Raw genomic sequence first — 127,296 nt, forward strand, 5'->3', positions numbered from 1 at the left:
CCAACCATCTCATCCTCTGTCACCCCCTTCCGCCTTCAATCTTTCCAGCATCAGGGTCTTTTCCAATGAAAATTTTCCATTTTGAAAATGTTAGACCTTTCAAAATGCAATTATCACCATCTCATCTGGATGTTTTTAGAAATGAAGACTGTCAGGCCCACTTTGGGACTATTAAATGAGATTTTGCATTTTTAACAATGTTCCCAGGTCTTGTTAAAATTTAAAAAGGACCAGAGTGATTAGCTATGCCTGTTTACTAAATTCTACTTATTCTTACTTCAAAATAACTAGTGATTTTATTTCTATTTCCTTGACACTATCCACATTTCATAACAAGGATCCATACCTCTTGATGTGGACCTTCAAACTATTCCAACCCACACAGGACAGGTCTCTGTTTGATTTTCCTAAAGCACCATTTTATTATTGATTTGAGCGTTTGAAATAGTTTCCATTATGTAACAGTTTCCAGTGCTCGTCTTTTTCAGCATTACTTAATCTTTTTAAGATAATACCCTTTTAAAAAAGAGTTCTCTAAACAGTCCCTACCAAAAGAGGTAATATTATGTCATGGTCAATCATTTCAATCATGTCCAACTCTTTGCGACCCCATGGACTGTAGTTGCCCAGGCTCCCCAGTCCATGAGATTCTCCAAGCAAGAATACTGGAGTGGGTCGCCATTGCCTTCTCCAAATATTATGTCAATTCCAATCAAAATATCCATAACTAATGTAATCCAAAGAATTAATGAACTTTGGAAATATGATTTAAAAGTTTACTTGGAAGAATAAAAGACTTAAAAGGATATTTTTTGTAAATAACAAAAGTTTGTCATGTCAGATTATAATATCTATTTTGACATTATCAAATAATAAACAAGTTTTAAAGTAAAAGACCTAATTAAAAATAATGGTTTAATCCAAAATGCATAAAAATTAAAACAATGTAGATGCAGTACCTAGGGGAAAAAGGCTACAAAAACTTAGGCTCATAACTAGAAAGAGGATGGGAAATTACAGTAGCGGAGATGTCAACTCTCAAAAGCTAAGTTTGAAACCTGTATACTCCCAACAGCATTCTCAGTGAGATTTTTGTTTTCAGATATCTCGAAACTATCTCAAAAGCTCATATGAAAGAATAAGGAAAGATACTTTGGAAAGCAGACATAATAACGGTTTGTCCTAATAAACTTCAAAACTCAAGATATTGCCAATACAATCCTAATGGTGTTGTTAGGACTAAACTGAAATAGAATAGCAAATCGAACTCACACTCAGGCTCTGATGGAAGTGGCATGTCCTATGTCTGAAGAATATAGATTATTCAAAAAAAAAAATAACTGAAACAACTGCTTACCTTTTGAAGAAATAATTTGAGTACCTACTTCATGAAAGTGTTAGTTGTTCAGTCCTGTCTATTTGCGACTCCATGGACTGTTATGTAGCCTGCCAGTCTCCTCTGTCCATGAGATTCTCCAGGCAAGAATACTGGAGTGGGTTGCTGTTCCCTTCAACAGGGGATCTTCCCAACCTAGGAATCAAACCCAGGTCTCTTGCATTGTAGGCCGATTCATCACCTACTTCATGCAGCACTCTAAAATGAATTGATGATGACTGAATGTGAAACAGAGAAGGCAATGGCACCCCACTCCAGTACTCTTGCCTGGAAAATCCCATGGACAGAGGGGCCTGGTGGGCTGCAGTCCATGGGGTCGCTAGGAGTTGGACACAACTGAGCGACTTCACTTTCACTTTTCACTTTGATGCATTGGAGAAGTAAATGGCAACCCACTCCAGTGTTCTTGCCTGGAGAATCCCAGGGATGGGGGAGCCTGTTGGGCTGCCGTCTATGGGGTCCCACAGAGTCGGACACGACTGAAGCGACTTAGCAGCAGCAGCAGCAGAATGTTAAACATAAAGCCATAGGGACTTCCCTGGGGGCCCAGTGGCTATGATTCCAAGCTCCCAATGCAGGGGGCCCAGGTTTGATCCCTGGTCAGGGAACTAGATTCACATGCTGCAGCTGAGACGTGATGGAGCTAAATAAATAATTTTTTTTTAAATGAAGCCATAGGATATGGCATAGGAACACATACATTATAAAAGTACAAAGAGATATATGGGAATGATAAATTCTTTATGCTGGGGTTAATACTGCCAAGGACTAGGATTGTAATCAGCAAAAGTACACAAGAGGCTTTCACCCACACTTATGTAATAGAATGGTAAAGTTTTGCTTGTTGGCAAAGTTCTCTTAAAGGAGTTGGTAAGACTATGACTTCATTTTTTACTTCTTTTTACCTTTTTCTATAAGGTAAACATTCATAGGAAAATAAATAGCGTGGATGTTACATATCTAATTCACAATAAGATTTTTTAAAACGAACAAAAAATTATGAGGTTCTATAGACACATTTTCAAATTATCCTGGAGTAGGGAAGTATTCTTCCCAGTCAATGCACCAAAGACAGAAGACCATAAAGAAGATGAATGATAACATTTAAGTAACATTAATTGGAAAGTTTTTTTCTATGTCAGAAAAAAACAAAGAGACAAACTTGGGGAATATCTGTAACATTAACTAGTTGTTAATAGGCTTACAATTAAAAAAATTCTTACAGGGATCTCCCTGGTGGTCCAGGCTTAAGACTTGTCCTCCCAACACAGAGGCTATGGGTTCAATCCCTGGTTGGGGAGCTAAGATACTTCTAGGCCAAAAAACCAAAGCATAAAACAGAAGCAATATTGTAGCGAATTCAATAAAGACTTGAAAAAAATGGTCCACGTGTAAAAAAAAAAAAATCTGAAAGAGAAAGAAATAACAGGTTAAAATAGTTCTATTTTTAAAATTCTTACAAAAAATATTTTAAGGCTGCCCATTTAAATAAAAATTAAGTAAGGCATAAACAGGCAATTGACAGCAAAAGAAATATAACTGACCAGTACACATATAAAAAGTTATTAACTCACACTAAAAGTCAAATGAGGTGAAGTGCTAAGTTCACTTCCTTCGTGTCTGACTCTGCGACCCTATGGGCTAGAGTCTGCCAGGCTCCTCTGTCCATGGGATTCTCCAGGCAAGAACATATGTACATTACCTGGGGACATATGTATACCTATTACTGAATCATGTTGATGTTTGACAGAAAACAACAAAATTCTGTAAGGCAATTATCCTTAAATTTAAAAGTAATTTTTTTAAAAACTAAAAAAAAAAAAAAAAATACTGGAGTGAGTTACCATGCCCTTCTCCAGGTGATCTTCCTGACCCAGATCAAAAGTCAAATCAGTTCAGTTCAGTTCAGTCGCTCAGTCGTGTCTGACTCTGCGACCCCATGAATTGCAGCACGCCAGGCCTCCCTGTCTATCACCAACTCCCGGAGTTTATTCAGACACGTCCATCGTGTCAGTAATGCCATCCAGCCATCTCATCCTCTGTCGTCCCCTTCTCCTCCTGACCCCAATCCCTGCCAGCATTAGAGTCTTTTCCAATGAGTCAACTCCTCGCATGAGGTGGCCAAAGTACTGGAGTTTCAGCTTTTGCATCATTCCTTCCAAAGAATTCCCAGGGCTGATCTCCTTCAGAATGGACTGGTTGGATCTCCTTGCAGTCCAAGGGACTCGCAAGAGTCCTCTCCAACACCACAGTTCAAAAGCATCAATTCTTCAGTGCTCAGCCTTCTTCACAGTCCAACTCTCACATCCATACATGACCACTGGAAAAACCATAGCCTTGACTAGACGGACCTTTGTTGGCAAAGTAATGTCTCTGCTTTTGAATATGCTATCTAGGTTGGTCATTTTCTTCCAAGGAGTAAGCGTCTTTTAATTTCATGGCTGCAGTCACCATCTGCAGTGATTTTGGAGCCCAAAAAAATAAAGTCTGACACTGTTTCCACTGTTTCCCCATCTATTTCCCACGAAGTGATGGGACAGATGCCATGATCTTCATTTTCTGAATGTTGAGCTTTAAGCCAACTTTTTCACTCTCCACTTTCACTTTCATCAAGAGGCTTTTGAGTTCCTCTTCACTTTCTGCCATAAGGGTGGTGTCATCTGCATATCTGAGGTGATTGATATTTCTCCTGGCAATCTTGATTCCAGCTTGTGCTTCTTCCAGCCCAGAGTTTCTCATGATGTATTCTGCATTTAAGTTAAATAAGGAGGGTGACAATATACAGCCTTGACGTACTCCTTTTCCTATTTGGAACCAGTCTGTTGTTCCATGTCCAGTTCTAACTGTTGCTTCCTGACCTGCATATAGGTTTCTCAAGAGGCCGGTCAGGTGGTCTGGTATTCCCATCTCTTTCAGAATTTTCCACAGTTTATTGTGATCCACACAGTCAAAGGCTTTGGCATAGTCAATAAAGCAGAAATAGATGTTTTTCTGGAACTCTCCTGCTTTTTTGATGATCCAGCGGATGTTGGCAATTTGATCTGTGGTTCCTCTGCCTTTTCTAAAACCAGCTTGAACATCTGGAAGTTCATAGTTCACATATTGCTGAAGCCTGGCTTGGAGAATTGTGAGCACTACTTTACTAGCGTGTGAGATGAGTGCAATTGTGTGGTAGTTTGGGCATTCTTTGGCATTGCATTTCTTTGGGATTGGAATGAAAACTGACCTTTTCCAGTCCTGTGGCCACTGCTGAGTTTTCCAAATTTGCTGGCATATTGAGTGCAGCACTTTCACAGCATCATCTTTCAGGATTTGAAATAGCTCAACTGGAATTCCATCACCTCCACTAGCTTTGTTCGTAGTGATGCTTTCTAAGGCCCACTTGACTTCACATTCCAGGATGTCTGGCTTTAGGTGAAATGATAACATAAAACAATATAGATTTTTTTTCCATCTATTAAGTTGGCAAAATGATAATAACCAGTGTTGGTAAAAATCAAGGGCAAAGGAAATTTTATGTCTTTGCAATTTTCATTTCTCAACCTTTCACAAGTACAATTAGCAAGACAAATCCAGAATTTCAGAGTGAAATTCCACTTCTTGAAATCTAACTTGAAAAGAATAATGGATGCTCAGAGCAGCTTTGTTTTTGAAACGACACCAAACCAGTGAACTGCTGAAATCAATTACAGTACACTCAGACAACTGAATACAAGACAGTCTTGAAAATATTTAATTTCATGGAAATGTTTACAACCTATTGTTTTATCAAAGAAGGCAGATAACAAAGCAACACGGACACTATGACTTGTGTAAAAAAACAAAGACCACATACAGAAAAATAATATCCTAAAAAAACAAAACAAAAATTTTTCTTCCTGGGCACAAGGTTCGGAGAAGGCGATGGCACCCTACTCCAGTACTCTTGCCTGGAAAATCCCATGGATGGAGGAGCCTGGTGGGCTGCAGTCCATGGGGACTCGAAGAGTCGGGCACGACTGAGCGACTTCACTTTCACTTTTCACTTTCATGAATTGGAGAAGGAAACGGCAACCCACTCCAGTGTTCTTGCCTGGAGAATCCCAGGGATGGGGAAGCCTGGTGGGCTGCCGTCTCTGGGGTCGCACAGAGTCGGACACGACTGAAGCAACTGAGCAGCAGCAGCAGGGCACGAGGTTTGGGTGAGTTTTATATCCAGTTATTTGTACATTTTATACAATGATCACATTTCCAGTAAAAAGGTACTGCACAGATTTATTGCATATATTTTGGGGGTGTGGGGAGAAAAGAAAACAAGTTTACAAAACTCAAAATGCCAAACACCCCAGAGGAAAAAAATTAAGTCTCCATATTGCATGAGCAAAACTTGTATATTTAATCATCCAAAGCAAATGATTCTTCAGGGACTATTTGAAAATAGATAGTCTGAAAATATTTTAAGAACAAAAGTGATGGTCTATCAAAATTTACTTTTTCTAAGAAAGTATATATTTGTATAATTGTATCACTTTATTGTAATAGAGAAGTTAACACATTGTAAATCAATTATATTTTGATAAATTTTTAAAAAAGAACTCCTATAAAACGGAGTTTAGGTCAATAAACAAGAATTTTTTTTCTAAATAAATTACTTTTTTCTATCATATTTTAGTTTGGGTTAAATGTCGTGTTATTTAAAGAATCATTAATTCGAACTTCAAAATATAGCAAGACGACAATATTGTTGAGCACTCGGGTCATTTAAATTTCTCTGAAACGACTTTGATTTATTTCAAACAATAGAGTATTAGTTTAAAACGAAATAAAAATATTTTTAATATTAAAAAAATAATTAAGCCTCCATTTCAGTAATTCCTTGATTAAGATCCAGGGACACCCTGGTCCTCGAAGACACCATTCAGGTCCCTGGAGCATCATGCCTCCAATTATTCCAGCTGTTAGCAACACCTGGGCAATCCCAAGAGAATGTGGATCGATGCCTTTTTTTTTCCCCCCGAAAGATAAATATTAAAAAGAAAAAAAAGCGCATCACAACACCAGAGAAGCCGCTGGCAGGGTTGGAGGATGCCCGCCTGAAGGATGAGCCCACAGGCAGGACAGGATCCAGGGTCAGCACCCTGCCGACAGATCAGAAACCAGCGCCCCCTGCCAGACAGCCTCAATACGCCTTTGCCCCTAAGAGGGAGCGTGCTTCTGGGGCGCATGCATGAAGTCACCGTAGGGGCCTCCCAGCTGCACATGCCGAGGTCCGGTGACTGAACGCTGCGAGCGTGTGAGCGAAGCGCGTGAACTCGTCCAGGTTCACTTGGGAGCATCTCGGGACCCTGGTGTCCATAGGTAGCCAGTCACCTGCTTTACGCCGCTGAGCCGGAGTCTTCCCTCCCCGGGTTCTGCTCCTCCAAAGAGCAGATGTCTGCCTTTGACATTTCGTAGAGATGGCAGAGGCAGAGGACTTGAAGGCGTACATCCCTTCTACGACGCGGTGGGGTCAGATTGTCGGATGGTGGTAAAGGGGAAGGCGCCTGGTGCTCCTTTGCAAAATTTTTGTGGGCTTGGATCTTCCCTGGTGGCTCAGGCGGTAAAACGTTTGCCTATAAAGCGGGTAGAGCCGGGTTCAATCCCTGGGTCGGGAAGATCCCCTGGAGAAGGAACTGGCAACCCACTCCAGTATTCTTGCCTGGAAAATCCCATGGACGGAGGAGCCTGAAAGGCTACAGTCCATGGGGTTGCAACAAGTTGGACACGACTAAGCGACTTCACTTTCTTTAAGTAGTTGTAATTATTGTTTGGGGGAACAGAGGACTGGCAAGTAATGTACCTGTCCTTCAGTTCAGTTCAGTCGCTCAGTTGTGTCCGACTCATGTCCATTGAGTCGTTGATGCCAGCCAACCATCTCATTCTCTGTTGTTCCCTTCTCCCACCTTCAATCTTTCCCAGCAACACGGTCTTTTCAAATGAGTCAGCTCTTCCCATCAGGTGGCCAAAGTATTGGAATTTCAGCTTCAGCATCAGTCCTTCGACTGAATATTTGGGACTGATCTTCTTTAGGATGGACTGGTTGGATTTCCTTGCAGTCCAAAGGACTCTTAAGAGTCTTCTCCAACACCACAGTTCAAAAGCATCAATTCTTTGGCACTCAACTTTCTTTATAGTCCAACTCTCACATCCATACATGACCACTGGAAAAACCATAGCCTTGACTAGATGGACCTTTGTTGGCAAAGTAATGTCTCTGCTTTTTAATATGCTGCCTAGGTTGGTCATAACTTTCCTTCCAAGGAGTAAGGGTCTTTTAATTTCATGGCTGGAGTCACCATCTGCAGTGATTTTGGAGCCCAGAAAAATAAAGTCTGACACTGTTTCCACTGTTTCCCCATCTATTTGCCATGAAGTGACAGGACTGGATGCCATGATCTTAGGTTTCTGCATGTTGAATTTTAAGCCAACTTTCTCACTCTCCTCTTTCACTTTCATCAAGAGGCTTTTGAGTTCCTCTTCACTTTCTGCCATAAGGGTGGTGTCATCTGCATATCTGAGGTTACTGATGTTTCTCCCAGCAATCTTGATTCCAGCTTGTGCTTCTTCCAGCCCAGCGTTTCTCATGATGTACTCTGCACAGAAGTCAAATAAGCAGGGTGACAATATACAGCCTTGACATACTCCTTTTCCTAATTGGAACCATTCTGTTGTTCCATGTCCAGTTCTAACTGTTGCTTCCTGATCTGCATACAGATTTCTCAAGAGGCAGGTCAGGTGTTCTGATATTCCCATCTCTTTCAGAATTTTCCACAGTTTTGATTCACACAAAGGCTTTGGCATAGTCAATAAAGCAGAAATAGATGTTTTTCTGGAATTCTTGCTTTTTTATGATCCAGCGGATGTTGGCAATTTGATCTCTGGTTCCTCTGCCTTTTCTAAAATCAGCTTGAACATCTGCAAGTTCACAGTTCACATATTGCTGAGTCCTGGCTTGGGGAATTTTGAGCATTACTTTACTGGTGTGTGAGACGAGTGCAATTGTGCGGTAGTTTGAGCATTCTTTGGCATTGCATCAGTTCTTCTTATGTTCTATTAACTCTTGGCTGCCTGGTAGCTTTAGTGGAATTTCACAAATGATACATTGTTGGGCTTCCCTGATATACACTTTCTTTAAAAAAGAAATCTGTGCTTGTTAGTTTTATATAGGTGCCAAAAGTAATCATCAGTTCTGCGGGACAGCAGATAAGTTTTTTGTTTTTTTAATGCACTCTGTCAAATTTCCCTGATATACAACTTTCTTTAAAAAAAAAAAAATCTGTGCTTGTTACTTTTATATAGGTGCCAAAAGTAATCATCAGTTCTGTTGGACAGAAGATAACAGTTTTTTTTTTTTTTTTTAATGCACTCTGTCAAATTAATATGCAGGGGGTAGGGCTGGCTTTGACTTTGTTAATCCAAACTTAATTTGGTTTTATGAGGTTAAATTTAGAATTTTTGATTCTGTTTTGACTTAAGAAAACTATTGTTTGTACCAGAATTACTTTTACAAATAAAAATGGCTATGTAGCCAATGTTTCCTGCCAACACTGTTGCTTTCTATAGAGTCTATCCATTATGTTAAACAGAACTTGAGACTAAGACTTTGTTTTAAAGATTTATCATTTCTTTATAGATGATTTCAGTTCAAGATATTTTTCAGATTAATACATTGACAAACTCTCATTATGGAATAAACATCATGCAATCATACTGAATAATTTTACGTTTGCTGCTGCTACTGCTAAGTCGCTTCAGTCGTGTCCAACTCTGTGTGACCCCAGAGACGGCAGCCCACCAGGCTCCCCCGTCCCTGGGATTCTCCAGGCAAGAACACTGGAGTGGGTTGCCATTTACTTCTCCAATGCATCAAAGTGAAAAGTGAAAGTGAAGTCGCTCAGTTGTGTCCAACTCCTAGCGACCCCATGGACTGCAGCCCACCAGGCCCCTCTGTCCATGGGATTTTCCAGGCAAGAGTACTGGAGTGGGGTGCCATTGCGTTTAAGGATGTTTATACATAGTACATTGGTTTGGTTGATTAGTCACTAAGTCATGTCTGACTCTTGTGACCCCGTGGACTGTATCCTGCCAGGCTCCTCTGTCCATGAGACTTCCCAGGCAAGAACACTGGAGTGGGTTGCCATCTCCTTCTCCAGGGAATCCTTCCAACCCAGGGATCACACCTCTCGGCATTGGCAGGCAGGTTCTTTACCACTGAGCCACCAGGGAAGCCTGTAATCATTGGTAAAAGTCTAAAAAAGCTATATTGCCTATTACATTTAACTCTAGTTTCTTAAGTTTTTACTGTGTCTTTTACATAATATAATGTAGGCAGACTATCTAACTTGCTGTTTTCTTTATTGATGACTAATACTTCAATTCATTTTCAGAGAAAATTTCTTACTTATGAGGTTGAAAACTCTGTACTTCTCTTGGCCACTGTGTTAATAGTTCAGTGTCTAAATTTGACAGTTGTCTGTGAAGAAAGCTGATAAAGCTACATTATTGTAGTCTATGTTTTTATATTACACTTGAGATCTATATATTTATATATAGATTTATATACATATATGTATATATATTATATATATATATAGATTTATATACATATATGTATATATATTATATATATATATAGATTTATATACAATGTGTTTTTCATTAAAATAATATACAAAGATTAAAGAAGTTTTAGCAGTTTGGCCCTGCTGAAAGTAACATGGGCGTAACCGGGCCCCCTTGGTGGTCTGTTGCCATGTCGGTATCATGCTTGGTGGGGTACTGCATCCAAATCTGGAGGTGGCTGGGGAAGTCAGAAACTAAGGTACAGCTGGCCCATCCGGCTATGTGGTGGCAGCGGAGGAGGGCCTGGCATTTCCAGGGCTGCTGACAGGGCAGCAGGGAGGTGGGCAGCAGGGAGGGAACCTGAGACGGCACCTAAGACTTACATCCATGCACACATTTGGATTCTTCCCTGTGTGTATATCCAAGATCTATCCACGTTTCCTCATAGTTGTACTTTATCCCTTTTGTTTTCTACCTAGCATTGGGTAATATGTAGCATAATGTACTTATTGATTGGCTTAGTGATGGCCACATAAGTTGCCTCCGACTGTTTTACTAAGATAAACAATGTATTGTGCCCCCCACCCCGACCCGTTCCTCTATCCGAGTCTGACTCCTCAAGGATCAACCTGAGTGCTAGCAACTAGTAAATATTTAATCATCACTTTTGAAACTGGTTTATGCAGGGTCTCGAAAACCAGGTTGTGTGTTTATTGGAGTGGGTCAATTTGCTGAAAGCAGATTTACAGAAAGCCACTTGCAGAATGAAAAAAATGTCAAAATCCAATTTGCCAAAAACAAATGCTCTAAATTACCAATTCCATGCACACTTGAGACCTATTAAAAAGTCTTAAAAGCCTTCTGTGAGGTAAGCCAAGGAGCAGGGGCAGAGCGTGAGCATACAGAAATAGAGATGAACTGCAAACTCTGTTTAAGAAAAATCCCCCCTGTCTTTGTACCAAATGGCTGGGGTACATGCAAAACTAATGCTCTGAAAAAAATCTAACTAGCAAACTCACTTTCAGCTGCTAGTAACAGGCACAGAAATACAAATAAAACTGGTTTTATTTCCTAATAAACTGTCTAGAGATAGGCAGGTGCTAGTGTTGGATCAGTGGTTCAACTGCTTGAGGATTGGCGTCTCTGTGGCTCTCTTCACCCCTCCTTCCTTCATGGCTGAAAGGACTATTGCAGCTCCAGTGATCATTTTGGTGCTTGTGACAGAAGAGAGGGAAGAGGTGCCCTAGTTGTATCTATCACTTTAATCAGGGAAGCAAAAGTTTTCCCAGAGGTTCCATGGTCAAAGCTGTGTCCCCCAGCCACCCTCACTGCAAGAGAGTCTGAGACAGTGAGCATTTATAGCTTTTCCAGGGTCTTTAGTGGAAACAGATACAGGGGAAAGGGGTTGGGAATGGTGGCAAGTGGGACCACCAATGTTATAATTAAATATAATTAACTTCTCTTTCAAAATAGGTAGCTTTTAAGTCAAGAAATGTCTATCAACAAGTTTAAGATTATAACTTAAAACTCAGTTCTAATCATGACATATTTTTTTAACAGATGCGTTTCTGCTACATTGCTTTTCCTTTTTTTCCTCCCTAACATTCTAGAGTGGGACTAAAGTCAAATTAATCTTTCAAGCAAAAGAGAGGGAAAATCAAAAGACAACAGTGGCAAAACGCTTTCAGCCACTCTCCTGCTTACTGTCCTTCCACACCAAACAACATCTGGAAAACATTCCCACATTCGCTGGCATTCAAAAACTGATACAGCTGACCAAAGTCCATGTGGTTTCCTCTGGCTCCATTGACACTGAATACTTTTTCTTCAAAAACTGAAAATTTTCTTTGTCTCTCCATGTCCTCACTTGTACCATCAAAAGGAATGTCTTCTCGATGGCGAATTAAAATTCTCTTCCAGTTTAATTTTCTGAGCCTGAAAAGAAATTTTCAGAGTAGAAATTTTGAAGATGTGTAAAGCCCTGAAAGTAGAAGTTATAAAATACATTTATCAATGCCTTTTCCTAGAAGTAAAGAAATGTCCTTTCATCTCACATGGATTTTATTTTAATCTAATGTGATTCCAGTAATGTGTGATCAGTCATGTCTGTTTTGCAATGCTATGGACTGTAAGCCCGCCAGGCTCCTCTGTCCAAGGGCTTTTCCAGGCAAGAATACTGGAGTGGGTTGCCATTTCCTCCATATCCCATCCCCAAACTCATTTACTGCTATTATCACTGCCTAGTATCAGCATTTTACAAATGTATGAATTCCTGAATCTCAACCTCTTGAAGGGGCTTGTCATTTAGGGTATCAGTAGAGAAATAAGGTTCCCTGGTGGCTCAGACAGTAAAGATTTTGCTGCAATGCAGGAGACCCGGATTCAGTTCCTGGGTCAGGAAGATGCCCTGGAGAAGGGAATGGCAACCCACTCCAGTATTCTTGCCTGGAGAATTCCATGGACGCAGAAGCCTGGCAGGCTACAGCCCATGGGGTTGCTAAGAGTCGGACATGACTGAGTGACCAATACTTTTCATTTCTCACTTTCAGAGAAATAAGATTAGAAATCTTGTTCCACAGGGTACACACAAGTTACAGCATCGCTAAGATGAGAGAAGAATCAGATCCATAGAAATGGAGGGGACAGTAGACAGTGTTGTGGGCAGGGGCGGGATTTAATGTCTATCTACAGAACATCTTCTCTGTGCCATGTGTCAGGTGAGGGGAGTACGCTGACCAAATGTGAGTGCTGTTTTAGACTAAACCTGTTATGACTTCAGGGACACACAGATTTCCACATCTCTAGTATCATGTGATACATGACACAGTGACAGATTTTTTTCCTGGGCTCCAAAATCACTGCAGATGGTGACTGCAGCCATGAAATTAAGAAACACTTACTCTTTGGAAGGAAAGCTATGACCAACCTAGATAGCATATTAAAAAGCAGAGATGTTACTTTGCCAACAAAGGTCTATCTAGTCAAAGCTATGGTTTTTCTAGTAGTCATGTATGGATGTGAGAGTTGGACTATAAAGAAAGCTGAGTGCTGAAAAACTGATGCTTTTGAACTGCAGTGTTGGAGAAGACTCTTGAGAGTTCCTTGGACTGCAAGGAGATCCAACCAGTCCATTCTAAAGGAGATCAGTCCTGGGTGTTCATTGGAAGGATGGATGCTGAAGCTGAAGCTCCAATACTTTGGCCAACAGATGCAAAGAACTGACTCACTGAAAAAGACCCTGATGCTGGGAAAGATTGAAGGAAGGAGGAGAAGGGGACGACAGAGGATGAGAGGGCTGGATGGCATCACCAACTCTATAAACGTGAGTTTGAGTAGACTCCAGGAGTTGGTGATGGACAGAGAAGCCTGGCGTGCTGCAGTCCATGGGTCACAAAGAGTCAGACATGACTGAGCGACTGAACTAAACTGAACTGAGTATCATGTTGCATACTGTAATAACTGACAAGGCGTACAGAAGTTGTGAAAACCTTGGACTTCTCTGGTGATACAGTGGAGAAGAATCCACCTGCCAGTGCAGGAGACATGGGTTTGATTGCTGGTCCAGTGAGATTCCACGTACTGTGAAGCCACTAAGCCCATGAGGCACAACTCCAGAAGCCTGCATGCTTTAGGGCCTGCAAACCACAACTCCTGAAGCCCCTGCCTGGCGCCCTAGAGCCAGCAAGTCACAACTCCTGAGCCTGTGTGTCTAAAGCCTGGGCTCTGCTACAAGACAGCAGACTGCAACTCAAGAGGAGTGCCCACTCGCTGTAAGAGGAGAGAAAGCCCACACATAGCAACGAAGACCCAGCGCAACAACAACAAAAAAGGCTGTGATAGCCAACCTTGACCAGAATTCTTCACAGGCACTCTGTGGGCCTTCCACACAAACAACACCAGGTTTCCCAGGCATGCTAAACCCAGACAGGGAAAGCTCCTTTGCCCACTCGAGAATACTCTTTCTTTTGTATTTGTTGTAGATGTGATGGCTGTAGATCCAGAGCCTTGTGAGAACGTGGTCGCCTGGCTGGACTATACTTCCTGGAGCAGGGGATGGGGTGACGTCTTTGCTGATGTAGCCAGAAGCATGTTCTCGAACCCACTCTGTGGCATTCAGGATACAGACATCTCCGAGACAGTTCTTTTGTAGGTATGCGGTCAGATCCGTATTCAGCCGAGCCTGCTCGGATCTACTTAATAATTCTGACCTGATGGAAAAGATATGGGATTAAACATTTAATCAATTTTCTCAGAACAAACTTGAGAAGTGCTTTTGTTCTCAGATTAGTTTTTCCTCTAAAGTTGGCCAGGGTCTGTAACGTACCTGACAGTAATTTCAGGCAGAACTGCAGGGTATTTAAAAGGAAGAATACAGGCCAGAGAAAACATCACCTGATTAAAAAAACAGAGAGAGAGAAAAAGTGCCCTAAGTGCTGTTTTAAGTTGAGACATATTTCAGTGCTTCCAAAAGTAACACTGAATTACCATTGCTTCCTCAGATACGTCCAGGTTCATACTGATTGTAAAGTAAACTTTTGAAGATCGTCCTTCCATGGTCCTCTTTTCAATGCATTCTTTCAGTTCTGCTAAAGCCAGCTGGTCATTCACGATGAGCTCGTTCTCACCAGGGAACATACTGGCCAGCAGGTCTAACTCAGAGAGTTGGGCCTCTGCCTGTTCAATCTCAGTCATTTCGGGGTACCTGTAAGTTTCTAAAAACGTAAGGATAAAAGAGACATTTATAAATACAGTCTTGGGAGAACTCAACATCGGTACATACTGAATATGGGTACTTACTGAAAATCTGATTTCTTAATAAAATATGACATTTAATCAGAATACCTTCTGTGTTACTTTCAGATGTAATATACTAAGGATCAAAAGGGGTTTCCCTGGTAGCTCAGTGGGTGAAGAATCTGCCTGCAATGTGGGAGACCCAGGTTTGATCCTTGGGTCAGGAAGATCCCCTGGAGAAAGGAATAGCAATCTACTCCAGTATTCTTGCCTGGGAAATCCCATGGATAGAGGAGCCTGGTGGGCTACAGTCCATGAGGTGGCAAAAAGTTGGATGTGACTGAGTGACTGAACCACCTCCAAGGATCCAAACTATAGGACAACCCAATGACAGTGATAAAACTCCAAAGAAACCCAGGCACCAAATTTCTCTGTATGTAGATAGTTGATGTGGCATCTTGAGATACCACAACGAGCAATTACATGGAAGTAAACATGGAACAACAGACTGGTTCCAAATAGGAAAAGGAGTATATCAAGGCTGTATATTGTCACCCTGCTTATTTAACTTCTATGCAGAGTACATCATGAGAAACACTGGGCTGGAAGAAGCACAAGCTGGAATCAAGATTGCCGGGAGAAATATCAATAACCTCAGATATGCAGATGATACCACCCTTATGGCAGAAAGCGAAGAGGAACTAAAAAGCCTCTTGATGAAAGTGAAAGTGGAGAGTGAAAAAGTTGGCTTAAAGCTCAACATTCAGAAAACGAAGATCATGGTATCCGGTCCCATCACTTCATGGCAAATAGACAGGGAAACAGTGGAAACCAGTGTCAGACTTTATTTTTGGGGGCTCCAAAATCACTACAGATGGTGACTGCAGCCATGAAATTAAAAGACGCTTACTCCTTGGAAGGAAAGTTATGACCAACCTAGATAGCATATTGAAAAGCAGAGACATTACTTTGGTCTACTCTGTCTAGTCAAGGCTATGGTTTTTCCAGTGGTCATGTATGGATGTGAGAGTTGGACTGTGAAGAAGGCTGAGCGCTGAAGAATTGATGCTTTTGAACTGTGGTGTTGGAGAGGACTCTTGCGAGTCCCTTGGACTGCAAGGAGATCCAACCAGTCCATTCTGAAGGAGATCAGCCCTGGGATTTCTTTGGAAGGAATGATGCTAAAGCTGAAACTCCAGTACTTTGGCCACCTCATGCGAGGAGTTGACTCATTGGAAAAGACTCTGATGCTGGGAGGGATTGGGGGCAAGAGGAGAAGGGGACGACAGAGGATGAGATGGCTGGATGGCATCATTGACTCGATGGACGTGAATCTGAGTGAACTCCGGGAGTTGGTGATGGACAGGGAGGCCTGGCGTGCTGCGATTCATGGGGTCACAAAGACTCAGACACGACTGAGTGACTGAACTGAACTGAACTGAACTGAAACTAATTGTGTAGTCAAAAGTCATATCCATGATATAACCAGGAGAGAGGCTCTGATTGGTTACCTTGGAAACTCAGAATTAAAAGAATAAGGAAGAAAGTTAGATGTGTGGTCATTTTTTTCTCTTAATATTCATTAGTTTTTAAAAATAGAAGAATGTGAAAAACAGAAAATAAAGGCTAATTATCCCACAGCTCAAGTAACACATGTCAACAACAGCAAAAAAATTACAAGATTATAAAATTCAAATGATGGAGAAAGGTTAAAAAGTGAAGACACAGTTTGCTGCTGGTGACTGCTTCCCCTAGCTAAGTCCCCTATCCAAGGCAGAGATTTTGGCGTTTCAGAACACTTTAGGCATTACACATATACATATATGGAACACACATGGTGGTATAATGTGTAAATAAAGGTAGACAATGAAATATATAATTAAAATGTATCTACAAGGGGTGATATTTACTAATCTTTTGTCCTTACTTCCTAACTCTCTCCCCACCAAACATATTTTGGAGATCTATTCACTGTCAGCACATAGATTGATCTATCTCATTCTTTCTGGTGGTTGACTATCATAGTGAATCAGATAGATATGTCATAATTTATTGCATTCCTTATCTACTGATGGCCACTGGGTTTTTTCCCACAGTTTTGCTATTACGAACACTTCTGTAATGGAATTTTATGTATACACACACCCACACAAACACACACAGTTTGGTGAGCTGTGAATAATATATACACAAGAATAAGTTTGCAGAGGTGGCTGATTGGTACAGCATTTTAAAAGTTTTAGGCATTTAAAAGTTTTAGACAATATTTAGAATATTGTCAAGTTGCCTTCCAGAAAGTTGCTACATGGAAGTTTAAAATTTTCACACAGTCCCCTGCTTTAAAAAAAATTCTTGGCATAAAGTCTTTATATGGTGTTCTATATCTGTGTGAGCCATTCATTAGTTTTTATTTTTAAGGAGGCAGACTCACCAGCCTTTCCTGTTATAGCTTCTGGACTTTGAATCTTTGTTGGAAAAGATTCTTCCCCCCTCCAAGGTTATAAAGATTACAAGATGCTAACCAAAATAGGATTTTAAAACATTTTTTAGAATTTAATAACTTGATTTTCATTTGCAAGAAAGTGCTGCTGCTGCACTTAAGTCACTTCAGTCGTGTCCGACTCTATGTGACCCCATAGACGGCAGCCCACCAGGCTCCCCCGTCCCTGGGATTCTCCAGGCAAGAACACTGGAGTGGCTTGCCATTTTCTTCTCCGCAAGAAAGTGCAGGGCCATCTAATAAAACATGGAGGCTAAGCACATGTATTTGTTTCTCTTTCTCTCTTTTCCCTCCATTAAAATTAGAGTAAAGGAATAGATTCTTAAATATAAAGGGACAGGAAATGACAGATAAAAGCTGTCAACAAAATACAGGAAGATGGAAAAGGGGTGAATGAATCACAGCTAACTTAGATTTCAGCTTTCTTCCCTTTATTAACTGCTTGGTTGGGTGGGGAAGGGAACTGCAGAACTTCAGAAGGGCTCAGAACTGTCAACACCAGCTACTTTGGAAAGTTGCTCTGTGTATGCCATAGAAAACATGAATTTGTTGAAACTCTAGAGTCTAGACTTTAGACCCTCTTTCAGGGTTTATTAATATTGGCACTACATATCTGATGGCTGAATCACAGATTATAAGACTGTTGTTCTAAATGTATGTAGAAGAAAAATTTAAGATTATTATATCATTGAATTAAAAGTGACAAGATTTCTGTATTTTACTGACACTGGTAAAATATGACACCAGCAGACTATAGTGGGTTGCTGCTTCTTCCGTGTCAAGTCTGGGATATTTGAGGCAAAAAAAAAATATCCAAAGGAGTGATCATCATGTCCTTTCTTGGGTCCTGAGGTCCTTCGCTGATCTGCCACCCTCTCTCCACCTTTCAAAATATTTTTGTGTTTTATATTTATATATATAACGATTCTTTTGGGGAAGACTAGGAAAAATATCCTTAAAAGTGGAAGTCCCTCTAACACAATATTTTTAATTTATCAAGTTGGCATTAAAAAAAAAAAGAAAAAGGAGGAAATGTTGTTATAAGGAATGCTGATCTAAAAATGCCAGTCTTATGAAGCTGACCTAAAGAAAAACCAACACATAAAAATGTGTTTCTAAGGATGGTCACTGTTAATAATAAGAAAAAATTTCAGAAGTGGCTTAATTATTCAGCAACAGTACAGTAGTTAAGTAAATACATAGGCATACCTTGGAGATACTGCAGGTTTAATTCTAGAACACGATAATAAAGTGAGTATCACAATAAAGTAAATGACACAAATATTTTGATTTCTCAGTGCATATAAAAGTCATGTTTATACTACACTGTATTCTGTTACGTATGCAATAGAATTATGTCTAAAAAAAAAACAATGTACGTACCTTAATGATAATCTTTTTGTAATAATGACATCAAAGATCACTGGTCACAGATCACTATAACCAATATAGTAATAATGAAGTTTTAAATATTGTGAGAATTACCAAAATGTGAGAGCGAGACATAAAGGGAGCAGATGCTGTGGGAAAAATACCACCAGGAGACGTGCTCAAGAGTTGCAACAAACCTTCAATTTGTAAAGAACAAAAAAACACACTATCTGTAAAGTGCAATAAAATGAGATATGCCTGTACACCCTGTACATCCAAACAGTAGAATATTATGAAATAACTTAAAAAAATGGATATTGACATTGATGTTCATGATGTATGGTTACTTAAAATAGTATATTGTAAAAATAAAAAAATAAATGAAAATAGATTGTAGAACAATATAAATAATCTTAATCAATAAATAATATTACTGTTCCTTCTTATACCATCACACATACATGAAAAAAAAATCACAAAGAGAATTCACAAAACAATTAACAGTTGGCTAATGTGGGTTGACAGAAGAAGAGAAGGATTTTCACCTTTTAATTTGTATGCTTCTATACTGCTTGAAGTTCATGATTAGCATGTAGTACCTCTAAATTCACTAGAAAGGAATAAGAGTTATGCTTCTGAATGGCAACCTGAAACCCACTGATGCAGAGGAAACACGGCTTACCTTCTCAACAAGAATTTACTCTGGGGAATCAAACACCATTATTTCAGTTGGTGGTATCTTCATGGACTTCCTTTTCATCTTTGGTAAAGGTTGATTGGGCAGCTATTATCTGTAGAGCTTCATCCTTCCTTCCTTCCTGGAACTATTTAGTTTGAAGATCAGGACTTATATCTAATAAAATATAGAACAGTGAAGGTAAAAAGGCCAAGTGTTCAGTGACCAGTATTATCACAAGGATTAAAATGAGGACATGATCAATAAAATGGGTCATCAAAAAAAGATTTGAGGAAAGTGGCACGATTTGAGTTGAGTCTTAAAGGAAGGGTAAGACTTAGACATGGAGAAGGCAATGGCACCCCACTCCAGTACTCTTGCCTGGAAAATCCCATGGGTGGAGGAGCCTGGTAGGCTGCAGTCCATGAGGTTGCTAAGAGTCAGACATGAGTGAGCGACTTCACTTTCACTTTTCACTTTCATGCATTGGAGAAAGAAATGGCAACCCACTCCAGTGTTCTTGCCTGGAGAATCCCAGGGACGGGGGAGCCTAGTGGGCTGCCGTCCATGGGGTCGCACAGAGTTGGACATGACTGAAGTGACTTAGCAGTAGCAGCAGCAAGACTTAGACAAGGGAGGAGGAGGCATAATGTGGTAAGGGAAGAAAGGTGTGCAGGGCAAGAAAGCACAAGAAAAACAGCAAGAACCTGAACCTGTCCCTTCTTCCCAAGTCCAACTGCACAGGTATAATTCAGGGAGTCATCATTTGGAATATTTTCCCTTATGCTACTTACTGTTTGTCCTCTAAACCCATCCTTGGTCCTTCTTTACCCTTCCCTGGACTCTGGACAGCTAATCTCCACAGCCTATAGCACCCAAGTCTTCTGCATTTCTTGTGGTTGGCCAATGCTCTGGGTGGAAGTGGGAGGATGAGAGGAGAAAGAGGCCAGGGTATTTCTTCATTATTCTTTCCCTGCTTTGGTGGGATTCTGACAATGACCTATGACCAAACTCCTGCAAGCAGCCCTTCACTTCTTTAGCTTCAGTAGAGCTTTCAGCCTAGAGAAAGTCAGAGTTCCTTTAAATCTGGCCATACCTTGGGACCTCCCCTGGTGGTCTAGTGGTTAAGACTCTGTGTTTCCACTGCAGGGGGTGTACGTTTGATCCCTGGTCAGGGAACTAAGATCCCCTAGTACCGTGCTGCTGCTGCTGCTAAGTCGATTCTGTTGTGTCCAACTCTGTGCAACCCCATGGACGGCAGCCCACCCAGCTCTGCTGTCCCTGGGATTCTCCAGGCAAGAACACTGTAGTGGGTTGCCATTTCCTTCTCGAATGCATGAAAGTGAAAAGTGAAAGTGAAGTCGTTCAGTCGTGTCTGACTCTTCGTGACCCCATGGACTGCAGCCCACCAGGCTCCTCTGTCCATGGGATTTTCCAGGCAAGAGTACTGGAGTGGGGTGCCATTGCTTTCTCTGCTCGTACCATGCGGTAAGGCCAAAAGATATATATGTAGGGGTGTGTGTGTGTGTGTGTGTGTGTCTGTGTGCACTTAGTCGCTCAGTCATGTCTGACTCTTTGTGACCCCATGGACTGTGGCCCACCAGGCTCCTTTGTCCATGGAATTTTCCATGCAAGAATAGTGGAGTGGGTTGCCATTCCCTTCTCCAGGGAATACACACACACATATATCTTCAGAATATATATATATATCTTCAGAAATATTTAAAATCCCTGGATTATTAGAATTCCTTATCTTTTCTAGTCCTGTTGGAGTTGGGGAACTAGGAAACAACTCGTTAGATGGTTATTAGAGGAGGTAAATTTACTTTTGATTTATCACAGTGGTTAAGTATACTCTGTTGCCAGACTGCCAAGATGCAACTCCTGGCTCTGCCACTTACCAACTGTGTGACCTGAGGCAGGTGGCTTAATTTTCTGTGCCTTACTCTTCCCATCTCCAGAATGGGAATGACAGGGCTGCTGTAAGTTATTAAGTGAGGATGTGTGGGAAGTACTTAAAATGATGCCTGGCAACAGAGTAAGTGCCATAAAGAGCTTGCTATTGTTATATTCAATCAACAAATATTTCTTGAGCACCTATTGTATGTCAAGCACTAAGACTTCGATGATGGACTAAAGTAACAACAACAAAAAAATCTCTGCTGTCAGAGATTTAACCTAGTGGGAGCAGACTATGATAACAGAACACACACACACATTGCCATGCTCTCTTCCTGGGGATCTTCCTGACCCAGGGATGGAAAACATGTCTCCTGCAGCTCCTGCACTGCAGGTTGATCCTTTACCACTGAGGCACTGGGGAATCACCACATACATCACTCCCCCACACCCCACATATATGTCCAGTGAATAACTGTTATGAAGAAGATAAATAAGAGAAGGTGCAAGTTGCTGGGAGTGGTTCAATTATACACAGGCTGGCCAGGGACAGCCTTTTTGCTAAGGTGACTGTGGGGGAACGAGACCTGAAGGCACTGAAGGAGAAAGCCATGTGTTGAAATGAGCAAAAAGTCTTCCAGGCAAAAGGAACAGCATGTCCATAGTCCAGGAAGCAGGATGATGCTACGTGAGGTGGCTGGAGCAGCGAGCCAGGGGCAGGGTTTTAGGACAAAACGTTAGAGAGGAAATCAGGGGCAGTCATGTTGGAACTCAGGGAATGGCTAGGGTTTAGGATTTTTTAAAAATATATATCTATTATTTATTCGGCTGTGCCAGGTCTTAATTGCAGCACTGGGGATCTTGCAGCATTTGATCACCAAGGAAGTCCCAGGATTTGGGGTTTTATCCTGACTGATATGGAAGGCCATTGAAGGGGTCTGACTTATTAAAGGCCCACACTCACTGCTGGGAAGAAGGATGGAAGCAGAGTTAGCAGGTAGGCACTACAATGATAGGAGAGATGATGGTGGCTTGGATTAGGGTATGGTGGAAGTGGTGAGCAACTGTTCGTGTTGTAGACATGTATTAAGAGTAGACCCAACAGGATCATTGATGAATTATATGTGATATGTAAGAATAACTCCGAGGCTTAGAGAAAACTGGAAGAATGGACCTACCATTTACTTGGATGGGGAAGATGGTGTAAATCTGAGGCTTGGTCTTAGACAGACTAGGTAATGAAATGTCTATCAAGTCACCTAGTAAGTACAGACGTCCAGCAGGCAGCTAGATGAACAACTACGGTGTTTATAAGAGATCTGGCTGAAGATGTAATTTAGGGACTACTGAGCATTTCTCTAAAAGCACGTTTGTTTAGTCAGTGAGGGAGTGAGTTAATTCGGGAACAGGCCTCATTGAGTTTAGAGGTCTGGGTCTCAGCGACGCATGGGTGGACAGCTACCGGAGTGATGTCACAAATAAGTGATTCGTCCAGTTATTTTCGTAGACGAGGTTTCAGTCCCAGAAACACCTTGAACAGGATTTTCTGACTCAAGGTTTTAGTGAATATCACTGTAAGAACGTAGAATGACACGAGCTTCCTTTTTCCCTTGCAGTTTTTTTTTTTCTTTTTATTTTGACTATTAACTTACTTAGAAAGTTTCCCCTGGCCCCCACCCTAACGACAGACCATGTTCAGGATGTGTGTGGTGTGTTTGTGTTTGGCGTGGGGGGGGGGGGGAGGAGCGGGGAGGGGGGCGGGGTGGGAATGGGGGTTACTCGGGGTTGGGGGCGGTGGGGCTCGGTGGAGAGGAGACGAGGGTGGGCGGGGCCAGGAAACGCGGAGCTAGTTCTAACCAATGAGCGGTGAGAAGTTGATTGGAAGTCGGGGCCACCAAGTCGCCGAGTTACCCAGCGACGGACTGGGCCGCCGCAGCCTAGGAACTCCCGGTCCGCAGGTGCCACCGGTGGACAGAAGACTCACCTCGAGCCATGGACCTGTAACCAGTGCTGTAACCCCGAGTTTCCTGGCTGCACAAACGTCTCGATTCTTATTCGGAGACACCGTCAAGGATCCCAGGGCTAGCGAACCGGAATCCGACAAACAGCCTTGGTCCGGCCGCCTGAGGAGAGTGAGACACCTCCCTCCCGGACGGCCGCATGCGCGTTCTCAAGCCCGCGCGTCCCGGAAGTCGGAGCTGAGAAAACCGGGATCCCTGGGCCTGGCTTCGTTTCTGTCAGCCGGATAGTTTTTGTTCTTTATTCGCGTTTCCCAGCTGCTGCCACTGTCAGTGAGAAGCATGGCCGGCAAGTTTCCTGGGTCAGGATATGGTCCATTGAAGTAACGCTCCTCAAATTCGAACTTGCGGCGGAGTCCTTCGGGGATCTTGGTATAACGCAGATGGGATTCGCAAGGTAGCCTTGGAGTCCCACGTTTTGCATTCCTAAGATCTTCCCAGGTAGTAGCGGTCCTGCTGGCCCCTGAACGACGCTGAGTAGCTAGGCAGTAGGGACAGGTGAGCGTGGATGGTGGCCGTAGCGACTCTAGAAAGGACCCTGTGCCAACACAAAAATTTATCTCCGCGAATCAAGGACAGTAAGCTGACTCCCCAACACGAGAGTAATTAAAAGATGTTTTTCTTAACCAACTAAATATACGCAATGTACCTTTTCCTCTATGTTACACATTCATTGTAGAAATCTCATAAATAAGATTTATCGCCTGATATTGGGTCTTCCCTGGTGGCTCAAACGGCAAAGAATTTGCCTGCAATACTGGAGACCTGAGTTTGATCCCTGGGATGGGAAGATCCCCTGGAGGAGGGCTTGGCAACTAGCTCCAGTATTCTTGCCTGGAGAGACCACACAGACAGAGATGGTTGGCGGGCTACAGTCCATAAGGTCGCAGAGTCGGACACGACAGCGACTAAGCCCAGTACAGCACAAGCTGGTATTGATATTAGGTACTATCATTGCTAAATTTTTTTTTTTTTTCTTGTTACAAAAATGTGTTTAAAGGTCTTCATAGCTGCATCTTCTACATGGTGTTTTGTGAGCATTTTTCAGTGTCAATAAATAATCTTTCTCCAACTTTTATGGAACATTTCAAGCATTACAGCAAAGTTAAGAGAATTTCACAGTGAAGCAATTCACAAAGAAAGGAGAAGGAGGAAGTTGATTTTGCTCCCCAAAGGATTTTTGGAATGTCTGAAGACGTTTTGAGTTGTAACAACTGGAAGCGTGTGTGCTTTGGCCACCTAATGGGTAGAATCCAGGGATACTGCTCAACTTACCAGGGTGCACCAGGGTATACCCCCTACAAAAAATTTGCTGGTCTAAAATGCTGGTAGTGCTAAGGTTAAGAAACTGACCTCAACAATGCCTAACTAGCTTTGTCATAGATCTAATTCATCCATCCCATCTCTTTTAATGCATTTCAAAGTAAACTGCAGACATTAGTCTACTTCTAAGTACTTAAGCATGCATAACATTAGGATTTCAACTATGTAGGTTTTTTTAAGTAAAAAGGAAATGTATATCTTAAATGTATATTTGCTGAGTTTTGAAAAATTCACACACCTTGGTAACTCAAATCCTATTAAGATGTAGAACATTACAGCACCCCAGAAAATTCTTTCAGGTTCCTTCCCAGTCAGTCCGCAAGGAACCCAACAGGCAACTGTTAGTCTCCCCCGCCCCCCCACACCATAATTAGTTTTGCCTGTTCTAGAACTTAATACGGAGAAGACAATGGCACCCCACTTCAGTACTCTTGCCTGGAAAAAGCCTCGTGCGCTGCAGTCCAACGGGGTCGCTTGGAGTTGGACACGACTAAAGTGACTTAGCAGCAGCCGCAGAACTTAATAGAGATGGAATTATCCAGTAGGTACTTTTGTGTAAGGCTTCGTTGTATGTATCCATGTTCTTGTGTGAATCAGTAATTTCTCTTTATTCCTTGGTTGTATCCACTCAGTGGCTATACCTCAGTTCTTCCATTCCTCTTTTGATGGAGACATGGGCCGTTTGCAGTTTTTTGGCTATTATGAGTAAGGCTGCTGTGAATAGTCAAATACCAGCATTTCTCATGACTGAATTTCTTCAGTAAGTATTAAGCATTATGTTCCAAACACTTCTAGGTTCTAAAGATATAGCCACGAGATATAGAACAAGACAAAGGTGCCCCCATTTCAAAGAGCTTAGGTCTGCTTGTTTCTGGGTATTTATGGGGGCAGAGGAGAAGGAAATGGCACCCTACTCCAGTATTCTTGCCTGGAAATTCCACAGACAGAGGAGGCTGGCGGGCTACAGTCCATGGGGTCGCAAAGAGTCAGTCAAGACTGAGTAACACACACACATAAGGTCAGGGAGGTGGGGTAGGGGGTAAATACATAGGTAACTATGAAATAAAAATACCAGATGGTGATAAATGCTGGGTAGAGAAGTAAAATAAGGTGATGTGAGTGATAGGGTAGCCATGTTACCTATGTTTTTCAGCCAATTTCTTTATGTTAAAGTGACTTTTAAAGTGTGAACAGAATTAAAAGATCAAAAGTGAATGGCATTCTAGGTGTGGTACAATGGCCCTAAGGCCATTTTAGAAAAGGGGGAAAAAAAACAAGGCCTTTGTGCTAAATGATGAAAACTTAAAAAATTATGTAAGCAGTATAGAGCAGGAGAGCCATTTACCCCCCAAATTTAACCATCATTACTCTGGCCAATTCGACAGGTTAGGGTGCCACTTTCTTAACCTACTTTTATCAGATTATTAATAACGATGACTATTTATTTGTATCATGTTTTTATTGTGAATTACTTGTTTATATCCTTTGCCTGCTTTTCTATTGGGACCTGCATCTTTTCCCCTAGCGATTATTGTGTCTTCTGCATAGGACTAAACTCCAAGGCGACGAAAGCCTATGTTTATTTCACTTTACAGAGGGCTTGGCACTTAACCTATTTCTAACGCATAAACAGTAAATATTTGTAAATTTTACCTTGTCAGCAAGGTTAGTTCAAGACTATATACTTAACTTTAGAAGTCGGCTGGTCAGAATTCGAGAAAATGAGTAAGATTTAAACGTCCCCCTTCAAATGTGACGTGTTTAAGTAAGGTAATCATCCAGGAGACTACAAATGTCTGACCAAGCCCAGGTACCCATACTTTGCTGCTACTGCTGCTAAGTCGCTTCAGTCGTGTCCGACTCTGTGCGACCCCACAGACGGCAGCCCATCAGGCGCCCCCGTCCCTGGGATTCTCCAGGCAAGAACACTGGAGTGGGTTGCCATTTTCTTCTCCAATGCATCAAAGTGAAAAGTGAAAGTGAAGTCGCTCAGTCGTGTCCGACTCCTAGCGACCCCATGGACTGCAGCCTACCAGGCTCCTCGGTCCATGGGATTTTCCAGACAAAAGTACTGGAGTGGGGTGCCATTGCCTTCTCCGACTCATACTTTAGAACTATTTAAATAACTCAATAACCACAGTGGGGCCAGTGGTAAAGAACCCGCCTGCCAATGCCGGAGACACAAGAGACACGGGTTTGATCCCTTGATTGGGAAGATCCCTTGAGTAGGAAATGGCAACCACTTCGGTATTCTTGCCTGGAAAATTCCATGGACGAAAGGAACCTGGTGAACTGCAGTCCACGGAGTCGCAAAGAGTCCACAAGACTGAGCGCACATGCACCTAATTACCGGAAGCGGGGGAAAAAAAACAAAAATCATTGACAGCCAAGTCAGTCACAAGCCACCGCATTCAGACTTCCGGCGCGAGTCCCGCGCAGGCGCCGATTAACTAGCGTCAGTACCGCCGGGCCCCAGGGGCACAGCCGCTTCCCATAATGCCGCGTACCGGAAGTTGTTGCTTTCCAGGGGTCACGCTGGCTTCTGCTCCGTCGCTCTCAATTCGTCACCGGGGAGGAAGACGGAGCAGGCTGCCCGGCCCGAGGGCCCATTAGGGGATGCAGCAATGGGCGCTGTCGCCGTGGGTGAGTTCCGCTCCCACTGCCTTCGCAGTCACCACTCGCATGACTTCCTGCGCCCCCGGGAGCCCTAATTTTCCTGCCCCGACCTCGTTCTCTCCTCGAAGGCCCCTCTGCCTTTAAGCACGTTACCTGGCCTCGGCCCAGTACCGCGTTCTCATTGGCCTCATGTCCTGTCAGTTCCAGGAGCTGACCAATGAGTTGTCGGTGCTGGCGCCCTCCTCGACCCAGTGGACCCCGAGGTTCCCCCCGTGGGTGCGGAGCAGTTGGAAGGGAAGGGGAGGTCTGGCGGACTTCGCGCGGCCGGGGACTCTTCTTACGAGTTGGCGCTGAGTTTGCCACCGCGTCCGCTTGTTGGTTATTAGGACAGGCAGGAGCTGTCGTCTAGACGATTCAGTGCTCCCAGGGTAGGACAACTCTTCGCGAAACTTGAAAGCCCTGTTTTAGCCCCGCTGACAGAAGTTTTCCAAACTCATGCATGTTTAATGGATCCCAGGCAGGCGTGGGAAATACTTGAAGGGCGGAGAGGGAAGGGAACTGGGTTAGTAGGAGAGCCGGCAAGACCAGCTATGATTTATGTTTTGCGTGGAGCCCTGCAAAGAGTAATTTGGCCCAGAAGGTAGCGCTCATCTGAAGACTCGCCTGAAAAATTGAGGAGATTTATGGATGTTTTATAGATGATGATGCAGTACTGTTTTCACAACTCATTAGATGCCCTTTATAGTTGTCAGAAATTTATTGGGAGCTCTTTTTTTTTCCCCACATCATTGAAGCAGTCCCTCTACTGTCCTCTGCCTGCAGCAATTACAGTTCGTCTTTCAAGTTTTCCTTTGGCGTCTGAGCGACTAGCAGGTCCAAAACCAGATTTGCTAGTGCTGTCTTCACTGCTGCAGATTTCTTCATTCTTTACCTTTTTCTTTCTCACCGGAATTTGTGTGCTTCATTCTTGTATACCTACCTTTGCACCTTATAATCATCCTTAATGCCACAGGTACTATTCTCTTTTTCTGTTTAAATGCAAGAAGTATTTCTGGATCTGCTATATGTTAACACTATTCTAAATGCTGTAGGTGATTCAGAAGTAAGGCCTAAAACACTTTCTTGCTCTTAGAACTTCAGATTCCAGGTAGAGAAATGACATAGGTCCAGGGAAAAGATTTAAGAAGCATCTCACTTAGGTATCTGATCAGGGTACAAGATGAATAGCACACACTGAACGCTGGGAAAGCAGAGTTGAGTGGTTTATTTAAAGTCAACTGGTTGCCTAAGGCTCCACTGAAATGAACATCTTGGAGGAATTGGGAAGATTTGGATAGATGGAGCGAACTCCCAGCTAGAGAGTAAAGGCTTAGAGGTGGAAGGCAAGGTGTTTTGGAGTGGAGGGTACAGAAGAGTCCGTAGGATTCTGCTTTGGAACCAAAAGATCTATGATTTAAGTTCCATTTCTGCCACCCTGTGATCTTTCATCGTTTTGAGTTTACTTCTTTAGCACAATGCTCCATTTAAAGGCTTTTGTGAAAATCAAATGAGATAATATTTATGTAAAGGCTTTGAAAATCCGAAGCACTGTATGACTAAAGATTAGTGGCTCTTTTCTGAGACATAATGAGAGTCAGGGTTACCAGGGTGTTGAGGAAAATTTATAAGGGACCACGAGTGCACGGCACAGGAGAGTGGGTTGAAAAACTGTCAAGTACTTTGAATCAGGAGAGTGATTTGATGAAAATGGCATCATTGGAAGATAATGTCTGTACTAGAATGCAGCACAGATTAGAGGGAGTTGGATTGGAGTGAGGCAAGAACTTGGGTGCTGTTCCTCCCCCCTTCCAAATCAGAATATACCCTCATTTTGTATATAACCATATAGTTTTGTTCTGTTAATACATACATTGGTTTTGTAAACATGAAACTTTGTTAATGTTTTATCTTTGAAAAGGGTAACAGTTAATGATTTGGCACTCATTTTTCTTACAAACCTTGTGGGATTACCTTGAATTACCCTCACATTAAGAACTAAAGGAGGAATATTTTTAAGACTATAAGCCAGAGCAAGATGACAGCTACCTTTCAGAAATAATTGGGAAGTGTTTTAAAAATATATGTCCCACGTCCTACTTTCCACTTATGCAATCAGAATTTTCACAAGCATCCCAGGTAAAATAATTATTATAGTCATTTAAGTCATTTTGACACTAAGTTATTCTAATGTATGTAAACTATAACTTTTCAACATCATTATTAGGTAGACTTGTATGTACTTTCAGTATTTTTCATGTTTTCTGATTTTTAATTGTTGACTGAAGAGGTGATTTGATAATGAGCTAGATTTGTCATTCTTGCCTGGAAAAATCCCATGGATGGAGGAGCCTGGCAGGCTACAGTCCATGGGGTTGCAAAGAGTTGGACTCGACTGAGTGACTTCACTTCACTTCAGATTTGTCATATTTCAAACTGATTTTGTCAAGAATATGATAATGTAAATGGTCAAGAATACAGATGTAGTCAGTTTTCAGTTAACATCCATAGGAAGTTCTGGTGTGGGAAGATGCAGAACAGTGTATCATACTATGTTATTTGGCTTTGAAACTATTTTGCACATTTTCTGACTCCCTCTAGGAGATTGTTTTCAGAATTATTTTAATTTTCTTTGAGAAATTACAAATCTAATTGCATTGCCTGCAAGAACTTTCTTAGATAGCTTTGAAGAAAGGGAAATTAGAGTTTCAAAGTGCTACCGCCATTCCACATTTATGGTGTGAGAAGTTAAGTTCCTAATAGTGTAAAGTGTTAAGACATCAGGATCTGTGTAAGAAGATACAAATTCTTTCCAGACCTTTACATTTATTGAAAACCTCTTAACATTACTAAGAATCAGTTTCCTAACCTATGAAAAACAGAGGTAATACTCTACTTCTGGGGGTTCTTGTTGAAAACAATGATACATGTGAATGGTCTTTGTAGCTTATAAAGTATGATAGATACACAAAATGATGCGGTTTAGTTACGTTACTGTATCCTAGAGAACTGTAAAACTTTTTTTTTTTGGTCAAGCTAACTTTATCTTGTTTTCTAGATTGTTGTTTTGTGTCAGTAAGTAACCCCTAAAGTGCCAACATGGGAAAGAAACGGACAAAGGGAAAAACTGTTCCAATTGATGATTCTTCTGAATCTTTAGGTATATTTCACCAATTAAATTTTTAAAGTAATGTTTGTATCCCTAAATGGACATCTATTTTAATATGTAAAAATGGGATCAATGTGTTTTGATTATGTTATTTTGTAATTTGCATTCTAACTTAATGTTTGTATAGACATGTAATTTAATAGTCTGCACAACATTTTTAATGGCGTGATATTTATTCCATTGATATAAAAGACTATGGGTGCGTATTTCATGATTTATTTGGGTAATCCTCCACTGTTATAAATGTAGGTAATCTTCAACTTTTCAGTGTTATGAATGGTGTGATACTAAATATTTTTGTAGCTCAAACTGTGCACATCTGGTTATCTTCTTGGTACAGATCCTATAATTAGAATTGCTGAATTAAGCGGTATAAATATTTTCTAGATTCTTTTGGATCTATTGCCATTCAGAGATGTATTACTAACATAGAGGCCCCCTAGCAGCGTAACAGAGTACACATTTCTCTGAACCTTTATTGACACAGGTTGGTATCATTTGTAAAAATCTTTGCTGATTTGCTAGTTGAAAAAGAATATTTTCTTTTTTCAGTTTGTGTTGTTTTTGACAACTTACTGGGCTTTAGTAGTTTTTCACATGATCTCATTTGCATTTGTATTCTCTTGGTGCATATTCATTGGACATAAAGCTAATTGTACCACTTGATGAGTTTCTAAACCTCCAGGAGCCGTGAAAAAACTGAAGCCCTTTAGAGTGGCTTGCATAGCCTGTTACCGATCTGGCCCCACTGGGGTTTTCAGTCTCAGGTCCTGCTGCTCATTATTTCACTTGTGACTGCCATTCTGAGAAGAGAGCATGCACTTCTACATTTTATACGTCCATCCCTTTGTTAATGGGATGTGGCCTTTTCTGGGTCAGGAAGATCCCCTGGAAGAGGAAATGGTAACGCGCACCAGTATTCTTGCCTGGAGAATCCCATGGACAGAGCAGCCTAATGGGCTACCGTCACTAGGGTTGCAAAGAGTTAGACACGACTGAGCAACTAAGCACAAGGCCTTTTCAGATTGTTTACTCCATTAAATCATAGTTTAAACTATGAGCTTGAAATTAAAAAGACTTAAATCCAAATTCTAGTACAGCCACTCAGTAGTTCTGTGACCTTGGGCACTAACTTTGAGGTTTCTCATCTATCATTGAGGGTAGTACAGTCTGCTTTTCGTGGTGGTTGTGTAGAGTAAATGAGATAATGTGTGTGAACACTTAGCACAGTGTCATGCTCATAGTACCTGCTTAATCAGTATGAGAAATTTTTATAACTATACATATCTCCCAAGATTGTACAGTCATTACCTCTTCCGTTGACTTTAGCCTTCTCTTCTTGTGCTGCTGTAGTATGTCTGTAGCACTGCTCCCTAGGTGGTGCAGTGGTAAAGAATTCACCTGCAAATGCAGGAGACATAGGAGATGGGTGTTCAATCCCTGGGTCGGGAAGATCCCCTGGAGAAGGAAATGGCAACCTACTCCAGTATTCTTGCCTGGAGAATCCCATGGACAGAGGAGCCTGGCGGACTACAGTTCATGGGGTCGCAAAGAGTTGGACGTGATTGAGCAACTAAGCACCCAAGCATATGTATAGAGCATATCTAGAGATTCTTGTGCATTCATTTATTTGCTTCTGCAAGAATGTGAGCTGCTCAAAGAAAGAGCTGTGAGTTGGTCATGTTTTCGGTTGTATTGTCTATTACAGTGCCAGACATGCAGCAGTTGTATTGTTGACTGAATGAGGGACCTTCTCTGCAACCTTATAAAATAAAGAGGATAATAGATACAATTAATAAATTGAAGTGAATTTAGGGTGGTGGTGGTTATACCTAGAACTTCAAAGCTTGTATAAGATCTTTCGTACATAATCATCTCATGATCAAATATCAGACAAAAATTTAAGTTTTTAGGTTATCTAACAATTAGTTTATAGAGTAAATTCATTTTTGAAGTTCAAATCAGGTGTAAGTTTTGAGATTAACTGAAGAAAGTCATATTCTACCTCATATTTGTTATTTGTTTTAATAGAACCTGTGTGCAGACACATTAGAAAAGGATTGGAACAAGGTAATTTGAAAAAAGCTTTAGTGAATGTGGAATGGAATATTTGCCAAGATTGTAAGACGGACAATAAAGTAAAAGATAAATCTGAAGAAGAAACAGAAGAAAATCCTTCAGTTTGGCTGTGTCTTAAATGTGGCCATCAGGTATGCTTAGATTCTGATCGATTCGGGATTGTATTAAACTCTCTGAACTTATTTTAGAAGATAGTACCTAAAAGCACGGTATGGGTGACCAGAATGTGTGTTGGCGTAGTTTGTGTTCCCTGGGGAATAGGTTCTGAGACTCGTGTGTGGGGGGTTTATTGGGGAGTATTCTCGGGTACTGTACTAGGAAAACAGGGAGAGAAGCAAGCTTAGGCGGAGGCAGTGCTTCAGGGCTTCAGCTGAACGCACAGTGGAGTCTGGTCTTCAGAGAGGTCCTGAACTGCGGCACAGGGCCAAGCCTCTGTCCTTGTGCCTAGACCAGTCATTGGATGTTGGTTGCTTCTGGGGAATGGAACTGATGGTGAGGAAGGCAGCTTCGTTCCACTGAGGATAATTCTTGGGGATGGACAGACAGAGCAGTGATCTGTCCCCAGGCCACATTTCTGGCCTCTGGGGAATGAATACCTTGGGTCTGGTGGTATCTGGGTGGCAGAACCGCTCACAGGTATCATCATGATACTAAAGGTCAGGAGGGCCTCTTAATCAACCTTGGTGGTGGTAAGTTTACCTGTTAGGAAACTGGACTGAGCGGTGGTAACGTTTTTTAAAACTACAGTGTAGTATCACAACCAGGATATTAACACAGATACAATCCAACAGTCTTAATCAGGTCTCCCCAGTGTTATTGCTCTTAGTTTGTGTGGGGGTGTACGTGTGTTGTGTATGTATTAAGTGCTGTTTGGTTCGGCACCTGTGGAGATTCGTATCCACCACCACAGTCAAGGCATTGAAAAGTTCCGACATCACATGGAGTGTTATGTTGCCTTTTAAAAATCATGCCCACTCATGCCCACCTCTGGACTGCTACCCTTCCTCCCAGCCCCTCACAACTTCTAGTCTGTTCCCTATTCCTAAAATTTTGTCGTTTCAAAAATGTTGCATAAGTGGGATCATGTGATACACAACGTGTTGGGACTGACTTTTTTTACTTACACTTGTGAAGGTTTTCCCAAGTCCTGTGTCTCAATGGTTGCTTCTTTTTTATTGCTAAGTGGTATTCCATGGTAGGGTGTACCACGGTTTGTTCACCCGTTGAAGGACATCTGGGCTGATCTCAGTTTTTGGTGATCATGAGTAAAGCTGCTATGAACATTTGTGTACACATTTTTGTGTGAATTTAAGATTTCATTTCTCTGGGGAAAATGTCTAAGAGTGCAATTGCTGGGTAATATGATAATTAAATGTTTAGTTTTTAAGATACTTCCAGGCTTTTCCAGAATGGCTGTCCTATTTTATATTCCTCCCAGTAGTGTTTGAGTGATCCACTCTCTCCATCCTTGCCAGCATTTAGTATTGTCACAGTTTTTTATTTTACCATTCTGATAGGTAAGATCTCACTGTGGCCAGACAGTTACAAAATTTTATGTTAGCATTTTTATTTATTTGTATTTGAAAAGTTGTCATTTAACCTGTTAGATACTTATGATGAGCATGAATATATTTTACTACTACAAATTTTCCATAATGCATTTCCTATTATAAATTTTATTTATTTTGCTAGTTTTTTAATTCCTTGGGGTAAGACAGTATCAGTATTAACTGTTAACTTTCATCCTAATAGTTATGCTTTACAGTGTTAGCACAGGATTCTCAGTTATTAGATATCTCACGTTTGTTTCAGATAGCCTCAGTTGGTATTAGAATTTTCAAAATCAATACCAAATTGCAGTTCATTTATTTTAGAACTAAATGTTGAATGGGATAAATTAATCAGTAGGTTTGGTATCATAGTTAAAGCGTAGAAGCCATTGATGGATATTTCACCCCCAAAGTAATATTTTTTAGTAGCTGCAGTAGAGACAGGACCACTTATGGTAGTGTTGTCAGAGAGTTGAAGGCCTGGTTCACATAGATACACAGTGAAGCTGTGCTTCTTAGCTGTGGCTCATCAGCTGCAGGTGAACAATCTGGTCATGTTCTCCTGTGAATACGCCTATGCAGATGTAGGTGGAAGTCTCCCGCTTAACTTGTTCAGTTAATGCTTATTGACCTCCCTCATTTTGCTAGTCTTTGGTAATAGATTCGTTCAGTTTTTCATGCCTTCAGGATTTACACTCCTGCAGAAGGGGTGTGAAAGGGAAGAAAGGATAGCAACATTAACAGCTTCACTGTAAGGTAGAAAATAAGGCATGCCCTCAGGAACGTACACCATGTTTTGTGGGAGTTTGTCTATAGGAGGAACAGTGTTTTCTCATCTGGGAAGCTGGGCATAGGCTTCTAAGAGGAAGTGGCCTCTGAGCAAGATCCTGAAGACCAAGTGGGATTTGATCCGCGGCAGTAATGGTAAAGAATTTCAAGACAGATGGAATAATGTGAACAAAACTGTATTGTGGAAGCGAGGTGGTTTTAGCTAGTAAATGGTACTCAAATAGGAGAATATGGGCGCTAACCTTGGAAAGGTGGATTGGGGTCCAAAGGTATCAGGTTTGTTGAGTAGGTTTGCTGAGAGCAGTTCATCACTTTTGAATTGAGTATATTAACAGAGCTTTATTTTAGGACTATTAAACTGAAAAAATAAGTATGTGAAGGAAGGTTGAAGTTAGGAAAATATTTATGAAGATGTTAAGGAGTCTAAACTAGAACTAGTGAATGATTGCATTAGCATGGTTTAGCTAGGACTGGAAAGGACAAGCTGGAGCAAAAGAGTACTTCTAGTGTGTGGTTTTCTAAGTACCTTCTTCCTGAAATGTCCTCAGGTGCCTCTTCGTATTTAAGTTCTAACGAAGTCTGGACTCTGCCAGAGTCTAAAGTTTTAATTTTAAAATTGTAAGAATGGCAGGATTTCTTGATCCACTTCCTTATTCATTGTAGACTGTGAATTCTCTCCTGGTGAGTTTTTGTGGCTTTGAGTTTTATGATTATGATTCTCTAGGGCTGTGGCAGAAATTCTCAGGAGCAACATGCTTTGAAGCACTACATGAAACCAAGATCAGAACCTCATTGCCTGGTTCTTAGTTTGGACAACTGGAGTGTATGGTGAGTTTCAACTCCTGTGCCCATTTGCTGGAAATTATTTGAAATGTTGGGGAATGGAGGTGTTGGAACTGTTTTAAAGAGCAAGAAAGTTTAAATTTTTTAGTATTTGTCTACATACCATCACTTTCAGGCTTCCCCATTGGCTCAGTGGTAAAGAATCTGCCTGCAAGCCAGGAGATGCAGGAGACTTGGGTTTGATCCTTGGGTTGGGAAAATCCCCTGGAGAAGGAGTTGGCAACCCATTCCAGCATGCTGGCCTGGAAAATCCCACGGACAGAGGAGCCTGGCAGGCTGCAGTCCACGGGGCCACAAAGAGCAACACAACTGAGCTACTGAGCTCATACGCACGCATCACTTTCAGAAGGCTAGAGAGTGATGTTGTGAGAAGCTTTTGCTTAGTATTGTACGAACACAATAATTATAGTATGTAGAAGACATAGGAATTTTTACCCTTTGTTTTTCTCTCGTGATATTACAAAGCATATGGTAGAGTTGGGACACTAAGAACAAATTCCAGATAAACTGAGATAATAAATTTTGGCAATGAATTTGCATGAAAATGTTAGGCTGGTATTTTTTGTCTTTTAACATCATTAAAATTTTGCATCTTTAAAAACCATTTACATAGCACTGTTCACTGAACGTGCACATGTGCTGTCGCTTCAGTCGTGTCTGACTCTTTGTGCCCCTGTGGACTGTAGCCCACCAGGCTCTTCTGTCCATGGGATTCTCCAGGCAGGAGTACTGGACTGGGTTGCCTTGCCCTCCTCCAGGAGATCATCCCCAGGTCTCTCATGTCTCCTGCGTTGGCAGGCAGGTTCTTTACCACTAGCGCCACCTGGGAAGTCCATTCACTGAACATCATTTGGCAGTTGTAAAATTTGTTAATTTTGATAATGTAGATCTGTAATTTAACATTAGATTAGAATGTTTAGATTAACATTAATTGATGTTAACATTAATTAATGTTAATTTAACATTAGATTAGAATGATTAGAAAAAACTTTCATGTTATAAACAATCATTTCTATAACATGTTTGGAGTATTTTCACAGTACTTATATGTAGCTGTAATTCAGGCTAACTCTAACAGTACAGCAGAGTTAATATGTATAGTCTTCTTCAAGAAAACATAGCGTTTTTATTTTCAGTTTCTGTACTGGAGTAGTGAGGGTCACACATTTTGGGTCTCCTTTATTAAAATTAGCCTCCTTTGGTGGTTGTCAGTTTGTCACTTTTCTTCTCTGGGATCTGTTGGGACACAGGTGTTACCTATGTGATGATGAAGTCCAGTATTGTAATTCAAACCGATTGGGTCAGGTGGTTGATTATGTTAGAAAGCAGGCTGGCAGTACAACTCCAGAATCAGGTAAAATCATTTTTCTTAATATAGACTGTAATGTTGGTATATATTATCTGTGGGTATTTAGTTTCACATACTGTATCATTGCATATAGCTGAATACCATTATTAATGATTGATTTCAAACTATGAAACTATCTTTGGTTAACAATGTAGAACAGTAAGAACATAGATAATTATAAGGAGTTAGAATTAGAAGGGAATCTGAGAAATAATATAGTCATATGTGATGAAGAGTCTGGGTTAGTGATGAGCAGTAACGCCACACTCCCATACCCTGGCACAGGGCTTAAGGCAGACCTGCTTTATAATGGATTTTTCTTTCTACATCATTTGGATGATGTGAAAGTTGGTGATGGACAGGGAAGCCTGGCATGCTGTAGTTCATGGGGTGGTGAAGAGTAGGACTGGACTGATTGAACTGAACTGAACTGCTACATTGTTCGGATGATGTGAAAGTAAAGTGCCTATGATTCCTTCAAAAGGCCAGATACTTCTCGTTTTTTTCATTCATTATTAAGTTAATAGGGTTGATTTTCATCATCTGCTTTAAAAGCTCCTTTAGATTTTTACATTCCCAGAGGTATCTTTTGTGGAGCCAGAATTGTTTGTTCCTAACTTCAAGATTAGTTTTTTTTAGTTAATGTAATTGGCTGCACCAGGTCTTAGTTGCGGCATATGGCATCTTTGATCTTGGTTGCACGATGCTGGAACTTGTAGTTCTGGCATATGGGATCTCCTTTCCTGACCAGGGATTGAACCCAAGCCCCTGCATTGGGAGTGCAGACTCTTAACCAACGAACCACCAGGGAAGTCTCCAGGGTTAGTTTTCCACTCTCAGACTTCATTTAAAAATTTACTTTATGTCCATGTTCTTTGCTTGATTGCTTGATACTCTGATTTCACAGGGTAAGATTGCTCATTTGTAAAAAACATTTGTTCAGTTAAAAGGGGATTTATACTGAATACTGTTTGGTTTGCTTATGTCAGTTCTGAATATTTTTGGTTTATTGGTTTTTCTCTTTTGATGGTAATTTATTTGTAATAAAACATTTAAAATCAAACAGGTGGCAAATCATGTTATTAAGTAAAATTCACAAATTCTGGTCCCAAGTATATCTTTGCATTTGGTTTGGGTGTCTTGCACATTTTGCTAAATCATTTCTTTTTCTTCCTTTTTTTTTAAGCAGCAGAAGATAATGGTAATATTGAACTTGAAAACAAAAAGCTAGAAAAGGAGAGTAAAAATGAGCAAGAGAGAGAAAAAAAGGAAAACATGGCGAGAGAAAATCCTTCCATGAATTCTACTTCCCAAATAACTGTGAAAGGACTCAGTAATTTGGGAAATACATGTTTCTTCAATGCAGTTATGCAGGTGCCAATGTTAATATTTCTCCCCTTTAAAAAGATCTTAGTATTTTCCTCATAACGCTAGGATGTTTTTGCATATTTGCTACTGATGATATTGAGCTCTTCCCTCAGACGTAGTTTCTTCCTGTGTTTTCAAAGAAAATTCAAGGGAATGTTTACTTTGCATGACAGTAAAACCCTGTGCTAAGCACTGGCATGCGAAGGGGTTCAAAACAAACTATGGCGCATGTCCTCATAGAACTGTCACTTGGGTGTTAGAAACACAGGAGAACCAAGTACAGAAATAAATTCCTGGTTGCATGTGGGGGTGGGGGTGGTGGTGGTAGGGTTAGGGTAGCTATCATAGTAGGTGGTTGTGAGAAGGACCTGACGTGATGACTAAACTCAGGACTGAAGTACTAATGAACCAGTTAGAGTCGGGGGAAGAGCATGATGTTACTTTGTGTGTAACAGACACAATAAAAGTTGCAGTGTTGATGGTGTTTTTCTGTTTTGGAAGAATAGACACTTAAAAGTATTTGACTGAATTGGTTTGCCTGTAAATAATTTTTCCTTTCTTTTCCATCCTGCATTCCAGAATTTGTCACAAACACCAGTGCTTAGAGAACTATTAAAAGAAGTAAAAATGTCCGGAACAATTGTAAAAATTGAACCACCTGATTTGGCACTAACAGTATGTACTTTAAAATTTTGTTTTTTTCTTTTCCTCTCTGAGTAGCAGCATTTTAAATTATTTTTAAGAACTGGTGCTCGTTTTCACCTTTTTTGTTTGTTTTAAGTTACCAAGTTAAATTTTCAGGCTAATGGATATTTATGAGGGGCCTTTACATGTGTTTGCTCCTGAAAGCCCTTCTGCTGTGCTGAGTGTTTGGCTTCCTTCTGGGGAATGCTGCGTATGAAGCTCTGAGCACGCATTATCATTTTGAACTTCTTTTACGGTGACTGATATGCTGTGTAGCGAAATGAGTTTTACCATCTCCATTTTTATTATTTACATTTTGATTTAGCTCTTTCAGTTCCTAGGCAGTAAGTTCCTGATAAGATAAAACAGTAAAACTGAATTCTTTATCAAAATAGTTTAGGACTAAAAAGTTTCTCCATCTTTTGATGTACATTTTGAACTTTTAATTGGAACAGCTCTATTAGGAACATAGGAATATAGGTTGACGAGTTACATTTTGATAAACAATTCTAAAATTTGACTGAAGAAAGTAATTTTTATTCCCGTATTCAGGAACCCTTAGAAATAAATCTTGAGCCACCAGGCCCTCTTACGTTAGCCATGAGCCAGTTTCTTAACGAGATGCAAGAGACCAAAAAGGGAATCGTGACACCTAGAGAACTCTTTTCTCAGGTCTGTAAAAAGTGAGTATCCATATTGATTGTGCTTTCAGTGCATCAGTAAGAAGCTGGGAAATAATATGAAAAATTAATAGGATTAGAGTGAATTCAGTAGATAATATTAAAGCATGGTTTAAAAAACATATACTTTGTGTGAAAATTAAATCTGCCAAGAGTGTTGTTGGACTAAACAAAAATTTTGAGAAACTGGAACATGCCAAAATTTGGGATATGATCCTAAGATTTTATAAAAAATAGTTTCATTTTAGTGGACTCACCATAGTTTTTCTTTCTTCCCTGTAGAGCAGTGCGATTTAAAGGCTACCAGCAACAGGACAGTCAGGAGCTGCTTCGCTATTTATTGGATGGAATGAGAGCAGAAGAACATCAGGTTAGCACATTTTGATGAGTGTATTTTGTAATCTCATCTTCATTAACTTGTCTGTCATTTGATGTTTTAAGGGTTATTAGAGCAATGAAAACTAGTTGTTGAGGCCATTATATTAAAATTTTTTTTCTTCACCAGCCTTTCAACCAGTGTATTTTCTTTGCTTATTTATTTATTTTTCTTCTTTTCTTTTTTTGGCTAGTATATTTTAATTATTAAATGAATGAAGGGAATTAAAAATGATTCTTTTCATGACGCTTTATTTTGCTCGCTGTTTGCATCATTATTGTTCTCTAAGGGTTGACATTGTAGCCTGTCAGGAGAGATACAGGTATGGAAAATATTCCTCCCCAGACGATTCCCAGTTGCAGTGCAGCCTTACTCTTACTCTGAGTGTGATTTAACACTCTTTTTATTCTGGGAAGTATTTTTATTTTGTAAGAGTCAGGGAGCATTTGTTGCGTTGTAAAATTTTTGTTAATTGCCAGTATGTAAAGTAATTTTGGGGAGGGTGCGTGTAGATATAATTAGTAATAGTAATAACAGCGATAACGATACTTATTTTGCTTTTATGTTTTGTTAAGCACTGTTCTCAGTATTTTATGAATTACCCTACTCAGTCCTTACAGCCATTCTGTGAGGTACATGCTACTGTCATTTTTCTCACTCCATTGATTATGAAGCTAGGATATCTAGAAGTTCATTGCCTGGTTCAGGGTCACCCAGTAGTGATGGAGCTGGGCTTTGAGCACTGGAGTCTGTCCCTATAGTTCTTTGCTTCTGGGATTTCAGGTGGCTCAGGAATCCGCCTGCCAGTGTTCTCTGCTTCTGGGATTTCAGGTGGCTCAGGAATCCGCCTGCCAATGCAGGAGAGGCAAGAGATGCAGGTTTGATCCCTGGGTCTGGAAGATGACAAAATTTTGCATGGGAATTTTGCACAAGTATTCTAGCATGGGAAACCCCATGGACAGAGGAGTCTGGCAGTCTGTAATCCATGGATTCACAAAGAGTCAGACACAGCTTAGCAACTGAGCACACGTGCACTCTGCTTCTAGAACATGATATTTCAGTGGTCTTTTTCAAAGGAGGTGGGCATGTTCTGAGAAACTTTGGTTAGAGTAGGTTAAAATCTTGAAATGATAATACAGTGCCTTTGCTCAAGGGTTAGTTATTGTTTTTTAAAGTATATTTCTTTTTAGCTCCTGGAATTAATTTTGAAAATGTGATTTTAAAAATACCAATTTTTATTTGGTAATTTTGGGGTGCTAATGTTTGATCATTTTCTTTACTTGATTACATATTTCTAAGGAAAATAACTGTATTTAATAGTATATATATTTATTTTATTACTTTTAGAGAGTGAGTAAAGGAATTCTTAAAGCATTTGATAATTCTACTGAAAAAGTGGATGAAGAACTGAAAAATAAAGTTAAAGGTAATGTCTGACTTCTTGAACTAAAACAGTATAGTTGAAATCCTGTGTACATTAAAACAGGATTGCTGACACATGTATTTCAAATCCACAGTTATTAGTGTATAATTGTTCTTTATCTCTGTTGATTTAAAAAAATTATTGTTCTTTATCTCTGTTGATTTAAAAAAATTATTCAATACTCCAAAGGTAAATAGGAGAAGTTAACCTAGGTGTATTCTTTTTATGTAGTATTATGGTAAAATTTATAAACATAGAGCTAAGATGATAAGATGACATCCCAATTTTATTTTTTAAAAGCTTAGACTTTATTTATTTGGCCCCGCCACGTGGCTCAAGGGATCTTAGTTCTCCAACCAGGAACTGAACCCAGGTCTCAGCAGTGAAAGCCAGGGGTCTAAGTCCTAACCACTGGACTGCCAGAGAATTGCCTCAAAAGCTTAGACTTTAATTTTTAGTGATTTATACTTGTCTTTGCTAGTTGTCAGCTGGTTTATTAATCACGGAGCTGACTTTATTCTTATTGTGTAACATTTAATGATTTAGGAAAGGTTTGTTGAGTAGAACTGTCTGATGATGGATTACTTCAGTATTTCTGCTGTCTGATACAGTAGCCATATGTGACAGTTGAGCCCTTGAAATGTGACCGGTGCAAAAGGAGCTGAATTTTTATTTTCATTTGATTTTAACCAGTTTAAATGGCTCCAATGACTAGCAACTACTGAATTGTGAAGCACAGCTTGGAATCTACACAGAGCAACTATTTGCCTCCTCAGGGCCCTTGTTGCTGGCCTGGCCATTAATGGAGAGAATCTAGCCTGCTCAACTGTCTGTCATAAAATGTGTTTCTGTATAAATGACACATGTCGTTTGAACAAGGCTTATACATTTCATGTAGTTAGAAAATTGGATGACTAGGTAGTAAAATTCCATCATCTTATGCTAAGCTTACCAAGGTTGTTTCTGGGGACATAGAGAAAGAAAAGGAGGATTTTGTCTGAAATACTTTCCTAAGGGCTTTTTGTTTTTGTTTTGATTTTGAATGAAGTTCACAAAGCAAGTTACTCTCAAATTTGCTGGCAGTGTTAGAATACTAGAGCTAGAAGTGAGCTAAATTATTATCCTGTGTAGCCCAGTCTGCTCATTTTACTTTTGATAGTTAAAATATTGATGCACAGAAAGTCTCACTGACTTGCACAATTCATTTTGCACTGACTAGACCCTAGATAAGAATTTTTGTGTGTGTGTGCAAGATGTGTTAAATTGTATCCTGCTTAGAATGCTGGAGTACATTCTGCTGACTATAGTATAAAATAAAATTATGGTAATTATGAGTAGAAAAAAACAAGTCAATAGGAAATTAAAAATAAAATTTCAGGGTTAGATAGGTAAGTAAGTAGTTTCATCTTACTTCATTAATTGTGTACAGGTAATTGATAGCCTTTTTTCCCCTTATAGAGTACGAAAAGAAAAAATCAGTACCAAGTTTTGTGGACCGAATATTTGGTGGTGAGCTGACGAGTACAATCATGTGTGATGAATGCAGAACTGTAAGTAGATGCAGTGCAGACTGGATTTATGCATATTAATGGAGTTCATGAGTTGTTTCTTTTGGAAACAGAAACATCTGGTTAGTTTTGTAAGATACTCTTTTTGAACTAAGTATGCATAGTTTTTTGCTAGAACTATGAACATTCCTTAAATCAGGAAGAAGTTAGTGTAATATTTTAATTTCTTATACCTAACCCAAATTCCTCAACACTGTGTAGTTTTTCATATTCTTAAGCCTTTATTTTAAAATTTAGCTCCCCTCCCCAAGATTTTACTATGTGATGTTTAAAGTGAATCTTTTCCTCCTTTTTTCATCTTCTTTTTTGGTTGGTTAAGGTCTCCTTGGTTCATGAATCTTTCCTTGATTTGTCTCTACCGGTTTTAGATGATCAGGTAAGATTATTGAGTTTATTTTATGTAAGTAGATCGTTTTCTTTCCTGAGCTAAATTTTGTGAGGGAGGGCTTGTTACCGTTTCCAAGTTGGTACTTTACTAGGCCTTGCATGGAAAAAGTTTTCTTAATATATGTGAGATAGAAGAGTTTTAAAGATTTGAAAAGATAATGAATAAATATATGTATTTGTGTATATATATATATTTTTATGTGTGTGTATATATGTGCATTTTAAAGACTATGTTTTGAATTGTTTATGGATGACTAACTTGGTTAGTTTATATATAGGGAAGTATTTACTTCATATAAGTCATTATTATTTTCATTATTTAAGACTAACCACAAATCCCTTAAAGTTTAAGTTCATAAATATTAACAGAGTAAGCCATATAAATTTAGTTCTTATCAAGTAATAGTAGGGGAAAAAACATTATGAGTATTGGATAAATCATTATTCGACTTAATATGAATTGGGGGGTCCCTTTAAATCACTGTTACTAAGTGATTACCAAATTTACTATGTCTTACCAAACATACTCTATTTTTTCTTTTCTTTAAAACTGTCGCTTGCATGAGAAGAAAAGAATAGAAAGGAATACCTGTAGTTGAACTTGTAAATCACTTACCAACAGAAAGTGCATTTAGAAATAGACGTAATTACAGCATGGTACAGCATGTATCTATTACAACTCACTGTATTCCTTTCTATTACACTCACATGTTAAATTGCCTTTTTTTACCATTTTGTTTGTTTGCTTATTTTCTCAGTATGTGAAGATTGTTTTCTAGTGTCTCAGATAAATGAATTTTGTCCTGGATATGTTTCCAAACAGTATGAAAAATAAATCTGGTGTAAATTAGGAATAGAAAACTGTTTAGGTAACGTGAAATCTCTTTACAAGCAGTAATAAAGTTTGATTTTTGGTCCATATTCTCTCCATATTTTAAGAGTGGTAAGAAAAGTATAAATGATAAAAATCTGAAAAAGACAATGGAAGATGAAGATAAAGATAGCGAGGAAGAAAAAGATAATGATAGTTACTTAAAGGAGAGAAATGATATTCCTTCAGGAACAAGTAAGCACTTGCAGAAAAAAGCAAAGAAGCAAGCCAAGAAGCAAGCCAAGGTGGGTAATTAGGAGGAAAACCATCCTTGTCTAATTTTAACTTTTAGACTATTGAGTTTGAAGTCTGAATGACAGTGGTAGACATGTCTGTTATTTTATGTACAGCACTTTAATTTGACAGGCTTCCCTGTTGTCTCAGAATCTGCCTGCAATTTGGGAGACCTGGGTTGGGAAGATCCTTGGAGGAGGGCATGGCAACCCACTCCAGTATTCTGGCCTGGAGAATCCCATGGACAGAGGAGCCTGGCAGGCTGTAGTCCATGGGATCACAGTCAGACATGACGTGACTTTCACTTTTACTCGATTTGGCAGTTACAGAATTAGCTCATGTGATATTCTCTGCAGTGAAATTTCTTTGAGAATATGTGAAGAAAATGTTGTGCTTTAAAAAAAAACTGCAGTTTAAAAATAAAATTAAAAATTATATACATAAAAAAACTGCATTACTTGTTATGATTTAAAAAAAATTTATTCAAGAATTTTTTAAGTTTCTAATACGTTAACATTTAAAAATATATAAAGGTGTACAATAAAGGTCTTCCTCCTTGTATGATATAATATTACTCTCATTAGTGTCTTATTTGTGCTGGAGATGTTTTGGGAAAATACAATCAAGTACAAATATGTGGTCTTGTGTTTTCCTGGTTTTAAAAATTATGCACACTGTTCTGGTCCTTTTTTTTTCTACTTAATTAGATTCTTGGAGATCTTTACATTTCTTCATGTTTCAGGATGCATTTTTTTTTAACAATCATATAAAGAAACTCTACTTGATGCTCTGTGGTGACCTAAATAGGAAGGAAATCCAGAAAAGAGAGATGTATGTATAGCTGATTCACTTTGCTGTAGGATTAAAACTAACCCAACATTATAAAGCTACTATATGCCAATAAATTTCTTTTTAAAAAGTTATGTAGAATTCTGTTTGAGTAGTAAATGTTGTTCAGTCACTCAATCATGTCCAACTCTTTGCAACCCCACGGACTGCAGCACGCTAGGCTTCCCTGTCCTTCACTATCTCCTGGAGTTTACTCAAACTCATGTCCATTGAATCAGTGATGCCATCCAACCATCTCATCCTCTGTCATCTCCTTCTCCCGCCTTCAGTCTTTCCCAGCATCAGGGTCTTTTCCAATGAATTGGCTGTTTGCATCAGGTAGCCAAAGTATTGAAGCTTTATCATCAGCATCAGTCCTTCCAGTTAAAATTCAGGGTTGATTTCCTTTAGGATTGACTGGTTTGATCTTGCAGTCCAAGGGACTCTCAAGAGTCTTCTCCAACACCACAGTTCAAAAGCATCAATTCTTCAGCACTCAGCCTTCTACAAAATATAGTTTAAAAGATGTACTCTTAAAAGATGTGCTATAGTTCATCTAACCATTTCTTTATTGATTTAGATGTACAAACACCTATACTCTTTTGCTATAATGGCCAGTGCTTCTGTGAATAACCCTATACATATGTCATCTGTAGGGTATATTTTGAGAAGAGGGATTGTATTTGTAGTTTTGCTAAAATAATTGCCCTCCACAAAAGCTGTACCAATTTATGTTCCCACCAGCAACATATGAAAGTGAAGTTAAGCATATTTTTATGTTTAAGGGCCATTTGTGTTTCTGTTCCTTTGAAGTATTCGCTCATCTCCTTTCTTCATTTTTCTTTCATGTGTAACTATTTTTAACTGAAGTGTCTCAGAAAATGTTTGTGTCCAGGGCCCTGGATGTGGCCCTTTAACTTTCTGGTATTACAAATTAGCCTCATGGAACTGTCCTTTTATGACAGCTCACGTGCTAACCCTTTGAGTCTTCAGCCATTCCAGTAACAGGAATCTCAGTGAAACCCTACCCGCACCAACCCCACACCCCCATGCTGGGACAGAGGCAGCAAACAGCAAAGAAGGTGGTTAAGTGGGTAGTGATTTAAGTGTCCTCTGTACGTGTCGTTTCCTTTCTTCTCCTCTGATTTGGGGCTGTTTGTTTCCTGGAATTTTATCCTCCATCCCTCTGCTTGTCCTTGAGTTTTCAGTTTTTTTTTTTTCTCTCTCTTAAGTGAAGCCTTGATTGTGTAATTATAACTCACATGGATACATCCCTTCATGATGTATGTGTCGTCACTCGCCCCCCGCCTTCACACATGGCTGCTTGGGTTCAGCAGCCTCGCTGCTCTGTCTAGATCTAGACTGCTCTGTCTAAATCGTGCCCATTTTTATTTGCCCCTGTGTGACAGTTTTTTGAATATTGGTGATGGTTTACCCCTCCTTTCAAAGAACTTTTCTTCATAATTATTTAATCTCTGACAGTAAAGGAACTTTTCTGGGAGTGAACTCTTCCTTATTATTTATTTTTGATTGATAAATAAGAAATCTAATGTGGTACATGTATGCTTTTTATCTCCCTCTCTTTTTTAATGTTTTGTACTTTTTACACAGAACCAACGAAGACAACAGAAAATTCAAGGGAAAGTTCTTCATTTAAATGATGTTTATGCCATTGACCATCCTGAAGATAATGAATGTGAAGTTGAAATGTCACTTCAGAGAGAAGCAGATATTAAATCCAACCATATCTCACAAGAGGAAGTTGCACCTAAAGAATATTGTGTTAATCAGAAAGATTTGAATGGCCATGAAAAAATGATAGAAAGTATAACTGACAATCAAAAATCCACAGAGGAAGCAGCTATGAAAAATGTCAGTGTGGATAATGATCTGGAGGTTTTGGCATCGTCTGCCACTGAATGTCCTAGGAATTTAAACGGTGCCTACCTGAAGGAAGGGAGCAATGGAGAAGTGGACATTTCCAGTGGTTTTGAGAACCTTAACTTGAATGCTGCTCTGCAACCTGACGAAATAAATATAGAGATTCTGGACGACAATCCTACTCCCGGGACGAAGGTATATGAGGTTGTAAACGAAGATCCAGAGACTGCTTTCTGTACGCTTGCAAATAGGGAGGCTTTCAACACCGATGAGTGTTCAGTCCAACATTGTTTGTATCAGTTCACTCGAAACGAGAAACTTCGGGATGCTAATAAACTGCTTTGTGAAGTGTGCACGCGGAGACAATACAGTGGACCAAAGGCAAATATGAAAGGTATTTAGATGCTTTCACAGAAAGTAAAGTTAATGTTCAGGGGAACAGTTTGCACTGCATCAGTAGACTGTTCCTGTTTTAATTGTGTCAGGATTTGGATGGAGTCACTAAGCCCTTTCCTGTGTAAACATTTTCACAGAAGGGTGGGTAAGCGGAGTTCACTGGCGTCCCAGCAGTTGGGTGGGGCAGTCCGCACTCTGCCAGCAGGCGCTCCCTGTGAGGAAGGCGTCCCGCTAAGGCATCTCACAGACCCCTCACCTGGGGCTGTTTCTGTGTGTCCTCGGCTTCCCCTCATTGTGATGGCTCTCAGGCCCCTGCGCCCAGGAAAACACACCTGAACTCTTGAGTGTGGTGAAATCCCAGTGCATGGTCCTGGGGCACAGTGCTTCCTTACAGGCTGCTTCAGAGACAGACAGAAAGATACTAGTAATTCCTCTCCTATCCCAGCCCCCACCTTTTTATTTTGTTTTTATAAATTGGGTAGGTAGGATAGGGAGGGACCATAGATGCCTAAGGATTCTCAACTGAATTGTTGAAACACTTGACAAGTCTTTCTATGTTATTTTTATTTATTTACAAACAGTGAATCGTGTTGATTTTATAGCATTTCTGTTTGCTTTAGTGCTGGTGTCAGTGGACTATGGTTTGTATTCTAAACTTGGCTCACCTCTTGTTTTTTTTGTGATCTCTGAGCTAAAAATATTTTTTATAGAACATTGGAAAATGATTTTATGATAGAAAACATTAACTTAGAACTCCAATTAATTACCTCTCCAAAAATAAGTCTATTCTTTTCAGTAGACTGCAATTGTACTCAATTACTTTATAATAGTAAAAAGTTGTGGAAATTTTCTCTCATGTATTAATACATGTAAAATATCCTTGATTTTTGCTTCTTAGTCCAAAAACCTAAAATATTTACTATTTGGTTCTTTCCAGAAAGCTCACTAATCTTTGATTTAAATGTTTTGAAATGATTTTATAGCAGGTGAAGAATGCTAAAGAAGTCTAAAATGATACTCACACTGCTAACATTTGGTTCTTTGTATAGGCGAAAGAAAGCATATTTACACCAATGCTAAGAAGCAGATGCTAATTTCTCTTGCTCCTCCAGTTCTCACTCTTCATTTCAAGAGATTTCAGCAGGTACCCCTTGTTTTCTTACAAAAACTTTGTTTCAGATATGTAATACCTGCTTTATTTGTTATGGTCTCTACACATTAAGTGTGTGTGTGTGGTTTTTGTTTTCTGTTATTCTTAGTTCTGACTTCAAAGAGGTAGGAAAGTAAAACAGTACGTGTGCATGCTCAATTGCTCAGTCTTATCTGACTTTTTTGTGACCCCATCAGGGGTCTGTAGACTGTAGCCCATCAGGGTCCTCTGTCCATAGACTTATTCTGGCAAGAATACTGGAGTGGGTTGCCATTTCCTCCTCCAGGGCATCTTCCCACCCCAGGGATTGAAACTGAGTCTCCTGACTCCTACATTAGCAGGTGGATTGTTTACCACTGAGCCACCTGGGAAGCCAAAACAGTATACATATGGGTAACACAAAAGGGTTTGATGAAGATAATGTCAAGTTGGAAGAGAAATTTAGGCACAGTCCCTCCTCAGTCTTACTACATGTTGCTCTTTTTAGATATCAGTTCAGTTCAGTCGCTCAGTTGTGTCCGACTCTTTGCGACCCCATGGACTGCAGCACACCAGGCCTCCCTGTCCATCACCAACTCCCGGACTTTGCCCAAACTCATGTCCATTGAGTCGGTGATGCCATCCGACCATCTCATCCTCTGTCATCCCCTTCTCCTCCTGCCTTCAATCTTTCCCAGCATCAGGGTCTTTTCCATTGAGTCAGTTCTTTGTATCAAGTGGCCAAAGTATTGGAATTTCCTCTTCAGCATCACTCCTTCCAATGAACACTCAGGTCTGATCTCTTTATGATGGACTGGTTGGATCTCCTTGCAGCCCAAGGGCCTTTCAAGAGTCTTCTCCAACACCACAGTTCAAAAGCATCAATTCTTCGGCGCTCAGCTTTCTTTATGGTCCAACTCTCACATCCATACATGACCACTGGAAAAGCCATAGCTTTGACTATGTGGACCTTTGTTGGCAAAGTAATGTTTCTGCTTTTTAATATGCTGTTTAGGTTGGTCATAGCTTTTCTTCCAAGGAGCAACTGTCTTTTAATTTCATGAGTCCAGTCATCATCTGCAGTGATTTTTGGAGCCCCCAAAATAAAGTCAGCCACTGTTGCCACTATTTGCCCATCTATTTGCCATGAAGTGATGGGACCGGATGCTATGATCTTACTTTTCTGAATGTTGAGTTTTAAGCCAGCTTATTCAGTCTCCTTTCACTTTCATCAAGAGGCTCTTTAGTTCTTTTTCACTTTCTGCCATAAGGGTCGTGTCATCTGCCTCTGAGGTTATTGATATTTCTCCCAGCAATCTTGATTCCAGCTTCTGCTTCATCCAGCCCGGCATTTCACATGACATACTCTGTATATATAAGTTAAGTAAGCAGGGTGACAGTATACAGTCTTGATGAACTCCTTTCCCAGTTTTGAACCAGTCCATTGTTCCATGTCCAGTTGCTTCTTGACCTGCATACAGATTTCTCAGGAGAGAGGTAAGGTGGTCTGGTATTCCCATCTCCTGAAGAATTTTCCAGTTTGTTGTCATCCACGCAAAGGCTTTGTTGTAGTCAATAAAGCAGATGTTTTTCTGGAACTACCTTGCTTTTTCTGTGATCCAACAGATGTTGGCAGTTTGATTTTGGGTTCTTTTCGGGTTCTTCTCAGGTTTTTTCTAAATCCTGCTTGAACATCTGGAAGTTCTCAGTTCATGTACTGTTGAAGCCTTGCTTGGATAATTTTGAGCATTACTTTGCTAGTGTGTGAAAGTAAAGTGAAGTTGCTCAGTCGTGTGCCACTTTTTGTGACCCCACAGACTGTAGCCTATCAGGCTCCTCCATCCATGGGATTTTCCAGGCAAGAATACTGGAGTGGGTTGCCACTTCCTTCTCCAGAGGATCTTCCTGACCCAGGGATTGAAATCAGGTCTCATGCATTGTAGGCAGACACTTTACCGTCTGAGCCACCAGGGAAGTCCACTAGCGTGTGAGATGAGTGCAGTTGTGTGGTAGTTTGAGCATTCTTTGGCATTGCCTCTCTTTGGGATTGGAATGAAAACTGACCTTTTCCAGTCCTATGGCCACTGCTGACTTTTGCAAATTTGCTGGCATGTTGAGTGCAGCACTTTCACAGCATCATCCTTTAGGATTTGAAATAGTTCAATTGGAATTCTATCACCTCCACTAGCTTTGTTCCTAGTGATGCTTCCTAAGACCCACTTGACTTTGTATTCTAGGATGTTTGGCTCTCTGGGTGATCACACCATCGTGGTTATCTGGGTCATTAAGCATCTTTTTTATATCATTCTTTTGTGGTTTTGCCACCTCTTCCTAGTATCTTCTGCTTCTGTTAGGTCCATACCGTCTGTGTTCTTTATTATATTAGCATCTTACTCTAACCTTAATTTCAGGTTTAACAAAAAAAGACACTTTACTAGTTATATCTCACACTTGGGAAATTTAGCAATATGTGTGTAGTATCTTATTTTTACTGATCCTTAATAAGGCATTAGTACCTTGGATTTCCATCTTTTTGATGACTCCATCTTTTCTGAAAGAACCATGAGCAGTACCAGTTGTGAATTCAGTTCTAGATTCCCTAAGTATTTTCAGAGCATTTTCTCTCCTGTGCTTGGTGTGAGTTTGACTTACCTGGGTGCATCTTTACAAATAGTTTGCCAGGCTTGGTTAGAGTGAGGCTGAGAGAGTGTGCTTCACAGAATTCTGCTATTGCTGAGTTTTAAGCACTCAGTCTCTTGTCTAATTTGGCTTTTCTGGATGGTTAAAGCAGAAACATTGAGAATGTTCTTACAGGAACAGTTTACTCAATCTGGACTGTGTGTGGGTCTGGACTGTGTGTAGGTACACTTAGCAAAAACCAGTCAACTGGAAGTTAGCAGTGAGGGAACTAGAGTTTTCTGAGACAGCTGAACTGGGACTGGGTTATTGTTCTGGGCATTGTGGTGGGTCGACAGTTCTCTTATGTAGTTTTTCCGGGAAAAGAACTTAAATCTACTCTCCTTCTTTTTCAGGCTGGTTTTAACCTTCGCAAAGTTAACAAACACATAAAATTTCCAGAAATCTTAGATTTGGCTCCTTTTTGTACCCTTAAGTGTAAGGTAGGTGAAACTTGCCTTTTTGGGGAAATCTTTGAGGGAATCAGCTTATTACCAAATATTCCAACAGCAACTCACATAAGTATGAAGTTGATTAAGAGCTGCTGAGTACACTGAGTCTTTGTACCTTTGTAATTTGAAGGTCTGTGATCAATCATCTTCAACATAGGTTGTTACTTCAATATATTTTTAAACCCCCATTTGGCCAGGAAATTGATTATAGCAGGTGGCCTCTGGTTTATGGTTCTTCCAGTAGGGCAAGGGCAGTGGCAGCTTTCTAATAAAATCTTAAATGTGATACCACAGAGTAGGCTGAGAAAAGGGAGAAAATTCCAGTTCAGACTCAATGATTTCTGCATTCTCAAAGGTTAGAGACCTTTGGCATAGTTTACAGTTATCTTGCCCAGAAATAACTTTTCTGAATTCTGTTCACATTTTAAAGAATGTTGCTGAAGAACATACACGGGTACTGTATTCCTTATATGGAGTCGTCGAACACAGTGGTACCATGAGGTCAGGGCATTATACTGCCTACGCCAAGACAAGAACTGCAAACACTCATCTCTCTAACCTTGTTCTCCATGGTGATATTCCACAAGGTAAAAGGTTTTACAGAATTCTAGTATTCAGCAGATATTATGGCAAAACCAAAAAAGGCTGAACTTGAATTTTTCCATTTCTATTTAATTTTACATTTCCTTTTTGACAGATTTTGAAATGGAATCAACCAAAGGGCAGTGGTTTCACATCAGCGACACTCACGTGCAAGCTGTGCCTACAACTAAAGTACTAAATTCACAGGCTTACCTCCTATTTTATGAGAGAATACTGTAACAATTTCAAAGTGCTTTCTCTGGAAACGTTTATGGCTTTTATAATTGCTGTAATAAAAAAAAGTAAAGACTAACTGTAAATCATGTTCACTTAAAATTAAATACATGCCAGAAGAAATCACACTTACTAAAATACTGAAGGGAAAATACCTAAAAATTTAGTGGTTTTGTATTGTCACAGTGGTTTTTATCCCTGCTTCCAATTTCTGGAAAGGATTCTGAATTACTTAAGTGCTCAATAATATGTCTGCGTGGTGGTTTGCAACACATCAATAAAATTAATTACCCCCAAAATTTGCTTTATCAGTAAGTTGTACTGACACACACTACTAGAAAACATTAAAAAAAGTTCCAGACTGGCTAACAAAACTTGAAGTGTGTTAGTTAAAATGAAAGTATTAATTTTATAACCATAGGGTATTTGATTTGGCAGTAACATACATGTCGTTCTTCTGATGCCAAGCAGTATGCATACGCTGGGGTGTTGGTTGAACTCAAGCCAGTTTCCAAGGCACGCACAACCCAAAAAGCCTTAAGAATACCAAAACTGTCTAAACTTCCTGTAAGGTTCTCTATTAGAATTTCTTTTGATGAGTTTCTGTAAGGCCCAGCCAGCCATACTGCATCTAAATTCCTTTGAAATGCCAGAAACAGTGTAAAAGTGTTATTCAGTGACCTCATATAACCAACACATAGTAGCACATGTTCTGTAAAGTAAGTTTACTTTTTACAGTGTTCTTTGCTTTTTTCAAACCTCTATGGTATAAAAATTGACTTGCTTAGTTTATATGTCAAGAAGCATATTTTCAGTTGCATTTTAAGTATCTTTTTTTTGTTCTCTGCTGCTAAAATATATGTATTTTAAGTCATCCATTCAACACATCATTCAGCGCTAGTGAAACAAGTTAACCTGTCTTAGGGATTTTCTGAGCTGTGAAAAAATACTAAAAATCTAGTCCAGGGATTGACAGACTTCCTATAGAGCACTTCCTATAATTAGTAAATGTCTCAGAGGCCTTGCAAGCCACTTCATCTCTGTCTTAAGTCTCCAACTCTGCCCTTTCCCTTGTAGAAAGCAGTCACAGACAGGATGTAAATACCTGATCACATCTGTGTTCCAATAAAACTTACGTAAAAAGACAAAGAGCAGGCCAGATTTATACTGCAAACAGACCCCCTGATAACTTGGGTGACTTCCCTTAAGTGCCACAGTTTTTCATTAACAAGGTTGAGACAAAACAGGTCATCAAGATCCAAGAACAGTGGTCCTCAGACAAAGAGGCTTCGATAGTAATATGTTTATTGCATCATCCATTTAAGGGTGCAAGATACAAACACAAAACACTTCTTAATTTAAGGAGAATATGAAAACATCAGGCAATTCCTATAGTACTACTACAAATACAACCTTCACCTACAGTAAAATGAAACCATTTAGTCATTTTGGTCTTCATCCCAGTCTTTCTTCCCACTTGGAGGCTTGGGCCCACCCGCTGGTTTTGCCATGATGATCTGCAAAACAAAATTCACACGAGTACACTTACAAACTCAAGCTTTAGAATGAAGAGAAAGAATATTTTTCTGAGCCTGCTTTGTTATTAAGCTATCATCACCAATGAGCAATCTGTTATTACATCGCATATGGAACACTAGCGTAATGTTGGTTATCATCCAGCAGGTGAGCTTTCTGTTTTGTGGACATTAACAGCAACAAAATTCACATTCATTAGCGGGAGGCCTTCTAAGACATGCATTTCAACAACCCAATGTGCGGAATGTGAGAAACATTTGCATGCATCACTGTCATCAATCAGTTTGGCACCTGATTTGCTATTTATATGAGAGATTCATCTTGCCAACCATCTTTATCCCAATTTCCTTGTGGTTTAGGAGCTTTAGGTCCACCTGCCAGTTTTGCCATTATAATCTAAAGTGGTTGATAGGTAAAATATATATATATATATTAAAGTTCAACAATGATATTTCCTAGTACCCTTTAAGTACAAGAATTGTGTTCATAAACAAAAGTCCTAGCACCTAGCTGCCTAGAAACTTACACGCCAGAAGGCTCATTTATCTAGAATGCACTAACCCACCATTTCATAAGTATGACCATCTAGCGTTTTTAAAGGATTTATGTTTGGGCAGAAAAAAGGTGGTGGTTGCAGCTTTGGGCTCAAATGTATTTGGGAGAAGTTAAAGTTAGTTGGCTTTCCAGAGTAGAACTTCTAAAACCCTGAGAGAGAGATATATATATATAAATGAATTTAGCTTGAGTCTCATGCAACACAAGTCATATCTTCACTACCACCTTCAATAGAGTCCCCCACCCCTTTTCAGAAGCTGCTTTCATGAAGAATTTGAAATTCCTGCAATAACATTTTACCAGTGAGTTAAGTGTTAGTCGCTCAGTCGTGTCCAACTCTTTGCAACCCCATGGACTGCAGCCCATCAGGCTCCTCTATCCATGAGATTTTCCAGGCAAGGACACTGGAGTGGGTTGCCATTTCTTCTCCAGGGGATCTTCCCCCAGGGATTGAACCTGGGTCTTCTGCACTACAGGCAGATTCTTTACCTACTGAGCTACAAGGGAAGCCCATGTAACTACTGGGGATAAATTCAGATTGTATTAAAAGCAGTAAGTAGTATAATTTTAGAACCTAAGTATACTTCAATTAAGAAAACAGACTGATGGGCCTCTTTTCAGAGTTTCTGATTCAGTGGATCTGGGAATGTGTATTTTTAACAAGTTGTTAGGTGATGAGGATACTATGGATTAGGGAACAATTTGAGAACTAGTGAATTAAACACCTGAACAAACACTAATCTAGCCCTACTACACTGTCCAATGCTGAAAACTTTTCAAGTTCTTTTCTAAAATCCATACTATGCAAAATTAGGTACAACTATACTGAAGAGTACAAGCTCATTACAGTTGGATGGGTTCCTCAAGATAGGTATGTAGAGTGCTAACGGCAAAAACAGTGAACATCCTCCCTTAGGGTAAAACTTAACACAGCCTTCCTAGGTTAAACCCCCACATCATAAGTACCTGTGTGAGAAAGGCACTTGTTATTAACACTACTGTCTTGCTTGGCTAACTGGCATGCAAAATATTCCTTAAGAAACTTTTACTGTGAGACTTTCTGCTTATCTCATGCTTCAGTCTATTTAGCTTCTCCTGTCCCCTTCTACTTTTTCTTGGGGCCCCCATTATCTCTGCTTACAAACTCCAAAACCATTTTTTTGTAAAAACTGTATGATGCACTGATGTAAAAATACACAATTACTAAATCCAGTCCATGGATATCCAGTTCCATTCCTGGTCATCTCACATAGCAAAGAGTTCTTTACCGAAGTGAAATCTGTTTTGCTATAATTACAACCAACTGGTCCTTGCTTAGAATAAGTCCCATCTCCTTTCCATCTCTATGTAAAACTCTCTTTCCTTTCCATTTCTACCTAAAATTTGCTTCTCCCAAGATTAATTTGGCATGATTTTCATTTAATGGATTTACACTATGGCTCTAGCAATTAAAATTTTCTACTCAGTATTTAAAAATTATTCATTAGTTAATCACTCCTAGAATTCTAGAAAAAAAATAGATTTCATTAAGTTTACTAGAAAACACTTTTGAAAAATTGTGTTTTCTGATTTAACTCAATTCGAAATAGTCTTCACTACTTTTCTTCTTTGCCTAATTCCTCAAAAATATTAGCAGAAATACTATGATAATTTTAACACCTGAGGACCTTAAAACCCCCAAGACAACATCTGTCACAGAACGCTTTTAACCACCAGGCCGGCCCTGTCATCTTCACATTTCCTTGATGGTAGTACAGATAGTGGTCCAGACCTTCCAAGAACCTGAGTGGACGCCTGAAACAGCGCAGTAAGAACCCTATATATATAACAACACTCTGCTTTTTCTCACCTGTACAAGTCTATCAATCAGGTACAATAAGAGTGTATTCAAGTTGGCAGCATCACTACTCCTCTACTTTGGGACTGTGTGCTAAATCACTTCAGTCATGTCTGACTCTCTGCGACCCCATGGACTGTAGTCCACCAGGCTCTTCTGCCCATGGGATTCTCCAGGCAAGAATACTGGAGGGGGTTGCCATTTCCTTCTCCAACTTTGGGACCAGGAAATAAAATATGTTGATCTTATCATTGAAATGGCTAAGAGACAGTGTACACAGCATGGATATGCTGGATGAAGGGACAGTTCATGTCCTGGAGCAGGAGAGCATGAGATTTCATCATGCTACTGATAATGCCATGCAATCTGAAATATATGAATTACATTTTTCTAGAATTTTCCATATAGTAGTCTGGCATAACAGATGACTTGTGGGTAAAATGAAACCACAGAAAGCAAATCTGCAAACAAAGGAGAGAATACTGTAGTCTGTAATGTCTGCTTCAGGGTTTTATGACCCTTCCATATTCCATATGGAACTTCCTCTCTTAAAGAGGGTTTTAAGATAAAGTCTTGAAAACTATGAATCTAAATGAGATTTATTTTACCCATTTCAGTTCCCAAGTGGCAAAGGAGTCTTTCATTGGAAAAATAATTTTAAATTAGCTCAATCAGTAGTTTCAATACAATGTATAACTATAACAGAAAAACAGAACTTTTTTGGGGGGAAGGAGGACTACTTTACTTTGAATAGAGAATATATTTTCATGTTTTAGTCCCATGAAAATATACTTTGAACTACATAAAAATTATTATTTTTAAAGAACAATATTTCATTTCTGACTCACCTGATCCACTCTGAGAACAGTGACGGCAGCATTAGTAGCCAGTTTAATAGCCCAGTATTTTCCCAGGTAAGTATCTAGAACACCAGCTTCCAACATGTCCTTTACAGCAGGAACTTCAGCCTGTCAACACAGAACTGTTTTTATGCTTTCATTCTAAAGGTTTACGTGAAAATACTTATACTCAATAACAGAAACATGGCTACTTAAATAAAACTAGAATAAGTAGCTAGGCAAAGTACTACCCTATGTACACAATAAAGCAGAAGGATAACTAAATTCTCTGTCAGACAAACTGAAAAAGCTGTTGTTAAAATCCTGTGCTCACAAATCAGAACATTTTCTGATTTCCCTTTTAACGTCTATTTTTACATTGTACATTCACAAAATAAAGTTCACTTTTTTTTCTCCCAAATACCTCAATATCTAATCCAACGTTTTTATTTCCTTCTTGATGTACTGCATAGAGTTTAGAGATTACTTCATTGGCCTTAACTCCAGAGTTTTCTGCCAGTGCCCGGGGAATAGCTTCAAATGCCTCTGCAAACTTCTTAATGGCATACTGTTCAAGTCCAGGGCACGTCTAAAACAACAATGTGCTCATTACTCAATTTTATTCAAACAAAAACAAGACAGTCAGTTTATACACAGAAAGCCATGTACCTCTCCATACGATGTGATCTGTTTGGCTAATTCAATTTCTGTTGCTCCACCTCCAGGTACAAGACGTTTATCCTATAACATACGGTTAAAAAAAGTCACCAAGAAGCAATGTCCAGTTTCCTAAATCTTTTCAGATTCCAGCACTCCACCAGACTTAGAGGGTTAAATCTGATTCAGTTACAAATTTTATAAAACTTGAATTCCAATTAAAAAATGGAGTGATCTGGACAAGCTATCTTACCTCACCATTAAGGTCTGGTATATGAAAAAGAAGAATCAAAGTGAAGAATGGGAACAACACTGCAGTTACCTACATTTTCACAGGTCCAGCACCAATAATTTACTGAATAAGAAGCTGAAGTGCAGTGGAAGAAAAACCACCATAAACTCTTTTAGACAGTTAAAAAAGGAAGCCTTGATTAGCTGCTCCTTTTCATATTTCATTTTAGAAAATTCATCAGCAACAAAACACTTAAATGGAGTCTTACGGAAAAAGGTGCTGTGCTTTACACAAGCCACTCATGTTTTTCATTTTGAAGTTCTCAGGATGTTTAGGAGTCTGCCAACTGTGTTTTTGAGGACTTAAAATTACTAAGTTATGATAAATGCTAATACTGACCCTTGTGAGAACTTTGAAAGTATTAACACCATCATCTACTGCCCTCTCTATATCATCCATCAGGTTGTCTGTAGAGCCTCGAAGCACTATGGTAGAAATGGCACCATCTTCCTTTTCTGTCAATAAATTAAATATATATTAGGAGATTAGTAAAAGAAAATGAACTCCCTACACATCAAATATGTACATTTTACCATGACTACTCACCATGCTTAAACACAACCACTTGTGTATCTCCCACCTCTGACAGGTAAACACTGTCACAATGCCCCATTTCTTCAAGGACAGGAGGATTCTGTGAGAAAATGATTCTTGTAATAATCTAAATAGGTTCAACTATCTTTTAATAGTGCCCCAAATACATACCAATCTAGGAAGAGCTGTAGCACCAACTGTTTTGCATAATCTTCTGAGATCCCATTTTGAGTTCAGCCTTTAAAAAACAAAACAAACACCTTAATAGAAGGACATACCATAGTAAAACACAAGAGATTAAACAGGAAACTGTTCATAGGGCCTCAAGTCACCTTCTTTCTTCCCTGAAGGTTCAAGCTCAGAACAGGTTTGGATTGCACTGTGCAATCCAGCCACTTACGTTTATGGAATTATTCTAGAATTGAGAAAGTTTTCAAGTCTCCTTAGGATGTCAAGGGTTTGTAGTTGTAAAACACAAAGGAAGCCCTGGCACATAGAAAACTTTTGCTTTACTTTGGGCAACTGAATGTTCTGTGAGAAAGAGAACAGTGATTTCCTCTGCTCATTATATTAAGAAAGGGGAATGGTTAAGTTGTCCAGTGTAATCCATAAACAAAGTTTGTTCCTAACCCCACACTCTAGCTAACAGTGTGTACCAGATTTGTGTCTGGTCTCTTAAGCTCTTCCTCTTGCCTGGAACACTCTTCCCTTGCTCTCTTCTATTAACATCTGTTAACTGGTCCTTCAGCTCTCAGTCTAAAGGTAGGTTTTCTCAGAGATATTTTCTATTCTCCTAGACCAAGTGAAGTCCACTTGCTACGTTATCTAATACCTCATACTCTCCCCTTTTAACATGCTTAACAGTCTTTATGGTGTGCTGAATTTATTTGTTCATTGTTTCACCACCCAAAGTCATTTACAATCTGGAATAACAGATGCAGTCCTCTCTTACCTCACCAACATGATATTGTATTTGTTTGCATAGTGAAGAGCCATGTCTGCCACTCTGCCACCTGTTACTACGACATTTGCACCAGTATCAGCAATAGCTTTGACTTGCGCATCCATGAGATTTTCTTCTCCCTTACTAAAATTCATCAGTTCTTCAGCACTCTTTATCAACACCGTTCCCTAGCAAAATAAGCAAAGATTTTCTCTAAAACCATTTCATCACTTTGGTGTTCAAAGTCACAGAATAACATTAAAGAAACAATTTAAACATGCACATATTATGAAACAGAATATAAAATCTGTACGAAACTAACAGAAATGCAGCTTGCTCCTAGACCAACAACTTCTCCCTCTGCCACACTCAGCACTAATATATTTGCTCTTTGACAGGCACTTTTCATGGAAAAATTAGAGAAACTATACTATGAGAGGTCAAGCAGGTGTCCTGACATCTGTCTTCTGATGTCAACTAACGTACTGAAACAACACTGTGATTCTCAAACTTCCTCTAAAATGTGGACAGAATGACCAGGCCCATTCCACCCCAAACCTGTATAATTTTAAAAGCCACCAACTGCTCAAGATCTCAAGAATTGCAGGGATGAAATCAACAGTGACTTATAAACTTCAGACTTACTATGTATTTTCAAATACAAACTTCCAATTATAACTGTTACTAACTTCAAATTATGTTAGCCTATTTTTGTTTCAGGATGCTCCAGAATTTCAACGTTATTTAAAAAATTGCAATGAACAGCCCACAAATATCATTTTTTCATTGAACATTTAATCTGGTGAATGCCATATTCACTGGATTAAGAGCAAACTCCACCTCAATGTTACTGAAAAGGAAGCCCAAATTTTTACCTTCAAGATTCTGAAATCTACATACCTTAGTTTCTGTTATCATGCCATCAAAAGGACAAGAGTACACTGCTATTTTTGCATCTTTGACAGATGTTACATCACCTTCAGTCTCCTTCTTAAAAACCATGCCATGCAGTACTGAAGAGGAATGCACACCAGAGCCCTGAGGAGTTAGATACCAAAATCATCAATGATTTCATGAAAATAACATCAGGGCTAATTGTCTGCTTCTGCATGTACCAAATATATTCATTACTAAATAATGTACTACAGCAAGGCAGGGACTCTTGGGGATGATACAGTGGTGGACAGTAAAGCACAGCAGTCTGTTCATTGTAGGGATCACCGTGGCAATGAGCCACAGTTACGGACCGGGATCCTGCAGGATACTTGGGGAAAAATCAAAGAACAACTGCTCTAAGCCATTCATTCACTCAGCACCAATATACCAGGCTGGACTGTCAGTGACACGGACAGAACAGGGATCAACGCCAAGTTTTTGATTTCACATGCACACCAGGTAACAGAGAAGGGGAGGCAGCGCATGGATGGTTAGAACACAGCATGTATATCACACACACAGCTAGCACACGTACTTATGTAAGTTAAATTTGACTATGATAACAATCACATGTCAATGTGTAAAACCAACAGTTACAGGTTTTACTGTATCACAATTTTTATCAAGTATATACCTTTTAGATATTAAAAGTATGAATTTTATTACAGAGCAACAGAAAAACTTGAACCACATTCAAAATTCCCTTCTAAGCTCATTTTTATAAATCAGCATATATGAAGAATACAAATATTAGTATTTTGTTTATGCACTAAACCTTCCAACAGTTATGGAAAAGTGATGACAAGAATATGTTGATATCCTTTTAAATTCAAAGTATCACAATCTAGCAATATCAAAATCTTAAATGAAGGCAGGAAGTCTTAAGTGTCTAAAACTTACAAGGTAAAATTTAGATTAACAGTTTTGGGGGAGGGGCAGGGGGAGGAAAAAAGACCTATCTAGATAACACTGATGCATTTCTAAACTTACCAGAATCTTACAAACTCTGATGTTATCAACATTGAAATGGCCAGAGTCAGGAAAAATGGATACTGTTAAGAAAAGAAAGACATATCAAAAGATATATTGGGAAAACAGAGAAAATATCTTAGCCATATGAAGACATTTTAATTTTGGATTTTTTCATTTACTGATATATACTCACCACATGCCTGAGCTATAAGCTTGGCCAGAAACACTTCATTACCATATTGTTTACTCATTACAGAGGTATGAAGTAGAGACGACACTTCATCAACATCCCGTAGATTTTTTGCAGAGCAACATACCAAGTCAGGAAGAATCTCATGAGCTTTTTTGCAGGCTATTTCATAACCTTCTATGACCTTAAATGTAAAGAGTAAAAATACTTCCTCAAAGGACATAATTTTGACGTGTCTTAAAGTATCTCATTTTGGTAACCCTATGGATACAGTATTTTCAATAGAAAAACACAAAGCACACTCCCAGGGTAACATTCATGGCAAAGCCTACTATTTAAGAGTGCAGGCTTTGGTGGCAGCCCACATTTGAACCCCAACTGCCATTATTAGCTACTCGAGCAAGGTTTTTCTAACTTAAGGCTCACTTTCCTTATCTGAAACAAATTGGGATTACTTTTAATAGGCCCCACTCAGAGGGTTCTTGTAAGGACAGAATGAGACATTGCATGGGAAGCACACGTACTACAAACCCTGACACAGAGAAAAGTGCACAGTACTAGCTATTCCCATAGTACTGACTTAAGTTTCAAACAGTAGGTATACATACACAAGCAAATTTGAAACAGGGGTAGGTTATAAAATGGACAGTCACCTCTGAAACTGACAGGCCAAGTCTGAGAAGCTCTTCAGCTAATTCCAGAAGAGCTCCAGCAAAAACCAGAACAAAGTTTGTGCCATCTCCAACCTCTTGCTCTTGCATATGAGAGGCCATTACAATCATTTTTGCAGCAGGATGCTGTACCTGGTAGAAGGGGTTTGAATTTAAACAGTAAGTTAAACATTTGACCCTTAAAGCAACATGAAATTTTTCCGTTCCATTTCTTCTTAAACTAACAGACTCCAATCTCCTATGGGTGAAGTAACTCTTCTGATCTCACCTATAGTGTGGTCACAAGAAGACAGTCCAGGTCCCCTTACACCCGTCAGCACGAGTGCACCACCGCAAATGACGGTAACCTCACAGGGCACTTTCTTTCAACGGTCAGTCGCTCAGTATGTACACTGTATACATGAGGTTCCTAACACTATTATAGGTTCACTAAATTAAAAAAGTAATTCCAACCTAAGGCACTTTTAAAAAAAGGCTTCAGGGGTGCTAAAGTAGATGTCATTTAGCTTGGTGGTAAGTCTCAATATTTATGTATATCCTCATTGAAAGGGGTTATCAATTATGGTCTAAAAAAAGAAAAATATAAAATATTTCTTAAAGTGTATCAAAATTTTAAGTGGTCCTTCCATAGAATTTACGAAGTTTTTTAAAGAAATAAGCAAGGAGTGACAACCGACAGCACTGAGAAAACTAAACAGCTGACACTGGTTTATTATGAAGACACTATCCCCATCATACTTATATGACTCCTGAGAACATCACAGAGTACAATGTTAACCTTCATAATGACAAGTCCCTCTACAAATATCTCGTCGATCTGTTTGTTCAATATTATAACTTTAACACTGTATTATTATTTGCGCTTCCCTTGTGGCTCAGATGGTAAAGAAATCTGCCTGCCATGTGGGAGACCCAGGTTCGATCCCTGGGTTGGGAAGATCCCTTGGAGAAGGCTATGGCAACCCACTCCAGTATTCCCGCCTGAAGAATCCCATGGACAGAGGAGCCTGGTGGGCTACAGTCCATGGGGTCGCAAAGAGTCGGATACAACTGAGCAAGTGACACTCTCATGTCATTATTTAAGAAGCTGGAGAAACGTTAACTTATCTATGGAGTTCTGACTAAAGAATTAACCCTGGTGCTTTAAGAAAAATTCCCTAAGACTGAACATATCCTTCAATTAGCAGCTGGCTGAGGAGTAGTACTCCATGTGTGATCAAGCGCCAGACTGTCCTCATAAACCCGCTGACAGTTATCTATTCTACAGACTCTGTACCATCAAAACTGTAGGTGAACAAAATTCCACCAACTGATTTAATTTCACAAACACAATTAAAACAAACCCATCTTAAAATATCAGCAGTTTCTACATTATAGAATAATTCACTTTAGTGTCACGCTCTAAAGACAACATTCAATTTGATATTATCGGCAAATATATATGTATATTTTATCACAACCAACCTCTTCATAAATAACAGGAGATTTTAACAGGAGCAAAGATGTTAAACATAAAGAGGATTCTCTATAATTAGGAATATCTATACAATGAATTTTCAAGTTGGGAATTAAAAAAAAACCCTTATTATCCAATGTGAATGAAATAAAGGTTATTCGATGTTAGAATACACTGAATTTTTGACATCACCAAAACATTTCTTGGGTTTTTAAAAGAAATAACTTACTTCTAGCTCTCTTAAAATAGTCGCTGCATCGTTTGTCACAAACAATTTCTCCAGGTGGTTGATAACCATTTTGTTCATTCCTCAAAAATAGTTAGAAAAAGAAATCCATCATCACTCAAACCCTTCTCCAGACACCAAAGAAAATCCAGTGAAGAAACACAAATTTGCTATCCATTCCCTGAAATAACTTTGTAAGAACTCAAAACATATTACCTATTCTTAAAGCCACAACCCAATGGCTTCCCCTGCCTGCACAGCTGTATTATTTCTTTCCTGCCAATTTCATATTTTTGTTCAATTTAAATTATATTGAAATGTACAAAGACTAAAATTATTTACTTGAAAGTATATTTGTTTTGCTTATTCCATAAATTTGTATCAATTAATTCAGTTGATGGTGGGAAGCAAGAGAGAATTTTTCTCCCTTAAATTGTCATTTTACGTAAGAGACTGTTCCACAGCTGTAACAATGAACACCAGGTACCACCTCAAAGGTGAAAGCACGATAACTTTTCTATCCTCTCAATAGGACAAAAAGTAACATTTTGATTCCAACTTTCCTAAAAAGATCTGAACTGCTGATTAAAGATTAGGAAAACTGTACAGGAGTTACTGAACTGTGAAATAGTTTTCAACACCATACTGTATTATGGCTAAAACTCTCAATTTACATATAATATCCTCAAATAAGTTTCAAAGAACTACTATATGAAATTCTATTATAGTACTGTATTTTTTAAAACATGAATTTAGAAATTACCATTTGGTCCATATGCTGTACGAGTTGTTTGGGCCAGCTCCTTGCAAGCCTGTATGTTCCTGTACACAGCCTCTTCTAATCCTGAAAAATGCTGTAGAAGAAAACTTCTGAGTAGGCAGGACAGTGAATCTCAATAATTTCTTCATTTTTAAAATGGGAGTAATATAACAGTACCTGTCTCAAAAGACTGTTGATATTATCAAGCAAAATTTATGTATGTAAAGCATGGTGTTTGGTGTTCCTATGATACCACAGATACCATCATAATCTATGATCCATAGATTTGTCCACAAATTGAATGAATAAAGCATGACATTTTTAGGGACAATGGGTACCTACTTACACATCAAAACATAAAGCCTAATTTTTTTAAAGTGTAGTGAAAAGTGCAGAGAAGAGTGCTAAGACTGATTAGAAAAAGCATATGAACCATTGCAGATAAAAATACCTTTCCAGAGTCTACCAATTCTTTCTAAAAGCTGAAATGTGGTATGAATATGATAAAACCTGAGCACTGTAGAGTCAACAGGTCTATGTTCAAAGGGAATTAACATATTTGCCTTATACATTTTTAGAACTAAAGCATACAGATTTTGAATTCTTATTTGAACTGAAACAAACTGCTCGTTTGTACACATTAATTCCAACATGTATATACTGAAAACTGAACTGCTCACAGTATTCAAATTTTCAAGTTTTACAATGAACTTCTTTTAGACATGGGATTTACTTGTGAGTCTCAGATAAATTTCAAGAGCCTCTGTTCATGCGAACATTTTTTTAGAGCTGCTTTGCCTGACAAGAGTAGGCATTTACCACAAGTGGTTATTTAAAATTTAAGTAATTAAAATCTCAGTCCCACAACTGCACTAGACACAGTTCAAATGCCCAGTAGCTACATGTGACTAGTGGATACCACACTGGATAATGCTGATACAAAACACTTCCATCATAGCAGACAGACAAAACTGCCTTATACTCTCCTTTTTTCCCTCACTCCCATTCTCTGAGGAACAGCCACTCTGATCATAAATCAGATCCTACCCAACAGTTCAATGACTTTCCCTCACTCTGAGGATAAAATGTAAATCCCCTGTAAAGGCTACAAGGTCCTACACCCTCTAATCCTTGCCAACAACTCTTCTAATTTCATCTCTTACCATTCTTGCCCTCCCTTGCTAAGCTTCAGTCTCATCTTTTTCCTTACTGTTTCAACAAGTCAAACTCACTTCATCCGGAGTTTGGTCCCTTATTGGTCCTTTAGCCTGAAACATTTCTGCCTTTAATCTTGGCCACTAAGCACAGAGCTGAGAGTTCTTTCCTTAACATCTTTTTTATTGTTCTACCCCAAACTTTCCCTTTTAAATTTTTTTTTAGAGGCGCACTTTCAATTTCCTTTATCATTATTTGAAATTATCCTTTTGCTTATTTGGTCAGTTATTTCTGCCTCAGAAGAATAAAAAAATATGGACACTTTCCAGCCTTTAAAAAAAAGTGAGTTCATGTCATTTTCAGCAAAGCTCTTTCACCAATACTTACAGTAAACCTCCTTACCTACTACAGTCACGTTATCCCCAAAGTGCATCCTTGCCAACAAGAAACCTAGCTCCCTCAAACTGTTATCACAAATGGAACCACACTATCTACACTCCTTTAAGCACAGAAAGTCTGGGGGACAATAAGGGAACACAACTATTTGAACATAAGAGACACTTACAGTAGTGTGTCTAAGACATTTTTTTAAAAAAACATGCTGTTGAAATTACTTTCAAGCTCTCGCCATAAAACAAAAGCTTTACTTAAGTCAGGGTGTCACTTACTTTGTTGGTTACAACTATTTCCGTCCAATCTCCCCAACTGAAAGATGAGGAAAGTAAGACCCAGAGAATTAAGTTTTACCTCAAGCTGGCTAAGTTCAGACCAGAACCCACTGGGATTGTAACTAAGGTTTATCCTATTACAATGCACTATTTCTGTGAACTAAAAGGGGAGCCCGCCGTTTCTCCTTTGCAAGAGTTGCCTCGTCCCTCTCCTTCCCGGACCACCCGCTCCTGGAGCCGTTTCGCAGTACCCAAAGCAACTTCACCTACGTTATTTCACCTACTTCGCGCCTCACAAAGGAGAACCTCCTCACTCCCGTTTTACTGACGGAGGAAAAATGCAAAGAGCGGCCTTCATACCCTGTGCGGCTACAAAGCACAGAACGCGCTGCCTGCGGCCTCGTCGCCCACTCGCCGTTTCTGGCCGCTTGTCCCCTCTGCTGGGTTCGTAAAAAAAAAAAACCGAAATGCCCGCGGCCCTCGGCGGCCGAGCTCTCCCGAGAACACCTCCCTTTCTGGAATCTTCTTTCCCTGCGATCGCTATGTCGGGTGGGCACGCCGGGCACGTTCGTAGGTTTCTCTTCTTGGCTGCGGCCGCCGCGGCTCTCCCACCTCACTCCCCCTTCCTCCTTTTCTTACCTTCGCTCCCTCCTTGAGCATTTGGGCAAAGCCCGGGGCCTTGGGGACGTGGAGCGCCATGACCAGTCTGCAGGGAGCCGTTCACGCGCCCTCTCAGAAGATCCTGGAGGAAGCGACAGGTGCGCACAGCTTTCTGGGAACGTAGCGTGCGGCCGGCTCACGCTCCTCCTCTCTCTTCAGCCGGACCCGCCTCTTCCCCCGACGGCCTAGTCTATGAAGTCTCGCGAGAAGGAGCAGTTCGCGCCGCCAGAACTGAATTGACGATTCTCGATCTGGTCGATCGATGGGGCGGCTCGGTCGGGCTGGGCCTTCTGTCTTCCGGCCGACGCACGTGTAGGCTGCCTGGCGGATGTGGCTCGCTGCCGGAGGTTTGTTCCCTTCGCTTAGACTCACAGGCTCTGTGCTGGGGACTTTTGAGTTTTGTCAGTTTTGTCCTTGAGTTTTGCCACTCCTTCCAAGAGTAGCTTCCGTGTAAATCTTCCAGAGCTTCCCACGATATCAGCCAGGTGGGCACCCCTTTTTTTCCGAGGCCGAGCACCTGCCTTCATCCTCCAAATCTGTGGTTGAACTTGCGCTCAGACTTGGGCCCTGTAGCAGCTCTAGGGACTTGAAGGTGATAAATGAAAATCTGAAAGGAAAACTACGTACTGAGTGCTCGTATGTGCCAGGCCCCGTTATTTCCTTTATGTTTGGTATCTTAGCTAGTGGTCAATCTTTTATTAAGTACTTCCTTTTGCAATTTACAAAAGGTAGTTTGTACAAGATCACAGCGCTAGTAGTGTTAAAACTAGGATTTCTACCCAGATTAGATTGCAAAATGCACTTCGTTAGACAACTGTATTCCCCTTTCCTCCTTTTTTTTTCTTCTGTTTTTTGGCCGCCCCACAGGCATGTGAGATCTTGGTTCCCCTAACAGGAGTGGAACCCCGCCCCCCCTGCAGTGGAAGCATGATGTCTTAACCACTGGAACACCAGGAAAATCCCTTTCCTGCTTTTTCTTGGAACTATAAACCCCTTTTACTTTCCCACAGTCCTTTAAAACCTGACCTCAGTGTCATCCCACATCAGCACATGACTGATTTCAAAAGACTGAATGAAGACAGAATACTTCAAAGAATAATTTCACACAGTGAAAGTAATCCACTCTCCTAGTAGAAAATATAGACAACTGAGTAGAACGTTTGGCTTGTCTTTTGTTCCTTGGTCAGACACTTGCAAATGATTTATTTTCCTTAAATCGGGACAGATTTAGTGTGTCTTAAGGAATAATCAAATGTGTTGCATGTACTATAACTTTTTCTAATTAGCACTTAAATGCGTAATTATTAAAAAATATTTTTGCCAGCCATCTCAAACAAACTGTATGTGAACCACCTTTTGGGAAACATTCAGCGATCCTCAAAGGGTGGTCCAAGGACAACAGGAGATTTCCTTACGGTTTAGACAATAAATAAATGAAAACTAATTCATCTCACTCAAAAAGACCATTGCTTATAAACATAACCAGCAACAACAACAAAACTGAAAGAGATTAAAGATGACAATAAAATTTTAATAATAATTAAGGTATCAAGTCTTGGTAGAGACCATGGTAGATAATTCGAGGATAAAACTATTGATGAATCAAATTTCCATGGTAAGTTTTAATAAAACATTGATCTGGGGACTTCCCTGTCAGTCCAGTGATTAAGACTCCACTTTGACTGCAGGGGGCGTGGGTTTGATTCCTGTTAGGGAACTAAGAACCTGCATTCCTTAGCAACACTGCCAAAAATAGTAATAAAAATAACAATAACAATAACAAAGTTTGAAAATTGATATTAATTTTAGTAAATTAAAAAGGAAATGGGAAGGATTAAATCAGTTAAAATCTTCTGTATGGTGATTGATCAAGAATTAAATTGATTTAATTGCTAAGAAGAATGCTTTTTAGATAAAAATTCATTTTGTGTTACTTGGAGTAGATGGTGTATTCATAATTGTGAAATTAAAAGCTCAAGGGTAAAATTTCCACTGGATCCAAATAATTAGCCAAATATTCCTCGCCCAGACTAAAAAGTAAACACACTCAGTATGGCTCGGGGGCTGGGTCCTGGTCCCTGCTTATGGCACCTGTATCTTTGCCCTGTTGGCCTTCCTCTCTGTCTTCTGGCCACAGAAGCCTGAATAGTTCATCCTGTCTGCTTTACCTCCTCTGCTTCAAGGTCTCAGGCTCTGCTCTGCTCTACCTAGAATGCTCACCTGCTCCCTTTTGGCTGAGTTAGTTCTACTTCAGTAAACAAACGCTTATGTTAGAAAGCCTTTGATGACTCCCAAGACATTCTCTGTGAGTCATTCTCACAGCTTCCGTGCTTCTTCATAGCACTTATCCTGGTTATGACAAAATTTGTTGCAGTCTTTCCCAACTGGTAGGTAGGCACTGTATTGCCAGCGTATATCACTGAACATTGCATGAAGCAGAGACTTATTGGATGGCTAAATGGGTGTCTGCATGTTACTGAAAGGTGTGGGGTCTGGCTGCTCACTGCTCAAAAGCCAATAAACAGGCCAGGTTGGTGGAAAGGAAAGTTTGCTTTATTTCAGATGCTGACAGCTGGGCAGGAGGGTGGACCTCTATCCCAAGGCCGACTCACCTCGCTGGCAGCCGGTGGGGCAAGAGCTTTTATAGACAGAAGAAGAGGGCTATGTGCAGAAACATCACAGTCAGCTCTGACAGTCATCTTCAAGTTGGTCAGCAGTGGTCTGACTAGTGTCATCTTGGTGGTTTTAGGTACAATTAATATTCAGTTCTAGGGCGGGTTGGTTTCCACTGTGTTGAGGCCAATTCTCGGAATTGTGGCAGCCCATGTCATGGCTACAGTCTGGTCATCAGGTAATTAACTTCTCCACCTGGTAGGGGTTTCAGAATCTATAAGACAGTTCACAAGATATGGCTCAGAATTTTCTCTACAGTGTTAGAGAAAGAACTAAAGGTCCTTGACTATGCTTAATGAGTATATTATTATTATTTGTTCTCCTTTGACTGTTTCCCTGTTTCCACATGTTCTCATTTCTCTGATTAAACTTATGCTTTGACTAAAGTTTTCCACAAACAAAAGTCAGGCTGAGGACACGGGGTGGGGTGGGGAAGGCCCATCACATCCTGCTCCTTTTTATGAAGAGAAGACCAAGAATTGGGAGATGAGGTTTCTAGTCATCTCTACATGCTGTGAAACAGAAAACAACACAAAGCAATCAAGAGGGTTTGCTCAGGAGCTTGCAAAGGCCAGGGAGACACAGTTCGGTCCCTAGCATTCTCTGTGCTTATAGGAACATTTTTGTCCTGATTACTTTAGCTGGTAAATCAGATGAGGTTTGCGTTGATGAACGTATTGTCCTTATCAGATCACCACCTATCAGCTTAGGTGTTGGACCACCTTTCTGTCATTTGAGGAATTTATTCTGTGGATCCCATAGTAGGAAGAACTGTTCAAACATCTCGTCTGTTAAAGAACAAATGAAGACATTCCTTAAGCCTCAAGTCACCAGGAGCCACTTTTATGGGGGCATGCTGAATGGTAAATTTGTCACCAACTTGATTTGCATTTAGAGGCTGCTTTTTCACATGGGGTAAACCTGGAGAGGTGACTTCCCTCTATTCTGAGAGTACTGGTCTATGAGTTAGGCTCTCTGAGGTTGCAAGGAAACAAAATGCTGAGATCACTTGGGGTGGTTATTAAGAATCACAAAAAAGTAAGAAATTGCACAAATATCTAAGAGCCAGATGACTTTTCATGTATATAGATAGGGTATCTCTGAGTTACCAATCTCATATCTTAGTTTATCGCTGTTTCTATGCATTCCACCAAGCTGGCATTTGATTCTCTTTATCTCTTTCAGCTGATTTTTCTTCTTTCTACATCTTAGCTTTGGCTGGCATCCTTTTCTCTATGTCTTTTAGTTTTCCCACCCCCTTCAGAATGAGTCTCTGTGTGTTTCATTCTTAAACATCCCCAAAAAAGGGTCTGGTTCATTCAATATATTGCTATCTAACAACTCTCCCCCCACCCCAGGTTTGACTGAATTCTCATCAAGGATACTACAAGCTTCTGTGGCTGCCTAGGCTGAAACAAGACTTCCTGGTGCACTTAATGGTGACCAGTGGACTAGGATCATCTGTGACTTTAGTATAAAGAAAGCTTTGCAGCTGTTTTGTGTGAAAATGAGCTCTGCATGTGCCTGACATTCAGAGTTTCATCACTAGTCCAGTCAATTTGTCCAAGGCTAGGCTGTAGTTAGCGTCTCCCTTAAAGCCTTTCTGGATCCACACAAAGTAAAAAGAAATGTATATTTAATTGTAGGCTTCCCAGGTGGCGCTAGTGGTAAAGAATCCACCTGCCAATCCAGAAGAGTCAAGAGACAAGGGTTCAATCCCTAGTTTGGGAAGATCCCCTGGAGGAGAAAATGGCAACCCACTGCAGTATTCTCGCCTGAAAAATTCCATGGATAGAGGAACCTGGCGGGTTATAGTCCATGGGATCACAAAGAGCTGGACACACAGCACACGCAGCACAGCACACAGTTAATCACTTCTTGGTTATTACCATTCTGAGAATGGAGGTCGTGGACTGGATGAAAGTGATCGTTTCCCCCTCACTGTAAATGTTGGCTTAGTTGTCCCATGACTATTTATAATTGAACTGGTTCAGTTACAGGGATGAGAAAGGTGAAATGGAGTGAAACAATGTATTTAAATTCTATTCTGAGGCCTTAGATCTCTAGAGATTGATGAAATCTCTTAGATGACTTGAGAGAGAAGTTCCCCTTCAGCTGTTATGAATGGATTGTTGATAAACTAAAACTATGTTTATCAGTCCCTCTCTTAGTAAAATTAGAAGTTACTGCCTTAGTTCTGCTAGATTGGCACGCTGGTGTGGTTCTCAGACCAGAGAGCTGAAACTGTATGTCCAGGTTTCCTTGCAGTTATATACGGATGTGAGAGTTGGACCATAAAGAAGGCTGAGCACTGAAGAATTGATGCTTTTGAACTGTGGTGCTGGAGAAGACTCTTGAGAGTTTCTTGGACTGTGAGGAGATCCAACCAGTCCATCCTAAAGGAAATCAATCCTTAATATTCATTGGAAGGACTGATGCTGAAGCTGAAACTCCACTTTGGCCACCTGATGGGAAGAGCTGACTCACTGGAAAAGACCCTGATGCTGGGAAAGATTGAGGGCAGGTGGAGAAGGGGGCACCAGAGGATGAGATGGTTGGATGGCATCACCAACTCAAAGACCATGAGTTGGAGCAAACTCTGGGAGATAGTGAAGGACAGGGAAGCCTGAGTGACTGAACAACAGCAACTTGCAGTTATGATTCAGGACATAAATAAGTCTCCACCAGTCAGAGACCTTATGTGAGGGTTGCAAGGTGGTGGGGAGACAGAGTCTATTTTCATGCTGCTTTGCTCTTCCAGCAAGCAGAGTCATGAGCCGATGCCGTTTTGGCATTACTGGTCCACTAGTTACTCTGCGTGCAGGGGCAGCTGTGGTGATGGCGAAGGCTTCTTATCCTGGCTTCCTGCTCTTTGCATCACAGCTGCAGTGGTGTGTTCTTGATCTCAGGCTGTCCAGTGGTGAGTCCTGATTCCAACCTTTCTGATCATACAGGAAATATAAGCTCCCAAGGTGGGTCAGTTCTGAGACACCTAGGATTTATTCCTGGAGGCCCACCTGAGAACTTGCTTCTCCATTCGTCCATGGTGGACTTCTGAAGCATCTGATTCCTTGTATGAAACCTTTTCTGTTTCTGATACCTAGAGTGGTTTCTGTTTCCTACATGGAATGCAGATGGAAGCAATTGCTGTGTTTGTGATAGTGGGTGGGCTGAGGGCTGATAGGTTAGGAGTCCTCAACTGAGACAATTATTATTCTCCAAGAGGCTACCTGGATTCGTATTCTTGGAAATGAGAGTTCCAAGAAAGCAAGCAGAAATGGGCAAGGGCCTTGTCAAATCTGCTGCTATCACACTGGCCAAAGTAGGTCCACGCCCAGGGTCAGTATCGGAGGGCAGCCTCAAAGGGTGTAGACAGAAGGAAGCATGAAAATTGAGGACAAGCGTGCAGTCAGTGTACCAAAGGAACCAATTTACTGTGTAGGATTCACTGGAAAGCAGCATTGCTTAAATTAAAATTTTCTTTTAGTGCACAACTGATATTTTTTGTTTCCTTGAGCTGCAGTGAATGGCTGCTAACATCTATATTGAAAAGATTCAGGCTGAAAATTAGCATGGTAGTTCTTTGCACTGTAGAACTTTGGTGTCTTAGTTCAGTTTAGATCAGTCGCTCAGTTCTGTCCGACTCTTTGCGACCCCATGAATCATAGCATGCCAGGCCTCCCTGTCCACCACCAACTCCCAGAGTTCACCCAAACTCATGTCCATCAAGTCGATGATGCCATCCAGCCATCTCATCCTCTGTCGTCCCCTTTTCCTCCTGCTTCCAAATCCCTCGCAGCATCAGAGTCTTTTCCAATGAGTCAACTCTTCCCATGAGGTGGCCAAAGTACTGGAGTTTCAGCCTTAGCATCATTCCTTCCAAAGAACACCCAGGACTAATCTCTTAGAATGGACTGGTTGGATCTCCTTGCAGTCCAAGGGACTCTCAAGAGTCTTCTCCAACACCACAGTTCAAAAGCATCAATTCTTCGGTGCTCAGCTTTCTTCACAGTCCAACTCTCACATCCATACATGACTGCTGGAAAAACCATAGCCTTGACTAAACGGACCTTTGTTGGCAAAGTAATGTCTCTGCTTTTGAATATGCTATCCAGGTTGGTCAAAACTTTCCTTCCAAGGAGTAAGCCTCTTTTAATTTCATGGCTGCAATCACCATCTGCAGTGATTTTGGAGCCCCCAAAATAAAGTCTGACACTATTTCCACTGTTTCCCCATCTATTTCCCATGAAGTGATGGGACCGGATGCCATGATCTTTGTTTTCTGAATGTTGAGCTTTAAGCCAACTTTTTCACTCCCCTCTTTCACTTTCATCAAGAGGCTTTTGAGTTCCTCTTCACTTTCTGCCATAAGGATGGTGTCATCTGCATATCTGAGGTTATTGATATTTCTCCCGGAAATCTTGATTCCAGCTTGTGATTCTTCTAGCCCAGTGTTTCTCATGATGTTCTCTGCATATAAGTTAAATAAGCAGGGTGACAATATACAGCCTTGACGAACTCCTTTTCCTATTTGGAACCAGTCTGTTGTTCCATGTCCAGTTCTAACTGTTGCTTCCTGACTTGTATATAGGTTTCTCAAGAGGCAGGTCAGGTGGTCTGGTATTCCCATCTCTTTCAGAATTTTCCACAGTTTATTGTGATCTACACAGTCAAACGCTTTGGCATAGTCAATAAAGCAGAAATAGATGTTTTTCCAGAACTCTCTTGCTTTTTCGATGATCCAGCAGATGTTGGCAATTTGATCTCTGGTTCCTCTGCCTTTTCTAAAACCAGCTTGAACATCTGGAAGTTCACAGTTCACATATTGCTGAAGCCTGGCTTAGAGAATTTTGAGCGTTACTTTACTAGCATGTGAGATGAGTGCAATTGTGCAGTAGTTTGAGTCTTACTTTTCCCTTTATTTATATTTTGAAGAGATGCAGAACTTTTAAGGAGGCACAATATTGGTGCTTCCTGAAGATATTGAGATGTTTGCCTTGGTTAGTTCCTCAACTTTCTCAGCTTTTACTTTACTACACAGACTATCTTCACCCTGGATTCTTGTTTGAGAATATAACTTTTAACCATCTTTTATCAAGTTCTTATCAAAAGCTCAGTTGCAAAAATTAACATTTGAGGGAAATTCCATTTAGGTAATAAGTTTTGCCCTGGGATCAAGCCAGAGAATCAACATTCTAGTTCTTTGGAGGACTGAGTCTGACAAAATGCATTTTTGGTATCATACCATTATCTTATATGGGTTGGCCAAAAAGTTCGTTAGGTTTTTTCCCATAATGTTATCATGGAGTAGCAAAGGAATAAAGAATAGTAAAGGAACGGCCAGTTGTAACAGCCTCCTAACTGTGGATGTCAAGCATTTCGTTACACAATATCCTTTTTATATGCATGTGTGTTTAGTCGTGCCTGACTTTTTTTGGCCGTATGGACTGTAGCCCACCAGGCTTCTCTGTCCATGGGATTTTCCAGGCAAGAATACTAGAGTGGATTGCCATTTCCTCCTCCAGGGGATTTTTCCAATCCGGGGATTGAACCTGTGGCTCCTGCAGTTCCTGCATTGGCAGGTGGATTCTCTACCACTGAGTCACCTGGGAAGCCCTTTTTATATGTCCTGTGGGGAAAATTAATCATTCAACCATTGTTTTTATCTTATGATCCCAATGAGTCCTACAACTTCTTCATTTCTCTGTTAAATTACTAGAAACTTTGAGCCAGTGTGTAGCACAGCTCTACCAACTATATGGTGTGATGTTTCTGTAGACTACTCACTAGTTGGTTTTATTGTTTTCTTCTTTCTTATTTTGCCCAGACCATCTCAACTTAAAAAAAAATCTTTATCAATGTTATTTATTTTTATAAGTCACATCAAATCCTTTATGGTATGAGCTGAGTATTTTTTAAAGTGCTAGTTTATGGGTTTACAGATACGTTAGGGATGATTAAAGGAGTTAGAGGCTTTATTGCAGAATGACCTTTTCCCTTTCTTTCTTCCTTCGTTTCTTTTCTTACTAATTTAAATAGAGAAATTGACAGTTTTGCTAGAAACACTACCACACTATAAGTAACACAAAACCAAAGTGTAAAACAAGCTTGAGACCTTCTTACATAACCATACATTAATTCCATTGAAAACAATGAAGGGCTGCGACTTCCTTGGCAGTCCAGTGGTTAAAACTTCGTGCTTCTATTTAGGAAGGTGCAGGTTCCATCCTCGTTCAGAGAATTAAGGTCCCACATGACATGGGGGGAATCAAGGATGATTGTAGAATTATTTTCTTAAGACACACACATTCATTAATTCATGTAAAACAGGGCCCAATTTTGTCTAGTTATTTAGCACATGAGCTAGTACTTATTTCTGTGGCTGGATTAGCAAGGTTGCTTGATATTTCAAATGCTTATCGGCCATCATCATTCTCACTGGTCCTATTCTTAATGTTTTGGCTATTTTTGTTACAATGATTTCTACTGGGATTTTCATTAGGATCAGTCATTAGTCTCAGGGGAATAAAATTAAGAAGGATCTATGTGTCTATTTATGAAATGGTTGGGTAGAGCAACTACATTTTCTCATTGCTATCTGACGGGGCTGTTTTCTCTTCCTTAACAGACATTCACTCTTCTGAATCTATTCCAAGCTGCACTGCTGAGATGAAAGTTAAATTGCTTCAGGAATCTTGATGAAGAAGAAGGAGACAGACTACCAAAAGTCCCTTCCAATATATATACATATATGTATTTTTGTTTTGGTCCCCCTACGACATCATCCAGGGATCTTTGACAACTTAAGAAAACAGTTTAACAACAGTTAGAAATTAACTTCCTGAGATGAATAAGGAAATGTACTTAGAAAGGCTAGAAAGCAATACGTGTTAGAACATGCAAGGCAAGGTTTGAAGCATGTAAAAACACACAGTCACTCAAGATGATTCTCATACTTTGCAAAAATTACAAAGGAAAAAGGAAAAAAAAAAGTAGCAAGGAAAATACGTGTCTCTAAGCCTATGCACTTTCTCCTTACTTGAAATCTGGAATGACTCTTAGGCCTTTGCTTGGGGCCTTTGGACTGAGAATTGTGAAATAATGCAGCTCATTCCTAGAAGCTTTATCTTGTGGTTTCTCAGACAGATCAAATGCCAACAGGTGTGGGCAAACGCAAGCCAAGAACAATCAGACCAAGTGACAGATAACAGCCAGACAGACAAGGACACGACATACTTAAAGGAAATTTGAAAAACTAGAGAAACATAATTGGGGCTATTTAGTGAAGCCATTGCATATATCAGTGTTTTAAAGTGATCATTGGCTATAAATAAAGAAAATAACAATTCTTGCATTTCTTTAAGTGGTCATTGAGTATATGAAATACATTTAAGTTCTGTCAAAAACAATGGCAAATTTTGGAACATTTTCTGATTTTGGTTCTTGATGGCGCTTCACTTGTCTGGAAAATTCGTTTGTAAAAACAACCTCATTCCTCTCATATTATATATGACTGAAAGGCCATTGTATTTAACATTGTGTGTGTGTGTGTGTGTGTGTGTGCATGCTCAGTAGCTAGTCATGCCTAACCCTTTGTGGACCCCCTGGACTGTAGCCCACCAGGCTCCTCCATCCATTAATTACATGCTAATGACATGGTCAGGCTTCCCTCGTGGCTCAGGGGTGAAGAATTTGCCTGCCAATGAAGGAGACGCAGGAGACACAGGTTAGATCCCTGGGTTGGGAAGATTCCCTGGAGGAGGAAATGGCAACCCACTCCGGTATTCTTGCCTGGGAAATGTCATGGACAGAGGAGCATGGCAGGCTACAGTTCATGGGGTTGCAAAGAGTTGGACACAACTCACCATACCGAATAACAACAACAACAAATGACGTGGTTAGTGTGTTGTTTGAAGCAACGTTGTGACAACTGTGATGCAGGATCATAACTCTTTATCACTCTATGTGAAAGACAACTATGGTAGTTAAATTCTTTCAATGCAAGGCAACTAGACAGTGCAGATAACTGAACCGTCAGTAGTCACATGGGAGGTGGTGGCAGATATTACACTGTGCCCTCCTCCAACCTCTTCCCATAAGACCGACAACTGTGGTCCTGTATTTCATCAAAAATAGGGTAGGGAAAATGTAGAAGAGCAGCAGAGAGAAATGAACCTTGGAAATCTCTGCGCCAGTTACTGCCACTGGCAACCTCCAAGCACTTCGGGGCAGGTCAGTTGCCTATTTGCCGAGGTGCTGATTGAAACTCTGGGACACTGGTTCTTTCCCTTAATACAAAGCCAATTTTGAGCCAAGCCATTTAAGACCTTTTGAAAATGGACTCGAAAATAGCATGTGATATCCAGAGGAAAAAATAAACCATGATTTAGTAAATGAAATGATCCTCGGAGTAAGGATTGCTTTATACGGCATTCTCCCAGAAACGAAGCGCACAGATGATCAAGTGTGGCCAGGAAAAAAAAAAAAATCCTTGATGCACCCGTGTGAGTTCCAACCTAAATGCATTTCTCAATGTTTCCACCTCAGTGTTTGCTGCTCACCTGCTTTGGGAAGTAGGTGGAGGGAGTCTCAGCAGGTGTGGGAAATAGGAAATCCACTTACCCAAAGGTGCGCCAGGAGAAAGTAAGAAATGTTTTTGTCATTTGTGATCATGGTGCTTGGGATTGCCCTTTCAAATTCACTTTGCCATAGGCAGATGGCAAAAATCAAGAATGGTGGATAGGGCTGGCCTACGATTTGATTTTGGTTTAGTTGATGATAATGATGATAAGGAAGATATCACAGTAAAACATGCCCCACGGTGATGAGAATTTGGCTTTATGGTGATTGACAATTGAGCCCTGTCCCCTGGTTGGGCCTCGTTCTTTCTACAATAATCTTGACCCTGAATTTTATAAGAAGGAACATTTTGGACCTCCCAATATTAAACACCTGGGTTTAAGGGTGATGTTGTCACCTCTTACTGAGTGTTTACTCTGGGCCACGTCTTCCTGGTACTGAGCCCTTCACATTTAATCATCATAGCCAGCCTAATGGAATGCCTCTAATGCCTTCACATTGGACTTAAAATAAAAACAAAGCTCTATTACGGGGCCTCGAAGGCTCAGCATGATCTAGTCCCTATCTACTGCTTGTCCTGCTCTGCTTTTTGAATGTATCATTTATTTATTCATTCATTCAAATTTTTGGCCTCCCTTGCAGCGTGGGGGATCCTAGTTCCCTAACCAGGGATCAAACACACACCCCCTACTTTGACAGCACAGAGTCTTAACCACTGGACCACCAGGGAAGTCCCTGTCCTGCTTCCTTTTCACTCACTCTGCCACAGTCACACGGGCTCTGTTTTGTTCTTGGAACATGCAAGCTCATTCTCACCTTTCCACCAGCTGTTCCCTCTGCCTGGACGGCTCTTCTAGACCTCAGCATGGATGGCTCCTCTTGTCATTCATTCCCAGATTAAATCTCACCTCCCAGAAAAGGTTTCTTTGACAACTCCATCTGAAGCATCTACTTAATACCTCTTTCACATCACACTGTTTTATCATGACATCCAATATGCCCTGAAAACGTTTGTGTTAATTAATTAAAACTCTCCAGCAATGTAATATGAAAATTGGTGCTGTTCAGTCACTCAGTTGTGTCCGACTCTTTGCAACCCCATGGAATGCAGCACGCCAGGCCTTCCTGTCCATCACCAACTCCTGGAACTTGCTCAAACTCATGTCCATTGAGTTGGTGATGCCATCCAACCATCTCATCCTCTGTCATCCCCTTCTCCTCCTGCCCTCAATCTTTCCCAGCATCAGGGTCTTTTCCAGTGAGTCAGCTCTTCCCATCAGGTGGCCAAAGTACTGGAGCTTCAGTTTCAGCATCATGTAATGTAATCTTCCTGAGGATTTGGACCAAACATGTTCTTTATTATTATATTTCCAGATCTTAGAACAGTGTTTAGCACACGGTAGGGATTCAATCAATGAATGAACTCCAAATTTTGGATCAGGAAGCTGAAGCACAAAGAGGTTAAGTTATCTGTTTTATGCCACACAGCTTCTAAAGTCTTGTGCAGTATCTATTCAGGCTTAATTCCAAAGCCAATTTTTTAAAACCACCCCGCTTTAAGACACTGATTAAGAGATCTCTTTACAGAAAACCTGGACTCATGTAGGGGTAAGAGGTGAAGACTAAACTGAGATGCCCAGGAGAGGGATTCCGGTTGTGTTTAATCTGCTAACTAAGTTAATTTGTTAACTTATTGAACCACTCTATTGAACCACTTTATTGAACCACTATGCATTAAATACTGCCCATATTTCTCAAAAAGTGCTGAATTTCAAGATTATGCACTCAGGAGAGAGCAAAGTGGGAAAAATATTTCAATTTTGTTCTAATAGTTTTGATCAAGATAGATGCTTTTATTTTTTCCAGCAGTTTAACTATGAAAAGTGAAGTTTAAATAGACAAACAACTCAGGCTGTTCTAAATATGCTTGATTAAGAAAGTTAAGCATAAGCATAAATATCAAATAAATACTATCACTTTTTATTATGCTCTCCTGCAAGTGTTTATTTTAAAATATGTAATCCATTTTTCACAAAAAGCACACAAGTTTGCAGACTTGCATTATATTTTTCATCATGTTTTGAATTATGTGTGAGGGATAAATATAATTTCTAGGTTCTTGTAAGCTCTTCTCATAAGCTCTCCTTAAGTTATTTCACATCCTGCAAAGTTTAATTTAAGCACGTTAGTTTTATTTGATAGCCTAAAAGGAATGAAATTGGTTTTAAGATAAATTATGCTGCAAATAATAAAAATGCTAATAGGAAATGTATTCCATAACACTAATGCTATATTTCTTGAGGCTACTGAAGCCCAGTTACTACTATCATTACAGACAATCTTAGGTTACAGTTGATCAATTTAGGAAAGGAGTTTTGGTGACCCAAGGGAAAGTGCCTGTGTGTGTGTGTGTTGAAGAAGGCAGGGCCAGTCCACCTTTTGTGATCCTGCTTTCTCTGATCTCATTACGACGTGAACTTTCCTTCGTTTCCTTTTTCTTTAGTTTGGAATCTTGGGATGTGACTGACTGTACCAGTGAGTCAGTTACCTTTTTCTTTTTTGCAACAGAGAGAACTAACAAGATACTGGTGCTGGGAATACTGGGCCTGGGTATCCCAGAGGAACCTCTTCTCCCTAAATGAAGAAGTTGAGGAAGGCTGCTTATTCTCGTTGGGGAAAATGAGGTGGGCTCCTGAGATTCCAAGTTGGAAGTATTATGGGCCTTTTCCTATAAAAATACTGTTACATATTATTTTGATAGAGTAGAAATAATTGTATTGTTAATAGTCTGTCGCAGATCCATTTTAGGTTAATGCATATTTGTATAGTTGCAAGCTGGTCCAGGAACAAATGAGAAAAGATGTCTAATTCTAAACAACCAACATATCAACTGCCTCTGGGAAGTTAACCCATTCCTAAGTCGACAGCTGCTTATCGTTCTGAACTTGACACCATTCAGTTTCTAGCTGATGAACATTTGTAGTCTTAAAAGTTCTTGACCTCATCTGCTAGGTTGGTCTTAGACACACGAACGAAGTGTTAACCTTATAAAGAAATCATACTGAAACAAACAGCATAGATCTCTAAGTTGAATCTCACCTTGTGCTGTCTTCACATAGGATTTATAAAAAGGGTGTTCCTGAGCTATTCAAAGGGTAAAAGAAAAAAAGATCGAAGAATGGAAGGAAGGAAGGAAGAAAAAGCCAGAGGGAAGAAAAGAAAGAATTGACATGACCTAAAAATAGCTTTCACATTATTAAACCTGTTCCCTTGCCCTAATTTCCATCCTCACTGAATCCACGGTGAAAGTTGTAAGTGCAATAATGTGAAATGTAACTCATTCATTCATTGTTATTTTTAGACTCCTCTGTGCCTCTTTTTCTTAAAACGTTACTAAGTAGCCAGCAGAGGGTGCTCTTTCCCTAATTTAAGTCTTTCCCACGAGGACGTAACCGAAAAGCGAGGCATTGCTTTATAAGACCAAAAACTGTCCTTCAGGGAAAAGAGGTGAAGGACCTACAACCTCTCTTTTCTTTCCTCTTCCCAGTGTTTCAAGATGGAATATATAAAAACGCATAGGAAGTGCAGTCTCTCTTAGCTTTTTTGCTAATTGAAAGATCTAATCTTGATGGTTTCTGTTCTTCAGTAGAGCTAGGATTATCAAGCCTGTTCCTGTCTCGTAAACGGATGATTTTTCAATTTGCTGCATCCCGGGAGCTTCCTGTTTCCTCAACCTGTGTGTGTGTATTCTTCTCTTCTTCCTATACCATTACTGTCCAAAAGAGATATAATACAATCTGCATGCATAATTTAAAAACTTTTCCATAGTCACATTAGAAAAGTAAAATGAAACAGGTGAAATTAATTTTAAAATATATTTTATTTATTCCAATGTATCTAGTTTTAGGGCTTCCCTAGTGGCTTAAAGGTAAAGAATCTGCCTGCCAATGCAAGAGATGGGTTCAATCCCTGGATTGATCCCCTGGAGAAGGAAATGGCAAACTATTCCAGTATTCTTGCCTGGGAAATCCCATGGACAGAACGAGCTTTATGACCATGGGATCACAAAAGACTCAAACATGACTGAGCAACTAGACAACAACAAAAATCCAGTTTTTATCATTTTAATGTGTAGCTATTATAAAAATGGGGCTTCCCTTGTAGTTCAGTCAGTAAAGAATCCTCCTGCAATGCAGGAATCCACCTCGAATGCAGAAGACCCAGGTTTGGTTCATGGGTTGGGAAGATCCCCTGGAGAAGGAAATGGCAACCCACTCCAGTAATCTTGCCTGGAAAATCCCATAGTTGGAGGAGCCTGGTAGGCTACAGTCCATGGGGCCGCAAGAGTCGGACATGACTTAGCGACTAAACCACAGTATGAAAATATTAACAAGACATTTTTTTATTATTTTTTGGTACTGAGTCTTTTAAACCCAGGGTGTATTTTACACTTATGGCACAATTCAACTTGACCTATCACTTTCAACTGCTCAATAGTCACATGTGATCAATGGTTACAGTATTGGACAGTCCAACTCTATACCTTTCCAGTTTCTTTCATCATTTCCCCATCCCAGACAAAACTGGTAGGAAATAGTATATTACAAAATGATGCTATGTCTGCTGGGACTCTTTATGTCTAATCATCTACGAAGGAAACATGACAAATGACTTGCATTGCTTTGAGTTATGGTCATTTACGCATTCTGAGATCTTTAAATAGAAAGTAAATAATATTTCCTAGACTGTCATTTTTTAAGTGGCTCCAATAGGAAGTGTAGATTTGACTCAAAACCTTCAGTTTTATTTTTCTGAGTGTCTGTTTTCAAATACGTAACTACAATCTATTGTATATTACCTATAAACCAGGCTGTGCGTGCTCAGTCACTCAGTTGTGTCCGACTCTTTGTGACCTGATGGACTGTAGCCCACCAGGCTCTTCTGTCCATGGGATTTTCCAGGCAAGAATATTGGAGTGAGTTGCCATTTTCTACTCCCGGGGATCTTCCTGACTCAGGGGTTGAACTCACCTCTCCTGCATTGGATTCTTTACCACTGAGTCACCTGAGAGGCCCTCATATACCAAGGACTTGGTGCAAATTATTTATCTGGATGATTCATTTAATTGTCACAATAGCCCTTTGGGTTAATTACTATTATTAATATTATTACTTCTATTTTAAAGATGAGGAGACTAAGGACAGGAAGGGTTAGGGAGTCATCCCAAGTGACCAGCCCGGACATGGCAGAGAAGGGATTTCACGCTGGGTCTGCAGGACTTCAGCTCCCAGCTTCTTTAACTCTGTGCTTGGTATTTCCCAAGTTGTGAGTATATTAACTGCAAGTTTAGGTTGTAGGTAGGGCTTCCCATGTGGCTCAGATGGTAAAGAATCTGCCTGGAGTGTGGGAGACCTGGGTTCAATCCCTGGGTTGGGAAGATCCCCTGGAGAAAGGAATAACTACCTGCTCCAGTGTTCTTGCCTGGAGAATTCCATGGACAGAGGAGCCTGGTGGGCTATAGTCCATGGGGTTGCAAAGAGCCAGACTTGACCGAGTGACTAACACGTTAGGATGCTGGTAAAGAGTAGAATTCTACAGATGGAAGTAATCCTAGAGTTCCTATAATCAGTTTTCTGTTTCATAGGAAACAAACACATACACATACTCAAGAACCCAAACCTGAGGCTGAGGGAGACTGAGTCATTTCTCCTTTGACTATTCAGGTCTGGAACCCAGGCTTTCTGACTCCAAGCCCAGTGCTCTTTCCTCGGATTAAAATATCTCCAGAGTTAGACCCCATTCTATCCATCCTCTCTCAAAAGGAGGCAAGAGGTTTCAAATTCTTGTCAGGATGAAACAGAACTGACATCAGAAGGTTTGTTTGAGGTCATTTTTCTCATGGTGACTTTCATTTGGCCTTGGTCTTTATTTAGCACTTCAGTTTTATGCTCTGTGACAAGTTTGGCCATGTCAGAGGACCGTCCAAAGGTCAGCAAGCTGGCTGCTGGCGATGGGATGCTCCCTCAGAAGCCAAAGTCTATTACTGTGCCGTGGAAATCCCCAGCTCACCTCTGCAGGACGATTGCGTCTTCTCTCTGGAAGTTGTGGGCGTTGTAGGCTTTCTGCACCCTGCCCCCTGGAAGCCTGATGCCAGCCATTCAGCACTTCATACTGTGGGGACCTGGGTCACGGCAGGTCGAAAGCTCTCTGGTGCTCTGAGCATCCTCTGATTTGCTTTCGTTTTCCTGTCGGGGGGTTGTGGTCTAGAGGACAAAGACTGTTCTTGAATTGGTTAATCGTGCTATTTTTTCCTTCTCTGATTTGAGTACAAATCTCCCCGGCATCTTGCCTAAGGCTCATGATAATGCCCAGATAGCTTTTATTTCCAAGTAATAGCTCATGCCAACATCTGTAAATAGGCTTCTTCTAATCTTAGATGTATGACACATTTTTCATATTAAACAGAATGTTGAAGTATTCCTACCATGATAACTTTTCAGCTAATCTTGAATTTGTTCCAAGAACAATGATACTGTTCAAGGCTAGACACATCCCTTCCATCACCTGCTTAAAAAGATAATTTTCTTTATCTATAAAAAGGGAGGATATGGGTTTAAGTTTCAGCTGTGCCACTTAGCAGCAGTGACCTTGAGCACACTGAGTGACCTCTGTGAATTTCGTTTCCCTTACCGGGTATACCAGGTATTTGAGAATGACGATAGTTACCTTCCTCATAGGATTAAGGTGAAGAGCAAATGACACATATGAATGTGCTTTGTAAAGCATAAACTATTCAAATCTTCAGCTCAATTCAGTTGCTCAGTCATGTCTAACTCTTTGTGACCCCATGGACTGCAGCACGCCAGGCTTCCCTGTCCATCACCGACGCCTGGAGCTTACTCAAACTCATGTCCATTGAGTCGGTGATGCCATCCATCCATCTCGTCCTCTGTTGTCCCCTTCTCCTCCCGCCTTCAATCTTTCCCAGCATTGTGGTCTTTTCCAGTGAGTCAGTTCTTCGCTTCAGGTGGCCAAAGTACTGGAGCTTCTGCTTCAGTGTCAGTCCTTCCAATGAATATTCAGGACTGATCTCCTTTAGAATAGACTGGTTGGATCTCCTTGCAGTCCAAGGAACTCTCAAGAGTCTTCTCCAGCACTATAGTTCAAAACCATCAATTCTTCAGCACTCAGCTTTCTTTATAGTCCAACTCTCACATCCATACATGACTACTGGAAAACCCATAGCTTTGACTAGACGGACCTTTGTTGGCAAAGTAATGTCTCTGCTTTTTAATATGCTGGCCAGATTGGTCAAAGCTTTTCTTCCAAGGAGCAAGGGTTTTTTAATTTCATGGCTGCAGTCACCATCTGCAGTGATTTTGGAGCCCCCCAAAAATAAAGTCTGTCGCTGTTTCCATTGTTTCCCCATCTATTTGCCATGAAGTGATGGGACTGGATACCATGATCTTAGTTTTCTGAATGTTGAGCTTTAAGCCAACTTTTTCACTCTCCTCTTTCACTTTCATTCAAACCTTAGTTTATGACATATTATCACTTATCTGTGAACAGATGAATGCATATATAGTTATAGATGTGATTGTTTCTATGCCATGATATAGACTTGGATCAGTCTCAGTCATAATTATCACTCTAGAGCACTGGTTCTCAACTGAGGGAAAGTTTGTATCTCAGGATGTCTAGCAATGTCTGAAAGTGAAAGTGAATTTGCACAGTTGTGTCTGACTCTTTTCGACCCATGGACATGGGGTCTATAGTCTGCCAGGCTCCTCCATCCATGGAATTCTCCAGGCAAGAATACTGGAATGGGTTGCCATTTCCTTCCCCAGGGGATCTTCCCAACCCAGGGATTGAACCGGGGTCTTCTGCATTTTAGGCAGACTCTTTACCCTCTGAGCCACAAAAGAAGCTGTGCAATGTCTAGAGCTCTTTTATTTTATTAAAAAATCATTCATCTATATATATGTCTGTATTGAGTCTTAGTTGTGGCAGGAGGGCTCTTTAGTTGCGGCATGTGAACTCTTAGTTGCAGCACATGGTATCTAGTTCCCTGATCAGGAATTGAATCCCGGCCCTCTGCACGGGGAGCTTGGAGTCTTAGCCACTGGACCACCCGGGAAGTCCATGGAGATGTCTTAGAGTGTCACATGGGGGAGATGGTGTGGAAATGTAGGCAGAGGCCTGAGACTCATCCAAACATCCTACCATGCACAGGGTAACTCCCATCCAAGACTTTTCTGTCTGAGAAAACTTCCTTTAGGGCATTACTTCTCAGACTTTAGCATCCATCAGTATCACCAGGGAAGCTTGTTAAAACACAATTGCTCTGGTGTTTTAACTCCATCCCTACATTTTCTGATTGAGAAGGTCCAGGGTGGGGCCCAAGAATTTGCATTTCTAAGATGGTCCCAGGTGATGACGATGCTGCTGGTCCAGGAACCACACTCTGAGAACCACTGCCGGAGACAATTCCATCCATCTGCATCGGTTGATTTCAGAGCCTGCTTTGCTTAGCCTACTGAGCAAGCTAGTATTTTTACTTGTTAAATGTAATTGTTAGGTGTTAAATGGCACCTAACTGGGACTTCCCTGGTGGTTAAGAATCTGCCTTGCAATCCTAGGGGCACAGGTTCGATCCCTGGTCAGGGAATTAAGATCCCACATGCGGTGGGGCAACCAAGCCCACATGCCCCAATACTGGGTCCTTGGGCCACAACTGGAGCGTCCATGTGTTGCCATGAAAGATCCTGCATGACCCAACAAAGATCCCACACAGTACAACTAAGACCCGATACAGCCAAATAAATATATAAATATTTTTAAAAAAACATGGTACAAAATTTGTACCAGCTAGTGGAGGAGTCCGGCTCCAGGTCCAAATCCCTCATGTGATCTGTCTTTATGTGACTGGAAGCGATGACAAAGCTTTGCCTGGTGGGCCTCGTGGAGGGAAGCAGCCCTGTGCACTCCAGACTTGGTACATTGCGGTTTTTCAGAGGGAGTGGCCTGTAAGGACTCAGGTGTCCCCACCCCTGCCTGATCATAGACTTAGCTCCTTCCAAGCTGTGTCTTGCTCCTTGGTTGCTTCCAAGCTGACGCCTCTTTCCTGAGAGCCTTGGCTGAGATGCTTCTCCCCCTGACTCATGTCTCCATTTCTAACCCTCTCCCTTCCCTGTTTCCCCAGCCTATGGGGTCCATAAAGGGGGGAGGAGCCTTTGGTTTACAGCTCCTTTTGCTTGTGGATTGGTTTCTCTGACTGACCTGTGCTGCTTTTTAAAAAAAATTTTTTTATTTTGTATTGGAGTATAGCCAATTCAGGCTTCCCTGGTGGCTCAGTGGTAAAGAATCTGCCTGTCAATGCAGGAGACACAGTTTTGATCCCTGGATCGGGAAGAGCCCCTTCCCTTGGAGAAGGAAATGGCTACCCACTCCAGTATTCTTGCCTGGGAAATCCCATGGACAGAGGAGCCTGGCGGGCTACAGTCCATGGGGTGGCAAGAGTCAGACGTGACTTAGTGACTAAACAACAATAACAGCTGATTCACAACCTTGTGACAGCCTCAGGTGCACAGCAGGTGACTCAGCCATATGTATACATGTACCCATTTTCCCCTAAACTCCCCTCCCACCCAGGCTGCCACATAACATAGAGCAGAGTCCCTCTGCTACACCGTAGGGCCTTGTTGGCTATCCATTTTAAATACAGCAGCATGTACATGTTGATCAAAACTTCCTAACCGTTCCTACCCCCTTACCCCACCCACTGCTCGCCCCGATACTTGACCCTCTGGTAACCATAAGTTCGTTCTCTAAGTCTGCTCACGAGTGCTCACGTGTGCTCTTTTGTGAGGGAAAATGGAACAAGCGGGAACTGGAGCCTTTCTTTTTTGCCTCTTCCTTGCACTATTGTACGGGCTTCCCAGGTGGCTCAGTGGTAAAGAACCCTCCCGCAAAGGCAGGAAACACAGGAGTCGCCAGTTTGATTCCTGGGTCGGGAAGATGCCCCGCAGAAGGGAATGACGACTCACTCCAGTATTCTTGCCTGGATAATTCCAGGGACAGAGGATAGAGTCCATAGGGCTGCAAAGAGGCAGACACGACTGAGCACACACACACATACACTATTGTGTAAGTGAATAAAGCCTTGATTATCACTCTCAGTTTGATGCATTGTCCTCATTGACCTCCTTGAGACCTGATTGTTTGACAGTAAGTATTGAGTGGTAGTAAGAATTTTCCTATACCTGTAATCGCCCCTCAACCTATGTGCTGTCAATACAAATGTGATGGTGAAAAATATCAGGTGTCAGTGATTACTCCAGAGCAGTGATTCTCAACCTTGGCTGTATGTTGGCTTTGCCCTACCCAGGGATCTTATTAAAATGCAGTTTCTAATTCATTAGATCTGAGGTGGAGCTGGAGATTCTTCATTTCTTCAAAACTCTGAGATGGTGTCAACTCTGCTGGTCCAGGGATCACATTTTAAGTGGCAAGACTAATGTTTCAAGGAACTAACAATTCATTAAGAGAATTAGAATAAATACACAGAGACCCACAAAGCAGTTAAAGTGATACCACTCTGGTGTCAGCTGTTTCTAAGATGGAAAAAATGAGATGAATTATAAGACACAGTGGTGCTCAACCCAGGGTGCCTCTGAGGAGTTTATAACTTTTAGTAAAGAAACATTGTTGGAAGCAGTTGTTTAGGGTGAGATGTAAACTGAATCAGGAGTTGAAATCTCATAGTTCCAGATTAGTAATTGCCATTCTGAACTGCGGGTTCTTAGAGAAGCTCACATCTACCAGCTTGATTCTGTGGGTTAAGAAGTAGGGATGAAAACACCCACCACACTCCGCCCAGTTAAAATGTACATAGCCCATCACAGGCAAAAATCACAGGCCTGGGCTTCTCAGGGAAGGATGCAGATTCTGAAGAAGGAGGATCTCTAGACAGGGGGCATTTTTACAAAGAAATGATGGAGCAGTCAAAAGGTACAAACCTTCAGTTCTAAGAGAATCAGTTCTTGGGAGGTAACATAGCGAATGATGAATATAGTTAATGACACTATTATATATTTGAATGTCTCTAAGAGAATAGATCTTAAAAATTCTTAATATATTGATACAGCCATATGGAGAGCAGTATGGATATTCTTTAAAAAACTAGGACTAAAACCACCATATGACCCAGCAATCCCACTACTGGGCATATATCCCAAGGAACTCATAATTAAAAAAGACACATGGACCCCAATATTCATTGCAGCAGTATGTATAATGACTAGGACATGGAAGAAACCTAGATGTCCATCTACAGATGAACGGATAAAGAAGTTGTGGTACATATATACAAGGGAATATTACTCAGCCATAAAAAAGAATGCATTTGAGTCCATTCTAATGAGGTAGATGAAACTGGAGCCTATTACACAGAGAGAAGAAAGTCAGAAAGAGAAAAACAAATACTGTATATTAATGCATTTACGGAATATAGAAAGATGGTACTGATGAACCTCCGTACAGGGCAGCAGTGGAAACACAGACGTGGTGAAGGGACTTGCGGAGACAGTGGCGGAAGGAGAGGGTAGGGTGAATTGGGAGAGTAGCATTGAAACATGGACATTACCGTGTGTAAAATAGACAGCCAGTGGGAATTTGCGGTGTGATGCAGGGAGCTCAAACCCAGTGCTCTGTGACAACCTAGAGGGGTGGGATGGGGTGGGAAGGAGGTTCAAGAAGGAGGGGACACATGCATACCTACGAGTGATTCATGTTGCTGCATGGCAGAAACCAACACAATATTGTCAAACAATTATCTTCCAATTAAAAATAAGTAATTTTTTTAAAAGTATCTTAAAAAATTCTTAAAGTAAGAAAACAAATTTGTAACCATGTGAGGTGATAGATGTTTAAACTAACTGTGGTGAGCATTTCACATACATACATCAAATCATCATGTTGTATACTTTAATACAACATTGCATGTCAATTGTATTTCAATAAAACTAGGCAAACAAAGAAATGGTGAATCTAATATATATATACAATACATATGGAGAAGGCAATGGCACCCCACTCCAGTACTCTTGCCTGGAAAATCCCATGAATGGAGGAGCCTGGTGGGCTGCAGTCCATGGGGTCGCTAAAGAGTCAGACACGACTAAGAAACTTCAACCTTCACTTTCACTTTTCACTTTCATGCATTGGAGAAGGAAATGGCAACTGACTCCAGTGTTCTTGCCTGGAGAATCCCAGGGACGGGGGAGCCTGGTGGGCTGCCATCTATGGGGTCGCACAGAGTCGGACACGACTGAAGCGACTTAGCAGCAGCAGCAGCATATATACTATGGTTTGACAACACTTAAAGATTTGTCGTTGATTTCAAATAAGAAACTATGAGAGAAAACACCATTCACTTATTTGTTCATACCAACTACGCATTAGATGCCTACTCTCGGTTCCAAATTATGCTAGGTTCTGGGGAATACATCAGTGAAAAAAGGGTATAGTCCTTGACCTCATAGAGCTTGGAGTCCAGTGGTGAAAACAAACATCAGAGAGGAAATAATAGTAAAGTTGGGTGAGTGTTATGACAGAGGAAGCACAAATTACTGGTGGAGCCCATAGCAGGTGAATCCCCTTCATCTGAAAGTCAGGGAGGACCTGCGTGAGAATGTAATATTCAAGGTGAGATTTGAAGGCCAGGGCTCCAGGCAGAAGGAAAAGTCCAAAGGCCCAGCAGTGAAAGAGAATAGTAACCAGAAAGAACGTTTGAGTGTGGCTGGAGCATGGAGAGAGAAGGAGAGTGTGGCTCCTTGTGAGGTTGGATAGGTGCTATATTCAGGACACATTTGGTTACAGGGGGTAGAAGCCCACCTTTCAGTAAAAGTGAAAGTCACTCAGTTATGTCCGACTCTGCAGCCCCATGGACTGCAGCTGGACAGATTCCTCTATCCATGGAATTCTCCAGGCAAGAATGCTAGAGTGGGTGGCCATTCCCTTCTCCAGGGGATCTTCCCAACCCAGGGACTGAACCCACATATCCTGCATTGCAGGCAGATTCTTTATCATCTGAGCCACCAGGGAGCTTCCACCTTGTAGAGCTGAAGTATACGAGGGAAATTGTTGGCTGGCTGAAGTCCGTGAGTGGAGCTGGTCTCAAAGCGAGTGAAATGAGATCATTAGGTCTGCTTCTGGAATGGGTTGCTGGGCCCTCTTCCAGGGGATCTTCCCCACCCAGGGATCAAACCTCATCTCCTTCTTCTCAGGTGGATTCTTTACCACTGAGTGACCTGGGAAGCCCTGTGTTCTGGTCTCACTCTCCTCCATTTCAGAGGCACATCCTTCACATGGATGGGAAATGGAAGGGCATGATTAGAGACAGCTCAGGATGTACAGATCCCAGTGCAGCTACTACAAAGGAAATGAGGTCTCCTTTCTTCTAGAATATGTATAAAATCTCAGATGAGAATGCTGATTGCATCATGTATTAATGCCATTCTAGCCTATGATTGTAGCTGAGGGATCAGAGAGTTACGGTGATTGGCTGTCCCACCAAACTCACAGGTAGGGGAAGGGATATTACCTAAATGAGAAAAGAGTTGGTCTTATCAGAAAAAAAGGGGGCACAGGGAGGTTGAACAGACAGAACCAAAAGATATTTATTTCAAGTAACTGGTCGGAATATGGAGGGAGTATGCATGCCACAATAAGACCTCGATCTTTTCCCTAAAGACAGCTTAGATGAAAGGTTTAGTTTTGAATACATTGTTGAGATGTATGTAGACTATGTGGTAACCAGCTGTTATTTGGAGCTCATGTAAGGATAATGAGAAAAGAAAAGATAGGAAGAAAAGAAAATATAAAGATTTCCAAATAAATTGAAAATATTACAATCACACACAACATAGGAGATAGAACAAAATTAAAGTGTATTTTAATATCACCTCTGCAATTCCCCTTATGTTGACCTTGAGATGTCTGCTAAATACCTGTGGTTTGATGACACCTCCAGTTCTTAGGTTGGAAGAAAGTCAGATTTATTACCAGTGTTTAGGTCATAGTCTTTTTTTCTAAGTCCTTTTGAAATTTATCATTTCTCTTATAGACATTATGGTCAAGCATATGCTATATAAGTTACCACAACAATTGATTTCACATGAATTAGGCAGAACAGCAATATTCCAACTTAATTAAAACATGCAAGGATATAATTTATATGATGTTTACAATTGGTCAAAACAGGTTACCCATTAATGCCATAACATTGGGATTAATAGAAGCAGAAGAGTCTTTATCATTTTTTTTTTCTTCAGGCTTTTAGCTCAGTCATCAGAAACTAGGCAAGCAGTTAAGATTAGATAAAGTCATAAAAACGTATGTGAAAGCTAATTGTAGTTTCTTCAAATTATGTCTGTGTAACTAAGGAAATCAACCCTGAATTTTCATTGTAAGGACTGGTGCTGAAGCCAAAGCTCCAGTTCTTTGGCTACCTTATGCGAAGAGCCAACTTTACAGCCAAAAGACCCTGACTCTGGGAAAGATTGAGGGCAGGAGGAGAAGAGGACAACAAAGGATGAAATGATTGAATGGCATCACCAACTCAATGGACATGAGTTTGAGCAAACTCTGGGAGCTGGTGATGGACAGGGAAGCCTGGCGTACTGCAGTCTGTGAAGTCACAGAGTCACACATAACTTATCAATTGAACAACAATTTGAAAGGATTATGGAGGAAAAACATCTAGGTGAGTTTGTTATCTAGATTTGTACTGTCTAATATGGTAACTATTAATACACAAATTTAAATTGTTATATTAAATAAAATTAAAAATTCAGTTCCTAGTCACTCTGCTCACACTTCCTGTGCTTAATAGGCACATGTGGCTACTATCTAATACACTGGACAACGTCTATACAGAACACTCCCATTATCGCTGAAAGTTATACTGGACAAAGCTAATCGAGACACCATCGAAGGGTCAGGTTCCCTTTCTTCAGGACGAAATAAACTAAATACACATTTTTAAAAGGGATTTTTCTCTCTTCTCATGCCCCAGAGTAAATTCTGTCAACTGTACCTTGAAAACACACTCCCAGATCTACCCTCTTCATTCCTTTTCTGCTAAGTCCACGTCATTATTATCTCTCATTTGTACAGTTGCAGTAGCCTCCTGAACTCACCTCGTTTCCATTCATTCCATTTATATATGGTCTTCATGGGGCAGCTGGGGTGATTTTTAAAAAAACAGATCAAATTTAAATTTCTTTAAAAAAAAGAATGAAAAAGAAGAAAATCAAACATGTATTGAATTCCTACTATTTGCACCACTCTGTGCTGTTAAGTGAACTATTTTCTTTAATCTTCATAATAATACATGAGGGAGGAACTCCCCTGGTGGTCCAGTGGTTAATAATCCACCTTGCAATGCAGGGAATGCAGGTTCAATCCCAGGTGAGGGAACTAGGATCCCATAAGCTTTGGAGTAACTAAGCCCCAGCACCGCAACTACTGTGTTTACCTAGCAAGTGGCAAAGCTGTCGAAGAAATGAGTGAATGATCAGACAGCAAAGTCCACACGCTTCCAACGAGACTGACTTGCCAAACATTGTTAAACCCTAAAGGAAATTTGTTATTGGGCTTCTTGCTTTTGAGGAAAAGAGGGACTCTGTATCTGTATCTGCTCTGTTTATTTATTTGGACTTTGCATCCTTAGTTGAGGACAGCACTCTCCTGATCAGATTAGAGCTGAGTGAGTTCTGACGTGGCTTATACTGAAAGTGTTCCCTCTCTGACATTATCTTAGACTTTAAAGCAGTGGCTCCCCACTTTCTTGGGCTTGTTGTGTTTCGTCGCTTCAGTCGTGTCTGACTCTGCAACCCTATGGTTCCCCTGCCAGGCTCCTCTGTCCAGGGGATTCTCCAAGCAAGAATACTGGAGTGGGTTGTCATGCCCTCCTCCAGGGTATCTTCCCGACTCAGGGATTGAACCGTGTCTTCTGTGTCTCCTGCATTGCTGATAGACTATCACTGAGCCACCCAGAGACGCCCTTTTGGAGCTTGAGTCATAGTTTAAAATACAAGAGTTTTTGAAGGCATACAAAACGAGCTTGAGAGAGTAAAAATAGCACACACATAGAAAGCCAGTAAAAATGATAGGGAAGCATAATAAAGTAAAACAACATCTCAGTATAGATCCACAATTATCACACTGTCAATCATGGAATTTCTCTCTGAAACCATGCCACCCCCTGTGTCTGCACTGGACGGCATGTTCTGTCATATCACTGTGTTCAGAGTATGTAGGCTGCAGCAAAAGATAAGTCTTAAAACTTTTATTATCTTTGCTGTTGCTGGGGGAATCTCTGTGAAGAGACTGCCACATAGCAGTTGGTCAGAGTAGAAGGTTCTTTGTTTTCTCCTACGAAATAGACCTCACCTCCCTTTTATCCTCTGAATGGCAGACTGGGATGGACAGGAAGTTGTCCGCATCAACAACTTTAACAATGGAGATTCCTGAGCTTCAGTGGTTTTGAACGTCAGATCTTGGGTTGGATTTTAACTCAAAACAGCTCCGTGATTCTTTTCTCTTGCATAAGGCATCTCTTGCTTGTTTTCCTAGTAAGTGACCCTGAGATCGAGGGGTCACAAGATAAAATCAAGGTAAAGAGGATATTTCTGCACGTTTCTCGTAGGCCCCTTTGCTAAATTCCTCTGTATTCGTAGGTTCTCGTCCTTCCCAGGTTTCTAACCCTCTGGCCATGCAGCGGCTCCAATTTATGTTGAGAGTTCCCATCAGCACAAACTCATGCCATAATGCCGTTTATACATTTTTTTTTAATCTTCTTGATGCACATTTTCCTGCCAGCCAGTCTCAGGTTCTGTATGTTTCAGTTCAGTTTAGTCGCTCAGTCATGTCCAACTCGTTGCAACCCCATGAATCGCAGCACACCAGGCCTCCCTGTCCATCACCATCTCCCGGAGTTCACTCAAACTTACGGCCATCGAGTTGGTGATGCCATCCAGCCATCTCATCCTCTGTCGTCCCCTTCTCATCCTGCCCTCAATCCCTCCCAGCATCAGAGTCTTTTCCAATGTTTCTGTATGTTTCAAGGCCATGCTATTCAGAGGGTGAGTGTCAGCATCAAGTTGAATGATTCTTTAAAAACAACAGATAATTCCACTTCTGAGTATTTATTAGAAGGAAAAGAGAACACTAATTCAAAAAGATATCTATGCCCCCACATTCTTTGCAGCATTATTTACAATAGTCAAGACATGGAAATAACCTAAGTGCCCACTGATAGGTAAATGGACAAAGAAACTGATATATACAATGGAATATTATTCAGCCACAAAATGAAGGAAGATTGGAGACATCTCTGGTGGTCCAGTGGTTAAGACTCCATGCTTCCACTGCAAGGGGTGCAGGTTTGATCCTGGTCAGCGAAGTAAAATCCCACATGCCTGGCAGTGTGACAACAACAATAAAAGAAATTTTTCCATTTTTGACAACATGAATGGACCCTGAGTGCATTATGCTAAATGAAATGTCTGAGAAAGACAAATGCTGTTTGATCTCACTTTTCTGCGGAATCTGAAAAACAAGCCAAAAAATAACTGAGTTCATAGATACAGGGAACAGACTGGTGGTTGCCAGAGGCAGAAGGAGAAAGGTGGCTGAAATGGGTGAAGGTAGTCCAAGGTACAAACTTTCAGTGACAAAAGAAATACGCCCCGGGGATGCGATGTTGGGATGCGATGCTGGGATGTGATGTTCAGCATAGCAACTAGACAACATATACTGAGTCGTGTATTTGAATTGGAAAGTTCCTAAAAGAGTGGATCTTAAACGTTCTCGTCACACACAAACAATGGTAACTATGCATGGTGATAGATGTTAACTAGACTTCCTGTGGTAACCATTTCAAAACATATATAAATAGCAAATTATGTTGTATGCTTGAAACTAACATGTCATATGTCAATTACATCTCAATTTCTTTTAAAACAAAACAAAACAAAACCTTTTTTCCCCTCAAATTTCCTTCTGAGAGGAAACATTCAGAAACATTCTCCAGGGCTCCTCCCAGCAGAGTTGTGGTTTACATTTAAACTAGTAGAAAGACCCCTTCCACATCTTTAAATGTATTCACATTGCCCGACCCCGTGTAAGCTGGGAAGTGCACAGCAGTCACTGCATTTCCAGCGGTGGGCTGATTGAACCGTAAGCGAATCCTCCACGTGGAGGCGAGCTTTGCTGTTCTCCACGCTGTGCCGGGCAGGCTTACCCACATACGGCTAATTTGAGAACCTCCTTTGCCCAAAGAGAGAGCTTGTCTGGATTAGAAACTTGACACTGTCCTGGGCTGGTAGTATTTGCACTCACACACAGGAAAGGGTTGCGTATTTGTTGACCTGCCTACAGGACAGAATCCGTGTGTGGCCATCTCTAATTACAGCCGTCCAGGAAGCATCACCCCCAGAGAGCGAGTGCTTGTACTCTTCATTAACCGAGATGGAGGTTCTCTTTCTGTCTCTACCGTCTTCTAAATGGTATCCTTCCTGCAGTCTTTTTTTTTTTTTTTCAATATTTATTTATTTTGAGTGGGACAGGTCTCAGCTGCAGCACACAGGTTCTTCATTGCGGCCCCCAGATTCTCTAGCTGTGGCACATGGGTTTAGTTGCTGAGCAGGTATGTGGGATCTTAGTTTCCTGACTAGGGATGGAACTCATGTCCCTTGCATTGCAAGGTGGGTTATTAACCACTGGACCAGCAGGAAAGTCCCTTCCTGCAGTCTTTCATGCCTTGGCAGCTCACTGGGCCATCCTCTGGGGGCACGTGGGCCTAGGTTTGCCCCTGATCAGATATACTCAACAGTTACTCAATCATTTTTGTGAATAAACAGCTCTCCTTAGACCCTGGGTCCCACACACATGGGGGCCTGGAGAGCCCCAGGTAGGATTTCTCATGTGAGAAGCACCATTTCCAAGAAGGGAAGCAGCTCAGCTGTAGCCATTTGATTTCTACCCAGGTCTCAGATCCCCTGGCGGAGGGCATGGCAACCCACTCCAGTATTCTGGAGCCTGGCGTGCTACAGTCTACAGGGTCGCAAAGAGTTGGACACGACTGAAGCGACTTAGCAAACTCACACTCCAGTCGGTGGGATTCCACTGCTGATTGGGTTTCCCAGGTGGCGCTAGTGGCAAAGAACCCACCTGCCAACACAGGAGACACAGGAGATGCAGGTTCAAACCCTGGGTCAGGAAGATCCCCTGGAGGATGGCAACCCACTCCAGTATTCTTACTTGGAGAATGCCATGGACAGAGTCCGACATGACTGAAGCTACTTAGCACACATGCACTGTGGTGCTGGAGAAGACTCTTCAGAGTCCCTTGGACTGTCAGGATATCAAACCAGCCATTCCTAAAAGAAATCAACCCTGAATATTCATTGGAAGGACCGATGCTGAAGATCAAGTTCCAATACTTTGGCCACCGGATGCCAAGAGCCAAGCTCATTGGAAAAGACCCTAACGCTGGGAAAGATAGAAGGCAGGAGGAGAAGTGGGTGACAGAGGACGAGATGGTTGGATGGCATCACCGACTCAGTGCACAGGAGTTTGAGCAAACTCCAGGAGATAGTGAAGGACAGGGAAGCCTGGTGTGCTGCAGTCCATGGAGTTGCAAAGAGTTGGACACGACTTAGCGATTGAACAACAGAACAGCAGCTGCTGATTAGCCTCTGGGCCAATCCTGATCTGTTGCTTTCTGTCTCTAGGATCCCACCTCTGGAAGCAGGGCTTGCCCTGGGGGGTTTCAGGCCTAAGGGAGGTTTTTCTTTCTGATTCTTCTCAGTCCTTCTGTGGGTAGTTTATCCTTTCTCTTCCACCCCTCCCATGCTTATTATTAACCTTCCCAAGATGAGGTGTTGCCCTTCTTGTTGATCCTGGCGCAATCCAGAGAGGTCCTTGTGCTCTGAGCTGAGCTGAAAAGATAAGGATGAGGTCTTTGGCTCCGGGGAGGAGTTTCCTGCTCCTCTGTTGAGTCATACCTGTAAACCTGTAATATACCAGTGAAATCTGGTTAATGATCTGAAGGACATTCAAGTTGCATCCTTGAGGAAGGAGCTTGGAATTGTTTACCTGGAGGAGGAGTAGGGTTCGGGGAGAGAGCCCAAGCTGTGGGGATAAACATCACATACATAGATAGAAAAACAAGTGGAACACGGTGTTCTAGCCTGCCAAGCTCCTCTGTCCATGACCTTTCCCAGGCAAGAATCCTGGAGTGCATTGCCATTTTCTCCTCCAGGGGATCTTCCTGACCCAGGGATTGAACCCACATCTCTTGCATCTCCTGTAATGACAGGTGGATTCTTTTATCACTGAGCTGCCTGAAATGGAAGAGCTAAAAGACGTTCACTTCAGGGACATTCGTTTTTTTTTCTTTTAAAAATATTTGTTTGTTTATTTGGCCGCATCGGATCTTAGTTGTGGCACACAGGATCTCCATTGTGGTGCATGGATTCTCTAGTCGCTGTGCATGGGCTTAGTTGTGATGTGTGGGATCTTAGTCCCCCAACCAGGGATTGAACACATATCCCCTGCCCTGCAAGGATTCCTAACCACTGGGCCACCAGGGAAACCCCTTACAGGGATAGTCTTATCGTAGCTCTTATTCTGGAAGTTCTGTGCAGATAGGCCAGTGGGAGAACAGGAGAGGTGGTATTCAAGAGTGCTTTAAATCATCTATCCCTGGTACATACAAGTGAGGGTGAGTCCTGTCCCCTTGGCTGGGAAGCATATGACCATGCACTCTAGCTTTGCTGGAAGAAGGCTACATGAAGGGAGATTCCATTTTAGGACATCCCAGAAAGAAATTTTTTCCTTAAAGTATTGTTGAAGGTAGCTCGTGAAAGTAGATTCTAGGCAGTCCTTACCTGGCTCCTGGCCTTTTCTCCCTATAATTGGGGTCCCTGCATCTCCCTGCTTTCCCATCTGTAGCCTCATCCCAGTCCCCAGGCTCTAGGATCAAGCCAGACAAGGGCACAGGTAGCCCAGGTGGAATCTCCACTTGTATTCTAAAAAGGCACCTTCCCGTGGGTGGGCCAGGGCGTGGCAAGCCCAGTGCAGCTTTGTGAGTGTCAGAAAATGGCCCTTCTGAAGAAGAAGATGCTCACTTCTTCAGGTAGATGGGGGCTCAGAAATAGGGTCACGGCTTGGAAAGCAGAGGTGAGCTGGGTTTCGGCCCCTTCCCATTTCCCTGGTGGCACGGTGGTAAAGAATCCATCTGCTGATGCAGGAGACACAGGAGACGCAGTTTCAATCCCTGGGTGGGGAAGATCCCCTGGAAGAGGAAATGGCAACCTGCTCCAGTATTCTTGTCTGGAAAATCTCATGGACAGAGGAGCCTGGTGGGCTACAGTGCATGGGGTGGCAAACAGTCAGATACTACTGAGCAACTGAGTGCAAGGAACACCCACGCACTCCTTTTAGTCTAAGGCCCTTGCACTGATCACAATCTACACAGCACAGGAGGCAGTCCTGAAGCGCAACCTCTGGTGGGGAGTCTGGAATCGCGAAACTTGGAGTCGGATCTCGCCTGCCACTAGTTCGCCTTCAGACTCAGCTCTGAGCAGGATTTTGCTCTATGGTTGAGGGTAACTGGGTGACCCAGTTCTGAGGAAGTCTGAGGACTTCTAGGGAGAATTTCCTGCCCTCACCACTCTCACCTAACTTTGGTAGTTGTCATGTGGGGATGTGATCTATAGAGTTGTAGCAGCCATCTTGAGACTATGAGGAAATAAAGTTATAAAAACAATAAGGGGACATCCCTGGCGGTCCAGTGGTTAAGACTTTGCATTTCCACTGCAACAGGCATGGGTTTGATCCCTGGTTGAGGAGCTAAGACTGTATACTGAAAGACACTGCCAAAAAATAAAAACAATAGGAAAGCTAATAGAAAGCCCTGACTTTACTGAGAAGCTAAAGTAATTCTGCTTCTGGACTTCTTGTTATTTGAGAGAATAAATGTCCATTGGTTAAGCCATTTTTGTTGAGTGTTCTATTAACGGCTAATGAAAATGTCTGATAAGGAAACTATGACTTGCCAAGTACTGTACTAGGCCTTCATAATATTCATAACAAGTTAAGCGGTATGGACTGCTCTTTTCGTTCTTTTTGAATTTGAATTCCAGAACATAATGTGTTTGCCCAACAACATTGGATTTCTGTTGCCCCTTAGTCGATGGTATTTTGTTATGGCAGCTTCAGCTAAGACATTTATTTATTTACTCCTTTCGGCCATGATGAGTGGCTTGCGGGATCTTGGTTCCTGGACCAGGGATAGAACCCGGGCTTCATCAGAGAAAGCTCCCAGTTCTAACCACTGGACCACCAGGGAATTCCCCAAGACACCTATTTTAAGGCCTTTGATACCAACTGCCAAATTATCCTCCAGAAACATTGTAGTAGTAGGCACCCCCATCAGTAGCATATAAAAATATACATTCCTTGTTCTTATACCAATAGACATAGCCATACGTGCATGTTTGCTGCTGCTGCTGCTAAGTCGCTTCAGATGTGTCCAGAGACGGCAGCCCACCAGGCTCCCCCGTCCCTGGGATTCTCCAGGCAAGAACACTGGAGTGGGTTGCATTTCCTTCTCCATGTGCATGCTTAGATGTGTTCAATTCTTTTTGAGTCTACGGACTGTAGCCCATCAGGCTCCCCCATCCCTGGGATTCTCCAGGCAAGTATACCGGAGTGGGTTGCCATTTCCTCCTCCAGGGGATCTTCCCAACCCGGGGATTGAACCATGTCTCCTGCATTGGTAGGTGGATTCTTTATCACTGAGTCACCTGGGAAGCCAATCCTTACACCAATACTGCATGTAGTCTTAGAAGACCGGAGTATGAATGCAGTCTACCTTTCAGCACCTGGGTAAGCACTCTCCCCTCTGAGTCTCAGTGTTCCCTCTCATCAAATTAACATAACAGTGATTATCCCAGCTTTATTGGTGCCATCTCACAGGCCCATTGACAGTATCAGTGAGAGGAAGAATAAGAATACGTTTTGTAAACTGTAAAACACCAGCGATAGTAGTTATGTTTATTCATCTTACTGCCCCAGTAGAATGAACTATAGAATGTTTTGGAGGTTGAATGAAACAGTCTGAAATAATATTGCAGTGTTAAATGGACTCAAATGGCATGTAAATTAGTTAAAATGATATATGCAAAAATACATAGAGTCCCAAAGTTCAAGTTGAATCTAAATTCATTGTAGACTGGGCCCAAACCATTTTCTAATTCTAGAAGAGTAGCTCAAGAGTCCATGAATTTCCTATTCTTCATTGCAAAGATGTATTCCTGTGCCGCTTGTTTGTATCTTCCTTTGAGGTTGATGGGCTTCCCCGAGTGGCTCCGTGGTAAAGAATCTTCCTGCCAGTGCAGGAATTTCCGGTTAGATCCCTGGATTGGAAAGATCCCCTGGAGAAGGAAATGGCAACCCGCTCCATTATTCATGCCTGGGAAATCCCATGGATAGAGGAGACTGGTGGGCTGCAGTCCATGGGAAGCAAAAGAGTTGGATACAACTTAGTGACAAAAACAACAAACAGTAACAAACGAGGCTGACATTCTTTTTTTTTCAGTTGGAGTATAATTGCTTTACAATGTTGTGTTAGTTTCAGCTGTATAATGAAATGAGTCAGCTATATGTATACATATAAAACCCCTCCCTCCGGGACCTCCCTCCCATAAACAAGATGAAAAGACAACTCTCAGAATGAAGAATATCTGCAAGTGAAGCAACTGACAAAGGATTAATCTCCAAAATATGCCAACAGCTCATGAAGCTCAATATCAAAATAACAATGCATGCATCCTAAGTCGCTTCAGTTGTGTCAGAGTCTTTGCCATCCTACGGATTATAGCCCACCAGGCTCCCCCGTCCCTGGGAATCTCCAGTCAAGAATACTGGAGAGGGTTGCCATTCCTTTCTCCAGGGGATCTTCTCCACCCAGGGATCGAACCTGGGTCTCCCACATTACAGGCAGATTCTCTAACATCTGAGCCATCAGGGTAATGAGCTCAAATCTTGTCTCTTTTAAGAGAATTTCTTTCCTTTTTTTCTTTGCTTTCCCCCCTCCTCCTCTCTAATGTCCCCACATTACACACTTCTCCTCCCAATCCATGTTAACAAAAATGTCCTTTAACATTTTCTTCCAACCTCACACCATCCTCTCAAATATATACATGCAGAAGCCCACATATTTCTAGGTAAATATTTTGTACAAAGAAATCATGCTTTTTTGCATCATGCTTCTTTTCACTCAACAGCTCTACATACTAATCCCTCCAAGAGAGTTTCTATGGCTTAGATTCATTCTTTTGAATGTCTGTGGGCCATTCTCTCATATGAAAACAATATCATTGATCAACTGTTCCACCACTGATGGACAGTCACTTTGTTTCTGTTTTTGCCATTATGTTCTGTGCGTCAATAAACTATCCTGCACATAAATCCTCTGCACTGCAGCATTCAGCTTTAAAGTGTAGACTCCCAGGAGTGAAATTTCTGGGCAAAATGTGGTAGAATTTAAATTTTAATTGATATTGTCATATTGTCTCCAGGAAGACATTAATCTAGCAACACATAGCTGTGTGTTTTCCTCAAAACCCTGCTAACAAGAGACGTTATCTGTTTTAAAAGGTTATCTGTCCAGTGATGTATAAAGTGATATTGTACTGTGTATTTAATTTGCATTTCTTTGACACTCAGTAGATTTGAGCATATTTTTACTTTTCTTCAAACCTTCTCCTACTTGTACCCATTCACATGTTTCCTGTTACTGTTTTCCATTACATCCTAGAACAAGACGCTTTACTTTAAACAAAAAGGAATCTATCCCTTCACTAAAAAGCACGTCCATTATATGAACATATGTTCATATATCACACCAATTATATACGTCAATCACATGTATTAATCACAAATTTTAACTAATATCATTAACTTTGAGTTACATTTTCTACTTTTTCATCTTTACTTTCACTCTCTTATTCAAAATCAGTGGGACTAGTTCTTGGATTTTCTCCTCTCCCCCCAGGCCCACTTTCCATTTCCATCTCTGTGCTCTATCTGCTGGTAAATAATCAATTTTCTATTCCACCCTACAACTGAGCTCTTCCGTTTCTACTTTCACATTCTTCATTTTGAAAGAAATCTTCCTTCTCTGAATGTTTCTTTTCTTTATGCTATCCATTTTGTTTCATGGGTGCAATATCTTCTTTTAAATCCAAATGTGAATATACAGAATATTCTCTCTCTACGTATAATCTGAATGTGTATACATATTTTTAATTTCTAAGTTTGTAATTGGAGGACAACTGCTATACAATGTTGTGTTAGTCTCTGCTGCACAAGATGAATCAGCTATATGCATACATATCTCCCCTCCCTCACGAGCCTCCCTCCCACCAGCCTCATCCCACCCCTCTAGGGTCCACAGCGCACTGAACTGAGCTCCCTGTGTTATACAGCAGCTTCCCACTAGCTATCTATTTTATAGATGAATGGATAAAGATATGGTACATATATGCAATGGAATATTTGTTGTTGTTGCTGTTCAGTCGCTGAGTCATGTCTGACTCTGCCATCTCATGGACCGTAGCACACCAGGCTTCCCTGTCCTTCACCATCTTCTGGAGCTTGCTCAAAAGCATGTCCATTGAGTGGGTGACACCATCCAATCATCTCATCCTCTGTCGTCCCCTTCTACTCCCACCTTCAATCTTTGCCAGCATCAGGGTCTTTTCCAACGAGTCAGTTCTCATCAGGTGACCAAAGTTTTAGAGCTTCAGCATAAGTCCAGTGAATATTCAGAACTGATTTCCTTTAAGACTGACTGGTTTGATCTCCTTGCAGTCCAAGGGACTCTCAATATTCTTCTCCAACACCGCAGTTCAAAAGCATCAATTCTTCAACACTCAGCTTTCTTTATGGTCCAGCTCTCACATCCATACATGACTACTGGAAAAACCAATGCTTTGACTAGATGGACCTTTGTTGGCAAAGCAATGTCTCTGCTTTTTAATATGCTGTCTTGGTTTGTCATAGCTTTTCTTCCAAGGAGCAAGGGTCTTTTAATTTCACGGTTGCAGTCACAATCTGCAGTGATTTTGGAGCCCAAGAAAATAAGATCTCTCACTGTTTCCATTGTTTCCCTATCTATTTGCCATGAAATGATGGGACCAGATGCCATAATCTTCGTTTTTTGAATGTTGAGTTTTCAGCCAGTTTTTTCACTCTCCTCTTTCACCTTCAAGAGGCTCTTCAGTTCCTCTTTGCTTTTAGCCATAAGGGTGGTGTCATCTGCATATCTGAAGTTATTAATATTTCTCCCAGAAATCTTGATTCCAGCTTGTGCTTCATCCAGCCTGGCATTTCTCATGATGTACTCTGCATGTAAGTTAAATAAGCAGGGTGACAATATGCAGCCTTGACATACACCTCTTCCAATTTGGAACCAGTCCGTTGTTCCATGTCTGGTTCTAACTGTTGCTTCTTGACCTGCATACAGGGTTTCTCAGGAGATGGAATACTACTTGACCATAAAAAAGAATGAAATGGAGTCAGCTGTAGTGATGTGGATGAACCTAGATCTGTCATACAGAGTGAAGTAAGTTAGAAACAGAAAAACAGATATCATGTATCAATGCGTGTATATAGAACGTAGAAAAATGGTGCTGATGAACCTGTCTGCAGGGCAGGAATAGAGACGCAGACGTAGAGAATGCACTTGTGGACATAGTAGGGGAAGGAAAGAGCAGCATTGACGTGCGTACAATACTAAGTGCAAAATACACATATGTGTGTATATGTATTTTAAGTAATTTTTCCTCTCTCAGCAGTCTCTGTTTCTTCCACGATGCTTTCTTTGGTCTTTATTTCCACATTAGAGATGTTCCTTGGGTGCCTGTTAATCCTTCCTAGTGAGGAGCTGAAATCCTGGAGGGATGTTAGAGTGCACAGATGGGGTGGTGGACTGGAGGTGATGAGGTTGTGGAATTTGTTGGGAGCTCCTCCTCCTCCTGATATCTTTAGTATCTTTAGCTCTGTCTTCCTGGGCCTGTGAGGTTCCCCCGAGAAGAATCTCCCAGTATCCCACCAGTATGAAGAGCAAGACTCATCAGCCTTGTGGAGGTTGGGAAGGCCAGGAACGCTGCACTTTCATTTAATCCCCCCTGTTTCCAGCTGGTGCACCCACACAGTTTCTCTTCCCTCTTCTCCAGAGAACAAAGCCCGGCTCTTCCCCTAGGTGAGGGTAGGAGTTCAGAGTGGAAAAGGGACTTAAAGTCTTGCTTGTGTCTCAAGCTGATTTCAATGGGCTCCCCCGGTGGTCAGTGGTAAAGAATCTGCCTGCCAATGCAGGAGATGCAGATTCAGTATTACCCTGGGTTGGGTAAATCCCCTGCAGGATGAAATGGCAACCTGCTCCAGTATTCTTGCCTGGAAAATTCCGTGGACAGCAGAGCCTGGTGGGCTACATGTAGTTCATGGGGTCACAAACAATCAGATGTGACCGAGTATGCACGTAAGCAGATTTCAGCATATTCTCCTTATTTCATTTTTAATTATTCTTTAAAATGTTATCTATCTATCTAACTGGCTGTGGCAGGGCTTAGTTGCAGCAGGGATCTTTAGTTGCAGATCTTAGTTGCAACTCTTAGTTATGGCATGTGGGATCTAGTCCCCTGACCAGGCATTGAACTCAGGCCCCCTGCACTGGGAGTGGGGGTTCTCAGGCTCTGGACCACCAGGGAAGTCCCTGGACGCATTAATCTAGTTTCTTACTTTGTTCGCACTTCCAGAGCTATCTGCTGCCACCAACTCCTGAGTCTCTGGGGGATTCTGCATTGTATCAAGTCGGTCCTTGATCTTCCTTGCTGGTGGCTTACAACGTCCGTGAACTAAGCCATCTGTCATTCTCACATCTGGATACTGCCAAACCCAAACTCTTCGTCGTCTCTCCTCCAGGTCTCCGTCTCCTTAGGGTTCTGTGCTCATTCATTAAAAAATCTTTTGCTGTAGTTTTGGAAGAACTGAAATGAAATTCAATCCTCTATCCTTACAGAGACAGACCTTTATTATCACTTAGTGTTAAGTGACTTTCTTGTAATTAGTATGCAGTTACGATTTCTTTTTTTAACCCTATCTGACCATCTCTGCTTTGTAGTTTAATGATCGTGTGTGCCTGTATAGTCGCTTCAGTTGTGTCTGGCTCTGTGCGACGCTATTGACTGTAGCCCACCAGGCTCCTCTTTCCATGGGATTCTCCAGGCAAGAACACTGGAGTCGGTTGCCATGCCCTCCTCCAGGGGATCTTCCTCACCCAGGGATCAAACCCAGGTCTCTTACATCTCCTGCATTGGCAGGTAGGTTCTTTACCACTAATGCCACCTGGGAGCCCTTAATGATCAATGCATTTCAATTTATTCCACATTTGATTTTATATTTTTAAATTTACTTTTGACTTCTTTTTTTTCTTTTTCCTTTATTTGGTAGGTCTGGTGTTCATTCTTTCTTTTTCATAATTTCTATACTTCTCCACTGTGTCTTCTCATTTTGATCCTCATGACTATATAACATATTTCTCTACCATTGTTGGAAACAAGATACCATTTATTTCCCTTATCCTTTATACTTTGCCATCACCCCTCCCATCTTGAGTAGCTGACTCCCCCAGAATACCTTTTCTCTTCCTTCCACCTTCCCTCCCAGCAAATGAGACCTTTGGAGCTTTTACCTCCCTCCCTCCCAGCTTTCATTCTCAACTCCACTACTTTGCAGTGAGATAGTGGAGAATTTTTGATTCTGCACTCCTGTTAGAATTTCTTCGTATATTTTTTCTTTAAGAGTGCCATTGTGAGAACAATTCAGGGTTGTGTTTAAAGAGCATGAGATCTGGAGCCAGACCATGTGGGTTTGAATATGGGCTCTGCCCCTTCCCTGTCTTGTGACCGTGGCGAAAGTCACACGTTAAATAAATCTAATCAGTCTGCGCTTCAGTTTCCTCCTTGGTGAAGTGGGGTTAATATTAGTATTGTTCTCATAAGGGATTTCGTTAATGTTTAGTTACTGAATGACCAGAACTTAAAACAGCATTTCTTTTATAGTTGAGTAAGTGTTAACTTATTAATGCTTTTATACACATTATTAGATATTACACATACATACATATATACACTTCCTGGGAGTGAGATGGTAAAGGTGGGTGGGATATTTAGAGGGTCTGGAGTAAGGTGGGTCTTTCAATATGGCAGAGGTTGACTGGGCTTGGGGAAAGTTTGTAATATAGTGATTGGGAGACATAAAGAGAGTTGTAAGGCCAGTCAGGAAGCATACACACTTATCTGATAAATTGGTTAATGGAAATGTTGTTCAGAGAAGGTGGTGTTTGCTCTGATGAGGTCTGGTGAGTGGTCTAGTGTTTAGGTAAGTGACTTTTTTTTGAGAAGTTTCCAGAAATGCCTAAGTTACTTGCAACTTCATCTTCCAAGTTTCCTGGAATAGTAGAGCGATGTTAATGTAGACAGTGAGCTGTGTGGTGATAGATGGTTCCTGGGTTTGGGGGTCAAGGTCAGACACCATTCTCTCATGCTTGTCTGCTATGAGCCTTAGTCTTCAACAGGTGCATCTTCAACTCTGCTGTTTGAGGTTCAGAGTTCCTGACTTTTGGTTGCACACAGAGCAGTGATGCCACTAAAAGGATTTCAGGGCCAGATTGGAGGGACAATTTGTCTCACAAAAGACAAAGGCAGAATGGATTTGAGGATGGGGAAGACTCTTTGGAATCCTTACTTGGTCCCTTACAGTTCTAAGTAGGGAGATAGGTTGGGAGACCTTCTAAAGGAGACTGTTGTTGGTTAACTGACTAAATCTTTAAAGTCATAGAGACTCATACGATTAAGCAGAAAACCATAATAATCTAAGAACTCTGGGATCCTGTTGGCTTTACCAAATCCAATTAGAAAATAATATGCGGGTTTATAGTGAAAGACAAGAAAGCCATGGAGTTGCAAAGAGTTGGACACAACTGAGCAACTGAACAATGACGACAACAACAAATGCAGGTTTATCAGAGAATCAGTTCAGTTCATTTCAGTTGCTCAGTTGTGTCCAACTCTTTGTGCCATGCCAGGCTTCCTTGTCCATCACCAACTCCCGGAGCTTGGTCAAACTCATGTCCATCACGTCAGTGATGCCATCCAACCATCTCATCCTCTGTCATCCCCTTTTCCTCCTGCCCTCAATCTTTCCAAGCATCGGGGTCTTCCAATGAGTCAGTTCTTTGCATCAGGTGGCCAAAGTATTGGAGTTTCAGCTTCAGCATCAGTCCTTCCAATGAATATCTAGGGGCTGATTTCCTTTAGGATGGACTGGTTTGATCTCCTTGCAGTCCAAGGCACTCTCAAGAGTCTTCTCCAACACCACAGTTCAAAAGCATCAATTTTTCGACGCTCAGCTTTCTTTATAGTCCAACTCTCACATTCATACATGACTACTGGAAAAACCATAGCTTTGAATACATGGAGATTTGTTGGCAAAGTAACGTCTGCTTTTTAATATGCTGTCTAGGTTGGTCATAGCTTTTCTTCCAAGGAGTAAGCGTCTTTTAATTTCATGGCTGCAGTCACCATCTGAAGTGATTTTGGAGCCCCCCCCCAAAAATAACGTCTGTCACTGTTTCCATTGTTTCCCCATCTATTTGCCATGAAGTGATGGGACTGGATGCCATGCTCTTAGTTTTCTGAATGGTGAGTTTAAAGCCAGCTTTTTCACTGTCTTCTTTCACTTAGTTCCCGACCAGGGATCAGACCCACACTCCCTGCAGTGACAGCGTGGAGTCTTAACTACTGGCTGTGCTGTGCTTAGTTGCTCAGTCGTGTCTGACTCTTTGCGACCCTTTTAACTGTAGGCTCTTCTGTCCCTGGATTCTCCAGCCAAGAATACACTGGCACAGGCTGCCATTTCCTCCTCCAGGGGATCTTCCTGATCCAGGGATCAAACCTGTGTCCTCTGTGTCTCCTGCATTGCAGGCTGATTCTTTACCTGCTGAGCCATCAGAGAAGCCCTTTAACCATGGAATCACCAGGGAATTCTCGGAGTAGGTTTTTAAAAATTTTTTTTAAACTTAACTGACCTATATTTGGGAAATAGTTTTACAATTAATAAAAACAAAAGATTTTTATTCTGATATTTAAAAAGTCAAAAGCAGAATGCAGAGAGAAAACTAAATAGCAAATATGATGATAATGATGATAACTCTCAGAGTCTGCATGTTACGGCTCTGGCCCTGGACTCACAAGGAATGTCTGCAGTCCATCCCCTTGAGCTCATAGATTTTTGTCAAAGCAAAACACCCACGGTTCCCTTAGATAGAAGACAGAGATGGGAAGGGTCAGGCAGGAACTCTGAAAGCCAAAGGAGGCAAGATGCTTCTCTCAACGGGGGACTTGACCTTTGACTCTGGGCCTTCAGGAAATCTTGACTCTTTTCTTTAGTATTTGATCCTTAGCTGATGCAAGCCTTTTATTTATGTTCACCCATTGGCCATCAGGGCCGTTGGGCTGTTTTCACGTCTATAAAAGGCAGTGCAGAGTGTTTCCTTTGATCTGACCCGCCCCTGCTGTGGCTTCGCCATTCCCAGCTAACTTGGTCTTCCCCATGTAAGGGCTCTGGATCCTACTCCTAAAAGCTCTAATTTGGGGATCAGAGCTTGAAATAGCCCCAAAGGTATCCTGTTTAGCTTGTCATTTAAATAGCTAAGCCCCTGCCATGGCCATTTAAAACCCTCTCACCTTTCATTTAGCTAAGCAGTTCTTTTTTCAAATTAGGCTTGTTTGTGAATACAACATCTCTTTTTCTTGATCCACTGCAATTCTGCATCTATAAAAAGCATTGATTGAGGGAGGAGAGAATGAAATCAACACTCCTTTTAGTAAACGACCTTAGCTGGAATTGTAGAACTAGCTGGGAACTGATCATAATGGCTTCCAGCATCTCCCCTGTGGCTGCAGAGGCATGTAGGGTGTGACTCCTGGCTCCAGGAATGACAAGCTTTTTGACTTTGGGCAAGTTACTCTTTGCCTCAGTTTCTGCACCTGTAAAATGGGAGTGTTGCTCATCTGTAGCTAAATCATGTCTGACTCTTTGTGACCCAGTGGACTGCAGCATGCCAGGCTCCTCTGTCCTTCACTGTCTCCCGGAGTTTGCTCTAACTCATGTCCACTGAGTCGGTGATGCCATCCAATCATCTCTTCCTCTGTCACCCCTTTCTCATCCTGCCCGAAATCTTTCCCAGCATCAGGGTCTTTTCCAATGAGTCGGCTCTTCACATCAGGAATGACGAGCTTTTTGACTCTGGGCAAGCTGCTTAATCTCTCTTTGCCTCAGTTTCTGTACCTGTAAAATGGGAGTGAGAATAGAGTTAATCACCTACCCGGAACTGCTTTCATAATCTGTGGAGCTCCTTATTTAAATTCTGATGTTATAAGAATGGTGGGCCAAGTTTCTAGATGGTGGGAGCAGAGCATTAAACCAAGTGTGGGGTCCTTCTGATCATGAAGACTGACGCTGCCCCGGAAACTGGCCCTGCTCCTAGCACAGTTGTGAGGACTAAATGAATTATTGCATTTAAAGTCCTTAAAGCAGTGTCAGGCACATATGCAACCTCTGTAAATGTTATTTAAATCTAAAAATAAAGCAGTGGATGAAATGGGAACTGAAGAGCTTCTTAACAGCTCAGGAAACAGTGAGTTGGAGGTAAAGTGAGGCTTAGTCTGGGTGTGTTCTATGTAGGGCAGTTGTGCTCATTGGTGTCTGATTCTTTACAATCCCACGGACTGTAGCCTGACAAGCTCCTCTGTCCATGGGATTTCCCAGGCAAGAATCCTGGAGTGGGTTGCCATTTTCCTCACCACCAGGTCCTATGGTTCTCTGACTAGTTTATTTATTAATAATATACTCTATGCTTTCTCCAGTGAGGTTCATTCAATCAGTATTTTTTTTTTAACGATTTTTATGTTCCCTGCACAGTGATAGGCAGTGATAATACATAGCTCATGAGTTTTATTTCATTTACTTGTTCTCTTTATTTAAAGCGCTGTAAAACTCTAGAATAGACCTCAAGATATACCAACTTTGTCATTGGTATTTGTCATTCTTACCTTATTAAGCCATAAGAATTTAGAAGAGTCAAGAAAATGATGTTGCAATCTTGCTATAAAAATATGAATGAAACTTGTGAGTATAAATTATTTTAAGAAGATATTGGGAGATTGGGATTGACATATACACACTACTATGTATAAAATGGATAATTAATGAGAACCCACTGTGCACAGAAGGGCACTCTGTTCAATGCTTTGTGGTACCTTAAATGGGAAGGAAATCTAAAAAAGAGGAGAATCATGTGTATGTATAGCTGGTTCCCTCTGCTGCACAACAGAAACTCAGGCAACATTGTAAAGCAACTATACCCCAATTAAGAAAAAGATAAATGTAGATATAAACATAAATTACACATGAGTTTTCTCATGGGGTAAACCAGGGGATAATTTAGGTGAGCCAAAAGAAATCTTCTAGTTCTAACATTAGTAATATAATTACGTGTATCCCAATTCTTCTTTCTCACTGCCCATGTGGACACAACTTGAAAGTCCTAGTTAAAATTATTCTATTTTTCATTCTTAATGTGCCCTTAAAGAAAATTATTAAAACATCTCAGATCAGTGGCAGATAAAATTTTCTTAAAATCTTAGTTAAAAAAAACCTAAATGGAGTACAAAATACTATTCAGTTGATATTCTGATTCATCTTCATTTACTTTTTCTTGGTAAAAAGGGAATGTCATTCTTCATTGTGAGTTTCAGAATCTAAATGTGGAAAGGGAATTCTAAAAGCATGCTAATTAGGCTCTGAAGATAATTCTTTAAGATTTTGAATATATAAATAATTTTACCACTCAAAGTATGAATTAGCTATAGTTAGTCCAGAGGACTTTTTAAAGCAATTCACTTTTTTTCCTGTTCAGCAGTGTTTTTCTGCCATTTTCCCGGAACTCAGACCAGAAAGGGCCCTGTAGTACAGACTTGTCTAATTTGAATTGTTTGGATTAATTTGACAACCCTTGAAGTAGCCCTTTGATTCTTATCTCGGTCATGGTAACCTTGGAACAGGTTTTTCGTTGGTTAATAAAGCAAGCTCTCCTTTCATAAACAAAAGCACTTGTGAACTCTGTCCTAATTATTGATAGATTTCTTATATTTAACATATTCTACAATCTCAAAAGGAGATAATCTCCTGTCCTTCACTGGGATTTGTCTGTTCCAGGGAAATGTCAATTTCTATTTGTAGACTCTTCTAGGAAATCTTCATTCTCCTATAGCTGGAGCAGTGATGGGAAGCTGCTCCTTCTCTGATGGGCTTGACAAAGCTATTTCTGTACCTCATTTGAGAGGCTGAGCAGCCATTCATTTGTGGTTAATACTGTAATTCTTAAAATGTATTTTTAAGAAGGGGATGGAAATAGCTGAAAGCTCCATTTTAGTCTGAATGCTATCACTGCTCAGGCACATTCAGAACTGTCAGCAAAATGCTGTCTGTGTTGAGCAACTCTCATGAATTGAAAGTAGCTAAGCTAAAAAAAGGGAAATTGACAGGTGTCTTATTAGGCCTTAGCTATTAGTCATTTTTGTATCTGTACAAGTAATTGACACTCCACTTCTAAACAAGGAGGGTGCATTTGCATGCTTTCAGGAAGAAGTCCTGCTGGGTGATTCTAATACACTATTTTAGGATGTCATGGCTTAATTTGTAAAATGTTTTGGTGAACCAAACATGATCTCTTCCTTGTCACTTTTCTGGACGTCCTCAGGGTTCACAGTATAATCAAGGACTGAATGGATTTTGTTCGGGTATGAAATATCTGATGACTCAGGGAGTTTGGCAGTAAAATTGGGGGTGGTGTTGGTAACTGGCTTCAACAGGAAAAGAAGAGGGATTATCTCCCTTCTGTTCTTTTCTTGACAATTGCTGTAAATATATTTTTGGTTCATTACACCCCAGTTGACTCTTTACTGAATCAAAACTAGGGAATGAATTCTGAGGATAATTCTTTTTTCAATTAGGGGTTGTTCCATTTCCTAAAATGAAAAAAAATTTAGAATTGTAAGGAACTTTTGAGCATCAATTTTAAATCTCTCCCTTACAGATGAGAAACCTGTTGTTCAGAAATGTGAAGTGGCAATCTCAATGTGGCTAAATGAAATAAAGACAAAATGGAGATGAAAAGGTTACTAAAACAGTTTGATAAAATTTATGCAACTAGATTCCTCTTTCTTCTATCTTTGTGTTAGTGACTTTTTCCACAAAGAGGTGAATTGCTAAACCACATCATGCTCCCCTCTCCTACATTTTGGAGTCACTTTACTTTTGACCCTGCCTAGGAAAACATGGAGTATGTCTAAACTGATAATCCAATGGCAAAGTCTGAGTTGGTGATTTGATGAATTAAACACCACCACCTCAACAATACAATGTTTGCCTACCATCAGCTTCTCATTTAGGTGATTGCTGTAACTTCTTAAGCTATCCGTCTTTGTGAAATTATTCAGGAATAGTGTAAACCCAAAGTGACTGTGCCCTTTGGGTAAACTCTATTGTTTCCCTGTAACCAAAGGGAGTTACTCAAAGAGGGGAAGTGGATCAACCGGGAAAGAGTTGAGAGCAGCACTACACACAGCTAAGAGCTTTACATGCAAATGATCAAAGAGCTTTGGGAATACCAAGGGTAGAATGATTATGCAGAGGAGGTGACAGCAGAGATAGCCTTGATCTGTAGAAGTACAAAATTGACACCGAGACTGAACACTGAAAGTTATCCTCTAGGCGAAAGTGAGTCAACATGGGAATCTTTCAACATTCTAATTGCTATCTCACTTTTACATGGACTTTGACTTACATTAAAGAATCAAAACCCAAACAAACAAAACAACCCTGCAGGGCTCAAGCTTCCTCCTTGCCATATTGAAGACTAGCTCCATTTCCTTGCAGTCTCCAGTGATATTTGTGAGAACTACAAAAACATTTCTGACTACTGATTCATTTTTTTTCTCATTTTCTGAGAAGTGTAATCTGCTTTGATACTCAGCCTTCCCTGCTTGTAGTTTGATTCAGCCATCTCAGGGCTACTACTACTAATCCTCTCCTACCACTCTCCTACCTGCTTTCCAGCTCAGATAATTTTGTTTCTATTGTCTTCTTTCCCATTCTCCACTTCCTTGTGAATTTATACCTAAAAGCACAACAAAACCCCAAACAAAAAATACAACAGCCAAAGTTTTTTATTTTAGTAGAAGGATTTTGAAAACAGAAAAATGTTGAAGCTACCATATTTACCTGGAAGTTTCTTTAGAAACAGAGCTATGGATCTTTTTAACAATTAAAAAAAAAACTTGTATTGAGGTATGGCCAATGGTGGCTCAGACAGTAAATAATCCGCCTATAATGTGGGAGACCTGGGTTTGATCCCTGGTTGGGATCTTCCCTGGATGGGAAGATCCCCTGGATAAGGGAATGGCAACCCACTCTGGTATCCTTGCCTGGAGAATCCCCATGGACAGAGGAGCCTGGTGGGCTACAGTCTATGGGGTCACAGAGAGTCAGACGCGACTGAGTGACTAAGCATAACGCAGCATGTAGCCGATTAACAATGTTGTGATGGTTTCGGATGAACACTGAAGGGATTCAGCCATGCGTATACATGCTGCTGCTGCTGCTGCTGCTGCTGCTAAGTCGCTTCAGTCGTGTCCGACTCTGTGTGACCCCGTAGATTGCAGCCCACCAGGCTCCTCCGTCCATGGGATTTTCTAGGCAAAAGTACTGGAGTGGGGTGCCGTTGCCTTCTCCATGCATATAGATGAATGGATCTTAATTAGTAGCTTTTGAAGTTCATAAAGTACTGTTGGAAATAAAGGCTACAAAATTACAAATGCCCTCTAGAACACATTCATACCATAAGCTGATTGATGGCCCTACATCTGTGAACTATATGAGTCGGCACAGTGGGCAGTGGGGTTATCTTGGAAGTGATTTCTACAGTAGTTTGACCAGCAACACACTTTATACTGAGACAGAGAACCACATAAATATATGGATGGTAAAGGTAGTCCCAATGCAACTTCCATTTAGCCAAATTCTCACAACTGCTCCATTTCCACTCAAGTGTGGAAATGTGACAGAGGGGAAGTTGGATGGTAAAGGACAGAAGTCTTAACAAATACATTGAAAATAACCTGATGTCTTTGTGCTTTTGGATAAATCCATTTTGAAGCAAAAAGCCTTCTGGATTTCCTAGTGATATGAGCCCATAAATACTCTTTGTTATCCAAGCCAACATTGCATTAGTTTTTGACTCTTGCAATGAAAAGAAGACTAATTTAGATCTAAAACTTCTTTTCCCCTTCCTCTCATTCACATGGGCAGTTTGCCTGGCCTTTGTTCTTCTCCTGCCTAGAAGGCTCTCAAAGGGAAGACATATACTCAAAGGGCAGAAAGGCGCTGTACTTAATGCATCATGAAGCTCAGTGTTTGGGATTTTTAGAAACAGTTCAATGAGGTTCCTTAATAATTTTAGTTAAATTGTGACCTTAAAATTGAAGTTCATTTGAGAAATGTGTGAAAGCCACTCAGGATACATTTCTTTAGGCCTTTAAATTTTAACAGGCTTGTGTTCATGGGTTAATAGAGTACAAAAGAAGCAGTTGTGGTTAGAACAAAAAAAGGAGGTCAACATTTACAGACGCCAGATGTTCAGCATTTTTCTCAAATCCTGCACGAAGGCCAAGGATGTCATGGACACCACTCAAGCATGAGTTTCAAAGCAGGTCACAGAGGGGAAAGTCCCACAATGCATCAAGTGTCCTGCATGTGGCAATGTGGACAGGAAGAACCCTAATGGACCGGTACCAGAGAATGAGGAGTCCTACGTTCAAGCTGTGTGGACTTGTTTATTCTCAGGAAAGCAATCTGCCATGTTAAATTAATGTGGTCGAACAGTAGTTTAACTTTGGTACTTTACTTGTATTCAATTTGTAAACCTAGTTTTATAAGAGCGTCATAAACTTTTATAACTCTAAAACTCTTTATATAAAGAGTTCCTTAAGAAGCTTACACACAGTTTTAGGCTGTCTTTAAGTAACATTGTTATCAAAATCATCTAAGTTAATATTGGAGAATGTTTTCTTTTAGGAATAGAAAACACACATATATTCACTGCCTATGGAAGTAGTTCTGCAAAAAACAAAATCAGGTTTGAACCTGATCAAGTTTCTTGAGCTCATTGTTGATTTACAAGTAATCTAGAAGACAGAGAAGTGTGATAAATGACATGATGGGGGTACAGTTGTGGGAAACTATGGTTTTGAAAACAAATAAACTGCCCCAAATTAGTTGGCCGTTGTAATTACAGATTTTTTAAAATGCAATAAAAGTAGCAATCAGTTCTATATTTGACACTTGTTTGGGTCTTGATTAAAAATAAACAATAAGCTAAAAAATAATATACGACATTTGTGAGAAAGCCAGAAGTTTTGAATGTTGTCTGGATGTTTGATGGTGTTGTTATTGCCGTTGTGTTGTTTGACATGAGAGTACTCTTTGGTTGTTGTTTGAGAGGCGTGGTCTCGCCTGTTGGGGAATTTTACAGACAATAACTTTTTGTTTTCTTTAAGATAACATGAAAATGATAAACTAAATTTATCTGCACTATAGTAACAAGTTTTAAAATTTTGTCTCAGCAATCCTTCCAGATTGTGTTCTTAGAAAAGATGCAAATGTTGAAATGCAAGATCAATATGACTTCTCATAGTCAAGAATATTAAAGGAAATTTCATTCTCTCTCCAAGAGCTTGATGTTATTTTAGTTATTTCAGAAATGGGAACATGTAAATCAAATCTGTTGTTGTTTAATTGCTAAGTCATGCCGACTCTCTTGCAACTCCATGGATGGTAGCCCACCAAGCTCCTCCGTCCATGGGATTTCCCAGTCAAGAATACTAGAGTGGATTGCCGTTTCCTTCTCCAGAGGATCTTCCCAACCCAGGGATAGAACCCGTGTATTCTGCATTGGCAGGTGGATTCTTTACCACTGAGCCATCAGGGAAGCCCAAATCAAACCTAGCCAACTATAAATAATATGTGTGAACTGTGAAGTGTTAGTCATTCAGTTGTGTCTGACTCTTCACGACTGTAGCCTGTCAGGCTCCTCAATGCCTGCAAGAATACTGCAGTGGGTAGGCATTCCCTTCTCCAGGGGATCTTCCTGACCCAGGGATTGAACCTGGGTCTCCTGAGTTGCAGGCAGATTCTTTACTGTCTGAGCCAGCTCATATAGAATTTGAATAGTTTTTGTTGTAAACTTATAATATATAAGCTTATATATTGTAATTTGAATGGTTTTATATTATAAGCTTATATAAAACCATTCAAATTCTATATGAGGTTGGAAGGCAAAACAATGCCCCCCTGCCCCAACACATACACTATATTATCCCAGTTTGGGAAAACTTAACTTTTCCTTTGCTTGCTTGTTGGCTAGTTCTATAGGTTAATAGTGTGAAAACTATGGACCTTGGTCCAAATCTGTCCCACTACCTGTTTTGGTGTGGTCCAAATAGAAGGCATTGGCACCCCACTCCAGTACTCTTGCCTGGAGAATCCCATGGGCAGAGGAGCCTGGTGGGCTGCAGTCCATGGGGTCGCTAAAGAGTCAGACACGACTGAGCAACTTCACTTTCACTTTTCACTTTTATGCATTGGAGAAGGAAATGGCAAGCCACTCCAGTGTTCTTGCCTGGAGAATCCCAGGGACGGCGGAGCTTGGTGGGCTGCCGTCTATGCAGTCACACAGAATCGGACATGACTGAAGCGACTTAGCAGCACAATGAACTAAGAATATTTTTTAAATGTTTAAATAATTGACAAACATTAATAAGAGAATAATATTTGGTGACATTTGGAAATTGTATGAAATTCTAATTTAAGTGTCTATAAATACAGCTTTATGGGAACATAGATGAATCTGTTTTTACTCTTTTTGTAAATAAAGTTTTATTGGCATCCATATATCCATTTATACCTTGTCTATTGCTGCTTTCCATGATAGAAATGACAGAGATGAGCATAGTCATTACTCAGTGGTGGATTGGTTCCAGCAAGCCCCATGGCCAAATCCATGGATGCTTTAGTCCCTTCTATGAAATAGTGTAGTACAGCGTTCTGTATCTCCAGATTATACATCCATGGATTCAAGGAGCCACAGGGATTGAATCCATGCATGGATACAGAGGGTCCACAGTAAATGCCACAGAGACCGTAGGGCTTTCTAAGCCTAAAATATTTACTCTCTGGTCCTTTACAGCAAAACTTTGCAGACCACTGGCATAGGTGAAAAGACTGAGGTCTCAGAAGTGTTTGGTCCCAACTTGCACAGCTTTCTGAAGGCAGAATAATAATTCAAACTTAGATCTTCTAAGTCTTCCAGTGCTGTTGGTTTTCCCTATATTTTGCCCCCTTGAAATAATAATTTCTACTCATATAGTGCTTATTATTTTTCCAGCATTGTTATAATTACTTTCCTTATATTGTCTTTTAATCATCAAAATCGCTGATAAGATAGGCACTATAGTTATTCCCCATACTTGATTTGTTAACTAGTTTTATGAAAGTCCCACATCAGCAAGAGACAGAGCCAGGTTGGGGACCCAGGAAGCCTGGCTCTTAAACACTGAGTAGTGGGAAGGAGGCTCAAGAGGGAAGGGATATATGTATACTTATAGATGATTCACTTTGCTGTACAGCAGAAACCAATACAACATTGTAAAACAGTTATCCTCCAATCAAAAAAATAAAAAGAAAAAAACACTGCATAGTATCCTGTCCTTTTCCATGAGAAAAACACCAAGCCCAGGAAACGGAACACTTTTGAGTGGTTTAGTGCTTCTAATTCTAATGCCTCTCTTGAGTTTTATGATATAAAAATGATAGAGAGCTGGTCATTCTGCTATCTCAACCATGCAGTGAACTTGGACTAGGCAAGTGGCTCCCAGTCACCTTTAAAATAAAAGACTGTGACAGTGTAAGATCAGAAGTTCTTGGAGGAGGGCCACCTCGTTCTTGCTTTGGGGCACCCATCTTCACTCTACGATCTTTTGCTATATTACCCAGACAAGCAGGTTTGGGAAGGAATGGCAACATCACTGCAAGTAAGGATCACAAACAGGCTTCTTTGGGACCGAGGGAAATTCTAGCTGAGGTTTGACCAGGGTCAGGAGCAGAGGAAAAGACCACGCAAAAGAGCAACTGTGTGAGACCCTCTCACCGCACACACAGGACCTCAGGATGCTTGCTCACCCGTCCACTCTCAGTCCTGTGAACCAAGGGAAGAATCTAACCTCCTGAATCTGTTGCAGGGAAAAGCCAATTCTGACTCTTTGTCAGAACTGTTTTTTTTTTTTGTTTGGCTTGCTTTCCGTAGCTTTTGCCAACAAAGGTCCGTCTAGTCAAAGCTATGGTTTTTCCAGTAGTCATGTAGGATGTGAGAGTTGGACTATAAAGAAAGCTGAGCACCAAAGAATTGATGCTTTTGAACTGTGGTATTGGAGAAGATCTTGAGAGTCCCTTGGACTGCAAGGAGATCCAACTGGTCCATCCTCAAGGAGATCAGTCCTGAATATTTATTGGAAGGACTGAAGCTGAAGCTCCAATACTTTGGCCACCTGATGTCAAGAAGTGACTCATTGGCAAAGACCCTGATGCTGGGAAAGATTGAAGGCAGGAGGAGAAGGGGATGATAGTGGATGAGATGGTTGGATGGTATCACCAACTGGATAGACATGAGTTTGAGCAAGCTCCAGGAATTGGTGAAGGACAGGGAAGCCTGGCATGCTGCAGTCCATGGGGTCGCAAAGAGTTGGACATGACTGAGCAACTGAACTGAACTGAACTTCCAGAACCTTTGTCATTATAATCATAAATAATGGCCTGCCTCAGAGAGTCCTCTCCCACTACCCAACTGTTAAACTAAAATGTTTTTGTTCATAATCCTGTATGCCTGTGGATGGCAGGAAGAAGGAAATGAACACATCCTTTGCCTGAGTCTTGCCATTGTAGGAGATATTTGCAAGATGAATGGCCTTTTTACTGTGTTTCTTCACCTCCCCCCATCTCTGATCTGTAAAAGAAACTGGCCTCCAGACTCCAGTAAGAGGGTTAGTTTGAGACATTTATCTACCCTCTTCTATTCCTTGCCCCAACGCCTCATCTCCAATTCATTGGCCTGTCATGGGGTGAAGAGCTTGGACTTGGTAACAAATCTATACAGCTTAAAAAAAAAAATTAATTAATGGTTGTGCTGGGTCTTTGTTGCTTGGCAGGCTTTCTCTAGCTGTGGCAAATGGGGACTGCTCTTTGTTGAGATGCAAGGGCTTCTCACCGTGGCACCTTCTCTCGTGGAGGGGCACAGGCTCTAGGAGCATATGGGTGTCAGTAGTTGCAGGAGGTGGGCCCAGCAGTTGTGGCATGTGGGCTCTAGAGCTCGGGCTTAGTGGCCCTGTGGCATTCGGAATCTTCCTGGACCAGGGATTGAACCTGCATTGGTAGGCAGATTCTTATCCATTTACCACTAGGGGAGTCTTACACAGGTTTTTTTTTTTTTTTTTAATTTAAATATTTATTTCTTTATTTGCTTCTGCTGGGGCTTAGTTGTGGAATGCAGAATCTAGTTCCCTGGCTAGTGATCAAACTCTGGGCCCCCTGCGTTGGGAGTGTGGAGTCTTAGCCACAGGACCATCAGGAAGTCCCTTTACAGCTTTATTGTGGTGCATCTCGTAACAGATTTGCATTCACTAGCTCAAAGCAGCCTGCTAAAATCCTTGTACTTTCTTGCTTACTTAAGTATTTATTCCCTCGTGTTCGTTTCAAGCAGATGTACCAGTCCTTTATATTATAGAACAGTAGGGTTCAGAAGGAGCTTGGGGGCTTTTGTGTGATTGATGGAAGAATAGTCTGACATACAAGAATTTTTTGTGGGGATGGAGTTGGGAGGGATGAAGAGAGGCAACTGAGAGTGGCAGAAAAAGAAAAGGTAATTTTCTCCAAGGAGACTGCTCCTGCCACTCTGGGGGAGCTATGCCTGGAGCTTCAGATTGCCGTGTGGTGAGGCAGGAGCTGGTAAACTATACCCTGCGTGCTCAATGTGTCCGATTCTTTGCGACCCCAGGAACTGTAGCCTGCCAGGCTCCTCTGTCCATGGGGATTCTCCAGACGAGAATACTGGAATGGGGTGCCATGCTTTCCTCCTAGGGATCTTCTGGACCCAAGACTTGAGCCTGCGTCTTTATGTCTCCTGCGTTGGTAGGCGGGTTCTTCTTCAGTAGTGCCAACCAGGAAGTAAACTGTGGCTGTGGGGCAAATCTAGGCTGCTATCTGTTTTTGTAAATAAAGTTTTATTGGAACCCAGATACGTCCATTTGTTTCCTGCTCTTGTAAATCAAGTTGGAGGTCCTCCATTCAAATAGATCTTCTTTTAAAAAAATAGAATTATTTATTTTTGGCTGTGCTGGGGCTTCGATGCTGCATGCACGCTTTCTCTAGTTGTGATGTGCAGGCTTCTCACTGCAGTGCCTTCTCCCATGTCAGAGCACAGGTTCCGTAGTTGTGGGGCGCTGGCCTAACGGCTACTTGGCATATGGATTCTTCCTGGACAAAGGATTGAACCCGTGTTCCCTGCGTTGGCAGCTGGACTCCCATCCACTGCACCACAGGGAAGTCCCAAGTACATCTTGTCTGTGGCTGCTTTTGTGCTACAGCAGCAGAGCTGAGTTGTTGTGGCAGGTGTGATCACAGTAGTTCATTCAGTGTGAGACATTTCTTATTTGATCCTTTACAGAAAAAATTACTGACTGATGGTTTTAAGGGAAGACTAATTACTTCACTATCATGAACCATTTCTTTTTTGGAGATTATAGGTTGCATATGTCAGATAGCAGGGGGAAGCTAACTTTAAATTATTGATGAAAATGTCTTTTAAGCCATTCTCTAAATGCTGCACAGAAATTTTTAAAATTTCTGTTTAAATTTTAAATTTTTAAAAATGTTTAATGTTTAAATTTATAAAGCCCTGGACCCAATCCTAGCCATTGCAGAGCCATGGGAATGGGTATTTTTAAAAGGCATGAACCCAGAATGAGGAAGTTTGGGAAATACTAGCCTGGTACATACCAAGTCTTCCCAAGACGCCTGTTGAATTGTATCAAGAAATTGAGATCGCATTAATTGTGACAACAGTCTGTACGCTGAGCTGCCGTGTGTATTATAGACCACAATTTAGAAGCAAGTCAAGGGTTCATTATTTGAAAATCTCCTTGATTTCTGTTAAAAATAACTTTCTAGGACTTTCTTGGTGGTACAGTGGATAAGAATCCGCCTGCCAACGCAGGGGATACAGTTTTGATCCCTGGTCCTCTATCCCTGGTCTGGGAGGATCCCACAAGCCTTGGAGCAACTAAGTTCTTGTGCCACAACTACTGAGCCCATGTGCCTAGAGCCTGTGCTCTGTAACAAGAGAAGTCACTGCGATGAGAAGCCTGTGCACCACACACAGAGTAACACCCACTCGCTGCAACTAGAGAAAGCCCTCAAGCAGCAACAAAGACCCAGCACAACCAAAAAGTAAATAAACAAAAAACCTTACAAAAAAAAATAACTTTCCATGTAACAATAAAAACCCATTTACTGCTGAAAAGGAGAAAACAAAAATTTTACATGTTGCTCCTAGCCAGAGACATACTGCTAATCTGTTAATATTTTGAGGTACAAACCCTATTCTTTCTGGATTGAATTAGTATAATTCTATTGAATTCTTAAAATACCATGTAGTTATTTTGGGTTACAATTGTGGGAAGGGATTTCACTTGGGTTTCAGATTTGTTACCCTCTTGGAAGTGTTTAGATAAAGAGCCAAGAAATACATCACTGCTCCCATGGGAACAGAAGAACTGGTGACTATTATTATTTAAAGCCTTGAATTTGTGTGATTGGGCTTGGACAGAGCACATTTAGAGTATTTAGATGTAGTCTTTTTGTTCCTTTGTTGTGATTGTCATTGTCCTTTAATGACGTCTTTTCCTTTGTATTTCTTTACCAACTGGGCATCATCACACCACTGCTAATGTCATGAGAATGTAGCTGGACATAGCAGACCACACAATAGGTGGTCCCCAGGACTGCTATAAAGATGCTGGAGATTTCTCTGCATAAAAACCTATGTTACATCTGTCAGGTGCTTTTGACAACATCATAAGAGTTGATATTTCTGTTGTGTCTAGTGTATAACTGCCTTTTTCTTTCTCTGGTTGGCTTGCCAAGGGCTTTGATGATCAGGGCAGAGGAAAAAGATGCTACCTCCTTCTGAGTCCTTCCATTATGAAGGGTCAGTTTCACTGGACTCCAGATGCCTTCAGTTACTGATTCCCTTGGCAACGTCCTTGTCACCACTAGTTTTCCCTGAAGGCGCACCCAGATTTGGGAGCCAGTGCAGAATCGGAGAAGGCAATGGCACCCCACTCCAGTACTCTTGCCTGGAAAATCCCATTGACGGAGGGGCCTGGTGGGCTGAAGTCCATGGGGTCGCTAAGAGTCAAACACGACTGAGCAACTTCACTTTCACTTTCCACTTTCATGCACTGGAGAAGGAAATGGCAACCCACTCCAGTATTCTTGCCTGGAGAATCCCAGGGATGGGGGAGCCTGGTGGGCTGTCGCACTCTACGGGGTCGCACAGAGTCAGACACGACTGAAGCGACTTAGCGGCGGCGGCGGTGGCAGAATTGGTATCCACTTCCTAATCAGTGCACACAGGATCCACAAACTTTCGTTTCCTTGAGGTTGAACTTAAGTGTCATGGTAAAGATGGTGTTGGGGGAACCTAGATGCTAGACCATAAAGAAAAGTATACCTTAGTCTCCTTCAGACCCAAAGTTGAGAGTCAGGCACTGTTATTTGCTTGCTTATTTTTGGCCATCCTGGGCCTCCGTTGCTGCTCATGGGCTTCCTCTAGTTGAGGTGAGGGGGGCTATCTTTGTTTGGGTGTGTGGGCTTCTCGTTGAGGTGGCTTCTTTTAGTCCAGAGCACAGCCTCGAGGTGCATGGGCTCAGTAGTTGTGGCCCATAGGCCTTGACCGCTGGCTCAGCAGTTGTGATGCACAAGCTTAGCTGCCTTGCAACCTGTGGAATCTTCCAGGACCAGGGATCGAATATGTGTCCCCTGCATTGGCAAGTGGTATCTTAACCACTGGACCACCAAGGAAGTTCGAGAGTCAGACACTGTTAACAAAACAACCCAATCTGATCTTTCATGTAGAGTGCCTCCTGGTACGGTGGAAATAGTGTGAACCCAGGGATCGAATCCAGGTCTCCTGCATTGCAGGCAGATTCTTTACCAGGGAAGCCCCGAAATGAGAGAACCTGAATCTTTCCTGGGTCGTTATTCCATAATGATCATTTCTCCTTGAACTTGTTACTTAAATCGTCTGAGTCTCAGTTTTCTCATCCATTAAATAGAGATGACAGTATTGACCATGTTTATTTCACAGGATTATTGGGAAGATGAAGATGAACCTCTTTTGGATAAGACTCTTTGATAAATTTTAATGCAATAGATAAATGATGTTTCCATAAAATAACATCAAACAGTAATAAAAATTTCTGGAAAGATTTGCCGTTAGAAATGCAAATAGGCTTATATGTGAATGCTTTTAATCATTTGCATCTATACCCCTTATTACTGTTTATGGGCTTCCCAGGTGGTGCAGTGGTAAAGAAGCTGCCTGCCATTGCAGGAGACGTGGGTTCGATCTGTGGGTCAGGAAGATCCCCTGGAGAAGGAAATGACAACCCACTCCAGTATTCTTACCTGGGAACTCCTATGGACAGAGGAGCCCGGTGAGCAAAAATCCATGGGGGTTGCAAAAAGTCAGACACAACTGAGCATACACACACACACACACACATACACACACTGTGTATAGCATAACAAATTAGCCTTTTATTCATTAGAGCAAGGAAACTTGCTATATCCTTTTACTTATTTATTTAACATTTTTTGAGCAATTTAAAGTTTACAGGGAAAAATGAGTGGAAATCATGCAGCTCCCATCTATCTCCTCCCTCTACTTCTCCTCCCCTAATTTCCCCAATTCTTAACATCTTGCATTAGTATGGTACATTTGTTACAATTGATGAGTCCATGTAGACACATTATTATTAACCAAAGTCTGTAGTTTGTAACTGTTGGTGTTGTACATTTTATGGGTTGTGACAAATGTATAATGACATAAATCCATCATTCGAGTGTCATGCAGAATAGTCTCACTACCCTAAAACCCCACGCGCCATCTATTTATCCCCCTCTTCCTCTCCACCCCTCTCCCCTCTCCCCAAACACAGTCAACTGCTGGTCTTTGTACTGTCTCCATAACTGTGCCTTTTCCAGAATGCCTTGTGGTTGGAATCATACAGTATGTAGTCTTTTCAGACTGGCCTCTCTCACTTAATTATACACACTTAAGCTTCCTCCATGTCTTTTTGTAGCTTGATACACTTATTTCTGTTTACCACTGACTAATATTTCATTGTGTGGATATACAACAGTTTGTTTAGCCATTCACCTATGAAAGGATGTGTTGTTTGCCTCCAAGTTTTGGCAATCGTGAATGAAGCTGCTGTGAACACCTGTGTGTAAGTGTTTGTGTGGACACGAGTTTTCAGTTCCTTTGGGTAAATACCAGGCAGTGTGACTGCTGGATCATATGCTAAGACTATGTTCAGTTTTGTAGAAAACTACCAAACTGTCTCCCAAGTGGCCACACCATTTTTCACCCTTATCAGTATTTGGCATTGTCAGTGTTTTGTTTGTTTGTTTGTTTGTTTGTTTTGGTTCTGGCCATTCTAATAGCGTATCTATTAGGGTATCTCATTTTGCTTTAATTTGCAATTTCCTAGGGGTCGCTAGGAGCCGGACACGACTGAGCAACTTCACTTTCACTTTTCACTTTCATGCATTGGAGGAAATGGCAACCCACTCCAGTGTTTTTGCCTGGAGAATCCCAGGGACAGGGGAGCCTGGTGGGCTGCTGTCTATGGGGTCGCACAGAGTCGGACATGACTGAAGCGACTTAGCAGCAGCAGCAGCAGCAGCAACGACATATGGTATTCAGTATCTTTTCATGATTATTTGCTGTCTGTATATTTTTGTTTGTGAGATGTCTATTCGGAGATTTTACCCACTGGATTGTTTTCCTGTTGCTGAGTTGTTAGAG

At 41.0% G+C, this 127,296-nt stretch overlaps 3 protein-coding genes and 1 long non-coding RNA gene across 25 annotated transcripts; 2 read left to right on the top strand and 2 right to left on the bottom strand.

Annotated features, from left to right (window-relative positions):
- Positions 1-10,653: 10,653 nt before the first annotated feature.
- On the bottom strand, positions 10,654-23,290 carry RWDD2B (RWD domain containing 2B). Of its 2 annotated transcripts, none has more exons than XM_086412860.1 (6): positions 23,141-23,290; positions 19,264-19,405; positions 14,462-14,688; positions 14,301-14,368; positions 13,822-14,184; positions 10,654-11,911 (listed from the first exon to the last, which is right to left on the bottom strand). In XM_086412860.1, exons 3-6 carry the CDS (start codon positions 14,666-14,668, stop codon positions 11,677-11,679), a joined length of 873 nt encoding a protein of 290 aa, XP_086268986.1. In that variant the 5' UTR covers positions 14,669-14,688; positions 19,264-19,405; positions 23,141-23,290; the 3' UTR covers positions 10,654-11,676. The 2 variants fall into 2 exon arrangements, with proteins under 2 accessions (XP_086268986.1, XP_086268977.1); XM_086412851.1 differs by having other exon boundaries at positions 19,264-19,434.
- Positions 23,291-27,049: 3,759 nt separating this feature from the next.
- USP16 (ubiquitin specific peptidase 16) lies at positions 27,050-52,995 on the top strand. Of its 20 annotated transcripts, none has more exons than XM_086412761.1 (20): positions 27,050-27,140; positions 27,936-28,125; positions 30,208-30,309; positions 30,706-30,805; positions 32,350-32,528; positions 35,461-35,564; positions 36,830-36,933; positions 38,114-38,301; positions 38,875-38,970; positions 39,532-39,662; positions 39,942-40,029; positions 41,383-41,461; positions 42,917-43,008; positions 43,346-43,402; positions 44,353-44,529; positions 46,958-47,621; positions 48,673-48,767; positions 51,785-51,871; positions 52,311-52,467; positions 52,578-52,995. In XM_086412761.1, exons 6-20 carry the CDS (start codon positions 35,506-35,508, stop codon positions 52,700-52,702), a joined length of 2,199 nt encoding a protein of 732 aa, XP_086268887.1. In that variant the 5' UTR covers positions 27,050-27,140; positions 27,936-28,125; positions 30,208-30,309; positions 30,706-30,805; positions 32,350-32,528; positions 35,461-35,505; the 3' UTR covers positions 52,703-52,995. The 20 variants fall into 20 exon arrangements, with proteins under 20 accessions (XP_086268887.1, XP_086268907.1, XP_086268838.1 ...); XM_086412781.1 differs by having other exon boundaries at positions 38,117-38,301; XM_086412790.1 differs by lacking the exon at positions 27,050-27,140 and adding an exon at positions 27,333-27,541 and having other exon boundaries at positions 38,117-38,301.
- A 989-nt stretch (positions 52,996-53,984) lies between these two features.
- Positions 53,985-67,679, bottom strand: CCT8 (chaperonin containing TCP1 subunit 8). Of its 2 annotated transcripts, XM_086412835.1 has the most exons (16): positions 67,563-67,679; positions 65,104-65,194; positions 64,344-64,423; positions 62,641-62,790; positions 61,991-62,171; positions 61,816-61,877; positions 60,790-60,927; positions 59,899-60,077; positions 59,118-59,184; positions 58,959-59,046; positions 58,752-58,867; positions 58,133-58,204; positions 57,888-58,052; positions 57,473-57,592; positions 54,524-54,628; positions 53,985-54,213 (listed from the first exon to the last, which is right to left on the bottom strand). In XM_086412835.1, exons 1-15 carry the CDS (start codon positions 67,620-67,622, stop codon positions 54,536-54,538), a joined length of 1,662 nt encoding a protein of 553 aa, XP_086268961.1. In that variant the 5' UTR covers positions 67,623-67,679; the 3' UTR covers positions 53,985-54,213; positions 54,524-54,535. The 2 variants fall into 2 exon arrangements, with proteins under 2 accessions (XP_086268961.1, XP_086268965.1); XM_086412839.1 differs by lacking the exon at positions 54,524-54,628.
- An 18-nt stretch (positions 67,680-67,697) lies between these two features.
- On the top strand, positions 67,698-77,610 carry LOC147380296 (uncharacterized). Its single transcript, XR_015168097.1, has 2 exons — positions 67,698-67,930; positions 76,885-77,610. It is a non-coding gene; the product is annotated as an uncharacterized LOC147380296 (long non-coding RNA).
- Positions 77,611-127,296: the final 49,686 nt, after the last annotated feature.

This window comes from Bos grunniens, chromosome 1 (genome assembly GCF_055505025.1).
Source record: "Bos grunniens cultivar Pamir isolate PY7600 chromosome 1, Bosgru_T2T1.0, whole genome shotgun sequence".
NCBI classification, from domain to species: Eukaryota; Metazoa; Chordata; class Mammalia; order Artiodactyla; family Bovidae; genus Bos; species Bos grunniens.

Bases quoted from the DNA above. Each gene is read 5' to 3' on its own strand.
- CCT8 (XM_086412835.1), bottom strand. From the start codon at position 67,622: ATGGCGCTCCACGTCCCCAAGGCCCCGGGCTTTGCCCAAATGCTCAAG. The intron at 59,185-59,898 runs GTAAGAGAGGAC...TGTTTTTTAAAG, and splicing joins TACAATATCATGTTGGTGAG to GCTGAACTCAAAATGGGATC. The intron at 58,868-58,958 runs GTGAGTAGTCAT...ATTTATTGACAG, and splicing joins AGTGGTTGTGTTTAAGCATG to AAAAGGAAGATGGTGCCATT.
- RWDD2B (XM_086412860.1), bottom strand. From the start codon at position 14,668: ATGACTGAGATTGAACAGGCAGAGGCCCAACTCTCTGAGTTAGACCTG. The intron at 14,369-14,461 runs GTAATTCAGTGT...TTTTTTAATCAG, and splicing joins ACGTATCTGAGGAAGCAATG to GTGATGTTTTCTCTGGCCTG. The intron at 11,912-13,821 runs GTTGGCTATCAC...ATTTCTTTTCAG, and splicing joins TGTGAAGAATTCTGGTCAAG to GCTCAGAAAATTAAACTGGA.
- USP16 (XM_086412712.1), top strand. From the start codon at position 30,249: ATGGGAAAGAAACGGACAAAGGGAAAAACTGTTCCAATTGATGATTCT. The intron at 35,565-36,829 runs GTGAGTTTCAAC...GTTGGGACACAG, and splicing joins TTGGACAACTGGAGTGTATG to GTGTTACCTATGTGATGATG. The intron at 41,462-42,916 runs GTAATGTCTGAC...TTCCCCTTATAG, and splicing joins ACTGAAAAATAAAGTTAAAG to AGTACGAAAAGAAAAAATCA.